The sequence below is a fragment of the Notamacropus eugenii genome, chromosome 3, assembly GCF_028372415.1.
Source record: "Notamacropus eugenii isolate mMacEug1 chromosome 3, mMacEug1.pri_v2, whole genome shotgun sequence".
Taxonomy (NCBI): Eukaryota; Metazoa; Chordata; class Mammalia; order Diprotodontia; family Macropodidae; genus Notamacropus; species Notamacropus eugenii.
In genome coordinates this window covers 440,783,784-440,927,962 of record NC_092874.1, presented here as the reverse complement: position 1 = coordinate 440,927,962, position 144,179 = coordinate 440,783,784, and the positions used below count along the sequence as shown (strand labels likewise).

Here is a 144,179-nt window from a genome sequence, read left to right as displayed (position 1 = left end):
TTCTGACAGAGAATGTACTTTGAACTCACTTGGAGAAGTGGGCCACAGAAGCATAACCTATTGCCACCTTTAAGATGATAGGTCAGGATCAATAAAGCTGCCACTCTCCATCGGGCCTAGCAACATCAGGAAAGAAGAGGAAGAGGAAAATAGAGATGGAAAGAAGTCAGTTCTTTGACCCAGTTCAAATGCTGCCTCTTCTATGAAATCTTCCAGATCCTTCCAATTTGAGACTAATGATATGTCCATATTTATAGAGAGGCTAATGAGGTGGTGTAGTAGAAAGAGGGCTAGTTTGGGGACAGATGACCTGGGTTCATATCCCAGCATGGTCACTTTCTACCTCTGTATCTTTGGGAAAATTGTTTCATTTCTCCAACCAGAGAATCTGCAGCCTCAAAGCCATATGTGACTTTCTAGGTCCTTGGGTGTGACTTTTTGACTGAGTCCAAGTTTTACAAAACAAACCCTTTCATTAAGGGGATTTGTTCTGTGAAGTTTGGATTCAGTCAAAGAGCCACACTTGAGGATCTAGAGGGCCACATGTGGCCTCAAAGCCACAGGTTCTCTACTCCTGCAAGCATTGATTTCCTCACCTGTAAAAGAAGGGAGGAAACTTCCAGTTCGGAACCCATGATCCTATAGCACGTTGCTTTCCTCCTAGGGCCCTTTCATATTCTACCTTGGATTGTAGTTACTGGAGATGTGTCATCTCTCCAGCTACAGACTCCATGAGGGCAGGGATTATTTGATTCATTTTTGTATCTCCCACTTGGCTAAGTACAAATACATCTCATCCTTAATACTGAAGGAACCAGAGACATTTAGATTGAAGAAAGGAGAGTTGACATGATAACAGGTCTCAAGGTTTTAAAAGGCCATCCCATGGCAAAGAAGTTAGACTGGTTCTTTTTGTCCTCAGAAGAGATAAATAGGAACAATGGTAGAAACCGCAAAGAGGTAGAATTTAAGAGTGATGTCAGGAAAAAATTTCCTACCTATTAGGAATGGTTAGCCCAAAGTATAATGGGCCATTCTGGGAAGTAATGAGGTCCTTCTAAGGAGATTTTCAAGCAAAGGCTAGTTGACCACTTGTAAGAAATATGGGAGGAGGGAATTCTTGTTCAGATATGAATTAGACTACATAGTCTCTGAGGTTCTTTCCAGTGTTGAGATTCTGGGCTTCTGAGAAACACAGCTAAAAAGACACAAAGAAAAAGGAGTAGAGAGAGGAAAAGACAGAGAAAAGGGGGGTAGATATGGCAGGGTACAGTCAAAAGAGTGCCACCAATAACTGAGTTAGGAGCATGGTAGAGCTCACAGACCAGTGGCATGGGAATCAGGAGACCTAAATGCCAGTACCCAAGCCAGCAAGTATTTATTAAGAATTACTAGGTACCAGGTACTGTGCTAAGGGCTCTAAGTAGAGACCCAAGTGAAAAGACTCAGCTACTTTACTTGTGTGATGTTGAACAAGGCACTAAATCTTTCTGGATTCAGCTTCTTCAGCTATAAAATGAAGGGGTTGGAATGACCACTGACATTTCTGCCGGCTCTTTCACTCTTACGATTCCAAGCTTCCATTCAAGATTCTAGTTTGCCTGTACCTAATCTAAGAAAAAGAGCATTGGTTTTAAAATTAGAGAACCTGGGTTTTAATCCTGCCACTAACACTTTGGGTATCTTGTTAAATTAGGGTTAACTTTACATTTTTATGAAAGTGAGGCACAAAGAGATTAAGTGATTTGCCCAGAGGCCAGTGATTAGAAAGTATCTGAAGTGGGGTTTGAACCCAGGTCTTGGTGACTCTGACTTTACTTCTGAATCCTCTACATGTGATGAGTGATCTCCAAGGGTGAATTAAAATCCCTCCTTTAAATATAGGCTTCCTCAGTCACAATTGGCATGGTAGTGGCACTACCATGGATAGAGTGCTGGGCCTGGAGCCAGAAGGACCTGAGTTGAGATTTCACCTTAGATGCTTACTGGTTGTGAGATCGTGGCAAGTCGCTTAGCTTCTGTTTGCTTCAGTTTCCTCGACTGTAAAGTGGGGATGATAATAATAGCACCTATTTCCAGGGTAATTGTAAGGGTCAAATGAGAGCTTTGTAAAGAGTTTAGCAGAGTGTCTGGTACATAGTCAATGCTTTCTTTCTTTCTTTCTTTCTCTTTCCTTCCTCCTTCCGTTGCAGAATAAGAAAGTCTTTGACTTTAATAAACAATAAATGGGAATTCTGCTGGTGTGCAGTCTCCTTCAAAGAATCTTCCTTTGGTCAATATTTTTTATAGGATGATTGTCTTCAACTACTAGATTGTAAACTCCTTGCAGGGAGGGCCTAGTCTTTCCCCCTCCCCACATCTTTTCTTTATATATAGATATAGATAGATATATAGATATCTTATATACTTAAACTTAACAACTATTTGCTGCAAGAAATTGAATGCAAACAGCATGGCTGTAACTAATAAATTATTATCCTTCCTGAGAGAACTAAGGGAAATGGATCATCACTGATCTCCTCTTTGAAAAATAACTCACCCCTCCATTCAGAAATTCAATTTTCCTTTATAAATAGAGACACTATGCACTTGCTAGAGTTAGTAGAACAGGAAGTCTTAACCTTAGACTTCTGGTACTCAGTCACTTTAAGAAAGAATATGGGGCAAACTGAAATCAGTCATGCTGTAATGCACATCCTTCTGGGGCCAAATAATCTAACTTCACATGAAACTACTTTCCCAATAAAATGGAATTGATTTGAGATTTATCTACCCACCCTCCCCCTGGTTTCTTTTTATTAGGAGTGCTAATGAACAGGGTAAGTTTCAAAGTATCTGAAACAAGAGTGAGAAGGAAGTGTACCAGGAAGTCTGGTTTTATGTTAGTGTGTGTGTGTGTGTGTTTGTGTGTGTGTGTGCATGTGTATGTATGTGTACATGCTTAAGCTTGATATAAATCAGGACCTAGTCTGGTGAAAAGTACCCAAGTCAACAAGTATTTATTAAGAATTACTGGGCACTAGGTACTGTGCTAAGGGCTCTGAGTAGAGACACAAGTGAAAAGAAAGACAAACCTGGCACCCAAGGAGTTTATATTTTAGTGGAGGAAGATAATACATAAATGGGACCTGAAAGGGATGGGGAGGGGGAAAGAGAAAGTAGCCAAGAAGGGATGAGAAAGTACAGAGAGTTAGGAATGGAGTCTGGAGAGGAATTCAGACTTGGCAGGTCAGGATACTTCCCTTAAAATGGAGGTTTCACTTTTCAAACAAGCAGAGGAAGGGACCACAGGAGTCTTTTAGTAGGTGCTCAAAACATGTGTGATGAATGAATGAATGAACATGGACAAGCTTGGCCTACTACCAAAATATAGGATAAGAAAGAGAATAGTATCATTTAAAAATTAAAAATTTAGGGTTTGCCAAGTAAGCACTTTTCATAAATTACTTCATTTGCTCCTTTCAACAGCCATGTGAAGGAGATGCTTTTATTATCCCCGTTTTATAGGTGATGAAAGTGAGACTCAGAGAGGGTAAGAGACTTGCCCAGGGCCACACAACTACCTGGTAAGTCTCAGGCAGTATTAGAATCTAAGTTCTGCTCTTCCCATGATTCCATCAGATCATCATGAGAAAAGCACTAGACTTAGATAAGCCAGAAGTTGTGGATTCAAGTTTTAACCCAGGACCATTGACAAAGCACTTGACCTCCCTAGGCTTCAGTTTTCCTCTTTGGGCAATGGAATGAATAATATTATTTGCACTGTCTGCACTTCAGAAGCATCAACTGTAATGACAATGCTTTGTAAATTGTAAACTCCAACATATATGTGAGCATCACAGAATGCAATAAGCATTTATCAAACGCCTTTTATGTACTTGCTGCTGTCCTAGGTGCTGAGATTAGAGAGATAAAAATGAAGACACTTACTACCCCACATTCTGGCAATATTAAGAAGAATGAATTCACGGTATCTTACAAGCTGCCAGAGGTCAGATAACCAGCTTCTCTCTAATAGAGAATTGCCTGCAAAGGTTCATCTAATCAATCAACAAATATTTATTAAATACCTGCTATGTTCAGGTGCTGTGCTAGTAATAAAAACAATTTGATATCTTTAATTATAAAAATGCTTTTTGATAATTTTTTCCCTTTGAAAAGTTGCTCCAGGTCATTTCCAGTGGTGCTTGTGTTTTTGAAAATGTCTCTACCATTCGAATGAGGTTTTTTCAGGTTTTTCTTTAAAAAAAAGAAAAGAAAAGAAAAGATCTGGCCTGACATTCAGCTCTCACATTGTGTGGATCATAAAAGAACTTTACCCTGGGAAATAGCCTGGTTCCAGGAACTTGTAAGAAGAGCTGAGGCTTGTCACCTCCAGGTCAATGATTGCAGTCTAGCTCAGAATTTTTTTTTTGGATCATCTGCCACTTGACCTATGGCCTACAGAGGAAAAAAAATAGTTGGGCTCTATCCATTCCAGCAGACAGGTATTCTCACAAAGGTCAAGATCTGGTTCATTGGATGGGGTGGAAAGGCCAAAAAATGAATGGATTTGGGGATCAATGGACTTTCCTCTTTAGCAATGGTGTTTCTAGGTCAAGGGTGCGCCAACAAAATATTGAGAAACCCATCCTGCCTTTTTTTGGCATTTGGATGGTGGTCAAAGAGACTTGGTTTCCAGAACACTAGGACCTGGTGGAGAAATGGCATAGAATATTTAACACATGGAAAGAAAAAGGAAGAGTAATTGAGAAGGAAATTTCTAGGTATTGATATTGTTTTTTTTTTTAATCTGAAAGCAAGGAAATTATAGCTGTGCACCAGAGGAGATTTTTGCCTTTTGGACGGAGGCAGTAGATTGCTGGAGGAGGCCTTTATTGTTGGTCTTTTTTTTTTTTGCTTCTCCAGGTAAACATTCTGTCCCTAGTGAATTTAGATACTGAATTAGGAGAAAAAGCCACTGAGTTCTGGGTCCAACACCTTCCAGGCCAGGAAAAATGTGGCGAAAAAAATCAGATTTATTCACTTGCAGTGTCAAAACAGCAGCTTTCAGTTGATGGATTGTAGGATCACATAGAGATGAGAGAAGCAGTGTGGTCTAAACCACTGTTTTAAACCATTCAATTTGATTCTCCCAATAGCCCTATAAAGTAAATAGCTTATTCTCATTTTACAGACAAGTAAACAAAGGCTCAGAGAGGTTGCGACTTGCCCAAAGTCACATAGCAATCAGTACTTGTATGACCGACAAGAGAATCTGAATATTTAGCAGTGAGTATTTTGCCTGCGGCAGATTGTTTTGACTATCACCAGTGATGGTGACTCTTCATCCTTCAATTCAAGGGTAGATTGCTTTGGAGAAAACCATTAAAATTATCTGGAGGCAAGTCTGGTGAAGAAAGTTGGAAATTAAATTCAATAATATCATTTAAGGTAAACAAAAAAGGCAAGTAAAACAACATGTAACTATAAGGAAATAAGATTGATTTTCTCGTATGGTTCGTTAACTGGCTCTGAAGATAATTCCCAGTGTAAGGTTGTGCTTTTTTCAGACATCAATGAATTTTCAGGTCATAAAAGGTCAAATTACAGAGATAATGAGATATAATGATCGTCTACCCATCTGAACTTGTGGAAGGAAGGTAAACCACTTTTCAGATCTGAATGGATCATTCTAAACCTTGTAAAGGATATGAAGGTTTGAGTGGCTTATTTGCTTATGAAAAGGCTAAATTTTCTCTAGCTATTCTTTTTCATAGAGAATTTTTAACGTTAAAAAAAATCTAGAGAACCCTTCTGAACCCCGGAGCTATTTGAGGGATTATTGGGCATATGGCCACTGCCTGATTGTGACCTAGATTGCAGAAATGCAGAATTGGGAAATATATCAGATGGCCTCCATAAGTTAGGGTGAGGTCTCTGTCTAAGGGGACCCAGTCCTGAACTAGGAAGAATTAAATAGGTTCACATTTTTTAGATGTGGAAGGGACATTTGTTGAAAGAAAATGCTAAGTTTCTGCTTTCCTACCCCAGGTTAGGAAGTGACAAGTTTTCAGGATCTTTCTTTTTGAAGGATGGTATCGATACCCTAACTCATACAAAAGAAATAACATTCTCTGCAAGAAGTGAGCTCACCTGAGCAATCTGTCTAGAATAAATGCCATACTTTGGGAGCACCCTATGGAAAGAGAAAGGATATTGAGGCACTACAGGTCTGGAGTTTTGGGTTACCTTGACCATATGTGAACACGTGTGTGCCTCACTACACTTAATGCTTTGAGTTTATGTCCACTCTCTATAGACTATATTTTGGGCAGAGTTCTCCAGGTTTATGGGAATTATATTTTGTAATTACCATTCTTGCTATGCCATTTGAGCAAAAGCCTTTTCTAAAACTTATTTGAATTTACTTGATTGATTGTTGAAAGAAAGCATGCCAGTGTCCAAAGAAAACCTACCCTAGAATTCTGGAATAGCAACCATCCTTTAGTGGATGTAAATCTGTCTGTATAAGTTGAGGAAGTGGACTGAGAGTGTTCTGTACAATGGAGGATTTCACATTATCATTTGCAAAAAGATGTCAGATCTTCCAATGAAGTCCCCTTCCCTCCTGTTTTAGTACATTTTGGGGAGCCATCTCTAGTCATCTTGATCTATGCCTGGCCACTGAACCTAGATGGTTCCTGAGGAGAAAGTGAGGCTGATAACCTTTCACAGCCCTCCCTCACTTTCACTCCAATTCACTTACAAGTCATGGGATCACCTTCCTGATGTCATGGTCCTCTTCAAGAATGAAGACCAAACATAAAGTACATTTCTATAGGCTTAGTAACTTCCTGTATGTTGTTCTCCCTCTTTGCATTAACCATAAGTACATATTCAGAATCATGTTATTAGGGGAGTCAGCAGTAGGCTGTCTGAAGCTGGGAAGAGGGTGAGACTTATGTGAGTCATATCAGAGAAGAAGCAGGGCTAATGTGCCTGCAGCAATAGGTTCTGGGATCCTAGAGGGCTCCAAGGGCTCTGAGTCCCCTGGCCTTTAGTAAGCAATCAATTGTCAGATGAATTCACAAGGGTTTGAGCAGGGCTACCAAGAGAATAGCCCAGTGAGAACATCCTCCTTTATCATCCTCCTCTATCTATGCCTGTAATACTGTGTGGAACAAATTAAGGAGCACTATTTTGTCAAGGGGGAATTAATTTGTAAACTCAGCCATTTAACCTGTTAGACTTGCAGATTAGAGCAGTGAGCAACATTTGGGAGCCTCAATGCTATGTTTTATTATGGTTCACTTTCTTGCAATAAATGTCCCTAATCTGTAATTTGCATGTATTTTCCTTTTGATTTACTTGATGTTTTCACTTGAGATGAAGATGAAGATCTTAATGAGGAAATGAGGCACTGGTTATATTTGTAGATGTCCTTGGAGCATAAATTCACAGTATGGGCTTAATCTGTGATCTATTTATGAGATATCATATGAAAATTTTTTGTGTTAAAATTTAACCCTTTACTAAATCTAGAGGAATCCAGGCTGGGGTAAGGGGAGCAGGTATTTGTTACACTGAGAATAAACTCTCTGCCCCCTCTTCTAACTTTTAGGAATGGGATCTATCTATCTATCCATCCATCCATCCATCCATCCATCCATCCATCCATCCATCTATCCATCTATCTATCTATCTATCCATCTCTATCTCATCATCATCATTCATTATAATCTCCATATCTCCATCTTTATGTAATTATAGAGAGGCAGTGTGATGGAGAGGAGGGTCAGCCTTAGAATCAGAAAGACCTGGGTTCCAGTCCTACATCTGACATATATACCTCTTAATGTCCTAGGCAACTCTCTAAGACTGTAAATTTAAAAATAAATTGTCAGAAAAAAACAAGGGGAAATTGGAGTTTAAGGAAAATGCTAAGTATCAGTTATTTATGATATAACAATGAAGAAATCATCACCCTTCTCTGAGCCTTAGTTTCTCCATAAAATGAAAGGATTGAATGAGATGATTTCTAAGATTCCTTCCAGTTTTAAACAGTCTATGAACCTGTGAGATCATCAGGCTTTCTGAGTTTTAATGTACACTTTTGAAGATTGTAAAGCATTCCAGACCCAAAGGAACAGGACTTTCTAGTAGTGGTATTTCAGGCATTGTAACAAGAAGTGGGAAGATAATTTGGGAAAGACTCTGTGCAGAATCTTTTGACTCATACTCTAAAGGCAAGTGCGTACTTGGAACACTGGCAAGGATGTTGGTTTAGAGGAGTTGAATGTAATGTCCAACTAAGAATCATATATCCATAGGATGTTATATCTTGGAAGAAACTTTAGCCTAACTCCTAATTTTATAGATGAAGAAGTTAAATTGGTCATGAGGTTTCACCTAGAGTCACAAAATATTAGAACTGGAAGAAAACCTAGGAGAAAACTTACTTCATCCAATATCCCCATATTACTGTTAGGGAAACTGAGGCCTAGAGAGGTAAAATTATAGAATCATAGCATTCAGAAGTGGAAGACAACTTTGAGGTCATCTAGTCCAATATTCTTGTCTTACAGATAAGGAAACTGAGTCCTAGAGAATTTACACAACTTGCCCAAATTAACATACCTAATTAGTAGCACAGCCTGACTAAAATAGGTTTCCTGACCCTTAGTCCAGGACCAAGCCATAACTCATCTTGTGACTATATAATGTCTCTCCCAGAATTAAGAAAATGAACTTGAGAAGAGAAAATAATTTAATTTCATGAGTTATTGGTAAGTTAATTCTTGTAGTAAGATTTAGTAAAGCCATCGTCCCACCTCTCCCCAAGTCCCAAATAACTGCTTACTTATGTGAAGCTTGTATGAGACATAGCATAGGGCACACACACCACCTGCTGGCCACTCGTGTTTTCTAACTCTAGTAATATTTTTAATCCAGTCAAAGTAATTCCATTTAATTCAGTTCTACAAGATTCTATTTATGCCTACTATGTGCCTAGCACTGTGGAGATACCCAAGAAAGGTGCTATCCTCACTGAGTTTATAGTTTTGTTAGACAGACAAAACATGTTCCCAGTGAAAAAGTTATGTACATTTTCACTTAATCACCAACCTCCATTTCTTTGTTTTCAGTTTCAACAAAGAGCTCTACAAGAAGTTGTGCAAATTATCAATCCATCCAAAGCACTTATTAAATGTTTACTACAGGCTGGGCACTGTGCTAGGTACTGGGGAGAAAAGATAAGTGGGGGATAAAAGATATGGGGGATAAAAACAATATGTACACACAAAGGTGTATACAAAGTAATGACATCATTAGAGACATGTATGACCAGAAAAGAAGGGGAAATGGTCATGTGGCGAGAGTAAGAGATTATTGATGGATGGCCTTGGGGAACTATTGATATCCATACAATGCCAAGAGAACAAATTCAAGGGAGTCCTCTAGCACATTGGATGCAAGCCCAATTAAAGAGTGGCAGAAGATATAGAAAAGAGTCTCATAGGTGGACAGGGAAAAATGGGTTGATGTCATCTTCATGGACTGAAGGAATTACCCCCATTGAAAAGATAACAGACTTTTCAAAATACTAGTGCGTAATGAAGGGGAGATTGGATTAAAGCTGTTACCTGATTTTCATTTGAGGTTCGAATGATTTACTTTTGCTCTGTTCCCTCAAAGCAGGTTATTTCAGAAATGGGAAAAAAAAAATGTTCTCCCATTCTTACTCTACCACCAGTGGTGCGAAACATTTTGAATTTTGTGATGTTTATTATTTAGATCCTCTTTTTACCGGAGAGACCTAGAGGCAATTTAAAAATCCCTGTAACCAGGCTAAATCATGGGTATTCCTGCCCTGAGGATTAACATCTCAAATCTTTCTGATGGATGCAGATGTACATAACCTGTGCTTTGGTGTGGTATAGGTAAGTTCCTAGATATCAAGTGCTGTGGATTTTATATCTTTGGGTGTGCCTTATTATTACCTAGTGAGAAGGTTGAAATGAAGGCAAACTGAGATACAAAATTTTGAGCACTGTAAGTTTATTAATAAAGCATGGATTAATTAATTAAGTGGGTCAATGGATACCTCAACTATGCCGAAAACATTGAATGAAGGCTGACAGGGTCTTTTATAACAATTAACAAGATGAGAGAATGAAATCTCGAACAAAATAGGTGTCTTCTTCTGATTGACCATGACAGTCAGAATTGAGATTATATCAATCGGACCTCCCCTTTTGAAATCTTCCTTAACCAGAGCCAAGTCATGTAATTAAAAACACAAGATCAAGGTTCTCAGGCTATGGGAGTAGTCTTCAGGGGATGGGAGTTTCTGTAGTAATTTAAGTGGATGAGATTCTAGTTTAATTTTTAATTTTTAGTTTAATCAAGTTTCTCTGGAAAGTGGGTGTTTAACAAAGGTGGAAGGGCAGCTAAGTGGAACAATGGCTAGAGCTCTGGGCTTGGAGTCTGCCTGAGTTCAAATCTGACCTCAGACATTTGCTATGTGATTTAACCCTGGTCAAGTCATTTAACCCTGTTTGCCTCAGTTTCTTCATCTGTAAAATGAGCTGAAGAGGGAAATAACAAACCACTCCAGGATCTTTGCCAGGAAAATCCCAAATGGGGTCAGAAGAGATAAACATGACTGAAGGACAAAATTACAAGGCAAAAGTTTGATCTTTGTACAAGTTTCATGGGGGATGTGGGTGATTGGTGAGATTGCAAGAGTGGAGAAATAGGATAAGAATTGTGAGACAAGCGATCTGAGTGAGGTTACCTGACTGAAACTTATAACAAAGTAGAATATTAAATCTAGCTTGGTTAAGCCTTAAAAAGAGAATTAAAATCAATTTTCAATTTTACGTAGTACTCTGTTTTGAACATGTTATCCTTCAATAAATGTTTGTTGAGTGAGTATCCTGATGAATGAATGAATGAATTTCCCAACTGTCATTCAAACATAACTGTAAGTCTTGGAAACAGAGGAAGGTAGACAAGTTATCTTCTTTGTGTTGATGGTTGCACAGAGATTGGAGTCGGACAGATCAATGGTTAGATGATTGTGCTTGTCCGTTGCCGAAGAAGACCATGCCATCAGAGAAATGATGGCATGACTTACACTTGACTTTGTTTTGAGTGAGGGAGGGCTGTGCAGGTCATCAGCCTCACTTCTCCTCCAGAGCCATCTGAATCCAGTGACCAGATATTCATCAGGATGACTGGAGATGACCCAGGATGCACTGGGAGACTGAATCTCATGCACGTATTAAGTCCTGGGATAAAATGATAAGAAATAAAATAGATCAGACATTGTGGTGGGGGTGATGGGGAAACAATCTGTTTTCTTTCCACAGACTGTGTCTATTTCTAAATATGTCTCTCCCCTACCCCTTCATTCCTGTCTACTACCCTCACCCTTGACATTTCTATATCTTACTGGAAATGAATAGCTTTCTTGTTTTTGTTGGTCATTTGAACTCTTCATGGCCCCATTTGGGTCCTGGCATAGATACTGGAGTGGTTTGCCATTTCCTTCTACAGCTCATTTATGGATGAGGAATTGAGGCAAATAGAGCTAAGTGACTTGCCCGGAGTCACACAGCCAGTAAGTGTCTGAAGCCAGATTTGAACTCAAGGAAAAGAGTCTTCCTGATTCCAGGCCCAGTGCTCTCTATTCATTGTGCTACCTAGCTGCCCCACAATTCTTTGCTAATTGGTGCCTATCTGCCTGCGCCACAGTAGGTATGAAACTAAAAGAGACCTTACCCTTCCTTAAATATCTGTTCCTTTGCTTAAACTCCTTATTTTGTGGGACAATCAAGTTTTGTGAGAGGAGGTTCTCTGAGCGTATGACAGAATCAGGAAGGCTGGGTCTAGCAGGGGTGGAGAATCTGCAGCCTCAGGTCATATGTGACCCTCTAGGTTCTCAAGTGAGGCCTTTTGACTGAATCCAAACATCACAGAAAAAATTCCCCTAATAAAAGGATTTGTTCTATAAAACTACAAAAGGCCACACTTGAGGACCCAGAGGGCCACATGTGTCCTCAAGGCTGCAGGTTCCCCACCCATGGTCTCTAGAGGATGCCCCTTTCATGATTGTTGAATCCATTTTGCTGCCAAAGCTTCGAGATAATCTCATCCAAGTCTTGGGCTCCCCCTTATGGCTAAGTAGGGGATGAAGCCTGTCTCTCTGGAGGTTTAGTTTCATGTTTTTCAGAGAGATAGCTATGATCCTAATGTATCCTCTCCAGGCCCTTCATTGTCTCCTGTTGTCACAAAGAGTCTCATTTCAGTTGCTTTTTTCCTTTGTGAATTCTAACGTGCTTCATCAAATGTTTATTGATTTTAGCAACATTGTCTAGTTTCCTTCTTCTGTGGAAATCTCTACGTCTCCAGAAGCTACTGTAACCGCGGCAGGAGCAAACTGACTGGGACAGACACTGGAAGCAATATGGCGCATTAGAAAGGGTGCTTCTGTCAGTGGACCTGGGTTCAAATCCCAGCAAAGGGCAATAGCTTAACATTTGTGGCCTTCAGTTTCCTCATCTATATGAAGCTGCAAGTGATACAAGCAAACTAGGCAGGCTGAACTCTCCGTCAGTCATTCATTAAGCCAGTGGAACTCTTGAGCATTGCAGGTACAGCTTGCTTCCCTAGAGGCACATTCTGTTTCAGGGGAATGTCTTTCCCCTTCCAGGCAATTCACTCTCCCTCACCTCTCAGGGAATGGATTTTTTTTCAAAGCTTGGCATGGCTAATAAGAAAGCAATGGAAAGGAAGGAAATTACTTGACTTTACTCTTTTGCAGACTCTCATTATTACCAGTTTGTAATTTTATTTTTAGGGGCGTCTGAATTATGAATTCTTTGCCTGTTCTCTCCTCTTTGTCCAGCTGCTCTAAATTAGCTCCAGGTACTTGGGTTAGCATTTCTGCGGTCCAATAGAGTTTTGTGGTAGGTGAACAAAATTTGGATGAAAAGTACAGATAAGTAACTAACAAGCTTGCATTTTTCCAACTAAGTGAAAAAAGGATAAGCAGATTTTCTAGGAGGTGGAAGGGGTTTCAGGATCATCCCTACTCCTCAGTCAACTCTCACCACTCAAGGTAGAGATGGCTGTTCCTGGACCTCTCACTATGTTGTTATCTTAGCACAGGAACAGTTCAGATTTTTTGACAGATCTTCCTGCCTAATTTTTCAGAAACTACCCACTCTCCATGCTTCCGCACTCATGTCTCTTCATTCTGCTTGATGGACTTTTTTTCTTACCCACAATCCCCTTTTGCAAAGGGAAGTTAAGTTTACTCTGCCAGCAGCAGCGAGTCCCCCCTCCCAAGTCTCTTAACCACTGTGAGCATGGCCAAAAGGATGATTATATTCAAAATGATCACTTCCCAGCTGTAAATTGATGTCTCTGTGATCCTTTGAACATGGGCTGATACTTCACCAAATTGGGAAGTGGGCACAATAGGTCAGGAAATTCTTTATCTAGTATCTCATAATTTCCTCCTCATTCCTACCACCCCCCAGTCCATTTTGTTCAACCTATTATCATCAATATTAACTAAAACTGTTGATGAGGGGGGAAAAGCAGCCAAAGAGAAAGAGACATTACAGAGAGGCAAAATGAAGGGAGGGTGGGTGGGGTTAAAATATTCACGTGGAAGAAGAGGGGAAGGAGAGAAAATCTGCTTTTAATTATTCATTGTCTGAAATGTTCATTTCTCACCATCAGTCCATCTGGTCACCCATTTCAGGGAAAAAATTACCCAACAAAACAAAACACTACATCTTGGCTGCATACCAAACAAAATGTTTTCTATTAAAATTTCTTTGTGATTGGTGTCTTTTGTTTTTACATCACATTAATTTCCAAATATTTCTTCTTTACTCTTACCTAGAAAGTATTCCAATGTAATAAAGATGAAAAAGGAAAAAGAAAGAAGTATCTCAGTAAAACCAAACATCACATTGACTGTGTCTGACAGTATATGCAATATTCCGCAACCATAGTCCACATTTGCAATAAAGGAAGGGAGGGGAATTTTCTCAATTTTTTTTTCAGGTCCAAGCTTGGTCCTAATAATTCCCCAATGTTCAGTTTCATTTTACTATTCTTTCCATTTTTTCTGGTTTTTACTTTCTCAACTCTATATTAGTCTACATAAATTTTCCCATATTTCTTTGAGATCTTCATATTCTTCATTGATCTATATTTTATATATAATATTTTATCTAGTCATTTCTTGATCAATCATTGGTTATTGACTTTGTTGCCAGGTTTTGCTACTTTCCCCCAAAATGCTACATTGAATTTGGAACTATGCCCCTACAGTTACCAAAGTAGCTATATACCCAGCCATACCACTATAGCCCAAAGAGATCAAAGAAAAAGGAAAAGGAACTATATGCACAAAAATATTTAGAGCAATGTTTTTACTGGTAGCCAAAAACTGGAAACTAACGAGATGTCTTTCTATTGGGGAATGGTTAAACAGACTGGAGGAAATGAATATAATACAATATTTTTTGTACCATAAGAAATGATGAAATGGACAGTTTCACAGGAAATTGGGATGACCTCTATGAATTGATGCAGAGCAAAGTGAGTAGAATTGGGAAAAACAATTTATACAATGATAACCAGGCTACAAAAGAAATGTATAAGTAATAAACACAATGGCAAACTATGAATCCAAAAGAATGAAGATGAGACATGGCACTTACCTCTTGAGAGAGAAAAGATGAACTTAAAATGAAGACAGAGATATACATTTTCAGACATAGTCAATGTGGGAATTTGTTTTGCTATAAACTAGGTAGCTACGAATTTAAGGCTTTATTTTTATCTTATTTTAAAAGTTTGTTCAATGGGGATAGGACAGATTACTTTTCATGTATATTTATTCTGGTAACCCAAATAATTTGCTGTTATTGTGTCACTCTTAATTAAAACTCAAGGACTAAACCACACTGCCAAAGAGGAAAGGTAAAAATATACTGCTTCATCCTCCTACTAAAAAAAGTATTTCAATGTACTACCTTGATTGGATAAAACTACTATTGATACCACTTTACTTTGGAATTAATTAGGAATAACTATTGAAGAAAATAATGGATTTAAAGTGGACACCATTTGTGTTTTTAAATCATTGTATGGCTAAGACTTACATACTGTGCAATAAAATAAAAAAGGAAAGAAAAGTTATAAAAATGAACATTTGGGGGGTATATGACCTTTCTGTCACACAGAATTGTTCCAAGAAAGGAGCCCTGTGAAAAGTCAGCATGATTGGGGGAAATAACACTGACCCAGGGTTTGAACCTGCTTCTGGGTGCCCATGATTTAAACCTCTCTGAGTCTCAGTTTCTTCATCAATAAAATAGGTATAACAATATCCTAATATCTACACCCTATCCCTACCCCTGGTTGCTGAAAGACTCAAATAAAATAATCTGTCTTTAACATACTGCAAATCTTAAAATGTCAACTATTTGCCAGGTCACCAGTTCCATGATTATATGTATAGTCGAGGGCTGTATGTTGTACAGGTCTGTCCAGGTATTAGGCCTTTTAATAGCTTCTTTTTAAAGGGCCAGTGAGCCCTATTAACTCTGAGAACAGCCTTAGGGTCTGAGGAGGACCTTAACTGTAGTTAGATCCTCTACATTTTTGGAAAGCAGCTTCAGCCATAAGTGGCCTGAGGGCCAAATGTTGTGCAGCCCTGGTATGTGTATATATACACATACATATATGTACACACATAGGTCCATATATTTGTATACACACATGAATATATGTATATAGATAGATAAACATACAATTAAAGGTGACAATCTTGTGAAAATCACTTCAACAGTAAATATCTAGTTTTGTATTCATTTAGTAGTTTGACATTTCTAAACCCATGAAGAAATGAAGGCTGATGAACCTTTCTGCCTTTCAGATCAGCACGTTTTTAATTCATTTTCCCAACATGAGGGTGAGATCCAACACACAGGCGGGATGCTAGCTAGTTCCTTATGACTCAACCAAGAAAGAAATAGTCAAAACATGGTTTTTACATAATGTTTAGAAATAAGCATCTGAGAAGTGGGGAAACATGCCGTGTTGATTAACCAAGCTACATCATTAAGTCATGGCATTATCACCATCTGCTAACTGGGGACAAGTCTAAAGTGAGTCACCAAGCATTGCACGCCTCATAGAGACTGGCTCTATAGACAATTCCCAGTCCCCTGGGTGTAATGAAAAGTCTGTGCTACTTGCATGGGTCTAGGACAGTTCAAGAGAGCTCAAGTTCCCCCAGTGATATTCCAGTCATTCTCAAGTACCAAAAAATCAATTTCCTTAGTGCTTTGGTCAGTTCTGTTTATTTTTCAAGGATATTAAATGACTTGGATTACTGTAATATTAGTTCTAAATTCACCAAGGCAAGACACTTGCTATGTGAGATAGCCCTTGAGTCACATTCTCATCCCATATTCAATATCTATTTGACAGCTGAAGAAGGAAGAAGCTAAAGGGGCAATATTAGGGATAGAAGGCAAAATTAGGGACATGTAATAGATAGGAAGAGTGTTCACAAAGGAAAGAAACTGGGCAGACATGAGGATTGAGGATTTGGGGTTTCAAATATCCACAACTCACTGCCAACAAATCATGGGTTCAACAATCTCCTCTCAGATCTAACATGAATCCTCCAATATTTTTCCTCTTCCTGTTGTTGGCAGATACCTGGAGCCAAGATATGTCTTCCTTTCTGAAAGGTTGATGAGAAATCTTCTTTGGTTGGAGATAATCAGTTATGAGGTGTTGAAGTGAGAGTAGCTAATGGAGGCTTTCATCCTGGGTTCACTGAATTAAAAAAAGAATTGAAAGGAGGAGAATGTTCAAGAGAAATATACTCATCTGTCCAAGAAACTCTGCACTAGTAATAAATCTCTTTTAATAACTGGGTCTTTCACAGTTTTCATGAAATTCTCCATCCTCTCTAGACCATATCTCCTACGGAAGTAGACTGTATCCTGTATATATGTATAATGGAAAGAAAGTCCCATGAAGACTGTCACTGACTCAGAGAGAAAATATGACTCCAAATCTAGAACTTTTTCCAGAACAATTGGTTTGAAAAGTCTGTGCTTTATTCATTGCCTCTGAAAGGAAATGAGAAAAATGCAGTTGTTAAAGAGAATCAGTAACCATAGTTCATTTGATGTTGTAAGTACCATTGGCTCCTGACAGAGACTTAAAGCTTTTATAGTAAAGCATTATATTCAATGAATATCAGCTGCCCTAGGAAAATAACTTATCTATGATTATTATTATTATTTTTTTTACTAATTCTAGTACAAGAGGGGGAATTAGTTACCACACTACATGATTTCCTTCAACCAGCTTGAATTGATTGATCAGGCATTAAAATGTTAATAATATACTATTGGGGCAACTAGGTGACACAGTGGATAGAGTGATGGGCCTGGAGTCAGGAAGATCTGAATTCAAATTTGGCCTCACACACGACTAATTGTATGACCCTGGGCAAGTCATTTAACCCTGTTTGCATCTGTTTCCTCACCTGAAATAACCTGGAGAAGGAAAAGGCAAACCACTCTAGTATCTTTGCCAAGAAAAATTCAAATTAGATCATAAAGAGTCAGACACAACTGAAATGACTGAACAACAAAAAAATGCTAACACTTTTTTTATCCTTTTAATGAGTAAGAACACTTTTCTTTAATGCAACGGGCACAGCCTTGAGGATCCTTAAAGAGTTATGCTGGCCAACCTTGCAGAGTAATGCAGATCAAAGGCAGCTGTATGGAAAACACCCCACTTCTATATGAGAGGAGAGAGGGGATTTTCTTTCTTCCTCCCCACATCCTTCATGATGTCTAATGGTAGAGCTATTCCTCCAGTTAGAGACAATGTATCCATTAGAATGTATATACACACGCTATTGAAAAAGAGACCTAGGAAGCAACATTGTAGCAGTTTTAAGGACCGATACCTTAGACAGCAAAGATAAGACTTGCTTACAGGCTTATGATTGAGTTCGCTCTGGCTAGCTTGGGACTCAAGCAGCAGAGAAGTACAGGCCCTAGGAACCCAGTTGAGTGATCTACCCAGCACAGATTCTGTGTTGGTGGAGTGAAGTGGGACTGGGACATGAAACTTGAGGCCTCCACGAGGATAGAAAGAATATTGAGACTCAATACAGGAGGCATGAGCTGCCTTGACCATGTGTGTTCTCTATGTGCTTCACTACCAAATTTTTTGCCCAGTCTTCCCACAGAAGGATGGTGTGTCTATTTGTGGGAGAGTGAACCTCCATTTTGTGGGGGAAGTGTTTTACTAAATGCCTTTGTTTTGAGTTATTAATGTAAAGTACGTGGGGGGGGGCGTGATCTATAATTTTAGTATTGTAGATTCACTCTCATTAGAATCTGAGAATAGTGACCATCCTGTGGGGACTCCACCTCTCTTTGAAAGTACAAGTTGGAGGGAGTAGCCCAGAGGAGACATTACGCAAGAAAAGATTTCATGTGACTTTATTCTACTTTCCCTCCTGATCTTTGCATGAGAAAGATCTGTATTTCCTGTTTCACAAAAATTTTCTCCCCTCAAATGGCCTTTTCTTCAGCTGGAAAGAGACAAATTATGACCTTCTTATGAGCATCCATATTTATAGTCCCTCTAACTGTCCTTTCCCAGTTAGGCAATTTTCTTAAGCCACTCAAATCCTCTACTTCCTTTCCAAACCTTTGAAGTTCAAACAAGTATAAAGCAAATTCACACTAAAATGTATAAGGTTATTCTTTAGCCATTCTAGTAGGCTCTGCTGGGAAGTCAGAAAATCTGCTTTTTAAAAGGATCGCACATTTTTAGAGACTATATATGTTAAAATATATACATATATGCACACATACTTACAGAGAAGTTTTTAAATAGAAATAGAGATTTCCTTACATCCTGTCAAAACCTGTTCCTGGGAAATGAACTATCATTGTAGATTCCTGAGAATTTAGATCAATGTTACTGCTCCCTGTAGGATTTGTGTTTTATTATTATTTGTATTATATCTAACTGTAGGTAGAAAACCTTAACCCCTGTTAAAGAAATTGGTTTGTGAGCAGATGAGGGTATAGTGAGATTGTTGATAAATATTCAGTTGCTTCCTTTCTGTTAATGATTAGTGATTACATTTTAATTTAATCAGTAATTACATTGTAATTACATTTGTAATTACATTTGACTTCCAGTTCTGCTGCTTACTATGTGACCTTGGAGAAGTCATTTCCCCCTTCTTGGGTCTCAGCTTCCTTATCTGTAAAATGGTGGGTTTGGATTAGATGATCCCTATAGTGCTATAATCAATTATAAATTTAGAGTCAGAAGGGATCTTAGTGGTCATTTAATCTAAACTCTCTCATTTTATAGATAAGAAAACTGAAGTCCAGAAAGGTTTTGAAACATGCTCAAGGTCCCACAGGGCTGAACAGTTTCAGAGGTCACACACATAGGTCACACAATGGCAGAATCAGCATTTGAATCCTGGTCTTCTGATGTGAAACCCAGTGATGTTTTTTCCCCACTGAAAACCCAATGATCCCTTTTGCCCTGACATCCAGTGATTTCATGAAATGCAACATCCCTTTGCTTATTCATTTGTTTCCCAATAACCTCTTCCAAGAATACAGGCAGTTCCTCCTAGCTCCTTGGAGAGTAATCTCATTAAGGATTTCCTAGGACATTGCCTCTTTCTCTAATATATTATAAGAGAGGAGGAATTAAAATGTGCTTACATTTGTAGAGTTCTTCATGGCTGGCACTAAGTGCTTTTACATACCCATCCAATGGATCTTGTGAAGTATGTATTAATGTTCCCTCTCCTTTTGGGGGGAGCAGAGTGAGAAAAGTGGCCAAGAAATATGTACCAATTGTATGAATACATGCTTATTGATTAATTTATTAATGTTTCCAGCACCCACGGTGTTCCAGGCTTTCTGCTAAGGAATGTATAGGCAAAAAGACAGTCTCTGCTCTGAAGGTCACATGTCATTATATTTTGGGTTTGAGTTTTTGTTCTTTGATGTGAAATTGATCTCTTCTTGGGCATAAAAATCAGAATCGTGTCATCTGCATGCATGTCATCAACTTTGATGATCTGATTTTTACTATGGATTATTTGGGCTCATTTTTATGGACCTACAAGCTCCTAGGCTGTATCTTCTTTCTCACTCCAATCAGTCAGCATTAGCTAGATGATGGAAATGTATTTCTATTTGTTTGTGCTGGGAAAACAATGGGTTGCCATGGCCAAAGAGTTTATTATGTGGAGACAGTTACTTTGAGAATGACCCTTTCTGTCCTTAGCTCAGCTAATCATTGGGTTGCAGACATACCCTGATAGCTTTTCCTGCTTAGTAGAACCTGCCACAATTTTCATAGTGTTACCTTCACTAACAGATTCATTGAAAGGCAGTGTGGTGTGGTGGTAAAGACGCTCGACTTGGAGTCAGAAAATCTGATTTTGTATTCTGGCCCTTATAACTTAGTAGATGTGAAAATGAATAGGTAACTGGAGCTCTCTGAGCCTCAGTTTTATCATCTATAAAATGGGGATGAGAATTCGTGTACTACTTAACTCATAGGGTTGTTGCAAGGAAAGTCCTTTGTAAATTTTTGACAAAGAGGTTGGGGAGTTGGAAGGACTGCTGATCCAGGAGGGGCTAAGCCAGAACTGATTGTACATTCCAAAGGTTTGAGGTCATAGATTGTGTCTTCCTTTCTTCTGTGGCAGCTTTCAAGAGAGGAGGATTATTATGAGTGACAAGTGGAGAAAGGTTAGATAACTACTCACTGTCCTCTGCCATTGAGTCACCATATGCTCTGAGGCATAATGGTGGTTTCTTTGCTGTTTATTCTTTTCTGAATTTAGGTGAATGAGTATCTGAAGATGGAACTAACCAAATTATAACCTTGAAAGGTCACAGGAGTCATCAGGGGTCCCCTCAGCAACCAAAATAAGTAGCAGAGATTGTTAGCGTCTATAGTAAGTCCCAAGAGAAGTCAGCTTAGCTGAGTAAGAACACTGCTATCACCTCTAGAAGGACAGCAGGACTTCTTCAAAGGGAGAAAGGAACTCCCAAAGGTGGAGTTAGTTACAAATGCCTGTTGGCTACACATGTTCATCAGAGCATTGACTCCCTCTCTACCTTTGTGCTTTAAGTTTGCATCACCACTCTACAAGGACCAAGTGAATACAGAGAGAAGAATGAATCCTTCCTCCCCCCCATCAGGTTTAGGCAACATGTTTCTGTAACTTCTGTCTTTGCTATACTTTTGGAGCAAATATCTTTTTGTAAAAGTTTATTCATAAAAACCGGTTGTTAGATATTGGGGGAGAGGGGAGACTACAATGGATGAAGGCTCCTGAGCAGTAGTATTCAAAGTCACAAACCCTGAGGATTACCCCTAGATCCCTGAAGGGAAGAGTAGTCAACCATCTTCTGAGGATTCAACCTACCAGGGAGAGTGGGAGCTGGCATACCAAAGATACATTTATTTAAATGGTTTTTGAATTGGCCGATTAGCCAACTAATTACTTTTGAATTTTCCAGCATTTGAAATTAACTTTTTGATCAATTCCCTGACCTCCCCTCTCTCCTACCCTACACACTATTAATATGAATATTTGGGAGATAGTTATATACCTCGGGAGTTTTCATTACAGTTAGTCAAAAAGCATTCTTAAAAAGCGTTTATTATGTGTTGGGTACCGTGTTAAGTGCTAGGGATATAAAGACCAGCAAAAAGAGTCCCAGCAGGCTAACAGTTATTTAAAAAATAAAATGTGAAATAATACAAAAATGTCAATTTCACTTCTGGTCATTCAGGATATAAAGAAAGCCAAATGCAGACCTCTAGATATTGCTATGTTGTTGACTTATAAAATAATAACATGTATAATGTTTTAAAATTTGCCCTGGACACTCATTATTCCTGTTTGACTCCCAACAGTCCAGTGAAGTAACTCATGCAGGTGTCATTTTCTTAGATAAGGAAACCCAAGTCCAGAGAGACGTGCCCCAGATTATACAGTTGGTTAAGTGGCAGAGCTGGCATTTGAACTGAGGCCTTCTGATTTGAAGTCTGCCTCTCCTTCCACTATACCAAGAGACACAGCATGATGTAATAGTGGTCAGAGGTGGTCTTGGGATGAGGAAGATCTGTGTTCAAATATTGCCTATTGACAATTGCTAACAGTGTGACCACAGACAAGTTAACAAACCCCTCTCAGCCTCAGTTTGTCACTCATTTGTCAGTAAAATGGGGATAAACTCAACCAGCAGACAGGTCACTCCAGCTCCCAAATCCTTTGCACAGGGTGTCTGTCCCCTATGCCTGGGCTTTCCCCCTCACCTTTGCCCTTAGGAATCCCTAGCTCCTTTTAAGACACAGCTTAAGTGACTATTTGGAGCTTTTGATGAACTTGTAGCACTTGTTGCCACTTTTTTCCCCTGAAATGACTTTGCCCACAATTTATTTACTTATTTGTGAATGTATTGCCATACTAATAGTGATGGTGATGATGATGATGAAGATAACTAGCATTTTTGGAACACTTTAAGATTTACAAAGCACTTTACAAATATTATTTCATTTGATCCTAACAACCATGGGAGGCAAGTGCTATGATTATCCCCATTTTACTGATGAGACAATTGAGGCTAAGTGACTTGCCCAAGGTTACACAGTTGGTAAGTGGCTGAGTCTGGGTCTTCCCAAGTTCAAAGTTCTTGTGTCTTCCTGATTCCAGATTCAGTACTTTCTCCCCAGAGAAACTGTCTTAAACCTTTTCCTTCCTCAGCCCTCCTAGATTTCACCCTGTCCTCTCCTTTCTTTGCTAAAGACCTTGCCACTTTACTGAGAAAATTAAGATCATTTGGCATGAACTCCTTCTCCCATTCTATTTATCTCCAAACTCCGTGACAACCTACCACACCTTCCCTTCTTCCCAGTTTCGGAGGATGGTGGCCCTTCTCCTTGCCAAGATTCGTTTCCCTACATATGTATTTCATCCCATCTCCTTCTACCTTCTCCAGCAAAATGCAACTTCAATCATTCTCCCTTTCTTTCAATTCTTTAACCTCTCTCTAACTATTGGTTCCTTCCCGCCTGCCTTTAAACAAGCCCAAGTCTTCCCTATCTTTCAAACAAAAAGAAAACTCGACTTCAATAGATCTGAACATCCCCTCAAGTAATCAAGTTAATAATTCTATAGCTCACCTTCCTTTCTCAGTCAAATTCCAGAAAAATCAGCCAACACTTACTGCTTCCATTTCCCTTCTCACTCACTTTTCAACCTTTAGCAATCTAGTTTCTCCTAAGGAGGCTAAGCTTAAGGGATTGGAAGTAGAAGTACAAGCGGGGAGAGAGGGGGAGGGGAGAGAGAAGAGAAGAGAACGGAGCCTACTGTCCTCTTGGCTCCTCACGTGCTAAGAGAGCTTTCAGGCTTCCTCAATCCTACTTAACCTTCAGCCGCACAGTTTGCATCTCAATACCGTGCTGTTAGATAACAATAGTGTGCCCAGATCCGGGACCATCTCGAGGGCGGGGAGATCTCTCTCCCATCACGTTTCTCACGGGAAGAGGCGGAAATACCCGAGCTAGCCGAGCTAGCTCAGTCTGACCTTCTCGAATCCCCGCTGTTCATGGAGGGCCTCGTAAGACTCTAAGATTCAGAAGTCCCACTTTTACCCGCCCGAGACCCGTCCACACGGAATTGAGCTTCCAATCCCAACAAGTTTCTTATCTCATCACTAAGTCAGTCAGTCAGTCAATGGTCTATTTTATGTCAGGAGCTGTGCTAAGGCTGAGGATATAAAGAAACACAAAAGACTGTCCATGTCCTTCAGAACTGTTGTTGTTCATTCATTTTTGAGTTGTGTCCAACTCTTTGTGACCCTATTTAGGAATTTCTTGGCAAAGGTACTGGAACGGTTTGCCATTTCCTTCTGCAGAGAATTTTATAGATGAGGAGAATGAGGCAAATGGTGATTTGCCCAGGGTCACACAGCCTAGTAAGTGTCTGAGGCCATATTGGAACTCAGAAAGGTAAGTCTTCTCTGATTCCAGGCCTAGCGCTCTATCCATTGTACCACCTAGCTGCCCTTGAGGAACTCACAGTATAATGGCAAGACAATATGCCAACAAATATGTGTAAAGCAAGCTATGTACAGGACAAAGAAGTAACTAACAGAGGGAAGGCATTTTCTGAAGAAAATGGGATTTTAGCTGGGACTTGAAGGGAGCTAGGAGGCAGAGATGAGGAGGGCATTTACCCCAGGTATAGGAGAAAGTATAAGAAATGCCTGGAGCTGAGATATGGAGCGTTCTGTTTGAAGAATGGCAAGGAAGCTAATGCTATTGGACAGACAAGTATGTGTGGGTAGGGGTGGGAAGGAGGCTGCAAAATGTAAGGAGACTGGGAAAGTGATAATGGGTCGGGGCATAAAAGACTCTGAATGTCAAAAGGACTTTATATTTGATCTTGAAGGTGATAGAGAGCCACTGGGGTTTATTGAGTGGGATGGGAGGACTGGGAGACACTGTCACACCTTCACTTTAGGAAAATCACTTTGTTGGCTGAGAAGAGGATGGATTGTAGTGGGGAGAGACTTAAGGCAGGCTGACCCACCAGCTGGCTATTGCAATAGTCTAGGTATGAAGTGATGCAGGCCTGCACCAGAGTAGTGGCAGTGTCAGAGGAGAGAAGAGGATATATTCAGGAGATACTGCAAAGGTAAAATCTATAGGCTTTGGTAACAGATTTGATGTGGGGGGCTGAGACATAGGGGCTGAAGATGGCATCTGGGTTGCCAGTGTGAGGGACTAGGAGGATGGAATTACCCTTGATAGTAATAGCGCAGTCTGGAAGGGAGGAAGGTTTAGGGGGAAGTATAATGAGTTCTGTTTTGGACATGTTGAGTTTTAAGATGCTCACTGGCTATCCAATTAGAGAAATCTCATCAACAGCTGGAGATGTGTGACTAGAGGTCAGCAGAGAGATTAGGAAAAGAAGCTTCATTTGACATTGTTGACAATCCCCTCTCTTCCTGCATATTCCCTCTTTCCAGGGTTTCATGATACTACTGTCTTCTGAATTTCCTCCTACCTATGGGACCACTCCTTCTCAGTCTTCCTTGCTGACTCATCATCTCTATCATTCTTCTGTAGGCATTCCCCCAAGGTTCTGCCTTAAGACTTCTCTTCTCCCTCTACCCTTTCTCTCAATAATCTGAGGGTTAGCTTGCATGTCTGCAGATGATTCACAGATCACCATAACCAACTCCAGTCTTTTGCTTGAACTTCAGACTAGCATCACCCGCTGCCTATTGGAAGTTTCAAACTGGATGTCCTGGAGACATTGCAAATTCAACCTGTTGGAAACAGAACTCATCATTCTCCCCTACCCCTTCAAAATTCCCTCTCTCTGTTGAAGGCACCCCTTCTCTTCTAGAGTCTCTTAGATTTATAATCTTGGTGTCTCCCTCAACTCTCCATCTCATCCACCCCATATTTCCAAACAATTGCCCCATCCTGCTGTTTCTACTTCTCCCCCTTATTTCTGCTCTGATAGCTACTACATTAGTGGTGGACCTTGCCACCTCTGGCATTGATTATTACATCTGCCTCCTAATTGGTTTTCCTGCCTTCAAATACTTTCTTCATGAAAACTTTTCTAGTCCCCCAGCAGCTAGTGCACTTTCTCTCAAATTACTTCTATTTAACAACTTTGTTTGTTTTCTTTTTATTTAGGCTGAATATATTTTATACTTGTACTATATACCTGTTGTCTTCCTCCTTAGAATACTGAGTATGCTCCTTGTGAGTGGGGTGGTCTTGACGAGGTTCAGGGGTTCTGGGGACCCCAAAATACCGACATGCCAGGTCCTGCTCAAATGAATGCGACTCAAGCCTTCTTAAAGCCAAAGAAAGACAAAGTTTATTAAAGATTCCCCAAATTGGGTTGATTCTTAAGGAGCCTAAGCATTTGTAACGCTTGTATTCACAAGTGGGCCAGATAAAATCCCAGCTAGACGGAGTCTGAGCTAGACTGAATGAATCTAAGCAGCTTCATTGAGGTCAGATGGAACTTAAATACAGGAAAGACTATAGGAGGGATCTGGGAGTGGTCTGGTAGTCTAGGGTATTGGGAGGAAGGGTTTAGAGAGGGTCTTGAGGAGAAGTCCAAGGAGGACCTCAGTGGGACTAGGGTGACTCGCCTAGGGTTGGAAACAACTAGAGGCAATCAGGAGATATAATCAGGAGATATCAGACAATGGAGGGCTTGGGTGGGAAGCAGGCAGGGCAATCTAGAGGTCTTGATAGGGGCATTATGGGAATGAATTCAGATCTTAATGGGAGTGGTCAGCAGCCTGGGGAAATGGTGTTTTGATGGGATCAAGGGTGGGGGGGGGGGGGGCAACAGAGACCTGAGCACAGTGAAAACGAAAAGCCCAAAAGCCCGTGGGCTTCCTAAGACTGCCGGAATAAATGGGAAGATTAGATTTGAGTAAGAAAGGCCAGATTAAGTGGGAAGATTCAAGGAGGCACCCAAAGTCTGCATCCCATCAGTTTCATTCTTTGTTTGTGTATCCTTGGTATACAGTAGGTGCTTATTAAAGACTTGTTAATTAATTGATTTACTGTACTCACTTCACAGGATTTGATGCAAAAGCATTCTGTATGCCTCAGAGTTCTATACAAATGTTAGTTATTGTAACTATTTTCAGTCCTTTTGAAACTTTAAAATAATATTTAAAGTACTTTATTTGTAAATTTTTTATACACTCTCCATGTTTATTAATATATAAATAGCATTTATTAAGAAATATATTTATCAATAAATTTTATCTGTGTTTTATATGATAAGTATATCAAATATATAATTAAATATATCTATTGATAATGATATATAATATATTTATATAATAAATTATCATATATAATCAGGCATAATTAAATATATTTAGTGATAATTTAGCATTATCATTGTGTAGATATATATCATATGCAATATTTTGGCATCTTGGACAGAGATCTAGCCTCAAAGCCAGAAAGACACACGTTCAAGTTCTCTCCTACCTCTGATAGATACTGACTATGTGATCCTAAGACACTTGACTTTTAGGTGCTCTTAGACTGAGTTATAGAGAAGGTGCTGACCTACACTGGTAGAGGGAACTTCCCTATACTAGAAATCACAACTTCCGTCCTTATCTTATTTCTGGGAGCCATGAGGTGACCATGTTTTATTAACTTTTGCCTCCTACTGCTTAGCTTCCACTGCTTAGCTAAAGTGACCAGCTGTGCTGGTTGAATTGGATTACTGAATTATACTTTTAATTTCTCTACTATTACATGTGAAAATGGACTAAAAGCCAGAATTGTAGAACCATAAGATTGTAGATTTAGGGACTGATGGAAAGAAGAAATGTAGTGATTGGGTGAGGCAATCTATTTGGCAGAAATTCTGAAAGAGTCCTGGAATCTCTATAGCAAGAAGACTGTGAGCCAGTGAAAATTTAACTCAACATAAAGTAGGATTCATTAGTAAAGCATCTCCATCCCCACCTCCCCACACAGCTGATCAATCAATTAATAGGATTTTATTAGGTGCCGACTATGGACCAGACACCCTACTAAGCACAGGAGATATGAAGGAAAAAAAAGAAACACTATCTCTGCCCTCAAGCAATGTAATTCTATAGGGGAATACTAGTACGAGTGAGGACCACAGGACATAAGGTAATAACAAATTGAGAGAACACTTCCTGTGGTTCCCCATCCCCCACCACCTGCTGGCCCACTAAGTTTCCATGACAAGTGGAAGGGGAGTCCTAGCTGTGAGTACAGGAGTCTGAAAGGTACTTCACTGCTTTCAATGGCTTGCACCATTTAAGCTCAAGAGAATTAGAACAGAGTGAATTAGAACAAAATTTGTGTACTTTAGGAGAGCTAATACGTAATAAGTCAAATTACTGGGCCCCCACAAGTCTGCTGGACAGAGACAGACAGACAAACACAGAGACCCAGAGAGACCCAGAGACAGAGACAGACAGGGAGAAAGAGACAAAGAGACAGAGAAAGAGAGATAGAAAGACAGAGAGACAGAGACAGAGAGACAAAGACAGAAATAGAGACAGAGATTGAAAGAGACAGACAGACAGACAGACAGTGACAGAGAAATAATAAAACACTGAAGTTTATCCTTTTGAAGTCCTTGTTTTCTTTCTGCAGAGACAGGGAGGAAACAGAAGGGGATGCCAGAGAGTTTTTTTATTCACAAGAGAATATGCACAGTCCTTTAAAACCGTGGGAACTAGCTGTAATTTAAGATCTCTGGGAGGAATTGGAATACACAGTTTCTTTTTTTAAACCAATCTGTGACTTTACTAAGTAGTTACTATGGGAAATGTGGCTGCTAGGTGGCACAGTGGATGACAGTGTGCCCAGTCAGGAGTCCCGAGTTCAAATCTGGCTTCAAACACTTATAAGCTGTGTTATCCTAGGCAAGTCACTTTACTGTATTTGCCTCCGTTTCCTTATTTGAAAAAGGGGCTGGAGAAGGAAATGACAAATCACTCCAATATCTCTGCTAAGATATTGGGGTCACAAGGAGTCAAACATGACTGAACAACAAACAATAGACCATTTGATCTCTGAAATGTTACAGCTCTGAAATGCAATGTATGTAAATATAAATAAATCAATTACTTGTAGGAACAGTTATATACTAAATAACCCAAGAAAATTAATGTACCTTAGCTATTTTTTTGCATAAAATAAGACTTTTGATTTACTTGGGATTTTGCTGATGTGGGCACTCTTCAATGATACAGGTTACACACAATCCATGCCCTTTTCATCCTGTACAACTCATGGCCATAGACATCCATAATTCTTCCACAGGGAGTCCACCCAAAGGAGTAGGGGCTTGCTTTAACTTTTCTTTACATTACATGGATATCAATGGAGCACCTAGTCTGTCCGTGAATGATCCCTCCTTCTCACCACGGTCCACTTTTTTTCCAGTAATATACCTCTTTGATGATCTGTTATTCATAGCTTTTCTTGCACAATCAGTTTCTTCATCTGTAAAATGAAGCAGTTGGATTTGGCCTCTGCTGTCCCTTCTGGCTCCAAATCTATGACCCCATCATTAACCAACCAACCAATCAGCAAGTATTTAGGTGCTTCCTTTGTAATTTTAAAGTGCTTAGCACACTTCATGGCACATAGTATTATAGAAATGTTAGTTATTATTATTTATTATTATTATTCACTACACTAGGGGTACAAAATAGTAATAACTAATATTAATAATAGTTTTTTAAAGTTTGCAAAGAATTTTGCAAATATCATTCTATTTTATCTTCATAGCAATTCTGACTGGTATCTGTAATTACTATCCTCATTTTATAGATAAGGGAGGTTAAGTGACTTCCCTAGGGTCACACAACTAGTAAGTGTCAAAGACTGGATTTAAACCTGGGTCTTCCTGATTTCAGGTCCAATGCTCTATCCATTGAACCACCTAACTTCTCAATTATCATCCCTATTAACATTTGAATGCTGCCACTATCAAACTCAAGAATATTGTAGTCTTGTAAGTTAGATTTCTATAGTCTTGTAAATTAGATTTCTAATCAGTTACAAGAGTTTGACCTAATTATCCACACACGAAAAACCACCGAGATGAAGAAGGTTGTTGTTTAGACTATGATATTGCTACTGAATGGACAACCCATGGAGGTGGTCCATCAGTCCTATATATTTTGCCCTGACCCTGCAAATGGACAAGGTAGGTTTAGAACTGAAAAGAAAGAGGTAAGTGGTTGAATTTCCTTTAACGCATTGCACAGTGCTCTTAATGACCCCAAGTTTTTGCTTGAAAGGAAGGTCCTTTTTTGTAGTAGCAACATTCTTCCAGTACCAAAAGTATCTGGAGCATTAAAACTGAGGGGTCACTCAAAAGGCAATGAAGAACATAGAAACATTACTTTTAATAATTTGCTTTCAAGATTGTAAGTTTCTTGAGGGTAGGGAGTGGTCTTTGGTTTCTTTTGTTTACTACTGTGCTCCTGAGAGCAACCATCTGAAAATAAAGATTTCTTGAAGGGTTGCAGATGGTTGAAAAATTATGTAATCCTTTGTACCTCTGACTCCATTCCGCACAATCTGCCAAAGTCACTGTAAAAACCACAGAGGGCTCTTTAAATTGTGAATTGCACTGTTGGAAAAGAGCCTACAATTGGCTGGCTTCCACTTGGGGAACTAGATTTTGTTAATAACCACTTTCTCAAACAGTTATCTTCCAGCACCCCCCATGGGGCAGGTCACCAGTCTGCTAATTTGCATCAGCCATGGTTTTCTGGGCATTTCTTATCCTTTCCCACAGAAAGCTCCCATCTGGCTTTGAATTCTGCCTGGAAGCTGAACACAGACCCTATCAAGGATCCCTAGACAACGCTGCTAAGCTTAATAATAGCATTTCTGACTCACTTCCTGTCAGACAAAGCCCTGGCAGGCTTCCCTTCATCCATCAGCTCAAACTAAACTATGAGATGCACAGGCGTGTGTGTGTGTGTGTGTGTGTGTGTGTGTGTGTGTGTGTGTGTGTGTGTGTGTGTGTAAGTCTGTTTAATAATTTTGTCCATTCTACTCCAATTCAACAGCAAGTTCATTTGCTTGGAAAGTGAATTGGATGGCCTTTAGGTTACTTCTGGCTCTAAATCTAGGATCTCTTGAATAATGGTGAACCTCTAGAGAGAACTCAGAAGTTTGCAAAGCACTTTATGTATATTATCTTTTGATGCTCAACAATACTGTGGGGCAGCTGCTATGGTTACTCCTAGTTTTCATTTAAATTAAATGAGACAGGAGCTAGAAGCACAAGTGATTTATCCAAAGGCCACGTAGTAATTGAGGATGCTTCTGGCCCCTAGTCTAGTTCTTTACCTCCTGTTCCATCTAGCTGCTTTGAGAAACAAAAGGAGAAGAAAAAATGGCCTTAGAGCCAGGGACTTTTTCCTTGGACTGTGTCTCCAGGGATTTTGGATAATAAAGGATTTACTTGAAGCAGCAACAACAGCTAATCCATTACATTTCCAGCCCTAGAGACAGGAATGGTATAAAAGCAAGGTGACTGGAAACTAGAAGAGGAACCACACAGTCAGGTGGAACCAGGCCTGGAGAGCAGTCAAGGTTGCCCTGATCCATCTACAGTATGTGTCGAGAATCCTGGTGAACCCTAGAACAATGGCATGGTTCCCTTCTCCTGTGACTGAGACACCTTTGCTCAGAAAGATATTTTCTCCCTTTATTGTTTTGGAGAAGAAAGGAAAGGAGCAAACATTAATTAAGCACCTACTATGTGTCAGGCACTGTGTTAAGTGCTTTACAAATATCTCATTTGATCTTCATAATAACCCAGAAAATCTGTTATTGCTCAGTGGTTAAGTCACATCCCACTCTTGGTGACCCCATGGACCATGGGATATCAGGTCCTTCTATCCTCCATTATCTCTCAAAGTCTAGCCAGGCTCATGTTCATTGCTTCTATGACACTATCTGTCCATCTCTTCCTCTTCTGTCCTTTCCTTCTTTTGCCTTTAATTTTTCTCCAACATCAGGGTCTTTCCCAACAAGTCTTGTCTTCTCATTATGTGGCTAAAGTGACTAGCCTGAATTAATTTCTTTAACTATTGATGGATTTGATTTTCTGCTGTCCAAGGGACTCTCAAAAGTCATTTTTAGTACTACAATTCAAAAGCATCGATTCTGTGGTACACAGCTTTTCTTGTAGTCCAACTCTCACAGCACACATTGCTACTGGAAAAACCATAGCTTTGACTACATGGACCTCTCTCAGCAAGGTGATATTTCTGCTTTTTAGTAAGCTGTCCAGATTTGCCATACCTTTCCTTCCAAGGAGCAAGCATCTTTTAATTTCGTGGCTGCAGCCACCATCTGCAGTGATCTTTGAGCCCAAGAATAGAAAATCTGACACTGCTTACATTTTTTGTCCCTCTCTTTGCCAGGAAGTGATGGGACCAGTTGTCAACATCTTAGTTTTCTTTGTTTGGATATTAAGCTTCAAGTCAGCTTTGTACATTCTTCTCTTTCACCCTCATCAAGAGGCTTATTCATTCTTCACTTTGTGCCATCACAGTTGTATTATCTGTATATTTGAGATTGTGGATATTTCTCCAGGCAATCTTAACCCCAGCTTTTGATTCATCTAGCCTGGCATTTCCCATAACGTGCTCTGCATGGAAGTTAAATAAATAAGATGACAAATTACAGCCTTGTTGTACTCCTTTTCCAATCCTAAACCAATCAGTCATTCCATGTTCAGTCTTAACTGTTGTTTCTTATTGCTTCACATATAGGGTCCTCAGGAAACAAATAAAATGATGTGGTGCTCCCATCTCTTTGAGGACTTGTCACATTTTGTTGCCACCTACACAGTCAAAAGCTTTTTAATGTAGTCACTGTTTTTCTAGATGTTTTTCTGGAACTCCCCGGCTGTCTCCATAATCCAGCAGATGTTGGCAATTTGGTACTAATGAAACAGCTGGACTAAAGCCCAAAGGACACTCAGGTGTACATGCATCTGGTGATGAAAGAAAAGTCCAGTGCTCTAAATGCCAATATTGCACACGGGAATGGAAACTGTATGAACCAAAGTAAGGTGGATATGGACAAACAGGAGACAGAAAGATTAAACGTTGCCATCTTGGGCATGCCTGGACAGGAATGGGTGAATTTAATTCAGGTGATCACTAACTGTAGGTAAGAATCTCTTAGAAAAAATGGAGTAGCTCTTATAGTTTATATATACACACATATATATTTAATAAAAGGGTAAGAAAAGTAATACTGGGGTATAATTTCAAAAATGACTGGATGAGATCTGTTTGAATCCAAGGCAAACTGTTCAGCATCACAGTAATACAAGTCTATCCTCCAACCCTGAAGGGTAGGTGCTATTTTCATCCCAATTTAACAGTTGAAGAAACTGAGGCAGGCAGAGTTTAATTGACTTGCTCAGGGATACTCAGCTAAGAAGTATCTGAAGTCAGTTTTGAATAAAGGTCTACTTGACTCTAGGCCCAAGGTACTAGCTGGTGGGTCCTTAGGAGATCCAAAGGTTCATTAGAAAGTGGCAAAACTGATTGGGTCCCTGTCCTATAGTGGTGGAAACAAACAAACAAGGGGAGTGGGGAAGTAATGACACAGCAACCTAGAGAAGGGAGTGGGGGAAATGGGTTGATGGGAGAGTATTTGCTCCTTAGGGTATTTTTGTTGTGTTTTGTTGTTGTTGTTGTTATCTGTCTTTTATTTTTATTATTTATAATAAAGTATTCTTCTGTTGCATTTACCGTCAAGTTGTATGTGACTGATGACATTGTATGGGATGGTGGAAAATGTTAGTGGGGTATTTGGCATTTAATAAATACTTGCTGAGTGACTGAAAAGATTGACATGAAGTCTCATGAGCCTTAGAATTGGGACCCCACACAATCTCTAGAAGCCTATTACACTTATTGTTATAATGACATAATATTATTATATTATTACAATACTTTGTTACAATGATGACAATATGACTACAACAATATTGCAGAAATTATATTAGGAGGAAGCACAGTGCAGTGAAAAGGGAGTCAGAGGACCAGGATTCCAATCCTAGCCCTGCCACTTCCTGCTTGTGTGAGTGTAGATGAGTGTGTTCATCTCTCTGGGACCTGTTTTCCTTATCTGTAAAATGAGAGAGCTGCACTTGACCTTGATGCCCTCTAGGGCAGCTAGGTGGCTCCATAGTGCATACAGTGCTAAGACTGAAACCAGGAAGACTCATTTTTGTGAGTTCCTATCTGGTCTCAGATACTTATTAGCTGGGTGTCCTTGGGCAAACCACTTAACCTGTTGACCTCAGTTTCCTAATCTATAAAATGAGCTAGAGAAGGAAATGGCAAACCACTGCACTATCTCTTGCCAAGAAAACCCCAAATGGGGTCACAGAGAGTCAGACATGACTGAAATGACTGAACAGCTAAGGTCCCTTCCACTTCTAGTCTGTCAGGCATTTAATAAACAATAAGCCCCAATACTATGTGCCAGACCTGTGGTTAAGTCCTAAGGATACAAAAAGATGCAAAAGACAGTCCCTCCCCTCTCAGAGCTCGTAAGCTAATGGGGGAGACAGCTTGCAAACAAATATATACAAGCTACATACAGGATAAATAGGAAATCATTAGCAGAAGGAAGTCATTAGAAGGGGTTGGGGAAGGCTTCCTGTAGAAGATAGGATTTCACTGAGGCCTTAAAGGAAGGCAGTAGGTAGAGCTGAAGAGGGAGAGGATTTCAGATCAAATAAAATGCTGAGAAATGAAGTGTTTTGTTCATGGAACAGACAGGAGGCCAGTGTCACGGATGGAAGAGTACCTGTTGTGGAGTAAGGTGTAAAAAGACTGGAAAGTAAGAGGAAGCTAGGTTATATACCAAGTAGAGGATTTTTATTTTTTATTTTGGAGATAAGAAGGAGCCACTGGAGTTTATTGAGTAGGGGGCAGGGGTGACATGGTTGGACCTTTGCTTTAGGAAAGCAGTCTGGCCACTGAATGGAGGATGGTTTGGAGTGAGAGACTTGAGGCAAGCAGAGCCATGAGCAGATTATTGTAATAGTCCAGACATGCGATGATGAGGGCCTACACCAGGGGTGTGGCTATGGAAGGAGAGAGATGTTACAAAGTTAAAACCAACAAGCCTTGTTAATAGATTGGGTAATGGGAGAGGAGTGAGAGAGAATGAGGAACTGAGAATGACTTCTAGGTTGTGAACCTGAGGGATTGGGAAGATAGGGCTGACCTTGACTATAAGAAGGAAGTTTGGGTGGGGAGGGTTTAGGGGGAAAATTATTAGTTCTGGTTTTGACATATTACATTTAACATGTCTGCTGGACATCCAGTAGGGATGTCTGAAAGGTAGCTGGAGATGTAAGACTGGAAGTCATCGGACAGTTTATATCAGCATAAGTAGATTTGAGAATTATTAGCGTAGTGATGGTAATTAAACCCATGGGAGCTAATGAGATTCCCAAGTGAAGCAATATAGAAGGAGAAGAGAAGAAGGCTCAGGACAGAAGCCTGAGAGACATCTATGATTAGAAGGTGTGATATGGATGAATATCTAACAAAAGAAACTGAGAGGAAATGATCAGATAGGAGAAGCAGAATGTGGTATCTGAAAAACCTAGAGAGAAAACAGCATCAAGGAGGACAGAGAGAGCAACAGTGTCCAACGCTGCAGAGATGTCAAGAATGAGTATTGAGAAAAGGCCACTGGGTCTGGCAACTAAGAGATCATTGATAGCTTAGCTTGAGGAAACAGGGTATCTCCAAAATATTTTGACAAGGAAGACATGGGCTTTTTGTAGGCATTAGAGAAGGAGTCAGTAGACAGGAAGAGATTGAAAATAAGAGAAATAAACCTCTAAATCTATCATTATTTCATTCATTTAACACCCCCTCCTTTTAAGTATTGGCCACTTGCAAAGTTTCTTGCTGTCCCCTAATTTTTCTGAAATATCATACTTTCTTTTAAAAGTGTAACAACTCCTGGCAAAGGGCCATGAGTCTAGGTTGCAGAAAGATTAGTTGATACAGTAACTATAGTCAATTAGGTGTTGACACTAATTCAGAAAGTACCCACCTGAATAATAAAACATTTTGGCGCCTTAGCATTTAGCAAGTTGCAGAGTCATGATGGCAAAAAGCTACATGTGCTGGCCCTTTAAGAAGCCATTAGGATGACATCATGTCTGTAAGACCATATGGGATATGTCAAACATACTTTGTTCTTCAGCCAGAACCATTATCACCTTGGATAGGGCAAACCAACTGGGAGCTCATATAACAGAGACTCCAGAGCCAAGATTTCTAGGTTTCAATCGATCAACCCACTAATCAATAAAAAATAGCACTAATTAAGTTCTCATTTAAGTTGGGCACCATGGTGATTAGGATATATAGGAATAGTCTATGACCTGGAGGAGTTAGTCATCTTAGATCCTTAGTTTCTCAGCTTCAGTTTTCTCATCTGCAAAATCATGGAATCGGACAAGATTATGTAACCAATAAGCATTTATAAAGTACCTATTACATACCAACAGCACCTCTAAATTCTCTTCAGGCTCTAATATACTATGGTGCTCCCTAAACAAAGCACAGTGTAACCTCTCAGTCCTTTCTCCAGGGTTTAAGTAGGGGGCCCAGTGCCACTTATGTGTCTGGCTTCTGTCCCACATCCCACCACCTCACAACTGTCATAATCCCCAAGCATTATCAAGTGCCTGGTCTCTGCAGGTGTTTGGCTCAGAGTTCAACAAGAACCTTGCCAGCAATTTAAGAAAACATCTATGACATATGCAGAGATAACACAAAGGATTATATTTCTTTGGTCCACCTCCCTCCTGTTCCTGGACACTTGGTAGGTTTATCTGCCTAGATGCTGTTCTGGGCCCATCTCCTGCTGCATCTGCAGCCTTGGGAATTCCCTGTGTTGCTCAGGGTTTGTCTTCTGGGGGACTTTGGGGTCACCATCCTATCTATGAGGCTTCTTTGCACTGTGCCCTCCTTCTTCCCTGCTTCATCTCTGCTCTGGACTTCTGTAGGATTCTGACAGATTTTTTGTGCAGCTTTGGATACAGTGGAAGGATTGATAGTGGATTCTTTTTTTGTTTGTTTTATCACTGTTGTGGAACATTCTGAAGACTTTATTGTGGTGTTTGTGGGGAATATGGGTGCCTATACTTCCCAACTTGCCTCCCTCTTCTCTCTCCTGTTCCCAAGATATTTGGGTCTTTGATCTTGATACATTAATTTAGATACAATAATGAATTTAGATAAATTAATGAATGATGTCAACTATGGGAACACTTCTTTCAGCAATATAGATTGTGACTTCTCTCTGCCTTTTTATTCTTCTCTGCCTTTTTATTCTTTCAACAATCCTTGGTTACTATCAGGCTCCTATACTATGGGGCAGATTTATTTTTTAAAAACAACTTGTATTCCTACTGATTCTGCCCTTGGTTGCTTAGTTAGGGAAGCGACTCATTCTTATGCCCCACACTTAGAGAGCAAAAGTTCTCTAACAGTGGACTGAGCGGTGACCCTCTCCTGTGTGGCCCCCATGTCCCACTGCACCCTCATGCCTCCAACAAGGGACACCAAGCAACAGTCAAACACAGTTGTTTCTAAGAAATAATATTAAATCCATCACATTCATTCTTTAGAAGAATAATGTAATGTAATTAAGTAGAAGACAGGGAGGAGTAAGAAACTAATTCCTTGTTCCTTCTGTCTATTTTTCTTTCAGCAATTCAGTTTGTGATTTTAAAAATAAGGCACACATTTCTCTTCTTGTTTACTTAGAGTCTTATGGCTTTGAAGAAGGGAACACCCTCCCCTTCCCTCCCTCCCCTCCCCTCCCCTCTCTTCCCTCAAATGTCCCCTTAGTACATGACACCCCTCCCCCCTCCCCTCCCCAGTCCTCATCTCGAGTTAACTTCCTCTCTCCCCCAGCTGGTAAGAATGGTAGCTTCCAGCGTCTTTATGGTCAGCCAAACTTTGCTAAAGCATGTTACTTTTCAAAAAATCTGCCATGGACGACACACAACATGCTAGAGGTCTTCCTCTGTTTCTTTTAAGATCTTAATGTAATACTGGTCTGGCTGGGCAGCTGTAATGTCTCGTTGTTGATACAGGAATAGCTGATGTTTCGAGGCTCTTCTTGGATGGGAAACTCTCCTGGTGGCCAGCTCCAGTATACTTATGCCCTCCACAAATGCCCTCCCTCACCACTGATTTGCTGGTGATCTTGACTCTTGTGAGACTGTAGCAGTCCACTATTTGGAGCCACATAATATCATCAAGAAAATGTTGCTGTTAAGCACAAGAACTCTTATGATAGCAAGTAATTTACAAGCACTGAGTGGATTGCTCTGCCCAGCTTCTCAAACACAATCTAATCAAATCTCATCTCCCTACTAAATTCTGGGTCTGGTTCACTGTTCATCTATAGAACCTGTAAAAGGTATACTTATATTTAAGGCACACACACCTTCCATATATATGTTTGAATTCAGCATGTACCTTTGTCCACTCCCTCTCCCACCCATCACCTCCCCCTACTCCCATGCAGACCCTTCATCCCTTCTCTTAGAATCCCTTATTTATTTCAAATCTCAGCTCAGGTACCACCTTCTGCATGATGCTTTCCTTGATCTTACCAGCTCCTTGTGCCCCCCTCCCTCCTCCCTGAAATTACCTCATATTCATGTTGTATGCATCTCGAATACACTTATATGTGTATATATTGTTTCCTCTAATAGAATGGAAGATCTTTGAAGGCAGGAATAATTCTGTTTAGCTTTGGCATCCTTAGCGCTTAGTACAACGCTAACATGGGATAGTTATTTAACAAATGCATGTTTATGTATTTACTGATTCTTGTAGGAATCAATATATACTTGGTATATACATTAGGTAAATATATGTATACTGTATAAACACATACACATATGTGTACATATTTGCATATGTATATATATAAAACCTGATGGATCTGTGATCTTATTGAAGTGTTTTCTCCAAGGATGCAAATCAGAAGCCATCCATGCATTTTCATCCTGAATGGCACTAGTATGGATACTTCTATGTACCTTTCACAAGGGATCCACCCAGATGACAGGGCCTTCTTCTAAATCTTTTTACATTATTGTGAATACCAATGGATCATGCAGAATGTGCATTGATTATCTCCAGTTACATAACTGACTCATCTTTTCATTTTTCAGGTTGCTTCTGTAACAAGGAATACACAATTTTTCTCTCCCAAACACAGCTCTTTTTGGAAACAATTGTCTCTGCCCCTCCCTTCCTCTTTACAGAGAAGCAGCTCTGCAGTAATTTTAATAACTCAGCCCAGCTGTCCCAAGGGATGTCTAGGGATGGAGGGAGAAATGAAGAGAGCTTGAGGGTGTTCCCCTAAACTCTGAGACCTAAGGGAGTAGGCTACTGATTACAAGGGAAGGATACACTACACCATCCAAGTTCTAGGAGACAGAGGAGGCAGAAGGTACTGATTTACGTCACTTTGAAGATAGGTACTCATTTGAGCAGCTCAAGAAGAACCTTCCCAGACTCCTTAGAGACTCTCAGAGTTGGAGGGCAAGTGCTTTGGGACTTGACTGACAAAAGCATGGAATGGAAACACTCTGGGGGTGTTTGAGAACTATAGGCATATTCCAAAGTAATTATTCCACACAGACCAGCTGCTAGAGAGCTGTTCTCATGGGGGAAAGTGAAAAATGCCATATGCTGGAGAGTGGTGACTTAATTTAATTTATAAGATAATAGAGTCAGAAGGGACCTTAGAATCTGTCAAGTTATAATTTACAGATGAAGCAACTGAGGCCCAGAGAGTTTAAATGACTTGCCTAGAGTTACATGGCCAATGTGTCCAAATTGGAATTTGAACCCAAGTTGCACTGACTCCCAGACTAGAGCCTTAGCCCCTATACCCTGTAGTTTCTCCATTCAGTCTACAGTTAATGAGTGCTAACCTGTAAGCAGGATCCAGGCAGAATTCCAGAAGCCTAAAAATGACAGGAGTTATAAGAGGTAAAAGTGTGGAGGACAGAAAGTTGGTTTTGGATGGAACAATGATCAACTCCTGGCAATTGAAGGGAACTCTAGTAGGTAGTGTGGAAAACAAGTCAAAATTTGGAGATAGCCTAGAGAGAGCTGGGAAATGAGAACTGGGTGACCAGATGGACACCAAAGGTGGAAAGTGTCCCTGAAAAGGGCTTGGCAGCTCTCACCCCAGAGGTACTAGTCTTCCTGAATGTCCACAGACTCCTTGTGACCGCTGGACAGAAAACAACACACTCTTGCCATTTTTGTGGTCTGTACCTCTTATTTCACCTGTATAGGAAACTTTCTCCATCAATGCATTTGTAATTTACAATCTTAGAGAGTCCACCTGGTGCAACGAGTATTTCGGGGACTAGCTCACGGCCCAATGACAGTTAACGTGTGTCAGAGGAGCACCTGAAGGCAGGTCATATTGACTCCAATGCTGGCCCTAATCCGCACATAGAGTTCCTTTCTTTTGTCATTTACTATTTGTTTGTAATATAATATTTATTCTAATTTTTATCTTTAATATTTCTTTGTTGATGTAATAATCAGTTTAGATGTCTTTTTGGATCTGCTGCCTTCCCTCTGAATAGATTCATACAAATTTTCCCATTTCTTGGAATTTTTTCATATTCATTTTTTCTTAGGGTAACAATAATATTTTTATTACATTCAGAAACCATGATTTATTCTACCATTCCCCAGTTGTTGAACACATAGCTGATTTCCAGCTTTTTGCCACTGCAAATACAGAGGGCTTGTTTAAACAGATCAAGTTGGAGCTCCCACAATTGCCAACAATTTCTTATTGTTGTGATTCTTTCTTTTACTTTGATATCTAAACATACCAGCCAAAGATTTGATCGCACAGATGATTTTGAAATGATGGCTGTGTCTTTAATCTGTTTGTTAAGACATAGTCAATTTCAATTTCATTTTTCATGATGTCATTAGAATCCCACCAGGTCCATCACCCCCTGAATCTGTTTTTGAAGAAGGCATTCATGATGGGCACATGTGAACATTCTAAGTATGGCACTAGTATGGATAGTAAGTCTAAGTAGTCTATAAGTCTGAATCTCCATGGCTAAAATAATGAATCTCCTGAACCTCTTTACAGTTAACCAGGTTGATCATTACTTAATTGTACTGTCTTCCTGCTGGTTCCTTTTTGTACTCACTGCCAGAGACACAGGATTATAGAATTCAGAGCTTGAAGGGCAAGTTCAATCTTTTCATTTTATAGACTAGTAAACTGAGATTGATATAAGCTTGATGACTTTTCCAAGGTCACACAGGCACATAGGTGTAGGTGCCTCTCTTCCAGAGCCATGACTGCTACATCCCACCCTTCAGGACTCTAAGGTAGCCCAAGGAGTCAAGGGTTCTCTATTCTCTACTGTTACCAACTTGAACCCCTATAAACCATACCCTAGAATTATCAGGAGTTGGTGCCTTGTGCCTCAGTCATATGTAGAGGTTTTACAGTGATTGACTTACATCTCCTCTGCTTCAAAGAACTAAAGTACAAACATTCCCCTTCTAAGACCTTGGGCAAACTCTCCCCTGTACACATTGGTCTCTAGGGAAATAGGCTTACCTTAGCTCAGTTCCTACATAGCATTGGTCCCATCAAGGTCATGCCTAAAGGGGGCATCTCTGTCTGGGGTCACTCCTAAAGGTTGCTCCTTGTTCCACCGAGCATTGGGAATCCTGGATCTCCAGGAAGTCCAGGCATCTTCTAGTCCAGGGGTGGGGAACCTGCGGCCTTGAGGCCACATGTGGTCCTTTTACTGAACCCAAACTTCACAGAAAAAAATCCCCTTAAAAAAAAGATTTGTCTTTTTAGTCTAGTTTTTTTTTTTCTAGTCTTTTCATAGATAGTAGAGCCTATACTCCCTTCACCTAGCATGGAAAAAACCAAACAGGAAGGCCAAAGTTCTGAAGCCTGTTTCTGGGGCCACATGCCTCAGAAAGGAGAAGGCCCTCGAGGTCTCCAATCAATCAACATTTATTAAAGACCTAGGCTAAACACTTCTCCCCTGAAGGCAGACTTTCTTTTTGGATGTGGTAAGTGAAGGAGTCACTGGGATCTCCCCAAAACAAAGGAGGCCCAAGAGACAACAACTGAAGCTACTAGACCTTTTTGAATGCCTCTGCAGCCAGTCAAAGAGCTTCCTCTCCATCAAGTGGTTGGCTGAACACAACCAGTTATAGAATCTCTACACATGCTCTACAAGGGACTTACTTTACATCTCATCATCATGACTCTTGGAGAAAGCACCTCAGCCATTTCTCAGACACTCTCCCAGGAGCTTTGCACCTACACCCACTCCCCCCCCCATTACATAATAATAAGTTGCCAGCCCTAGATTTGTGCCCAAGTCCTTTTGGCCCCAAACTCACCACATCTCCCACTATGTCAGGCCAGGACCATAGCCTCATCATCTAGTTAGGTAGGTGTTAGCAGCCTTTCCAGTAAGCTAGAGCCCAGAACCTGGGCTAGTACAGAACCCAGAGCACCTCCCAATCTCAATAAAATATCTGAGTAGGATTTTTACCAAGGCACTTTTATTTATAACCTATTAATACATATTAATATGTAACACTCTCATACATAATTAACCACACATACAGGATTGTTGCAGTCTCCCCCCTCTCCTCCCACCCCTTTTATTTCTTTTAAGAAGGGCTAAAAGGAAACAGATTTACTGGTGAATGTTTGGTAGTTCCCTAGTGCCTAGGGAAGTGCTGAACACACTGAAGATTTCATATGGTTGGGGGACCAAGGACCAAGAGCAAGGGTGGATGAGCAAGACTGAATGCAGCAAAGGGTTTGATGTCAAGAAAAACTTCCTAACAACAAATAAAGGCCCAAAGTGGAATGGGTCACCTTGGGAGCTGATAAGGCTCCTCTTACTGGAGGCCTTTCCTGTATATTGTAATAGATTTCTTTATCAGTATGGGCTTTGTGGGCTGCGTGGGCCATCAAGACCCTTTACACACAGCAGTGTACTGGAGCTAGTTCTCATGAGCCCATTGTTAAATATTCAATATGAGCATTTATACCCCTGAAATGGCAAATACTATAAATCAGGGCTTGATTTATTGTTTTGTTGGTTGTCCAGACTTAAGAAAGTGATGGAGAAAATGTTGATAAAGCAGATTCAACTTAAAAGTGTGTCCTGGTTGTATTTTATTCCCAAGAGAGCCAGTTGTTAAACATTTACCAGCACACTTCTGCTTCCAACAGGAAATTCTGTGATATTATACTCAATATATACTATATTGATAATATAATCAATATATGTTAAAATTGCAGCAGATGGTAGTGGAAAGAGCCCTGGAATCTGAGACCTTAATTTCAAATTCCAGCTCTAATACTCATTTCCTGTGTGACTTTGGACAAATTCATTTACTACTCTGGCCTTCAGCTTTTTATCTATAAAATGATGGGATTCAACTAGGTATATTCTAACGTCTAACATTAACACCTATGTTTAGTTAATAAATTCAGCAGTGGATACTTTGATGAACTTTTACTGATTGATCAATAATTCATAATTAGTCATCTCCTTTAAGAAAAAAAAGAACCAGGATTCTAGCATTAATTAAGAATTCATTTCCCTTAGTAGAATATAAATTCCTAGAGGGAAGCACCTGCTTATATCTGTGTAGTTAGTATAGGGGTGTTGAATTGAATGAATGATAGGATAGATTTAGAAAAGGTACTTCATAAATTGTTTAGTTCCAATCCCTTTGTCTTACACATGTGGAAACTTGGGCCTAGATAGGTTGGGTGACTTTCCTAATGTCTCACAGAAATCAAGCCAGGAGTTAAAAACAAAATTTTCTTTGGGGGGGAAGGCAAGTGGAGTTAAATGATTTGCTCAGGGTCACACAGCCAGCAAGTATCTGAGGTTGGATTTGAACTCAGGTCCTCCTGACTTCAGAGTTGGTACTGTATCCACTTCACCACCTAACTGCTCTGGGAGTCCCATGACTCTGAAACTAGAACTCTTCCCATGTACTACCTTTGGAGTACATGCAATAATACCAACAATTACAACAATTATAAAGCCCTTTAAAGTTTGCATGGTCTTTCCATACACTGTTTCATTCTGTCTTGTTCCTTTCTTTTAGGAACAAGGGCAAAGCCTTGGTACTTTGTGCCTTGTACTTTTCCTGAAGGAAAGACAAACTATATGTAAAACTGATTCTCATTTTCCTTAAAACAAATTCTATAGAGTGGTACCTCAAAATTTACTAAGATATTTCAGAAGGGAGTGAGTTCCTGGAATTACCCCAAAGTCTCAGGAGTTCTCCCCTGCAATCTTAATATGATTAATTTCTAAACTCCTGAATCTATCAAGATCTTTTTTTTTTTAGCAGTTCCACAACTTTGTCTGACTTTATTTCTGTGATTCCAACTTGACCAATGTTGAAATAACAGAAAAAAAAGTGACAGTTTTTTTTTTCTCTTTCTCTTTTGTTATAACCTAATCTCCCTCAGAAAGCTTAAAGTGGGAGGCTAGTCCTGCTTACTGGAATTTTTACTTCAAATATGAAAATTCATTCATTTCTCCCAATGTTCTAAACTCCCTGGCTACAGCCCTTATTAGTTTTTCTGGCTGGCTGCATTTTAAATCTTTCAAGGTAACAGAATCTAGCTCCCAACACAAACATTTTACAAACACAGAGACACAGGCACAGACAAAATGACAAGACAGATACAAACAGAACTGGTTCAGTAGAGGCATACAAGTTCCCCCCCTCCCCCACTGCATGCAGTTAGACACAAAGTTGCAATTTTATAGACACACAGAGAGGCCCTAATTTTACAAAGGCATGCAGAGAGGCCAGAGAGACCTGAAACAAATGGGGACACAGGAGGGGCCTTGAAGTTTTTCTCACAAAGAAAGGTGAATTCAATCAAAACTTGAGCCCAGAGGATTGGAGCAGGAACAAAGGTGGCAGATGAGGTGGGGGCGGGGGGAGGAAGTCAAACTCTGGAGAAATCTCTGGAGGCACCTAGTCAACTCCCGTTGGTACCAGAAAGTCCTCTTGGCCTGATTCCATCCAGTCCCACTTCTGACACAAATTAATCTCAACCAAACTGGAGCCTATCTCTAAACGGTGAGTGGTTGGGGCTGAGCAAAGCAGGATAAGGACAGGAGAGTCAGGGATCAAATGGAAGTTTAATTAATTTCAGAGTGAGGAAAATGCTTGCAAGCATAAGTCCACCTTCCTAAGAAGGAAAGCTTAACTTGCTGGGGCAGGGGTAGGGCTTATATACATGAAAACCACAAAGGGTCTGGACTACAACACAATCATTCTTAGGTCTTGAGTAAAATTCTCCCAACAGGCTTTTGGAAAGAGTTCCCAAGTTGATTGCCTCAAGGCTTGATGAGCCTTGAGGTCATTCAGTGGGGTACAAAACCAGAGTTAGCATGGCAGAAATAGGAATGCAGTATCTGCTTCAGTTCACTTGGCAGTTACAAGAAATAAGGATTGTGAGCATGTTAGCAGATGTGATGGAAGGCTTCAGATTGCAGCATGTCACTGGCTTCTGGCTCTCAGGTCCCTAGGAAATAGGGGGAAGCTCCAACAAATCTAAACAGTTACTGATTTACATGAAAATCATAAATCCCTCAGTGAACACCTGGTGTTGGTCAAAGTTGACAGAGGGTGAGATCATCCCTAGTATAAAAGATTGTTGTTATGCCAAGCTCAGGGCACAGCCTGCTCACTGGGCCTTGGCCTTGGGAAGCAGGGTGTCTCCACATATCTTGACAAGATCAATCACATGTTGTTGCCATAGCTCTTTAAAGTTTTCAAAGCATTTTCAAGATAACAACCCTATGAAGCTGAGAGTGCTATTTTGGAGGGGTTGGAATTGTTTTTTTGGTTTTTTTTTGAGTGGGTGGGGAGGAGAAAGGCTGAAGTGTGGAGTCCAGACCTGTGATTTTATCAGTTTCATACTCCTGGTGTGGAAACTCCTTCCCTTGGTACAAATCTGCAATTTTTTTGTAATCAAGCATCTTAGAGAGTTGTCTAGGAAATGGTTACATGTAGTCAGGATTTTTCAAAAGGCAGGACAGGACCTCAGGTCCTTACATGAAGACTTGTCCTCTACTCACTATGCTTTGCTAATTCTCAGTACAAACACAATCATTCCCCATTTTTACAAGGAAACTGAAGTTTTGTGAATTTATATGATTCTCCCATAATTACCTTGCTGGTAGGTAGGAGGGAGAGGTATATAGCCCTATCATTTAAAACCAGGGTAACATCCAGTCCGGTACATTTTAGTGGCAGCTAGGAGGTATAGTGGATAGAGCTTGGGCTCAAGAAGACTCGATTTAAATCCTGACTTAGACACTTATTAGCTGTGTGAGCGACTTTGGGCAAATCACTTAATCTCTTTCAACCTCAGTTTCCTCATCTGCAAGATGTGGATCATAATGGCACATAATGGATGGCTGTGAGAACTAAATGAAATAGTACATAACATAATTATGCAAATAATATATAATTTATAAATAATATATTATTATTTTATTTAATATTAATATACTATATATTACATATAATATATACAAATATAATACATAACTTCATAAATAACAAACGATACAACTTTGCAAACAAATAGTATATCAAATAACTTTGCAAATGATTAATAATACAATTTACAACTGCAAATAACAAATAGCATAACTTCGGGAACCTTAATGAACTCTATAAATACTAGCCTTTTTTTTTAATACTAAGAAAGTGCTGTGGGGAAAAGCACCGTATTGTTGTTTTTTCATTTCTTTGATGGTCTTTTTAAAATTCCATTTCTCCATAATATCTTTTATGAACAAGGAATTACTTGGGGGCACTTTATTTTTTTTCAGTTAAATACATATTTTTTTCTTTCCTTTGTCTTCCCTTCTCCACGCCCCCCCCCCCCCCATTCCCCAGCTCGTCCAGGAAAAAAATCGAAAAAGAAAACATTGTAACAAATATTCCTAGTCACCCTGGCCACACCCACCGGTGCCGCTAGGCAGGAATGCAATTTGCAACAATGTCTCCAAAGTTACTTAAGCGGCCGGCCTGGGACGCTGGCCGCAGGAACAGTCCTGGGCGGTTTTGCTGTCTGGACCTCCGCTGCCTTCTCCTCCTCCATCAGCTTAAGTCAACTGCAAGTCACGTCATCATCTGGATGTCACGGTCCTCTTCGAGAGCGAAGGACAAACACAAAAACACAACAAAAGGGAGCGGGGCAGGAACCAAGCGAGCGACCGCTCTCCCTGGGAGAGTTAGGATGGGATGATTGACAGGAGCTCGCGCTAGGACTCTCTCCGTGGGGCGGGACGGACCCGCAGAACGGCTTTCGGGCCTCCCGGGACGGGGCTGTCCGGCAGGGGGCGCTGTGGGCTCCGAGGCAGGCGCTCGGGCGCAGGCGTGCCGCTCTCTCCGTGCGTGCAGGCCGGCGGGGCGTGGAGGGGAGGCCGAGTCATATGACCGCTCTCTCGGCTTCCTGGCTCCGGCCGCCGCCGCCGCCGCCTCTGCGCGTCTCGCTGTGTGTGTCCCCGTCGGCGTCGCTCCCCGGGGCCGGCCGAGCCGTTGGCGTGGGGGGTCCGTGTCGCTCGCGTGGAAGCTGCCCGCCCCCGCCATCATGCTGGCGCTCATCTCCCGGCTCCTGGACTGGTTCCGCTCGCTCTTCTGGAAGGAGGAGATGGAGCTGACGTTGGTGGGGCTGCAGTACTCGGGCAAGACCACCTTCGTCAATGTCATCGCGGTGAGCGCCCCCCCCCCGGGGGAGGGGGAGGGGCGGACACACGCCAGGCCCCGGCGCCCAGTACTCAGTAGGCGCCTGCTGAATGCGGGTGGGGGCCCCAGCACTCCTGCACGGCCCGGCCCCCGCAGCCCTTTAATCCTCGCCCTCTGCTACTTGATGCCCGGGGTTGCCGTCCTCTCTGGGCCTGTGGGAGTGGGGGAGGGATGCTAGCTCTACTTGGATTAAGCGCCTACTGTGTGCCGTCCAGCTCCCGTGCAAAAGACGCTGCCCGCCGTCTAATGGGGAGGGGGCCGGGGCCGGTGCGAGCATCCTTGCACTAGCAGAACGCGGTGTATAGACGAGATCGAGACTGTAAATTGGAGTAATTAGCAGAGGGAGGGCACTAGCTTAAAGGGGGGGGGGGGAGTCGAGACATGCTCCTCGTAATAAAGGGGGGGTTTTAGCAGAACTTGAAGGGAGCCCGGAGTCCGAGATGAGGAGGGAGAGGATGGCAGTAAGAACGCTGGGTCAGTAAAGGCAGAGGTTTAAAGGTCTCCGCTTTCGTGGAAATTGGAAGATAAAAAAGTCTGCTGTAGGAAAAAAGATTGCTGAAGGAAGAGGGTGTGGGACCTGGGGGAGGAGGGAGCGTAGGTGGAGCCTGCTCATCCCTGGGTGGCCTCCCACTGCTCGGGTGGGTACCTCCAGGAGCAGCCTCTGGGAGGTAGTTACCTCTGAGCCGTCGTGTGTAGGAACGGAAGAATGCTGATTGTGAAGTTGATGATTTGGGGGTGGGGGGAAGGCAGAGGAATGAATGTTGGGCCCAGAAGTTGGGGTCATTGGATCCTAAGGGCCAGGTGCTTGAGCTTTGGGAGATTCTTGAAGGAAACAGTAGTAGACCTGGCACTTCTCAGCCGGCTTTAGAAATCGCCATTTGACAGGACGCAAGCTGCCCAACTGGTTTGGCAACAACAATGATTCAGTAGTTCCTCTCCTAGGTTGAAGAAGCTAGGTAACCTGTGACTCTTAATCATTCCTGTTGCCGGATTACTGCAAAGACTAACCCTTGGGGAATTCAGCAGCTAGCTGAAATTAAAGCATAGCCTTTCAGTATATGAAGGCAGTTCTTAGAACCCAAGAATTCGAGTTCCTTTGAGGGAATTACTATTGCCAGCAGGAGTAATGGTCACATTTTTTTAAAAGCTCATTTTATAGTGATAACAGTTACTTTTAAAATTTGAAATAATCATCGCTGTTTATTGTACACGTATATCTGTGTCTATATTGTACATACATATCTGTGTATTAATGCCATTCTATATCTATATATCTATATCTTGATGCCATTCAAATGAGTAAAGAGGAATAAACATTTAGGTTATTTAGAAGACTAATAGTTGCACAAAATTTAAGTGTGATGTAAAAAAAAAGATGAAGCTTTAGGCCAGCTGAAAATAGATTAATCCTTTTTTGGCTCTTTTGATCATCCTAACTTTGTTTCGATTGTAACAGATGAAAATTGGAGTTTACTTTGTAACCCTTTGCAGAAAGGCCTATTACTCATGTGGTACTTTTTTTGCCAAAGAAACAACAGCTAACTTTTGAAAGTCTTAAGAAAGCTTCTTATATCTCTGAAGATTTTTTTTTCTTTATGAATGCTGGTGATATTCTGTATAGGCATTTCATACAAAAGCAAGGCAATTTTAGAAAAAATATCCAGGGAATCGCTCCTTTTTCAGTTCTCAGTTGACTTTTTTTTTTTTTAGCCGATTGGTTGACCCTTAATGGTATCCTGTACTTTGATAGAAGAGCATTTTATAATATTTCAAAATCTCTTGAATGAGGTTGGAATTCTCCAAATAAAATTAATCAGTCGAATGCTTTCAGTGTTATACTATATAGTCTTTGGATACTATTGATATACAGTGTTCTGAGATAAAATGTGGCCTGTAACTTTAGCTCATACTAAAATTTTTTCTTTAAACAAGGAGACCTTATTAAACTTCATGTAAAGCATGAAACTTAATATCAAAAATTAATTTTAGAACTTTTATTTCAAAGGACAATTTCATATTAAAACAATTTATTTACTCTTTCAGACATATAAAAATAACTTTAGGAATCTATGTATGTTCTGTGATTTTTAATAAGTTGAATTTTTAGACTTTAGACTTAAATACAGATGTTTAGACCATAGTATGTCTTTAGTGAAAATTGAATGTTTAGTCTAATCCATCAATCCTGTATTAATTACTTGCTACTCACAAGACTTAAATGCTTTAGTTGAAGCTAATTATCATTTTGGAGTCATTAAACTTCCAGATCAACTTTTAGTTCAATAAAAATAATGTTGCTTTAATTGGTAATCCTTTAAATAAAATTATTTTTTTTTTTTGATAAAGGTGAAATGTTTATAAGCCTTATTATTGATTGTAAAGGCAGGGCATTAATATAGTTAGAGCAGAGTTTCTTAACTTTTTTTGTGTGTCATGGACCCCTTGGGTAGTTTGATGGAGCCTAGGGGATCCCTCCTCAGAGTTAGGTTTTTAAATGTGTAAAATAAAACACATAGGATTGCAAAGGGAAACAATTTGCATTGAAATACGTTTACTTAAAAAAAAACAAAAATAAGAAGTTAGACCTTAGGGTAAGAACCTCTGAGTTAGAGGGAGATTCAGAATTTAGGAGATTAAGAATTTAAAAATGGAAATTTTTACAAATGTAGTCTAACCATTTTCCTTCTATACAGAGAAAAGTTTTATTGCTCTCTGCGTTTCCTAATGAAGGTATTAAGAAATGAAAGACTCCTAAACTCAAAGGCAATGCAAAGTCTTCTGTTGAAACAGTTATTGCACAATAACATCATGTGCTCTCTTTATAGTGGGATGTGTGTGATGTATGTTGAGTAATCTCCATTTAATTATAATTCTTGTATTATTAGGAATTTTATGGGGTTCACAAATTCCTTATGAAGTATGTGTTTAATGGGAGAGCCTTGTGTACTCTACAAATTCTGTAAGCTTTCATTTGTGCCTCCCTTAGCCCTTTGATAAATATTGGAGTTTTTTAATCTTGCACAAGTTTCCTTTGTGTCTGTGGTGTAGCTGAATTTGAACTTTCAAGATGGATCTTTCTTCAAACATTCTATACAATTTGACTTTGAGTGAAGCGATAGGACATTTCTGTTTTTGCTTTTATACTACAGAAGTTGTGTGAAGTGTTAGGTAAATCTGCAAACTAGTTGCAGTGATGGACTGCTTTCCATACCCTTTTGTTGCTGTTCAGTTTCAGTCATGTTCAGTTTGGGGTTTTCTTGGCAAAGATACTGGAATGGTTTGCCATTTCCTTCTTTAATTCATTTTACAGATGAGGAAACTGAGGCAAACAGGATTAAGTGACTTGCTCAGAGTCATACAGTTGAGTGTCTGAGGCTGCATTTGACCTCAAGTCTTTCTTCCAGGCATGATGCTCTGCCTACTGTATCACCTAAGCTGCTCACTAAACTTACTAGACATTTTAAATCCTTTGATTTCCACAGTTAGTGGAAAGCCTAGAGAGGCCATTCTGAAAAGATTTAAGGAAGAGAATAGGTAGTTCCTATTAGAATATTATGAATAGAAATTTACTGAATATATTTGAATTACTGTTATTCTCTCCTTAAAGCCACAATTAACTATAGATTGAATAGTTTGCTCAGTTTTTTCATCAGAAAAATGATAAAAGCCATTTTTAAAGAAAATCCCTTTTAAGTAACATGTACAAATCCAGAGGCAACTAAAGAGTGCAATGTTGATGGGAGTGTAAGATGTTGTTGGCTTATGCCAGAGATTCAGGATGTTGTTGCTTATGGATATCCTGAAATCTGCAGTGAGGAGCTTTAGGACTCTGAAACCTCTAGCTACAAGTTGGCTTGCTCTTTGGAACTTTCCTAGCAATTAGGGGAATATGTATAGGGCTAGAAGACGCTTTAGAGATCCTCTAGTGCAAGGGTTCTTCACCTGTGACCCAGGAACTTGTTTGTGCAATATTTTGATAACTGTTTCAGTGTAATTGATTTTCTTTTCATTCCTTTGTATTTTCTTTTATGCATTTAAAACAAATCTGAGAAAGCATCTTTAGGCTTCACCAGATTTGCAGAGGGGGTACTTTACCTAAGAGAAGTCAAGGCCTGTCTTGACTTCTGATTATACAGTTGGGCACATTTAGGCCTGGACAAGGAATGTGATTCTCCTCAACTGAGAACGCTAAGCCAGGGTTCTGACCCAGTTCTCATCCAACCTCTAGCATGCTGCCTCTCAGTGCATGCACTTTTCTTTTACTTCATGTTACAGTTATTTTTGTTCATGTGCCCATTTCTGTCCTAGAGTGGAAGCTCCTTGAAGGCCAGTAGCATATAACTTATCTCTGAGGTTCCTTCAGCATTGACAGGAGATGTCCCACTCTGCTTTTGTATGGGCCCCACTGCTGGATGTGCTGGAAAGACAAAACAAGACTGTAACAGCCCTTGTCCCCAAGGGGTTTAGCTCAGTTTTATTCACCTACTGGCTTGTCTTTTGTATTGACATGTTTTCTAGCCTATCAGTGAAACTGAAGAGCTGATTAAAAAAAGAAGGCTTTTATTGCATTTAAAATTATTACCTTCCTTAAAGAGGTTATTTCAAAGCCTATTGTACCTTGTAAGTTGCCCCAAATTACATTAAATGGATTATCTATTGAACATCAATTAAAAATTCATGACTTCTGTAGGAAATAAAATTAGTATTTAGGAAATTTTGCCATTTAGGTGGTTGAGTAGACTTTGCTCTTATAAGGTTAGACTAGATTTGCCATTGAACTTTTCAACTTTAGGATAAAATTTACTTGTTTTTCTGGGAGAAAGCCCAATAGCAGAACACTAAATATTTTTGGATTTATAGAGAATATCCCTCTTCTGTGTCAAATTGATTGTTCTAAAGCTTGTTATTAGTAAGTTTAGGGCTATAAAATGGAACATATTCTTTTCCCAGTTTCTTTGTTAAGCTGGCAAACAATCAGTGTAAATATAACTTATTCTGTCTAGTTGTTGTGACACTGTATTAGCATTAATTGATTTAAAAATTATTAGTGCACTAGACTGGATTAGTTTAACTTTTAGAACTGCAATATTACTGTCTTCATCCCTTATCTGACTTTACACTGTTTGGTGGAGACTAGAGCATCACTCTGACTGACTTGGGGATCCACAGTAAGAGCATCTGTAGTTTTTGATGAATTCCAAGCAGTTTCACAAAGCAGACCTGATTTCTGAAAATATTTGGGATTATTATGCTAATCTTTCATATACTGTCCTTGAGTGATGCCATATGATTGGGAATCTTGCAATACCATTATCTCTGAAGGATTAAATTATGGGCCAGTGAGTGACATTGGAGAAATTCATGGTGGGCAATAAACAAGCTGTATAATGTTACTGTGGAAGAATTGTACATCAGGTGGAATGTCAAAAGATATCTGAGAGCTGTACAACCTGAAAAGGAAGGAGCTAGTCACGTGTGGGGTGTGAAGTTTAACGGGTAGGCAGCCTTTGTGCTCTATTGGTATCCTTACGAAAGGAGAGATCTGAGGAAGAGCACCCAGCGTGTTGGACGGATCTCTTACAGAGGATTTAACCAAGGAATGAAGAGGATGAGGAGACCCGTGGCTGTGCTATAGTCTGTAGCCCTCAGGGAAGTGCCCACCTCAGTGAGGTAAAAAAGCATCGATGCAAATAGTTATTTTTAATTGGTGCTAGAGTATTACTTGACTACTGCATTTGACTCTACAAATAAATTAATATTTTGGGAGTGGAAACATATTTCTCTTCCGAATTAAGAGGAACAACGTGGACTTATGTATAAAAGCATTTAGATTTAAATGACACACTTTAGATACTCATTTAAATAGATTTAGATACTTCTTCCCAAGGTATGTTTGAATCTGCATTAAAATCTTGTTTTGGGTTAAAGTTTTTAGGTTCAGGTTTCAGTTTCTTTAAGTAAAAACCCAAGCGCTCCATTTTGTTACACTGTTAAGCTTACACCATTTCTTAAATTAGATATGGCTCTTGTGTATGGATCTGATTTCAGCATTTGACCAGCCTTTTTCAACAAGATGATATTCCTTTTGATGTCCTGCAGTGCACAGGTCTTTTTGTTTTGTTTTTAGTTTAAAAATCAGTTTTTGTATTCTCTTAAAAATAATCCGGTTTTCCTGTTCTCCTTCCTTCTTTAAATAATTTCTGATGAAAGAGGCTTCAGACACTAGATCTCTCTTTGCATTTGGAAGTTTCTCTTCATGTGAAGGGATGAAAAACGTCCTTTAATACTAAAGAGCCTGTGTTGCCGTAACCTAATTTCTATAGCATTATGAGGTGATTGGTAAAGATGATACTTGCTGGCTCTTATTGAAGGCTTTTTTGCCAGTTAAGATAGAGTTGCTTTAAGGACATAGGAATTTTTATCTTGAGCCTCATAATTTGAGCTTGTGAAGATTCTGTGAGAAGATATATTTGGAAATTGTTGAACAATAATGAGAATCGTTTGGATTCTCTTGAACATATAACTCTTGACAGTTTAGGTTGGTGTTTTTTTTACTGCATTTACCTTTTAGGTTTATGAATTGGATTATTTTGGTTTATTTTTAATTCAGAAATTTCTGAACATGCATAAAGTTAACACTGGGTAATTTGCAAAGGACAAATTATACTTCAAGGCTGTGATAGTAATTTGTGTGAGGTACATAATTATACATAAATTTGATTATCTAAGAGGATAAAATAAGACTTGATATACTTATTGGAAATGTACTATTGTAATAATGGCTTGTTTTAATGAATATTTTCTCTGAATTGAAGTAGGGAAGTAGAAAATTCTCATTTTTCCATTGGCTGGTTGTAAGGATTTAGGAAAAGTGATTTAAACTGTAACCCTTACACTTCATTTGTAAATAATTGATAATCTAGCTAATTAAGATTTTATTAATAATGACTTCACTTGGAGGACCTGTAATTATGCTCATTTGGTATCTCTGGGAAGAAGTAGAAAAATCTTGTCTTCATCAGTAAAATCATAGATTCATCAGGGTGTCAATACTGTGTGATTTCAGACACTGGCTATGAAACCAGCACATCTCTTTTAAAGGGCAGCCAAGATGAAGTAGAATTTGAATAAGTTTCTTATTTAACAAATGTTTTTGTGTCAACACTAGTGCCTAAGGTAGACTGTATTTCAGAGTCCATGCTGGAAAGGGAAAGGCACTTGGAGGTACTTCACTGAACCTGTAGAATTTAGATTCTACAGAGAAGTGGGCTTTTGTGTTTGTTTTTGATATAAGCATAACTTTTGAGAAGAGAATAATGTTGAGAATTTATTGGGAAAAAAAACCCACCTCCCAGAACAGCTATTTCAAGGAATACTGAATAGATCTCAACAACCTTTGTATTTTTGTAGTATTCCTGATGAAGTCTTTGTGCTCAAGCCCAATTCCAGTAATGCCCCAGCTTCCTGTGTAGGTGAGCTTGGGTAATTGAAGGATGTGATGCTAGAGCAGATGATGTGGCTGGGCCAGAACCCTGAGTTTGTTGTCAAGGCCGCAGAGGCTCTGCATCCAAAAGGTGATGGACATTTTCAGCAATCGCAGTTCATGAAGACGGTTTACTAAGGTGTGGAGAGGATGAGATTTGCATTAATGGAAAGAGTTAAGTACATACATGAAGTCATTCTTCTTTGAAGTACTGAAGGTACTTAGTAGCCATGTTCTCTTAGGAAAGTCGCTAAAACCTCCTAGAGCCTCAGTTCTTCATCCAAAAATCATGCTTGTGGTACAAATATCAAAAGATAATTTGTAAGACTCAAAGGAGACGTGTGTATGTATATATGTGAGCAGATAGGGTGTGTGTGTGTGTGTATGTATGTATGTGTATATGTATGTGTGTGTATGTGTGTAAATATTGCTTCACAAATCCTAAATCACTGTAGAAATGTCTGTTATTAAACTACTGAGAAAGCCCTTTTCCAACCCACCGAACAAAAATTGTTGAGACTCTTCAAGAGGCAGCAATTGTTTTATACCTTTAAACCTTAAGACACTTTACCACCTTTGCCTAAATAAATCTCTCTAGTTAGTAGGAAGCAAAACTAGAGTGTATGTAAATTTGATACATATGGGACCCTTTCTGGCTTGTGTTCCCTGTTGTCTGTCCTTGGAGTTTAAATTCTACATTAAATCCTGTGATTACTGAGTTCTTTTTTTTTTTCCCCAGTTAAAACAAATTTTGTATTTGTAGTGTGCCCGTGCAAATTAACAATATTTATGCCCTTTTAAAATGGCATATATTAGAAAAGAAATCAGGAGAGGTGAGAGAGCTAGCATTTCTATATAGTCCTTTAGTGTTTGCCAAGAGCTTTTAAAATATGATCTCATGTGATCCTCACAACAAGGAAGTCGTGTTATCTCCGTTTTATAGGTGGGGTATAAAGGTAAATGGTCTTGGCCAGGGTCACATAGCTTATAAATGCCTAACAGCATATTGACCCTCAAAAGATCAGTAGGTTTCATTCTCCATCCAGTGGCTTTAAAAAAGTTCAAAAGATGTGAAACATTGACTTGAGATGTGTTAGTCTCATTGACTTACCAATCACTGCTTTTGTTTCAGAGTGCAGGAGATGATTTACTTGGTTTTTAGGGCTATGTTATGAAGTCTGCTGAGGAACTGGTATCAGTCAGCAGACCCTGTGTTGGTAGGGACAGCCATTGCAGGCTCTGAAACTGGCAGCCTAGTGAGTGAATGCTGATAAGCTAGCCTACTGGAACTGATGGGATGCTTGGGTGCATGTGCTTGGGCCCCAATTCTAAACTCATTTCTCTTTAAAAAAATCACATTTCTCCCTCTCCACAAAATACTATCACAGGCAGTTTCTCCCCAGCCCAAGGACACAACCTGCCATACCAAGAACCATTATCTCCCTACCTGCTATGGTAGCCAGTTACACCCATAGAACTCATTAGTTTGAGCCAGCTGTGTATTGGGTCATAACGACATTTACTACTCACTGAGCTGTCTTATGTATCCTAGACTTAGATATACCTATACTCCCTTACATTTATCTTGTCTAACAAAACATTCCATTTCCATTGGCTGGTTGTAAGGATTTAGGAAAAGTGATTTAAACTGTAACCCTTACACTTCATTTGTAAATAATTGATAATCTAGCTAATTAAGATTTTATTAATAATGACTTCACTTGGAGGACCTGTAATTATGCTCATTGCAGGCTCTGAAACTGGCAGCCTAGTGAGTGCTGATAAGCTAGCCTACTGGAACTGATGGGATGCTTGGGTGCATGTGCTTGGGCCCCAATTCTAAACTCATTTCTCTTAAAAAAAATCACATTTCTCCCTCTCCACAAAATACTATCACAGGCAGTTTCTCCCCAGCCCTGGAATTTCTGAGCCAGCCCTGACTGCTAGTTGACTTAGTGACATTTCAGGCCTAAAACTACACCTCCAGGTAGCCCCGCCTTGGGCTATTTTCTGATGAATTTTGGGTAAAATACCTGCCCAGTAGATACCAAAAGTGCATATTCCTTTAAGAACTTACTACTCCTTAACCACTCCCTAATCCCACCCCAAAACACCTTAGTTAGTATATTTGACACAACTGAAACTATAGAATATCCTATATAAACTTTCCCTGTACCCCTCTAAGGTTGCAGGTTCCCTAAGAACTTTTGCCCGCTGAAAAGCGAGACAAATCTTTACCTTGACCTCAACAATGCTTGAGTCCATGAATTCTTCTCCAGATGACCTGCCTCTGGTACCCTGGTCTTTGTGGGGGTCTCATCACCCCCCTTCCAGCCCTCATCAGAACCACCACCACCCTCAGTGTTCCTCTTTGATAAGACCCTTCAGGGTGCCAGGGCCTAGGAGAAACTGGAGGTGTGAGGGATGAGTTCTAGGTGCTCCCTTTCTCAGTGAAGGGAGTGTCTTCTTGAATGATCGGATTACTGATACTTAAGGATTTTAAGTCTTGTTTGTCTGTGCCCCAAAATGAAGACTGAAGAAGTCATTAATTTAAATTATATTCTTCAGGAATTCTAGATAAAGATAATAATAATACTAATTAGCATTTTATAGTTCTGTAAGGTTTACAGAGCATTGAAACATCTCATTTTATCCTCACAACTGTGGGGGGGGGGCTGTTATTATCCCCATTTTAGAGATGATACTGAGGCAGACAGTGGTGAAGTGACTTGCCTGGGGTCACATGTGTACTCTGGTCTTCCTGACTCCAGTGCTCTATGCCTTGTGTGAAGACTATGAACTTAACATGCCTCATTTGCTTGCAGACTTGGCAGATTTTTAAAAATTAGATTTTAATAGCAATAGTCTCATCTTCTAGCAAACATGGGGCTAGCTTGAATTTGAATGCTGCCCTTTCACAGAAGACCATTTTGACATATTTGTCTATTTTAAACTTAAAGGTTGTCAGTGCCTGGGATTTTTCTGAGTTTCTTTAAGTCTTAGGTCTTTGAATTTTGATATCCTCCATTTACTTATTTTCCTACTACTCAGATCATAGTTAGCACGCTTAGTTAGCTGGAAGATTGTTGCATGACCCTAGTTCTTTTCATACCTGGTTTGTTTGTGTTTTTCTGTTTAATTATCTGGATCCTGGAAGCTTGCTGCCATTACTTTGTGTTCTTTACTGCTTAAAAAGAGTGGGCCTGTGCTCTAATGGGTTACTGTAAAGCATTTGGTTTAGCTCCTTATAATTGTACCCTTATTGATTGTGACACTGTTGATAGTGTTGTCATTTAGCCTGTTTACATGTGCAGTTAGAGCTGAGTTAAAATGCTCTGACTTAGTTTCGGGGACCTGATTCTGTTCTAGGGTCTTGGAGGTCACAGTTTGATTTGCCCATGGATTTAGAAGTCATGTGCCCACTGAGAACAGCCACCTTGGTTTTAAATGGTCCCCTAGAGAAGAACAGCTCGGGACTTGTGTTTGCACATTCTGGTTTCCTTTATATCTTTAACTTGTCTACTTCTAATTTCATTTGGCTTTTGGTAGCATCCTTATATTCCAGTCTCATAAAGGTTGTACTATTAACAATCCAGATTTCCTACTTTAACTTTAAATGCTTCCTCATTAGTAAATTTTTATATTTATGGCAACAAAGTTTTTGGAGAATGGGGTCGGTTTGGGAAGTGTGGATTTTTGTTTCTATTGGTAGCTGAATTTTGTTAACCAGCTTTCTACCTGGTAGAAAGACTGCTGATTTGTTCTGAGATAATTTGTTTCAGTGATTCAAAGTGGAATGCAGTATTAAGCTATTGAGAATTCTTGTCATAGAACTGTGACTTATTTAATAACATGGGATGGTTTCTCTTCATTATGTAGAGTGGGAACCTCTAGGATCTTTCATTCCTTTGATAATTTCATTTCATCATTGTTAATGATAATGATAAATTCATTTCATTGATAATGAACCTTCTCAACCTTCCAGTTGAGAAAACTCCTGTTGCCAGTTTATGTTGTGACTTCAAACCTTAGAGAATTTACTTCTTTGTAACTTCCATGAAGCACCCTGAGGTTATGTGATTTGACCATAGTCATATAACCAATAAGTGCTAGAGATGGGATTTGAACCCACACCTTGCTGGTTCTGAGGCCTGCTTTCTATCCACCTTGCTGGGCGACCTCTCATTGTGTGGTTTTGGATACATGTGTAAGGGTCTGTGCCCTCGTAGGTCACAAAACCAATCTAAGACAAAGTGATAGAGTCGAATTAATGATGAAAGAGGCATTCTTGATGTTTCATAAATTGTACTGGACTCTAATAAGGAGGAACAATGGAAATTTTCTGGCAAGACTGATGCAGATACACAGGGAATTTACCAACCAATTTGGATTTTTAAAAAATGTTCTGAGGGTGGAGCCAAAGCAGGTAAAAGAAAACGAGTCTTAAGAATGTGACCCGTAAATGCTGTGTCAGCAGTGCTAGAATCTCAGCAGGAGCTGATGTTAAAGACAACACAAAAGGGTTTTTAAGGCTGGCTTATGAAAGGATCAGACTAGAGAGGAGCTTTGGGGGATCCATGGCCTGATGATTGCCAATAGTAAAGAGAAAGCTGAACTGCTCTGTTCTTGCTTCTGTTTTTTTTGCCAAGGAGAATTACTTTTCTCCTGTAAGTAACTGAACAAAGATTACTAATAGGGAATGATACCGAAGATGAGAAAGGGGAGATAATAAGAGCATCTAACTGCCCTTGCCATCACCTGGCCCAGGGGAACCATAGCCTCAGGGACTGAAAGCCCTGAGCTACTGATAGTGATAGCTGAAAGGTCATAGAAAATGGGGGAGCTGATGTGAGAGTGGAGAAGGACATATGCCTCAATGTTTAAAAGAGAGAGAGAGAGAGAGAGAGAGAGAGAGAGAGAGAGAGAGAGAGAGAGAGAGAGAGAGAGAGAAACAGAGTCTGTAAACTATCAGCTAAAGTTAGGCTTTGATTCTAGAGAATATTCTAGAACATAACATTAAAAAGATGGTTGGCAAACATTTAGAAAAGGAAGCCACTCTGGCTTTGTTAAGAAATGGTCAAACTAGACTAACCTCATTTGTTTTTTTTTAACAAGATTATTAAATTAGTAGACATGGAAATCCTATGGAGATAGTTGACCTAGATTTTTAGCAAAGCATTGATAAAGTAGCTCATACTGTTTTTCTGGAGAAGATAGATGTGGATGAGGTCAGTGGTCTCTAAACTTTGTGTGTATGTCAGTAGAAAGTTTTTTTAAACAGCACCTTTATATGTGTACTTATTTATAATTGTTTGCATGTGGTATGATACATTATGAAGCTTAAAGAAAACTGAAGTTGGAACAAATAAGATGATATAATTGTTGAAATGTATTGTCAGGAGATTACATGATTAGATTTATGCTTTAGGAAAATCACTTCGGCAGCTGTGTGAAGGATGAGATTGGAGTGAAGAGCAGCTTGAATCAAGAAGACCAATTAGGAGGCTTTTACCATAGTGCAGGTGAGAGGTAAAGAAGCCCTGAAGTGGGGTGGCAGCTTTGTGAGTAGAGAGGAGGTATATGAAAGCTATTGGGCAGGTAGAAATGACAAGATTTGGCAGCTGATTAGATTTATGCACTGAAAGAAGATGAGGACTCTAGGGTAAAAGGCTGCAAACCTGGTTGATTAGAAAGATGCTGGTATGCTCATCGATAGCAGGGAAGTTTGGAAGCGTGGTATTTGGGAGGAGAGATAAGTAGTGAGTTCTTTTTTGAGCTTGTTGAATTTGAACACTAGACATAAATAGAGTCAGGAAGACCTAAATTCAAATCTTGATTCAGATACATGCTAGCTGGGTGACACTGGGCAAGTCACTTGACTGACAGCTGCCTTAGTTTTCTCATCTGTAAAATGGAGATAAATAAAGCACCTTCTTCCCACAGTTGTTGTCAAGATCAAATGAGATACTCTTTGTAAAAAACTTAGCACAATGCCTGGCACATAGTAGGAGCTTTAATAAAGGCTTTATCAATCCCCTTCCATGTCCAGTGTGAAATGTTCATTAGGCAGTTTGTGATGTGGGACTGGAATTCAGGAGAAAGATTAGGGCTAGATATATAGGTCTGGAATTACCAGTATTGAGATCACAATTAAACCTGTCAATGACTTGAGAGCTGATGAAGTAAGCAAGGGAGAGAGTTTATAGTTAGAAGACTCAGGACAGAGACTTGGGGTTCAATTGTGGTTAGGGGACACAATATGGATGACCGTGCAGTAACAGGGACGAAGTGGGCGGACAAGGTAGGAAGACCAAAAGAGTAGTGAAGAGACAGGAAGTATCCATGAGGAGAGAGTGGATACATGCTGCTCAGAGGCCAGGTAATATAGAGATTGAGAAAAGGTATTATTTGGCAGTTAGGAGATTTGTAGCTTTGAAAAGAGCAGTTTTAGTTGAGAGAAGAGTCAGGAATAAGGAGCACATTGAGTACCTGGGTATTGGAAAGATGGTAATTTTCTCTAAGGAAATAGGAAATTCCAGAAGGGAGTTGTTTTTTTGGGGGGGAGGGGGAAGGTAATGATAGAATTGGTACCCATCTACATTTGTTCATTCTGTGCTATCTATTCTCATTGAAAAATGAAAACAGTGTGATGGGATTGAAGTATTAGCAACTGTGCCACAGTGTGGAGCTTGCCACTCTGTGATCCGGGGGCATCTGGGGTGGGGTGGGAGGGTAGAAATTTGCTTGGGCACTTGCTGAAAGTAGCTAGGTCAAATTAACCTATACCCTTCCTACTTTAAAAGTCCATTACCTAGTAAATCCATAGAAAGCCTGTAGGTGAAGGAGAAAGTACAGAGTGGACAATTATTGAAAAGAATGGTGTAGTTGTATTGGAGACAAACCCTTGATTGACTTTAAGGGTGAGATATGATCTGTCTTCACACGCTCATTGAGTTAAAAAGCCCCCTCCCCCCCCCCATTTTACCTGGAGTCATTCCATGGTCTCAAATTTGGAGATCACTGCATTAGATAATTCATTTAGAAAAGTCCAGAACTGATTGGATTGCTAGATTCAGAAAGTAGTTGTAAATGAGTTAATGTCAACATGGCAGAACATCTCCATTGGAGTACCTAAGGAGTTTGTCCTTGGTCCTTATGAGGTTTAATATTCTTATCGGTGACTTGAATAAATGTAGAATTGGCATATTTATCTAATTTGCTTGGTATAGCTAATACAGGGGTAACAGGATCCAAAAGGACTTGGCAGTATAGAGTCTATTAAGATGAGATTCATTGGGATAAATGTAAAGTCTTAGAATTGGGTTAAAACATCAGTTCCACAATTGCATGATTAGCCATTATTTTGAATAAGATTTGAAGGTTTTAGTGAACTTCAATCTCAATACAAGTCAACCATATGATGTTGGGCCAAAAAGCTAATAATGCCCTAAAAGACAGAGGTTCCAGGATTATGGAGTTGATGCCCTCTGCCCTCATCTGAATTGTTCATTTCAGGGTGTCACAGTTTAGAAAGGATATTGACAAGCTGGAGGGTCTAGAGAAGGACCAGGGTGGTCAAAGACCTTGAGACGGGTTGAAGGAACTGGACTATTTATTTAGCTTAGAGAAGATAAGGCCTTGGAAGAGTGGAGTTGTGGGGAAACATTTTCAGGTATTTGAAGAGCTCTGTGGAGGAGGGATTAATCAGATTTGTTCTTTTTGGTTCCAGAGGGCAGAACTAGGAGTAATAGATAAAAATTTCAAAGAGATAAATTTAGGCTTGATGTCAGGAAAAAATCCTAGCAATTATAACATCAAAAAGAATATAAGATTCCTGCCAAGGTGGTGCCTTCCTTTTTCTTGGAGATCTACATGCAGAGGGTGGATAGCACACTACTTTAGTCACATATCTCATAGTGGACTATATGGTCCTTGAGGGACTCTTCTAATTTCCAAATTCTTTGATTTTGTGAAACAAATTTAATAATTCCTAGAAAAACAATTCCTAAAAAATCCCTATCTCTCTGGCTCTTTATCCCATACTAGGCTTATTGTAATGGTAGCAAGTGTGACTGTAGATGGCTGAGTAAATGCTATCTGTATAGTAGCTTGGAAATGCTGTAAGTTGGCGTTTGATTCGTGTTCAGTGACTATCTGTTGTATTCCATGACTATCTGTTGGTAGGCTATTAGTATGTGGAAAGTGATCTACTACTGTCAGCTAATGAAACTAGACTTTCTACCAGGAGTGATGTCAAACCCTAGTAAAAATGGAGGCCACTGAACCGCAAATAAGAATCCCACCCTGCAAGTAGACTGCACATTGATTTTGGAAATCTCATGCTTATATATTTATTTTTTATTGATATGTTACATTAATATTAGGTAGGGATTAGATAAAACTAATATATAAAATATTCTTATTGCTATGGGGCAACTTATATCATTATATTATATGTTAATTTGTAGATATTATTAGAATGTTAAAGGAGCAGCTAGCTGGATAGAGCCCCTGGAGTAAGGAAAACCTGAATTCAAATCTGGTCTTGGACCTTACTAGCTGCATGACTCTGGCTAAGTCACTTAACCTATTTGCCCTAGGTTCTTCATCAGTAAAATGGGGATAATAATAGCACCTCCCTCTCAGGATTATTGTGAGGATCAAATTAGAAAGTAATTTTACAGCACTTAGCATACTGCCTGGTAAGGCTATAAGCTCTATATAAATATTAGATATTATTCTTAGACAATTTGTTTTCGATATTTATGGGTATTTGTTTATTACATGCATGCAAATAAGATGAAAAAAGAAAACATACAATGTTTTAATATCAAAAAGATTCAAAATTATGACATTATATTACTGCAGGAAGATTCAGATTTAATTTAATATTATTTGCTAGAAACTAAACATCTCTTGCCAGAAATTATATTATCACTGAGTTTTCAAAGACTGCATTTTTTATCAAATGCAGTTTTCAGTATGGATAATAAATGCTCGTTTGATAATCTTACCTATGTGAAGTTTTAATATTATTCAGGGATGAAAATATCTGCTCCCTTAGGTATATACTACCAAACACATTGTTAAGATAATTGCTGCATACATAGACATTTCAACAAAATGTCTTGCAAGTAAGAATAAAAATCTGGAACACTTAACTTCATTGCACTTTTCTTTTAGTGCTGCTACATTGAATTTCAGCAAATTCTATTTGAGTGTTACTTTTTCATCCTCAACATCAAAGGATAATTAATAGTAAACAGTTATTTTCACACATTCGAATCCATCATATTTCCTGTTAAATTCAAATAGAAATTCTTGACTATATGAGGCACTTGCTGAAATTATAAGACCTAAATCACTCTATAATTTTTACATGTAGGAAAATGAGTCATAAAAAATTGTTAGTTTCTTTTCCCAAAGACCAAGTGTTAGCTTAAATGCTTTAATACAGTCATATGGGGCTGAGCCAAGATGGCGGAGTAGAAAGACACACATACATTAGCTCCGAACCCACAGCCCATAAAATATCTGTAAAAAAGAACTCCCAACAAATTCTGGAGCAGCAGAAGCCACAGAACAATGGAGCAGACGAGATTTCTGTTCCAGAGAGCCCTGAAAATCTCTCGCAAAAGGTGTTGCGCTGCGGACCCGGAGACGAGCCCAGCCCTGCCTTGGCTGCTGGGCACGAAGAGGAGCAGATCCGAGCAGGCTTCAGGGATGGAATCTCCAGCGGCCGTGCGGGTCCCAAAGGTTGGTGAGAGGGTCTTCTCGGCTTGCCGGGAGGGAAGTGGGGTGCCCCCATAACTCAGACCCCCTCGGGAGGCAGCAGCAGACAGGGGCTCCCCAAGCAGGCAGGAGCTTGGATCCATTGTTGAAGGTCTCTGCATAAACCCCCTGAGGGAACTGAGCCTGAGTGGCAGCCCTGCCCCCACCTGAGCACCTGAACTTAATCTCACACTGAATAGCAGCCCTGCCCCCGCCCAAAGCCCTGAGGCTGGGGAGAAGCATTTGAATCTCAGACCCCAAGCACTGGCTGGGCGCATCTGGAGGCAAAGTGGGTGTGAAGAGAACATTCAGAAGTCAAGTCACTGGCTGGGAAAATGCCCAGAAAAGGGAAAAAAAATAAGACTATAGAAGGTTACTTTCTTGGTGAACAGGTATTTCCTCCCTTCCTTTCTGATGAGGAAGAACAATGCTTACCATCAGGGAAAGACACGGAAGTCAAGGCCTCTGTATCCCAGCCCACTCAATGGGCTCAGGCCATGGAAAAACTCTAAAAGGATTTTGAAAATCAAGTTAGAGAGGTGGAGGAAAAACTGGGAAGAGAAATGAGAGACATGCAAGTAAAGCATGAAAAACAAGTAAACACCCTGCTAAAGGAGACCCCAAAAAATGCTGAAGAAAATAACACCTTGAAAAATAGGCTAACTCAATTGGCAAAAGAGGTTCAAAAAGCCAATGAGGAGAAGAATGCTTTCAAAAGCAGAATTAGCCAAATGGAAAAGGAGGTTCAAAAGCTCACTGAAGAAAATAGTCCTTTCAAAATTAGAATGGAACAGATGGAGGCCGATGACTTTATGAGAAACCAAGAAATCACACAACAAAACCAAAAGAATGAAAAAATGGAAGATAATGTGAAATATCTCATTGGAAAAACAACTGACCTGGAAAATAGATCCAGGAGAGACAATTTAAAAATTGTGGGCCTACCTGAAAGCCATGATCAAAAAAAGAGCCTTTAATACAGTCACATATAAATATTACAGCCCGATTTTGACCCTGATGTTTTTGATTCAACTCATTCAAATGCCCCATAATACCTATAGTGAAAACCAAATCCTGAAAACAGTTCTTATTATTAAGTATTCCTTTCAGTTCTAAAAACATTTTAATTTCATGGTGAAGTTGCCAAAATTGTTTTAAAACCTGACGACAGCAAAGCCAGCCAACTTCTGTTATGATAAAATAAACCTTCCTGCTGACTTTCAGTTTCCAAAAGTAATGAAGAAAACTGTCATTGATTCAATCCTTGAGAACCTATAAAATTCACTGTTTTTAAAATCTTGAGCTCATTTTCCATTTTCCCTTCTTTTGAATGCACCATTTGCTGGCGTATAATGCAGTGAACATGATGAAACTGACGATCAGGAGCAATTTCATTCAGCTTCCCCAGTAATTGAGCTACAAGTCCATTTGTCTTCCCTGTCATTGCTGCTGCACCATCGTCACACACATGAGTTTTGATGATGGAAGGTGTACTCTTCTATGAGTCTACATGCTTTCTTTAAAGTATCTTTGCCTGTTGTAGCATTTAGAGAAAAATCTCTAGCAGTTTTTCACTCACAGTGAGATTTTTGTCACATGCTCAAAGAAATATGACTGTTTCTGTCAGGCCTTTAATACTTGGACCACAATTGAAAAAGTCCGGCAGTTCTCCAATTTTGATTTGTTTTCCATGATGTCAGTGGCAATTTCACTAATTCTTTCTGTACCAGCGTTTCATGATAATGAAATACTCTGAAAAAACTTTTTTGGCACAAAGAATTTCAGTGGCTTTCCCCACATATTCCTTTACAAAATCACCTTCATGAAAACGCTTTGAATGTTTAGTTATGAAATCTGAAATAACATAACTACCTCTGACTAATATGCCACATTCTTGCTGTCTTGATGGATTTTTATAAATACTTTTTGTTGTTTGTGAAGTGTAGGCTTTAAGTTTCTTAATTTCTTTTATTTTACATAAGTATTGATTATATGACATTTTAAATTATAGTCCTTGCAGATACTAATAATGTGTCTACCAATTAAACATAAAATTTGTTTTCTACTCCAGAAAAGAAATATCTGGGTCCCAACTTGTCTGAAAAATTCTGTTTTCTTATTGTTTAGATCTTTTCTGACTGTGCTTAGAATGAGATGTGATTTATACTCATCCTGTGAAGTAAAAATTAAAATAAGTTGTAAAACAAATAATTTATAATTTTATACTACTAATTATAAATACATTTATAGCTTTCTTACTTTATATAAATTGTAGTTAAAGACTCTTCTTTCTCAACCTTTTTTAACTGTAGCGAAGACCCTTTGAATATGAAATCTACAAAATATCATTTCCAGCATACTATTTAACACAGAATAGATTTCATTGGTCCATGGAATCAAACTTAAGGAGCATCTACTACACAAACTGTGCTTAAAAGAACCTGAAGGTTGGAATTTACATGGGTAGGTGGCATGAAGCCTTCCCCCACTAGGTTTTTGTGAGGGAGTGAGTTTCAGAATGTGAATGACTGTTGCTTCTGGTTGATTCACAAGAGAGGGAAAGCCTGCTATCAGGAGAACAGCATTGGAAGAAGAGGAAGGACTACCTTATGTATGTCGATTTTGGCTTCTCCTTTTCAGAAATAACTACCTCTTCTTTGTTTAGTTTTCATACTAACTCCAGAATACCATGACACTTTGCCAGTGAATGAAACTTCCACTTAAAAACTGACTTCCTCCCTCACTCCCTGCTTGGGTACTCCACAGGAGAATCCATACCTAGGCACAATGTGCTGCTTCAAGGTGCTTAGTCAAATGAAAATCTGTAGTGCTACAGTAACAGATACTATGCAGAGGAAAATGGACATTTCTACTTTTCACTAATAGCCCTTCAAATATTATTCTACAGTGTGAGGATCTTCTTTTAGTGGCTGTGTCTTCCAGGTCAGAGTAAGAGAATCTTAAATGTTACCACCTTATAGCTCTAGAAGTATGATGGTGTGAAAGCAGCCATTTCTATTCAAATAATTCATGAAAATAGTGGATTTTCATAATTGAAACATAACACAGTCAAGTAAACAGTATTTCAGGAACATTTTGTAGTAGGATCTGGAAACATTCTGTGTGTAACAAATAAGGGGTTAAATTTGAATGTGGCTTATCTTTAAAAGTTTTAAAAATCACTGGAGCAGAGAGCTGCAGTATTAGAGATATAGGAACAGAAGGTGAAAATTTACAAAGGTTTGAAAGGAGCTCTAGATGAGAGACTATATGAAGTCCATGTTTAAGTACTATAATTTGTTTCCCTTGTTTAGGGTTAGGGAACCTTATTTATAAGCTACATTTTATTACTTTCAGCTTTTTCTTTCATAAGTACCTCATTGTTAGAAAATTACAAGAATTAGTTTATGTATTAGATATATTATAGCCTATTGGTGGTACTGAGGTTTTTTCGGTTTTCTTTTTTTAAGTGTTCATTTTTTATGATAATAAAGTTGACAAACGTCATTCACATTTCCACATATAAAGAACAGAATGAGGATTGTATATGAATCTGTGAATCTCTTACGAATAGTTTATTTTTTAAAAAGTGTTTATATTTAGTTTAACATGGCATTACCAACACTTTCCACTGCCCTGTTTATCTGACTTCTTCTGAACTTCCGTTATTGTCTGTGACTTTTGAAAATATTGCTGATGTTCTTATTTTTAGTATCAATATTGCTTCCCACCGTCATTCCCCTGCCCCTCCCCACATTCCTTCCTGTGACTCTCATTCCCTCAAAAAATTAAAAAAAACACACACACCAAAATGTTTGCAACAAACATAACTGTTTGGACTGTGTGCCTTATTCCGCACCTTTCTCTCAAGGGGTGGGGAATAATTCATCGTCAGTTTTTTGTAGGCAAGATTGGTCATGGCATTGTTTAGAGCTCTCAAATCTTTAAAAGTTGTTGTTCTTTACATTATTGTCGTTGTATAAATTATTCTGATCTGAGTGGAGCAGCTTTAAGAGAAGGCAAACTATCCTACTCTCTGAGGATGTGGAGAGAAAAATTGTATAAAAATGACATTTAGATCTGTTAAATGAATTCTTACAATCACATGTCCCTCTTACTGAACAGTCATGATTTAAAAAAAAAAGGGATGTCTTTATCCCAATATATGTAAATTAGTAACTACCTTGAAAGGTTGTTGGGCAGAAAGAGAAATAAATAAGGAATGGCAGAGCTTGGGGAAATTGGAGCCCTTCCTGGGAGCTCTTAGCCCTGAGAAGGGAAGGGGGTAAATACTTCACAGGTGAGTAGTCATGTCAGATTTTTATTATTGAGGATAGAGAAAGCTATAAAAATTTGAAGGGTACTGCACATATATGCTTACTTTACCTATGGGTTCCCAATGACTAGTCAGTCCCAAGTCTGTGTCAGTTCTCTCTGGACTTCCTCCTTTATACCTATGAGCTATATCTGTGCCAAGTGAGATGACCAGTAAATAGATCCTAGACTGCTTTGAGTAACAGTGGTTAATTATCATGCATGGATAATGAGCAAGGCTTAAAAGTTTTTTTTAGATTAAAAGGTAGTCAGCAGCAAAATGTAACTGTTCAAGAAATGATCTTTTATAAGGTTTCCTCCAGTTAAATTTACCTACAAATATGGCAGTGCTGTGGAAAGTCGAAGCAGCAAACAAATCATGCTAGGATTTTGGAAAACATTCTCAGTTGACTTCAAACAGTTGTGTCCATTTAATTGAGAAATAGGAACTGTAAGAGATGGTGGGCTTTTGCAAGCAGTAGTCCCAGCAATTGTTGGAGGACAGAATGAAGAACTTTGTGTTTTTAGTAAAATATTACCCTTGTTATTTTTTGCCTGCACATATATTGGTAATTAATAATAGTTAATAGCTATATAGCACCTACTTGACTAGACTTTGATAGCTACAAGAGAAAAGCTGATGACTTTGTGCAACTCTGCCTCACTTAAATCAGATTCATGCACAAGTCGAGACATCACCCTGTGTTGTCATTAGATCTCTTCAAAAATGAAGGACTAACAACAGTGCTTACTATGTGCCAGGCAGTGGGCTGAATGTTTCTCATTTGATCCTCACAATATCCCTGTGAGGGAGGTGCTATTATTATTCCCATTTTTTCAGATAAAGAAACTGAGGCAAAGAGAGGTTAAGTGACTTGTCCAGAGTCATACAACTAGTAAGTGTCTAAGGCCAGGTTTGTATTCAAGTCTTTCTGACTTCAGGTCTTGCACTCTATCCCTTGAGCTACCTAGTTGCCTACATATGTACATGTACACACACACACACATAAAATTTGTTAGTATTGGATCCTTTTCATAATGTTGTCCTTAGGGACCATGAATGGAGTCCTTTTATTTTAATAAAGATTATTAAATTTTATAATTATCAAGTTAAAGAATGAAATCATATAGAACAAACTCATCTATATTTGAAAGTCTTTTGTGAGCATATTTTTTTTTTCCAGTTACTCAACTTACTTGATAATGCAGATTTGTTTTACACCAAATGAAACTAATGAGTAGTATTGTGGCAAAGTTTTTGTATTCTTTCTTTCTTTGCTTTTTCTTTCTCTCCTCTTTTTTCTTCTTTCCTTCTTCCTTTTTCTTTCTTTTTGTCTTTCTGTCTCTCTGTGTTTTGTTAGATTCAAAAGATTGTAAACTCCCTGAGGTCAAGTACTGCTTTTTATCTCTATCTTCAGTGCCTAGCATATAGAAGGTGATTAATAAATGCTTGTTGAATGAATGAATGAATGCTTTGTATAGAATGAGATTCATGATCAGAAGGATCTTTTATCTTTGCCAATTGAGTAATGGGGAGTGGGATGGAGATGAAGGTTGCCATACCTATATCTCTACCCTGAAAGGTACTATAGTAAAAACTAATTGAGAATTAACAAGTATTGTTAGGGAAATACTGTTAATATGCTTTCTGAAATAAGGGAAATACATCTCCTACTATCTCCCTTGGAATTAGAGTTTTGGAACTCTCTACTTGAGTACCTAGTGTACAGCAACCTTATGCCCATCCAAAGCAAAATAAATACACGTAGAATTAATGAATGATCTCAAATAGGTACAGATATTCAAGAGATCACCATTGCTGTCTGGTACCAAATTATAATTAAGTAGTAGTAATAATTATAATAATATACATTTAATTAGAACTTTTTTCAGAGTCCTTTGATTTCAAGGATCTGTGGTTTCATTGGTATGGCTAATCTCACTGATATAATCCCCTTTCCCCCCAACACACACACACACACACACACACACACATACACACATACATACACACATGCATATGCACACACACTTACTAGCTAAATGATTTGTGAGAGCTGTTGTGGCTGAAAATTCATTACTCTGAAGTGATGAACCTCTGTATACTTGATTTGATCAACTCTTGCCTTTTTGACTTGATAGTAGTAGCTCTTTAGACCTTGTGTTCTGTGAACATAGCCTGAAAGAATCCGTAAGTCACCTCCATTCCATGAGGAGACATTGGAAGAAAATTTTTGTATTGGTTTCAACACCTTATTCTTGACTTAAGATATATCTAAAAAAGAGCTGGGTTGGTTAGATGGTATTAGGGAGAGCTCGGGAGTTAGAGGACTGAATTCAAATCCTTCCTCTGGTGCTTCTTGTATGACAAATTCCGCTTCATCCATGAAATGAAAAAGATAGGCTAGATTGCCTCATAGGTTTCTTTCCGCTCTAGATTTGTTATCCTTTCTATTTATACTGTAAAAGGAGTTAAGATAAATTTTAACTATGTCTTTCTTCCTTTAGCATCTAGCTTGTTCTAACAGCTCTCGGTGGAAACAGGCTACTTTTTGTCTATTTTATTTTGGTCTTGGCTTGAAATTCATAGTCATGGTAAAAGATTGCAATTTTAGTTAGAATTTGTGCTTTTTTACATGTTATAGTGGGAGGATAGTACTTACAATAGAAGGGGGAAAAAAGAACACTTTCATAGTGATTATTGCCCAGAGACCAGTTAATTGTTCTGACCTTACAATCTGAGGATTGTTTGGAGTCATGAAGACATGATTTTATATTTATTTTTTCTGCTCTGTACTCTCCAACTTGCTGATAACTGCATGTTGACCATGTTTTTTGAATATAAACTTTCAAAATCATTGGGAGTTTATAGCTCTGAGGGTTTATTAGTGAACTCTTTACTTCACTAAACAGCCTTATGACAAAGATAACTCAGCCTGTGTTGAAAAAATTAGATGTGAAGTTTTACATTTCTTACACTTATGTGGTATAAAAAATCCATTAAAAATAATCTATCCATTGTAATAAAACTTAGTGGAACTTCTTAGGGGAAAACCATGACTTCACAAAACATACGATGTTAGACTGTGCTGAGGGCTCAGAATTGAGGATTGGATGGGAGATTTCTTGTTATCACCAGTCAGGCACCTCCGTGTCCACTTTTATGCAAATCTTGCTAATCTTCAGTCAGATGCAGAAACCTTGTTTAAGGTTTCAAGTGTGGAAAGCAGTGTTTGTCGACTGGAATTTAGTGTGTAGAGGCTCATCCCCAGAAGTTTGGCCTGCCAGGTAATGTTTTTTTAAGAGCTGGTTGTATCCATTTAATTGAGAAGTAGGAACTGTAAGAGATGATGGGCTTTTGCAAGCAGTAGTCCCAGCAATTGTTGGAGGACAGCCATATGCCAAATGTTCCTCTGTGTTAGATATCATTTTCTATGGTGATGGTGTCCAAATAGCAGGACAAAAAGACTGACCATACTAAAAAGCAATATTTAGATTGCTTAAAATACTAGCAGTTAGTATAAATGTGTGGTCACTGTCTATAGAGGTGGTTGACAAATTATTGGATAACTTGAGTCTTAACTGATGAAATAGCTTTGTATTTTGTTAAAATATATTTAATCTCATCAAATCTAGCATTAAATACTTAGATAAACATAGATTTTTAGAACTGGAAGGGACATTAGAAATCCTCTAATCCAACTCCTGTATTATATGGATGAGAAGAGTGAGACTCGTTGAGATGAAATGATTTCCTCTAGGTCATACAGGTAGAAAGAAGCCAAGTTGGAATTTGATGAGGTTCTATTTCCCAGTCCAGCCAGGTGCCTGATATGTGCCAGGCACTGAGCATGCGCCACCCCGGCAGATAAAGAAGTGCAGGACAGTTTGAGAATGTGATACTTAGTTGACTTTTGAAGGAGACTAAGGATTCTAAGGTGGAGGAGAAGGAGGGCATTCCAGGAATGGGATGCTGCTTGTGCAGTCACCAGGGTGGAGATGGAACGCAGAGTTCTGAGACAGCTGATTCATGCTAATTTTGGTAAACATTAGCAATCAATTTCAAGAGTTGTTTTAGTAAGGCTTGGGATGACCTGCTTCCAAGAAGAACGTGCTAAGTAAAAAAGTCTGACCCTCCTAAAGGAACAAATGGGAGGCAGGAAGAGTGATGTAGACTGTCAGTGGGACCTAGTGCCTCTAGGCAACTCACTAAAACCAAAAGTTGCAGAGTAGGGACTGAGCTGATCAGTCTAGGTAATCCTTCCCCAGGAGCTCCCTACAAGATGAAATCAATGGTCTGATCCAAAAGAAAAAATGCGAATGACCTGTTGCTAGCCACAGAGGTTAGGATGAATTTATCAAGTACTTAGTTATGGCTGGTTCTGTGGGAGATTAAAAACAATTGGAGCTAAAAATCCAGGTGCTACTGATTTAGTAAACTATTTGATGCTTAATGCCTTTTGTACTAGAAGAACATCTCTGCTTCCTGAAGTTAAATATTATGAAACCTAGACTACCTTTGAATTGGTTTTAACTATTCTTAGGAGGGACGTTAGTCAGATATTTTCAGAGTCAAGTACCAGAAACATCCCAGTGGATCTGAAGGGCAGTTATTGTCACAGGGTAAGAAAAGTGTAGGAATTGTAATCCAAAAATTGTTAGTCACCGTGATGCAACTTAATGTTTTTTTAATCTTGGGCAAAAAACCTTTGAGTCCCAAAATGAATGTAAAATACTTGATAAAACATAAACTACTATTTAAATGGCTTATTACTAAAAGTGACTATTTTCTGCGTCATCATTAGGGCTCTTCAGACATTGGTTGCATTTCTTTTTATTAGTTCTTCAGGTGAGAGTGAGCTCGAGTATAAAATGCAGCATGCATTAGGACATGAGGCTGGCTGCCTTTTAAAATGAACTCTCTTGAGTGGTCTGGGTTGATAAGCAGGTTGACTCATAGTTGGAACTTTAAGTCGGGGAAATTTGATGCTGTAAAGAAGAATTCTTCGTCAAGGAATTTGCTGCTAGGCCGACATTGCTCTTAGCTATAGGCATTAACTAGTTCTATCAAGAATGGTGTAATTTGCAAGGCAGGTATACATTTAATTAGTGGTTGAAAAATTTTTTCTCTGCCATTCTGCCTTTTTGAGAAGTTCTTATGAAAATCTTAATCTTTTAATCTATTATGCAATTTAACAGCTTAATGTCAAAAAATAAATGTAAAGATTGAATAGTGTCACTGAGCCTCAATTTTGCCACAAAAATTATTTTTAAACCCATGTGGCTTTGCTTGTTGGCATTGTTAGATATGTTAAAAATTGAGAACCCTTGGTTAGTTGTTGTCCTTTATTCTTGAAGAGGACCAAAATGGCATCACTATGTTGGAGTCAAGGTACAATGTGCCCAGTGTGGTGGCTTACCAGACCAATGTAAACTCAGAAGGCTTTTACCACAGGTTGGGCACAAGTAGTCCACGTGAATCTTTGGAATGGAGATGTCTCTAAGTTTGCTCATCTCACCTTTCTTTGGAGCTATGGCAATTTTACTTTGCTCATAGTTTTCTTTGATGCAGGCGAGCCAAGCTGGGTGGTCCTTTGCCAGTCTCTCCCATATCACACAATCGGTTCCAAAGTTCTTCAGAGAGACCTTCAGAAGATTGTTCATGTACAAAATGTTCGTCTTTTGACCTCCATGTGAGTGCTTGCCTTGTGTGAAGTTTTAGTCTTTTAGACAGACGTATATTTGGCACTTGAACAATATGGCCAGCCTATTGGAGTTGTGCTGCATGCAGTAGCGTTTGAAAGCTTGACAAGGACCTCAGTGTCTGACACCTTATAGTCTCGCCAGATGATCATCAGAATCTTCCTAAGACAATTCAATATGAAAGCAATTCAGTTTCCTTCCATGGTGATGGTATGATGGCCAAGTTTCACAGGCGTACAGCAGTGAAGTCAGCACAAAGGCTTTGTAGACATTCAGTTTGGTAGGCAGTCTGATATCTCTTCTCTCCCACACTTTGGTTCAGAGCCCCCAAACACTGCTGGCTCTGACAGTGCATACATCACCCTCTCATCTATGTGAGCATCCTTGGAAAGTGTACTGCCAAGGCAAGTGAACTTATCCACAGTATCCAGAACTTCTCCCTTTGCTGAACTGATGATTCTGTGTATGGATGTTGTGGTGCTGGCTGGTGGAGAACTTGTGTTTGCTTGGTGTTAATTGTTAAGCCAAAATTAGCACAAGCAGCAGAGAATTGATCTATACTTTGTTGCCTCTCAGCTTCAGAGGCTAAATTCAGTGCACAAACAATTGAGAATCCTAAGCATCTAAAAAAACCCCAAGAAACAGCGATACAAAACAAGTTAAGTCACGTGATGACCCAGAGGGCTCTTCCCTGCCTGGAGTTGAGGTTTAAACCCAGCTTGGCTGATTCTAAGGCCAGCCCCTTTTCCACTGTGCCTCAGGCTTCTTTGGAGAAAAATTTAGTTAATTCTTGATGCTTTGCAAGAACAAATGTAGCTTAACTCTTGATTTTTTATACTTGTACATGCCATTGTTAGCACAGATAATTTCAAAGTTAGCTTTATCTTTCATATAATAATATTTGGTTAGAAGAAGAAATTATCTAATTCATGACAGTATAATAATGTGAAGTGTCTGAGGATCGTAGCTTAGACATTTTTCTTGCTCCATTTCTTCCTTAATTTATTTCCAAGATGTTTACAAGGGGAGCTGGTAAGAGTAGATTGTCTATACTAATAGTATAATAGAAAAAGTTGATAGATTGTTTTGATATCAGTAATCAATCTAGGAACTCACAAACCTAAAACAAGGTATATATCTTGAAAAATTATGAAAAACAGCATAAATGAACAGTTGTGGATGATAGAACATGTAGTCTTTCACTTTTGTAATTTCTTGCTTCTTAAGAGGAAGGATGTGTGATTTAATTCAAATAAACGTGATAGACTTTGTTGCTGACAAACAGTAATTTCATGTACAGGGTATGTTGTTTTGATTGTCCTTTCTTCACTCAGCATCACTTTATGAAGGTTTTTTTCACATTTTGAAAACATTCTTCACTCATAATTTCTTATGGTATAGTAGTGTTCCATAACTCCTATATAAAAATTTACTTGGTTATTATCAAATTGTTGGAAACGTAGTTCTCGAAGCTTTTTGCTATTTTAGAATTCTGTGTCTAACTTTACCAGAAATGAATCTTTTTGTCCTCAAGGAATAAACTTAGGAGTGGGATCACTACGTTAAAGGGTATGACTGAGTTTGTAACTTTGCTAATATAATTGACACATTTGACATTTGACAGATCCACCAATAATACATTAGTTTGACGTATAGATTTGAGAGACCGCAGAGTCATTTTGGTTGTGTGGGGTGGTAGTGGGGGAGGGTTCTGGATAAAAACAAAAGAAAGTTTAAGACCACCTTATGTAAGCAGAAATGATTTCTCCAAGTGCTTAGGCAATTTGTTATTTATGAAACCAAATTATTTTAAAATATTGGCATATATTAGCTATTATGGCTTCAAAATTGGCACAGGGAAAATTTTTGATAGAAATGTAACTTTTTTTTACCAATGGCAAATTATAACTATTTGTAAGAGGGATGAGAACCAGGAAGGTCATTTGACCAATAAATAATAATAAAATGGGGAGAGTGCCTCATTTGCCTACACTGCAGGCTTATTGTGTGTCTCAAATAAGATGTATGTGAAAGTGCTTTGAAAACTAATGTTATATATAATTATGATATGGTAGCATGACAAAGATTTCCCAGAATTGGTCAGAGGGTGATAAAAGAATTAGAATAATCTTTTGGAGTTTGTGCTAATGGAATTTGACTGGTAGCAAGGAATTCAGTGTAGGGCTTTGAGATGTTTGTGAGCATTTCTCAAGTTATAAGACCTATGAGGTCAGTAGTGTATACATTTCCCCAATTTTACAGATGTGGAGACCTACATAACTAACAAGTGCCAGTACTTGTTCTCGGGTCTCTTCACTCTTAAGTACGGAGCCTTTTGCCCTTTGTCAGGCAGTATATATAGCTACATCATAGATAGTACTGGCTTTGGCTAAAATCAGTCATTAGGGCATGTAAGTGACAAAGTGGATAGAGCACTGGACCTGAAGTCAGGAAGCCTCATCGTCCTGAGTTCAAATCTGGCCTTAGACACTATTTGTCTGATCCTGGGTAAGTCACTTAAACTCTCTTTGCCTCAGTTCCTCATCTGTAAAAAATGAGCTGGAGAAGAAAATGGCAAACCATATCAGTATCTCTGCCAAGAAAACTCCAAATGGGGTCATGAAGAGTTGAACATGATTTAAAGGACTGAACAACGACAAATGTCAGTCAGATGGGAGGCTTTTCATTCATTTATCCACCAGCTTTTTTATTTCTCTTGTGGTATATCATAGAAGTATGGTAGAATTTTGTACCTGACCCCAGGCCAGTCTTAGAGAAGATAACAACTAAGCTCCAGAATATTTCCTTTCCTTTTCTAAGTGTGATTTTAATGACATGACACTCTTAAACCAGTGATTATGATAAGTGTTTTTTGAAACAAAACTGATATTGTTGGTGTGTATTATCAAGAACAATTTCAGATATGGAGTGATTGAGGGAAGCTTTTAATGCTTAGGTAATGTGGATAAATTCAGATTTGTCTAATACAAAGTTTTCCTTTTCTTCAGTCAGGTCAGTTCAGTGAAGATATGATCCCAACAGTGGGCTTTAACATGAGGAAAGTGACTAAAGGTAACGTCACAATAAAGGTATGTAAAAGCCACACTGTATTGTACTCAGATTCCCTGGTCATTATAATTTAGATTTGGGGAGAGGTGTTTTGGTTTTTTCCTCTTTAATCCTAGAAGTCTTCAAATTATAAATGGGGTATATTTCAAAAGCTTTAAATCAGTTGCTCATTGGAAAATGTCTTTCAAGTTACAATCTTATAAGTTATCTAAGTGGCCAGGCTACAACTGACTATAGTAGTAGTAGCATTCTAAAACCTAATTGTCACTTTTATAATGTTAAAATGTTTCTGTGGGTAACTGTGTCCTGAGTCCCTGTGATTTAGAAAAACAAAACACATCTCTCCGAGATCATCATTTGGGGCAATCTGGAGTGGAGTGGAAAAGCTAGTCTTAGGTGGGATTGCAGCAGCTGTGGAGGCGGTGAGGTTTGCATATATCTCAGCAGAAAACTTTGTGCCTCATCCTCTTTATTTCTTGGGGAGATTTCCTTTATTCTCTGGCTTCAGTTACTGCATTGTAGTGTTGACTCCCAAATCTATGTCACTGCCCTCTCAAGAGTTCATGGTTGAATAGCTCTCCGTGGATATCCTATTGATACTTTAATTCTCAAAAATAAGGCCAAAATTGGATGGGTCATCTTTAACTCTTAAAGTATTATTCTTCTCATGCTGTTTTTTTTCTATTATTGTTACTGTCCTCCCAGTTTGATAACTCAAGCTCAAAACCTCCATTTAAACCTCCCCCCCCAACAAAAAACTGTTTTTTCTTTTGTATTCTTTTATTCTAAGCAACTGCCAAGTTCTTTCTGTTCTGCTTCTGCACATATCTCTTCTCTTCATTCCTACTGAATCATCCTAGTAGTTCATGCAGGCTTTCATATCTTTTTTCCTAGGATTTTGTTACAGCTTCTTTACTGGTCATCTTGCTTCTAGGCTATCTCTTCTCCAATCCATTCTCCATACCCTACCCAGTTAGCTTCCAAATACATTACTCTAATCACAGTTTAAAAAAAAAAACCCTACAAAATACCCTTTATTGATGCTCTGTTGCCAGAATTAATGATCCTAATCAGCTAAAATCTTCCCCACTTTGGCTCTAGTTCACCTTTCCCAACTCCCTTCAACAACTGCTCTTTGTTCAAGTAGTCTGTGTCACCTAACTCTATTTGATGTTCCTTTCTGGACTTCTCTTGAAGTCTTTTACAGCTCTAGATTGATGATATTTTGATCTTTCTCTGTGCCTTTTGCTCATGGCCTCTTCTGTGCCTGGTAGGAATTGGGCCCTGCCCTCCATTGCCCTCCACATACACTCCTCTTATAGTCAGTTCCTGTGCTGCCTCTTCCATGAACAAGCTACTGATCCTCTATGCCAACAGCAATCACTCTATCTTTAGATTTCCTCAAACCATCTGCCTTGGACTCTCTGTCTTCTTTGTGCTTAATCACATTTTCATTTTTGTCTTTATATCTTTCTGGCCATACACAATTCCTTGTACTCAGCATGTCTAAAATGGAGCTCCTGTTTCTCTCAAAGCCCTTATAACCTCTGCCACACTTCCCTCTTTCAAATGACTCTCCCACCATCCTCCTAGGCCTCTTGGTCCATAATCTTGCAGTCAAACTTTACTATTACATCTTCTTCAACCTCCCATCTGTTGCCAAGACTTCTACTACTTGCTTCCACTTTCACCATAGCTTTTGTAATATCTCCTTTCCACTCATACAGTCTCTCCCCACTTTCAAGCACTCATCCTGCCAGTGGTACTATTTAATTTGTCTCCTGATTGGGACCTCTGGTTTCCTTTCTGATTCATCCTCTACGTTGCTGCCAAATTAATATTTCTAAACTCTATCTGGCCATATCAGCTCTCTACTCAGAAATCTCCAATAATTCCCTCTGTTGTAGGATAAAATCCAAACTCCTCTGTCTAACATTTAAAGGCCTTCACAATTGGGGACCTACCAACTTTTCCAGTTTAATTTCATATTATTTCCCATTTTGCATTCTTCATTCTATTTTAAACTGTTCTTATATGCTGCCGTCCATTTCTTGCCTTGGTATCTTTCTGTATGTCTTTTTCCCTTCCCTGTACATGCTTCCTTGCCTTTACTCCGAAGAATCTCTGACTGCCTTCCGGGGAGACCTTCAATATGAATTGACACACTTCCCCTCTTGAAATCACTCTTTTATTCTTTTGTATATACTTTGCATTTACTTGTATGCATCTTCTGTCTTGCTGTGGAATGTGACTTCCTTGAGACCGAGGACTCTTGAGTTTTTGTCTCCGTATCTCTGGTGCCAAAACTGTGCTTTGAATGTGGCTGGTGAGATGTGTGACCCTGGGCAATTCAGTTCACTTCTCTTAGCCTCAGTTTTCTCATCTGTAAAAAGGAGAGCATAACACTATTATTATAACTCCCTAGCTCCCAAGCTGACGGACCAACGTGAGCAGTAAATGAGATAATTTTATGAGGTACTTAGTACAGTGCATAGCACATTGCCTTATTCCCTTCTTTTCTCTCCTTTGCCTTCCTTTCCCTTGTCATTTTTCTGCCCCCATTTCCTTGTGCCTAATAGGCACTTAATACATGGAATTGAATCACTAGGACACATGGCACTCTCTTCTGATCTGTTCTAGTTTGTTTGCCTCTGATTTTGTGATCACATCTTTTAAAGTTCAGGGGTCCTCTTGATATTCAAATCATGGTTGGGAAGCTTCCTCTTGGGCTACTCACTTTCCTTATGGGCATGCACAGCTGCTTAATTTGTGACATTCAAATGTTGCCAATTGCTATTCACCTTTTGGGACAATATGGGATTGGAGTCAAATGAACCAGGGGGAAATCAGTGTATAAGAAATCTTATGAGTTTTCATGCTTACTGAGCACTTAAATACTTTGAAGGGCAGTTGATGGGAAGAAATTGGCAGATGACTTTGTGTGAGATGCAGTTAAATGAGAAGCTGTCAAAGAATGGTAGGATGGCCTATATAAATGCAACTTCTAACAAATCAATATATGTTTTTGCCTGAGATTCAAGCTTCTTATGTATGTTTTTGGTGGACGTATCATTATACTGTATATGTGCTTTAATAAACCTGAAAGTACTTGTACTGATATCTAATGCAGTGAATGGGACAGTAGACCCTCAGATATTGTTGATATAACATGAACATGATTTAATGTGATTTGAATGGTATGTTTTGGTTAATAATCATTTTTTTTTCAAAGAATTAAGGTTCAAAATGATTGAAATTAATCTTTGATTTATAAGGCAGAATCCCTTAGGATCTGTTTTAGGAATGCTAACAATATGAATTCTTGGTGTTCCACATGGTCAAGAGCCCGTTACAAGTCTTGGTTGATAAAGCTATTATATCTGGTGTTTTATTGTGTTCATATAACTTACAAGTAAGTTGTTTTCTTCGAGGGGTGCAATAAAAGTTGTCTTTTCTAAGAAACTGGAAAATGCTTCTGAAATTGTCCCCATCTTTCCTGTCTCTGTTACTTGAAATGCTCCTCATAAAAAATTGTCTTGTTTTGGTTTAAAGATCTGGGACATAGGAGGTCAGCCACGATTCCGAAGCATGTGGGAACGATACTGCCGAGGAGTCAATGCGATTGTGTAAGTGGGGTGGAGTCAGGGGCATCTTTTCAGTTTGTTGTCTTGGAAAAATTCATTGTAGCATTGGACTCCATCAGCAAGCATTTACTAAGTACTTTGTGTCCAAGTACTTATTCTATGCTGGGCGGGCCCTAGAGACACAAAGAATGAAATAATCCTTCTAAGGAGTTTACAAGTCCAACGGAGAGAGGGATTCTTTTCCTTTTTTTTCCCGTATATAAAGTAGAGACTACCAAGTTAAAAGTTTTTTAAAATTCATTTTAATTGAATTTTGAAAATTTAAAATAAAAGCATGGCTTTCTTATTATATTTAACTTTTACTTAAAACTGTGTATTAAAACTTTAAATGACAACTATGACCTTAAATGCCATGAATCCCTGAGGGTGCTAAATCTGACAGGCATCCAGGTATTATAGTAGATAGAATACCAGACCTGGAGTCAAGAAGACTCAAGTTCCAGTCCAGCCCCAGCCACTTCCTAGTTGTGGAGCCTTGGGCAAGTCACTTAACCTATCTACCTCAGTTTCCTCAACTGTGAAATAGGGATGATAATAATAGTTCTTATCTCACAAAGTTGTTGAGAAGAGCAAATGAGATAATATTTGTAAAGCATGTAGCACAGTACCTGGCACATAGTAGGCATTATAAAAATTCTGGCTATTATTACTATGATTAAATTAAATCTTCCCTCAAAATTAGGTTTTTGCCCTGTCTCTTCCCTTCTCTGGGCAGTCATGGGCTTGTCTTTTCCCCCCTCCACCCCCTTCCCCCTACCCTGAGTAGTTTGATCTGAGGTTGAACTGTGGGACAATTTTTTAAGAAAATGAGACTCTTAGATATTATTAATAAGGATTTTTGCCTTCAACTGTTTAAGTTACATGGTGGATGCTGCAGATCGTGAAAAGATTGAAGCTTCTCGGAATGAGCTACATAATCTTCTGGACAAACCACAGTTACAAGGCATTCCAGTAAGTCTGAGAAGTTTGTTTTTTGATTATAATTAGTACAGTTCACATTTGAAATGGAATTAGATCTTTAGGAAGGGGAGAAGCTGTTGCTTAAAATATAAGGAATAAGTGTAATGAAATGAGACTGGCTTGTATGTGGCTTAAGGAACCGTATTCATGACTTGTATGCTGTTATAGGTTGAAATCATGAAGATAACTCTCATCTTCCATTACACAATAGGAGGACTGTAAGACAATAGGAGAGATGTGACAGGCAGCACTAGGGTGTTCAAAATAGCAGTTTTCCTTGTCAGTTGTCATACGTGACAGCATGGAAAATGGTCCTGCTCTTGCTGTCAGATTTGCTACTTGTTAATTTGCATAATCAGGCATGGGAGAATTTTGTCACTTTCCTTTGGCTGACATTGTTTCATACCCACTTTGGGTGCTGAAGAAGACAGTAGTAACATGCACTCAGAGCTTCCACTTCAGACAGAAAGTTAACCTGGCCACAAATAAAGGATATGTGAGTGAGAGGATGTTGGGGTTAAGTCCTAGGAGACAGGCACATACATGACTGAAATAAAGCCAATGGGTGGTCACAAGCTTACCTAATGTGTTGATTAGAGACAAGTGTAGATAAGGGCACTTTGGATGTGAAGTTGAAGAGTAATCTGTGTTGATATGGGGCAGGGCACAAACTTGAAAATCTAGGGTAAGGTAAATAAAACCTTCACAGAAAAGTCTTGGCTTTCAGGAGCTTTCTATGTTGAAAGTTCACTCTAGAAGTTGTACTGGTAGGAAGGGCCTTCTAGGCACGAAGTTCTGTGGCAGAAGAGGCTTAGGCATGTCTGACTGGATAGGAGACAAGACCTTAAGGGGAACAAGTCAGTCAGGATAGTCAGTGAATTGGATTTGACTGTCAAGTGATTTCTCCTACCTCCGATCATGTCATCTTTCTTTTGTCTTTATGTGTAGCTTAAAAGGGCAGCTTTAGCCTGGGAAGGAAAAAGAGAAGGGACTCAGTAGAAGATGAGTTCCCATAGTCCAGGCTATAATTTTGAATATAAAATAACTAATACTGTTGCAAATGACAATATGATAAATGACAAGCAGGTAATATTTATTCAGCACTTATGATGTGCCAGGTACTATGCTAAGATTAGGATACAAATAAAGGTAAAAACAGTACCTGCTCTTATTCTAATGGCAAAAACGTGTGTAAATGGGCATGTACAAGGTACCTAACAGAGTAGATGCAGAGTAACTTGAGAGGGGAAGACACTCACAGCTTGGGGAGAGGCCAACAGCACTTCCCCAAGCTGTGAGTGCCTTCACCTCTCAAGTGGTGGAATTTGAACTGATTCTTAAAGGAATCCAGTGAAACTTAAAAGGGTAGAGGTGAGGAGGGATAAGATTCCAGGTGTAAAGAGAATTGTGATTTTTTATAATAATACATATAATGAATATACTAATAGATTAGATTTTTCAGAATTACCTCTATTGTGAGTTGGACTTACAATGTAGCTTGAAAGGATAAATAAAAACTTTGACAGGCCAGTCATTTTGGCAGATGTGTAGGGATGGATTGGAATGAAGAAAGACTTGAGGCAGGGAGACCAATGAGTAGGGTATTGTAATTGTCAGATGAGAGGGGATAAGGGCCTTCACTAGGATAGTGACTGTGAGTGGAAAGAAGGGTTAGTTAGGTATGAGAGATGTGGAGGAAGAAATGAGAGGATTAGGCAACTGACTAGTGATACGTAAGGTAAGTGAGAGAGGTAAGAGTTGAGGATGACATTCAGGCTTTTGAACCTGGGTCAACTGAAGGAAGGTGATGCACTTGACAGAAATGGGGAAGTTTTGAAGAAGGGTAGGTTTTTGGGGGAAAATAATGACTTCTGTTTTAGACACATTGAATTTGAGATCCCTATCAGATGTCTAGTTTGAGATGTCCAATAGGCAATTGGTGATGTGGGATTGGAACTTAGGAAAGAGTTTCTGCTAGATCTGTTGATCTGGATAACATCTGGATAGAGGTGATTGAACTTCTTGAACACATCAGAGCATATGAACATAAAGTAAGAGATGATTGAAGCAAAAAGGGAGTGGACTTAGAGCATAACCACAGTTGGTATGTGTGATATTGATGAAGATCTAACAAAGGAAATGGATGAGGAGTGATCAGAGAGGTAGGACTAGAACCCTGAGAGGAGAGTGTCTAGGAAAAGGAGATGATAATGGTGTTGGATACTACAGCGAGTTCAAGAAGGATCAGGAGAGAGGATATTTGGTTTGGCAACTCAGTAACATGGGAGAGAGTAGTTTCAATTGAGTAGTGAGATCAGAATCAAGATTTTGAAAGGCTTAGGAGACAGTGAGAAATGGAAGACAAGTTGATGGCCATCATTAGAATGTAGTAAGATTTTCTGAGGGATGAGGAAGATGTGTTTGTAGGCAGCAGGCAAAGAACAAGTAGATGGAGAGAAATGAAAGATTAGAGGAGGGCTATTAGTGGAGGCACTCTGCTGGAGAAGATGGGATTAACAGTGTATGTGGAGAGATCGTCCTTGGAAGGGGAAGGGGCACCACAACGTTGACTAGATGTAAAATGAGCAGAGAAGAGGATACTTGTGGTAAATTGTCTCAGTTTTGAAAAAGTATGAGGATGAAGTCCTTAGTTGAGGGAGTCACCAAGGGGATCCTGTAGGAGGCTTAAAGAGAGAAGGGAAGGTTTGGAATAATCGTTATGGTGAGTGGAATAGATAATTTTTTTAGGGATGAGTATGATATAATACAGTGCTGGACCTGGAGTCAGGAAGACTTGGGTTCAAACTCTGCCTCATATACAAATTAGCTCTCTGGCTTTGGGCACATTGCCTAACCTCTCAGTGAAAAATGAGATGAATGGTGGGAACAGTCTAAGGTTGGCGTTGGACAGAATGTAATAGGGCAAGAGATTGGAAAGCGGAGGTGTGACAGGTGAAAGATGAAATGATTGAGGAAGCAAAGGTTCTATCTTTTGAGCATGTCAAGTTTATTAAGCAGTGCAAACTAATTGCCCAGCAAAATGGTACCAGACCTCCTCATCTTAGGCCTAAACTCTGAATGCAGGGGGAGACAAACTCTTATACATGAAAAACAATCAAATAAGACTAATTAATTCAAAGGAAACAGTACAGCATTAGGTTATCTGATACCTAATTGGAGGAAACATTAGGAAATTTCCAAGTTGGGAGAGGGAGAGTGAATTTAGAAAAAGAAGTACCCCACTCCTCACAAATGTCTGTAATCAGTCAAAGGAACCTGGAAACAATAACTGATTGATCAGTACAGGGCCAGCTTTCAGATATGGGTTGCTTTGTGATGTACAGTTGTGAGAAAACACCTTTCCTCAATCTTTGGATCTGACTGAGTTTTTAATAAGTTTAATTAAAGGTCTCAAAATAGCAGAGAGAGGTGATCTGGTTTCTCAGCCGTGCAGGGCTAGGTTCAAACAATGCAATAAAATTTTCTCCCATTTCTCACAGTTGAATAAACTTTTCTTGTAAGAGAGAATTTGACACATAATTGAATAGAAAGGAACTGAGCTAGCTCCAGAATCAATGGAGTTGGTGTGGTTTACTCCTCACAGTTAACCACGTGCTGTCCTGATTCCCTCAGAAGTTAGGATAAAGTTGATTTGACCAACTAATAGTTCAATAGTTCATGATTGGGAAGGGAGGAGTATAGTCAGAGTGTGGGTGATGGTCTGGAAAAGGATTAGAGGTGATGGTGAAAGCAAATAATAGGTTTAGGAATAGTTTTAGGAGAAGATAAAAGAATAAAAAATAATGATTGGTTAAAAGAATTATGGAACTCTTCAATGTGAAATAGGCACATTTGTGGGTGATGGCAGGATTAAAAGTATGACTTTTTGTTGTAGACAACATGGAGGGTGAGAATACATCACTGGAATTGGAAAGCTGAGGAAGTGGGAAGTTAAGAGTATTTGAGGAAATATCAACATGCATGTTCAAAGTCCCCTGTTCCTGAGGGTAGGAGTTGTGGTAAAAAGGGAGATTGAGCTAGGCATTAACCTTCCCAAGAAGGGAGAATATGGGATGGGATGTCAGTGGTATATTTGGATAGAGTGAACTTCCAAGGAGTTGTGTTTGGTGAGTGACGATGGAATAGGGAGTATCTGGAAGCAGCAGTGAGTTGAGTTCTGAGTTTTCTCACTGAAGATTCCAGCTCTGGTTGGGTGCCTTATTTTTCTGATTATTCTAATTTGGGAGGATTGTATATGAGTAAATATGCATCCATGCACAGGTATGCATATACACATTCAGTATAGTAGATATGTATAGATTAGAAAGTTATTAGCATTTGCATTTCCAGGCTTGCCTAAAAAAATTTTTATTTTATTGATTTTTATGAAAAAATTCCTAAGCTAGTGAATTTCATTACAAGCAGAGAATAGAACACAATTTGAGAGTCATTTGGTAGGAATGAGTTCTTAACCTGCCACGTGAAAGGATCCTACCCCTGACATACTGGGGCTCTCATCATGTATCAGGAGGGTTAAGATGGATTCTTGTTGAACATTTTTAAGTATGAAGTTCTGTTGAAGTTGATAATCTTTGTTCACTCAATCCTTAAGGTACTTTTATTAACATTTGAACTTCCCCCTTTCTTTTTAAAGGTGCTAGTACTTGGAAACAAGAGAGACCTGCCTAATGCCTTGGATGAGAAACAACTGATTGAAAAAATGTATGTTTCATGACAATGTGAAAGGGATTTTCTTTTGTACCAAATCCACTTATATTGTATAGTTTTGTTGACAGCTATTTTAGCAAGTCATTTCTTGACATTTTTCTTGCCCATCATAGAACTGTTCCCTTGAAAACAGTAAAAGAATCAAACAAAATTGACCACATCTGATAATGTTCTCTACCTCTCTCTTGAAAAGAAGCTGTTGACATTTGTCATTTGTGAACCTGACACTGCAGCTTCATTTCAATTAAGTGTTTGACTTCCTTTTCATTGTTTTCATTGGTTTTAGTTATGAAGTATATTTTTCTGGTTCTGCTTTCATTGCTTAGTATCAATTCATACAAATCTTTGCTGATTTCTTGGAATGCCCTGTATTCTTCATTTCTTAGAGCACAGTGTTATTCCCATTCATATTCCATGATTTGTTCTCTTGCATACCTTGCTTACTGTTTTAATTGTTTAGAAGTGTAGATTTATTCAGCATTTGCAGTGGTTTTCCTCTTGTAGGTGATAATCCTCAGCCTGTTCGAGATATCATAGATGCTCAGATATACTTAGTGGTGGTCGTAGTCACTCTCTTCATTCTGTCTAACACAAATACCTAAGCAAAACTGGCCAGTTCTTAAATGGAAATTTATTTTTAAATTTTGCCTTTTCTAGGAATCTCTCTGCTATTCAGGACAGAGAAATTTGCTGCTATTCAATTTCTTGCAAAGAAAAGGATAATATAGGTAGGTAACGTCTAGCATTTCTTACAAAATGATTTGCTATTTGTTTTTGTACTTTTCTCCTTCCTCATTATAGGTTAAGTGATTCACACAGTGCACTGTTTTTCCCTCCATGATGAAGAGTGACTTTAAACTCCTTGGCACTAGACTTTCCTCCCAACTATTTAAAGAGATTAACTCAGTAAAGCCATGCAGTTAGGTGCATGGTGCATGATATTTATTGTAGTAATCTTTTTGGTGCTGGTATCCAGCATTGCTGCATATTAAAATGGTACTTTTGAAATAGGAATTTTTAAAGACTGGTCAGGAAGCACCATAAACACTTTTCACTTGCTAAAACTGAGCGTATTGCTGTAATATATTAGCACTCTCGGAGCAATAAGCCAGAAATAACGATGAACTTTAATGTACTTAAATAATCACTTCTGTCTGATATTCAGTCACTTAAACTAATCTGTTGAAGGATTATTTAATAAACAGAAGTATGAATGTGTAGCGTTTCAGAAGCGGTCCAGAGACGATGTTACCCTTGCTTGTAGCTGTTAGGGGGGTTTGAGCTTTTTCTCTCATTCCTTCCTTTCTTACTTTCTCTGTCCCTTCTTCTCCTTAATCTTCAGGATTCTTCAGGGTATCAAATCTATGATAGTCCATGTGAAAATGCTTTGTAAATGATAGTACACTTTGCTATTTGTGGAGTCAGTAAGGTTTGTCTTGATTCTTAATTTTTGCATTTCAGAAACTTTTTTTGAGTACACTTAGGGGCCTTAGCAAATTAGTGCAGACTAAATTTAAGGCTTCTTTAGAAATAAGAATGTCATTTTATTTCTCTTGAGAAATATCTCATGAGTTGCCTGAAGTACTTACATTGACTGAGTTGGACACTTCTTTCCCTTGGGGTAATGCCAGAGAAACACCCACATTCTCAGGTGCATTCTCATTCCCATTTCTGTTCCACATCAGAATAATGATTGGTCTCTTTGCGTTTGTTACTTACTATCATCCTCATTCCTTATTTCAGCATGCTTTAATTTTATAGTGGCTCATCATTTTTCATGGATTTAGATTGGTTCTTTCTTATGAGAAGATTAACAGTAGCATTTTTTCCCAAATCCTGGTCTAGAATGAGTTATTTCTGGGATAACTAACTCATCCATGGAGTATTATTTCTTACTAGCTTTCATAACCTGAAGAGATGTGTATCTTGATGACTTTTGTTATTCACCTCAGGCTAGGAGTCATCTTACTTGTAGACTTGTCCTGTGTTTACTGATTGTAATTGTGAGGTAAAGCAGTTGAAAAATAGATAAATTCAGACATCTCACCAATGTAGTCTTGCTTCAATTTAGTCAATTTCTCAATTAGTCAAATTCTGTTTTGCCACTTTTACACCTCAGTGACCTGTTATAGCTGTTGAATAGTTCAGATAGCTTTGTATAATTACCAGTTGGATGTCTAAGACCTTTGAAAACATTCATCTGTCTAAACCCATAACTTTTACTTTGTCTAGTAAGTATCAGTTATTGATCACAAAGATTTTAACTTTCTGTTTCTCCTACATAGTTTGGGCATGAAGGATTCTGTTCACTTAAATATTCTACTTGATTGAATATAAACATATAGGTATCTGGACGTGGAGAGGGATCTTAGTGATTGTGTAGTTCTTCCCATCATTTTGTAGATCATAGGATCAGATCTCTAGCTGGAAGGGATCTCAGAATCCATCTAATGCAATTCCCTCATTTTATTGGTGAAGAAATTGAGACCATGAAGGGGAAATGACTTGCCTTAACCACTTAGCCCAGTGTCTGGCACATAGCAGGCATTTAATAAAATGCTTGTTGACTGACATAGGTAGGTTGGATTTGAACCTAGGGTCTTTGCCCATGATTCCACATTGAGTTAGTGCCTACTGCCAAGGATGTAGCCAAAACAGGTGCTTAGTAAAACCTGGGTTACTTAATGTGTTCCTTAAATGGGAGTTCAGAGTCCTGTGTTGTATGGGTTCCTAAGAAATGTTTTTGAGCCCACTCGAGTCTTATTCACAGCAGTTTGCCTGTACTATCAAACAGCCTGTTGGGTACATACATGGACCCTTTCAGTTAGAGTTCAGTAATCAGGATCCTGTTCTGAGAGCTTGATGTCACAGATAATACCCATTATTGAGTACCCTTTCCTAGGGGATGGTGATTGTGCTTAGTTTTGGAAAATGATATATTTGGCTCTTAGTCTTTAGGACACAATCTCATTGCTTATTTTTACTGTTTTATATATAGATATATATGTATGTATGTATGTATGTATGTATGTATATATATGTATGTATGTATGTATATGTATGTATGTATGTATATGTATATGTATATATTTTGTGCATTTGGGCTTGGAAACAATACAAGTCCTAACTTTAGACCTCCTGCAACATCCAGAACATAGAGAAACTCTGTGAGGCTTTTGCCTGTTATTCCTGCCCTCTTCCCTTTTTCCTCAACATATTTTGTATCTGTTTTGTATTTATTCATCTCGGAACATATCTATACCTAGTAGAATGTAGCTACTTACTAGGATATTGAAGCAGTTTGGAGATGTGACTGTAGAGATACTGCTGTTGATATTTGAAAGATTGTAAAAATATATATATATATATATATATATATATATATATGCGATTGGAAAAAGCTAAGTTTCCTGACTTCCCAGAAAGGGGAAAGAATAGGCCCTCCAAGCTGTAGACTAGTGAGCTCAATTCCTGGCAGAATTTCATAATGTCTTATTAAGGGGATAGCTATTAAAACATTTAGAAAAACAAATAGGGATCACAAAGAACTTCCTCACGAGTAGGTCAGGGGGCAGCTAAGTGGATAGAGTAGTAGCTCTGAAATCAGAAGGACCTGAGTTCAGATTTGACCTCAAACACTTGCTAGCTGTGTGCCTCTGGGCAAGTCACTTAGCTCTGATTGCCTCAGAAAACAAACACAAAAACAATTAAGCAGGCTGACCTCTCTTCCTTGATACAGTGAAGCTTTGGAAGATAATTTCTGGTAAAACGTTTTGTGTCTTCCAGTCAGGGTTTCATATGTTATTGGCCCCTCTTGCTTCGTGGTTTTTTAAGTTGAGTGCAGATGTTGTAGCTAATTTAGATTTGATTTTACATCATTGAGACATTATTTCTCTATTCTGATGCTCTCTTTATACTTGGCATTCATTCCTTTCAGGGTTTTATTGAGCCATTGGTAGTCTTACCACCATTTTCCCTTTGTCCCCTTAGACATCACGCTTCAGTGGCTTATTCAGCATTCGAAATCTAGAAGAAGCTGAGGTCTTCAACCCATGGAGCCCCTCCCCCCACCCCGCTGGCTGTGATCCCAGACTTGTCGTCCGTTCCTCTGACGTGCTACCCAGAATATGGTCCTTCCTACATCCAAGAAATGGCCTTTTGTCTGAGTTAATTTCTCCTGTGCGCTGCTGGAGATGTGTATCCTTCACCTGTCACAAAGCATCACCTAGAGTTGTCATGATAAAGTCAGCACAAAAAGGCTTGTCACAAACAGCACACAGAGCTGTTGAAGCAGTCTTGACCGTCTTAAATCAAGGAAATTGCGTATTTCAGTTTGGGTCATTCTGGCCAGATTTTTGTATTGATTCTCAGCAAGTGTTTATGATATTTAATTAGATTTCAGTAGCTTGATACTGAGACAGCATGAGGATTCTAGCACCACCTACTGTATTTAGAAACCCTTTAAACCTGACTTCTGTGGGATAGAAGCCTGGCGTTTCTTTTTCTTATCTCACACATGCATGTGAAATGTATATTTTTAAGCCATAGGAATGGAAATTGTCTGACAAGGGGGCACAAAAAAGCTCAGTGAGGTCAATGTCACCATTTCTCTTCTCTGCTGGTGAGATCTTACCCAGGGATTTTTAGAAATGAACTACTTTCTGGTGATGCATAAGAGCCACGTACATAGTGGTGGGATGATGTGGGAGAAACTAAGGCATGCTGTTTTGTAGCTGTCCAGATCATTACTTGTATCCTTTTTTTGGTTTAACTTTTTAAGGGGATGGGAATTGACTTTCTCAAAAATTTTGAAGGGTTTAGAGCATTCCAGTCAAATAATAAAACTCATGAAGAATGTCACTTTGTTCAAAGCCCTGTATGTTTTTCTGTCTCCATGTCATTAAGTCAGTGCTGCTGCATGACTCTCAAATGATTGAATTTTTATATCCAGTTATAATAGGACTTTCAGCACAAAAGATACCTGTAAAACTGTCATGTTTTGTCTCTCTTACTGATTTCAGGCCTAGCACCACTCTGCCTGGTTCCCCTAGACATCTTGGTTATTGTGACAACTCTAGACCAGTTTGCTTTTGTAATGTAATCATGCGCCATGTGGACAGGTTGTAGGACGTCTGAGACAGAGGTGTCTAAGCACAACAGAGCTGATTAATTGATCCTGTTAATTGATTCACTTCTATAAGATAGAGATGGGTGGGTTAAAACGAAAAATGAACATGTTTTGTAGCTTAGTGATCTCCATATATTTAAAGGGACACACATGTTAATTCTGGTTCATTCGTAAAATATTGATGTAGACCACTGTAGGAGATAAAACTCTCTGGTACACCTGCTTATGTGTTGCCTCACACTGTGTGTGATTTTTTTTTTTAGCAGCACTTAAATATAGACAGTGCATTTCCAAAATCGTTGAGCACTCAAAATGTGGTCAACAATGACTTCTTTTAATGAGTACCCGTTTTAATTTATAGACTGCCATGGCCTTAATATTCTGTACAAACTATTGCACCATGTTGCACAGACACTACTTGATTTCTCTCCATTTACATTTTTTTTTAAAGAGAAAAATTGGGGCTTTATGAAATTGTCCTTTTTTTTTCCCCTTAAAGCATGTTGCATATTTCCCGGGTGACTGTGACGGGTAGGGGTGGGGGTTCTGTCAGACGGGGATATTAACGTGCTGCTGTAGTTGAACATCTTGAATGTTCACTATGAGTTGCGACAGTTAATTTAGCAACTTGCTTGTGCCTGAAAGGAGGAAACTGAACTAAAATGCGTGAATCTCTGTGGGGACCAGGTCACATCTTATTAGCTGACCTATAGCCGAACTTGAAGTGTTTGTGTCGAAATCATTGCTTTTTAGCATTTGAGGCATCAAGACACTACTACTACCAACTGTTTCCCTGTGCATTTATTAACCTTTGCATGTGAAAGCTTAACAGTTACTGAACTTTGTAAATAAGTGAATTTTTTTATTTAGGTGGATGCATCTGTCTGTTTACTGCATTTCTCAGCTTAATTCAATAAACTTGCGTTTCAAGGGTTGTATTAGCAATTTTAACTTGCTGAATTGTTCAGAATGTGAATCATGATGGAAGACGCTGACTTTATTGAAGAAAGGATGTAAAGACACGGTTAACACAAGGTCCAGAGATCCAGGGTTGGAAAGATTGTTAGCCCTCCAAGAAATTGGGTTGTAGGCCAATAAAAATTGAAATAAACCTTTTAAAATATATAACCCACCAAATGGATACTGTGATTCTTTTTCAGGCTGTTTCTATTCTCTGCCATGTATGTATCATTATTTTGACTATGCTTCGGGAAATGCTGTTATTTATGAACTGAATGGTTTGGACTACCTGAGAAGTTCTTAATTTAGGGTCCATGAATCCCCTCCCACCATGAGTCTGTGTATAGATTTGGGGGAAGGGTGTCTATGGGCTTGGATGGGAAATCTGCCCCATCTCCCTCTCCGCCATCTTTAAGCCTGCTGAAATCTTGCATTTCTTCAGTTATTTTATTTTATTAATTAATTTTATTTATTTTCAGTGTTCTACAATAACTACCATATAACTTAGGTTATTATTTTTCCCTCCCTTCCCCGTACCTCTCCCCTCCCTCCCCAAGATGGCATACAGTTTTGTATAGGTTCTACACATACATTCCAATTAAATACATTTTCACTATATTCATGCTGTGTTGAAGAATTAAAATGAGTGGGAGAAATCATCTAACAAACCAAAATGCAATACACACACACACACACGCATGCATGCATGCACACACATACAAATACAAATGATCTGCTACAATCTGCGATTGAATTCCATAGTTCTTTCTTTGGATGTGGAAGGTATTTTGCTTTAGAAGACCACTGGAAATTTTTTTTTAAGTCCTTGCATTGCAATGAAGTTCCAGATCTACCAGAAAAAACTCTCACACACTGTGGTCGTTGTTGTGCACAAAGTTCTCCTGGTTCTGCTCCTTTCGCTCAGCATCAGATCATATAAGTCTTGCCAGGCCTCTCTGAAGTCTTTCTGTTCATCATTTCTTATAGCACAATAGTATTCCATTACATTCATATACCATAATTTATTCAGTCATTCCCCAATTGATGGGCATCTCCTTGATTTCCAGTTTTTGGTCACCACAAAGAGTGCTGCTATAAGTATTTTTGTACATGTGGGATCCTTTCCCATTTTTATGATCTCTTGGGGATACAGTCCTAGAAGCGCTATTGCTGGGTCAAAGGGTATGCACAATTTTGCCTGGGCATAGTTTCAGGTATTTTAAACCATTCTGATGAGCTATCCGTTGGTTTCCCCAGACTCCCAAAGGGGTCCACGATAATAATAACTGCTATCGTTTGTGTAGAGCTTTGAGGTTAGCAAAGTACTTTACAATGTTATTTTATCCTCACAGCAATCTCACAACACACAAAAAAGGTAGCTTCCCTGTATTCACTGATCTCCAAGATCCTTCCAACTCCATTGTGTGAATATAACCTAGCTGATGAGGCCAAATTAACACTTTACTGCAGGTATTTGCTAATAAATAAATATTGTAAATGTTGTCCCCTTTTCATTTCTTATTTAGAGATGAGTAATTGTTTAAATGTAGATGTTTTTAACACTATTGCTACTTAGCAAATGCTTTTTAAAGTGCTGAAATTAGCCACCTGACATATTTAGGGTAACAAAGAAGCAACTAATACTTGTAAATGGTAACAAGTTTTTTTTTTTCTCAGCCACAACAGTTCATAGGTATTTGCTGAGTATAATCTCAGTAGAATCAAGCAACCATGCACCCATCTACATTTGGAACCCAAGCAGATTTTTACTCATAAAACAAGCCATTATGTAAAATATCTCTTTTGAGTGCTCAGGCATGCAGTGACTTGTATCTGATCTTCAACTGACTCTCAGCAGTGGGGATATGACGAGAGAAATGAAACAGCAATGAGTTTATCAAGAAGATACATCTGTTAATGTGCTCAGGAAGAAAGGCAGATTCTTAAAATCTTAAGGCACTTGGGTTATAGAGTAAGAGTTTTTGGATTAGGAGTAGGGAAACCTGGATTTTGGTTCTAATATTGGGTATTTCTAGAAAATAGCTCATGGAAGTGTAGGGCTTTCAGGTTTGCCAAGTCCACCACACACACGATCTATTTTGAGGTAGGTGCTATTATCTTTACGGATGAGAAAAGTGAAACCCAGAGAGGCTGTGACTTGCATAGCCTTAAACAGCTACTTTGTGTCTGAGGCTGGGCTCCCTGCCTCCAAAGCCAGCTTTTCATCTGGTATTCCATGCAGTTAGCCTATCCTAGGTCTTAATTTCCTTACTGTAACATGACAGTTAAACAAGGTCACCCTCAAGAGATCTAGTTCTAAAGTTCTGTACATTAAAAGTTGTTTTCCAAGTAAGCTATATTAATTTCCCTAGAGACATTGGTACTATGCCCCAGGGCAGAAAATAGAGTAAGTCACTTGTTTTAAAGAAGTTTAATTTCTTGTCACTTTGTAGAGATTTAAAAAGAAAAATCCAAGGAGTTACCTAGGCTCCTTTATTTAAATGTATCTAGCTTTAAACCCTAACGTAAGTAAAATGGTGGGGGACTATCACAAATACTTACTTTTTGTATAATACTTTATGGGTGTTTAATGGGTGTTGAATTTACTTGTTACTTCTTAAATTGGCAATTTAAGTAATTTGCTGACCCACCACAGAGATCTGTAACATGTAGTGAGTGAATCTGATAGTTAGACCTCGAATGGCCTGAGCCCATTAACTTAGAAGATAGGAGGCAGTGAGTAGGAAAGGGAGACTGCAGGTTCTGAAGGATACATTTGACCCAAACCCTTACCTTACTTTTGAGACTGTCCTGGAACAATGGGTAAGAAAATGCTTTGTTTCAACATATCAACAAGAATATAACATAGATTTGCATTTGTAATATGGACAGTAGACAGTGGACTAACTCAAGGCGTTGTCTACCATAACTGGTTCAGCTAGGTCTTTTGTAATCGTATAACCTCTGCCATTCCTAAGTATTATAGCAAGTCACAATTATATAGCACTCCTGTTTCAACATCTAAAGTGACTAACACATCCCTATGTTCAACAAAAGTTTACCTGATTTTTAAAAAAGTAGTTAGCTGTCATTTAAATTTTTTCGTGTGTGTGTGTGTGTGTGTGTGTGTGTGTGTGAGAGAGAGAGAGAGACAGAGAGAGAAAGAGTGAGAGAGAGAGAGAGAGAGAGAGAGCGCGCGCACGCGTGAGCACGAGCGCTTTTTACCCAGTGAGCTCTTGGCTTCTTCCTTACCACTTAAATTAAGGCTAAGTAATCCACCTACTTAAGTCCTCTCCTTTACTGCTACGTGGGTAACTAAGCACTAATTATCCACCAGCCATTTCTGTAATATTAATAATAGTTATCATTTGCATAGAGCCTACTAAATGCCAGGCACTTTTATTGGTGTATTTTTGCTTTAATATCCTTGGCACCTTTGTAGAAAGTAATGCAAGGGAGCTTATTCACATTAAAAAAATTTTTAAATTGAATGATTTGTTTTGAGTATTCGACAATCACTTCCATATATCTTAGATTTTTTTCCATTTCTTCCCCCTCATTTCCCCCTTCCTCCCCACTCCCTCCCTGAGATGGTGTACAATCTTATATAAGTTCTACACATACATTCCTATTAAATGCATGTTGCATAGAAGAATTAAAATGAATGGGAGTAACCATAAAGCAAAACAGAGCAAAACATAATACAAGAGAAAATGGTCTGCTTCTATCTGTGATCCAATTCCATAGTTCTTTCTCTGAATGTGGAAGGTGTTTTGCCTCGAGTCCATTGGAAATTTTTTAAATGCATGCATTTCAATGAAGTACTAAGTCTACCAGAAAAATTCCTTGAACACTGTGGTTGTTGCTGTGTACAAAGTTCTCCTGGTTCTGCTCCTTTCACTCAGCATCAGTTCATATATGTGTTTCCAGGCTTCTCTGAAGTCTTCCTCTTCATCTTTTCTCATAGTGCAATGGTATTCCATTACATCATATACCACAATTTGTTCAGCCATTCCCCAATTGATTTCCAGTTTTGAGCCACCACAAAAAGAGCTTCTATAAATATTTTTGTACATGTGGGACCCTTTTCCATTTCTATGATCTCTTTGGGATAGAGTCCCAGAAGCTATATTGCTGGGTCAAAGGGTATGCACATTTTTGTAGCCCTTTGGGCATAGTTCCAAATTGGTCTCCAGAATGGTTGGATCAGTTCACAGCTTCACCAACAATAATTATTCACTTTTTTTAAAAAAAAAAATTTAACTGTAACTTTTTATAACAACAATACAATGATATTTGTAAAGAGCGCTAAGGTTTGCATTGTGTCTAAATATTTTATCTCATTTGATCAGAATTTCTTTTGTAGCAACTGATCCCCTTCTGGTTGGATGAATTTTAATCTTTGTATGTTGAATTTAAGATGCTTAGGACTGTTAGGCTCAGCCTGAAACACTCAGTCTGGATGGAGTTAACATGAGTCTGGGATCTTTTCTTTATTATTGTTGACCTGAAATGTTGGGCGCCATAACTGTTGACCTGAAAACTTTATTAAGAAAAGGCAACAGGCTAATGCATACATTTTATGATTTAATTAATTAATCAATTCCCTATTAAAGACAACGGTAACATAATGCATTATGGAGCCAGAAATGGTCTGGCTACCCAGTGCAGAAATCTTCTGGCTTATATACATTTTGCCATGAGAAAGGAACTCTCCTAATTGAGCAAATCGTAAATTCAGTAAGACAAGACAATTAACAAAGCAATGTTGGTCAGGCCTTGGGATTCCAGGCTGGATAAACATATGTCTCGGTGATAAGGAAATCCCACCACTAGTGAGTGGCAGGCTTCCTGCCCTAAACAGATAACTGACATAGGAAAGGGTAAACAAAGTTCAATAGAAATTACGACCTAAGATGTCTGTGTTTTCTTTACCATTAACATGCCATAACATAGTATATGTCTGCAAATATTAAGATATGGAAAACGTCCCATTATTCAAGATAGTGTCTTAGGTTAAAGGTCACTTAAGGAGTGTAGAGCCAGCCTTGGCTGGCTTTTGCTGACATAGGAAAGGCATTCTCTGAGTTTGCTTCAGAGAGAACAAAGAGATTATTCCAAAATTTTATATTAAACATTATCATTATCAAGCTCTGAGGAATAGATTCCTACTACTCAAGTTCATGAGCTCAAACTAACATTCAAAGAGATATGTATTTACACTTTGGACATGCCTTTCTACTGGCTGGCATACCATGGCTCCAGGTGTGTCCTAGTTCTGGCATTAGCTTCCTGGTAAGCTGAATTAGCAATCTGAGGGTCTGTTCAGTGAACATGGACTCTAAACCAGAGGAGTTGGATGATCTTATGAGGGTACTTGAACTAGGCTCTGATGGAAAGCCTTCAGAATCACTGCCACTGCATTGTAGAGAATATTATTCTAGCAACCAGGGTTCTCTGACTCCACCAGGTGGTATATTCTTTCTATAATACATTTCCATGATTAACATTTATACCTGTGATCTCCCACAAAGCTAGATTCAGGAAGAACAAAGATTCAGGTTCAAATGTAGCCTCAGGCATTTACTTAGCTAGGTGTTGTTGGGCAAGTCATTTAATCTGTTTGCCTCAGTTTTCTTAGCTGTTAAGTGGGGATCATAATAGCACCTACCTCCCAGGGTTGTTACAAGGGTCAAATGAGATAATGCTTGTAAGGCACAGTGCCAGGCACACAGTAGGTGCTGTCCAAATGCTAGCTGGTTATTGTTGTTATTACTTGGGTTTAGTTTTGGTTCTGCCATTTTTCTGCCTTTTTTGATGACTTGAACAAGTTGCTTAAAATTGATTTCTCCTTTTTTTTTGTAAAATAATACTCTCTTCTGGTCAAATAACATGGCTAACATAATCTGTTTTAGAAAATGATTCCTGTTGGCTTCATTTTTAGAAGCCGGCCTTTTCTGACTTTGAACCTAATTTCTGAGGTGTTACTTAGGATTGCACTGTATACTAGTAGTTTTTTTTTTTAAGGAAAGTAACCTTTATGAATTACATATGAAAAACATTTCTAATACACAATTTTGAAAGAGCATAAGATTTAGAGCCAGGAGGAAACTTAAAGATCAACTGATCAATCCCCCTCTCTTCACAGATAAAGAAACCAAGTCCCTGAGACACTAAAGTGATTTGCCCAACATCACAAATGTAGCAATAGAATCTGAAGTTGGGTCCTCTTATTGCAAATCCAGTGTTCTTTTCATGATGATGTAGTTTAGAACTTGGCCCTCCAGTGAGGATAGGCTTTGTGTCATTAATGTATATAGCTGCTATATCTCTCTTGGATGCTATATAAATTTTAAGTTACACTTAAAGTTACATCAGAAAGCATCCAGCAAAAGGTATGATGATGCCTTTTAAAATCCCTAGCCTTTGTGATTCTAGCAGGGGTAGAACCTGCAAATGCAGGGTCAAGGACCTCTGATGTGTCAGCAGGATCAGGTTTCTGGAGGGAGTGGTGTGCATTTAGATGGTGTATAGTAAGACATGCTTTATTATTGTTTAGTAAGACATGCTTTATTATGGGGCTATAATGGCTACAACAGAATCCACAGAAGAATGTGCTTTGCCCTACTGTCAATCCTATGTAGCAAAGCAGCCCTTGACTTCTAGGGTGGAACTGGATTTGTATACCATACCACACCCCATAATTTCTCTTGTAATCACCACTTCAGTTTACAGGCCAGGGTTCGAGGATCCCTTTGGTCTCTCACCTCTGCAGCCTTTCTGGCCCCTTGGACAGTGGCTTCACAGTGTGAAGAGTCCTAAAGGAACACTGGAGGAGACCTGAGGGACACATGAATTCAACAGTCTGATTCTGCTGAAAGAAACTTGAGAATCAGGGTCTTTCCCAAGCTCATGCAGCTAGTCTGACTCAGTCCAGCACGCATTCCCCCATGTTAGGCAGCTGCCTTCTGCCTGGCACAAAATAAAAATTTAATAAATGTGTTGTTAAATGACTTATCATAACTACAGTATCATTCATATCTCACTTCTATTCTTATTTTTAAAAGTATTTAGCTTCTCATATTTGATCTTAGTTATAGATCATTCAGTTGAGCCCTTTCATATCACAGATAAGGAAACAGGCATAAAAAGATATTAAGTGGCTTGTCCAAGTCTATACCTTGGCAGAATTGGGAATTGAACTCAGACCCTTTGGTTCCAGATAGAATTCTCTTTCTACCGGGAGGTACTAAGTAGCCATATTTGGATGGACGGGCATGGGGAATAGAGGAATGGTGGAGCAACAAGTTTGAATCCAAGATTTCATTTTAGTGTCTTTTAGAGAAAGCCAAGGCCAAGCAGATGGAGAGCTGACCTAGGGCAGTAATAATACTAATAGTTAACATAAAGCCTTTAAGGTTTGCAAAGTACTGCGTAGCATGTCAGGATGTGGAATCAGGAAGACTGGAATTCAAATTTAACCTCAGTCCCTTACTAGCCTTGTGACTCTGGGCTAGTCCCTTAACCCCTTCTTGCCTAAGTTTCCTCCACTGTAAAATGGGGACAATATTAGCACCTCTCTCAGGGTTGTTGTGAGGATCAAATGAAGATAATATTTGTAAAGTGTTAAGCAGAGTGCCTGGCACACAGTGGATGGACCCTATTCAAATGCTTATTCCTTTCCCCTTCTCCCTAATGGGGCTTTCCTGTGCTTTGCAGCTGAGATGACCAACTTTTGCCTCTGACGTTTGGGCTCTGTGACTGGACAAGTCACTAAACTTTTCAGAGCTCTGACAGTTTGTAGTTGTGGGGGTTTCTCCTTTGATCAGTAAACATTTATTAAGTGCCTACTGTGTACCTAGCACTGTGCATACAGTGCTGGGGAATATACAGAAAGGTTAATGTCTCTGCTGTCAAGGAGAGTGGAAGTGCTTGGAGGGCAGCCAGTGGGGGAAGGAGAGGGAGAGGGAGAGGGGGAGAGATAAGGGAGGACAAGTTTGTAAGGGCTTTGAACGCCAAGCAGAGGATTGTATATATATTTTTAGATATATTTGGTCTGGGAGGTGTTAGAGAGTCACTGGAATTTATTGAATTGGGGAGAGACCTGGGAAGATCACTGACAGATGAATGGAGGATGGATTGGAAGGGGCAGGGAAGACTTTTGTGGCCGGCAGACCAGTCAGAAGGCTATTGAAGTGATACAGATTTTCCTCCCAGACAACATTTAGAATCTGGAAAACCTGGCCTCTAGACGCTAGCTCTGGGCAAATCATTTAATCTCTTTCTCATCCATAAAATACAAATACTGATAGCAGGTGGTGCTGCGGGTAGAGTGCCGCCCTGGAGTCCGGAGGACATTAAGTCACCTACTTGCCTTAGTTCCTCATGGGTAAAATGAGTCGGAGAAAGAAATGGCAAACTACTCCAGTATCTTTGCAGAGCAGGACACGCCTGAAAACGGTTGTACCACCGTACCACGGGGGTTATGTGACAATCATGTGAGAGACAACTTGTACTTTGCAAACCTCAAGCGATGTATAAGTATTGTCTGCAATTATTGGTGAAATGGTGACGGGGGGAAGGAGCCAACTGGGAGGGGCGGTGGAATTATTATTAAACATCGAAGGACCGATGGGAACAGGATGAAACGTAAGTTACCCAGTTTTCACCGTCTTGCCCAGATGCCACCAGCCCAAGTCCCCCCTTCCACGCCCCTCCCTTAGTCTTATTTCATTCCCTCGGGCCCTGGTCTAGAACAGCGAAGGGAAGGATCCCGGTGAAACGGGGACAGATGGGGGAGGATCCGACGCCAGGCACATCACCGGTCTGGGGGAGTCTCCCAGGGCTCGTTAAATCCCCGGCCGGCAGGGGCCCAGCACAGGCCCACTCCAGTCCGGGCTCTGACCCTGGGCGAGCCTCTAGACCTCTGGGCCTCAGTTTCCTCCTCTGTCAGCCTGAGGAGTTCCAGCTCATCACCTCCGATCCAAAGGGGATGCCGCGTCGTTCAGGTGCACGCAGGCTCCTGCCCAGCTTACCTCGAGCGGGGCGCCCCGGAGCCCGGCGCCGGCAGGCCGGGGCGTGCCTCCACCCGCCCTCCTGCCATTGGTCCGAAGTTCCCGAGTGGTCACAACTTGCCACGACAACCCTGTCCCCCATTCCACCCCGCCCCAGTCGGCCGCGCTGCCCTTTAAGGGGGCGGATCTGGCCGCGGCTGCTGACTGGCGGCCCGGCCTATGAAAGCCGAGGGAATCCCCGGCCGGGCCCCGCCTCCCTCGCGGCTGGGCCGGACCCCCGGGGGCGGGCGTTGGCAGAGGGCTGGGCCGGCCGCCCGAGCGCGCGCCAGTTCCTGGTTAGTCGCCGGGGAGCCTTTTAAAGGGGAAGCGTGTGCGGCGCCGTCGGACGGGCAGGCGGCGCAGCTCGAGGCTCGCTGGGCCGGTGGCCGGCTGCGTCCGTGGCCCGCTCGCGCTCCCGCTCCGCCCGCTCGCTCGCTGGGCCGGCGGGGAGGCCCCGCGCTCGGGGAGAATGCCCGCCGAGCCCGGGTCACCATGCAATGGAAGTCGCTGGTGCTGGGGCTGCTGCTGCTGCGGCTCGGCCTGCACTGCGCCCTGTGGCTCGCCTTCGGCCTGGGCCCCAGCCTGGGCTTCTACCAGCGCTTCCCGCTCAGCTTGGGCTTCCAGCCCCTGAGGGGCCCCGAAGGCCGCGCCGAGGCCGCCTCCTGGCCGGGGGCGCCGAGGCTTGGGGGGCCGCGCCCGCGGTCGCCGGCTGCTCCGCGGGGGCCTCGGCCCGAGCGGGGCCCGGGGCCGCCGGGCGTGTGCCCCCAGTCGTCCTGGGCTTCGCTGCTGGGCGGCCGGGCCCGGGGCGCGGGGGGCGACGAGTACGAGCGGCGCTACAGCGGAGCCTTCCCCCAGCAGCTGCGGGCGCAGATGCGCGACCTGGCCCGGGGCATGTTCGTCTTCGGCTACGACAACTATATGGCGCACGCCTTCCCCGAGGACGAGCTCAACCCTATCTACTGCCGGGGCCGGGGGCCGGACCGCGGGGACCCGTGAGTGCGCCGGGGCCGGGGCCGGGGACCGGGGGGGACCGGGCGGTCGGGGCCGGGGACCGGGGGGGACCGGGCAGTCCGGGCCAGCTGACCGGCCGCGGCGCGGACTGTCTCCCCTGCCCCTAGCTGGGCCATCCCTCGTCGGGTGCCTTCCCACCCGATCTAGGAGGGGGCGTCCCTACGTGGTCTTGTAAAGCCACAGTCAGACCCCTCGCTTAAAATACCCATTTTCATGGCTCCCGGCAAACGAGGGGGTTGGGAAGCCCCCGTGCCCCCTGATGGGACTGAATCCCTTCCCCGAAGAGAGTGACCCGATTTACGTCCAGCCTTCTGGCCGGGCGAGGACTTGGTTTTCCTTGGGAGACTCCTGAGGGGCGGGGAGGGGTGTGATGAGTCAGCCTTGGGAGGATGTGAACTGGGGCTTCCCCAGCACTCTGGAACCGGAGACCACAAGTTAGAAGAAAATTGTGATCTCCACATGGGTCCGAGGGTTAGAATTTTGACCCCTGTTTTGCTTAAAAACTGCCCTCTTAGATGCCATCCCCAAGTGCCATATGGTAGGAACACAGAGAGGGGAGGGAGGCCAACTCCTGCTTGTTACCTTCTTGGAGCTGGGTGTCCGTGGTTCATTACCCTTAACACCAAAGTCCAAGAATGCAAAGGCCTGTCTAGGTCTCTCTTAGCGGTATAGTCATCGTCAGTAAGCTGTCCAAGTTAGTGCTGAGAAGGAGCTACTTTTTTTATGAATTGCTGAGGATGTTCCTTTTAACCTGTATTCTCCAATGAGATCTGGGGCTAATGCCGCCTGCTGTTTTTAAGACGTCTGTGGAGCCTATCTATGCTGGTGCTGAATTGTTGTAGGCTTGGGATGAACACATTTTCCGAATCGCCTGAGTTAAAAGAAATAAAGTGGAACCAACCAGAGTCTCCTTTTTGCGCAGTCTATTCCAAGAGCTGGCTTTAAACTTTTTTTTGGTTATCCAAAAATTAACCACTCGAATTGTTATTGAGAATTATTTTTTAATCCCACCGTGACTTCAAAGCAACAGGACATTACAAAGTATTTTTGGCTAGCAGATAGAGCTATCAGAGAGAGAAAGGAAAATGGTGTAGGAAACAAAATTATTTTTTTCTTGTCTTATTCAAATGCATCATGCTTGGTTTTAACTTTTCTCTTACTTTTTTGGGTGGAGGGGTAGTAGGAGAATGGAAAGAAACTTTTTTTCCCCGGTGGCCAAAATGAATGTTTTGTTTTCCATATCAAGTATGTTATTTCCGTTCTGACCTTCCCATAAAAGGAAAGGGGCTAGTAGTGAAATGTGCTAACATTTTCAATTCCCGATGATAAGAGTGTGGAGAGACCTGAAACCTCTGGAGACTTATGTCTTTTAAGTTGCAGTGAGGTTTTGGCTGATGGATGAATTTGTGGGCCAGGGCAAACATGTATTCACTTAATAAACTTTCTGATTGGAACCTTGATCTCAGTAGGATATCACTCATTCCATCAACAAGCATTTATTAAGTCCTGTAGTTTACAAAGAAAAAACTAAAGTCCCTACTTTCAGGGAGTGGAATACCTTGGTACCATTCTCCCCCCTACTTTTGCAGATAAGATCAGATAGAATTTTTTTGGGGGAAGAAAGTGGATAGAGAGGGAGTGGGAAATTATAGATTAGTATTAAATAAATTTAACCCTTGCATTCTAGTTCAGGTTTTGCCAGTTGGGTGATGTTTGAGCAAGCCAGTTGTCATTTAACTTCCTTGGGACTCAGTTTCTCCATCTGCAAAATGAGGGTGTTGGACTTAGGTGTCTGAGGTCTCACATATTAATTCAAACATTGCATCATCTCCAAGGTTTTTAAAAGGTTAAACATTCTGTGGTTTCTAAGATTATATAATTATGTGGCAGTATTATGGACTACTTATAGCCTTTTGGGAAGAATAGTTCTATTGACTGATAAAATGGTTATCTTTGTTTTTTTAAGGGGCAGTTGCTTAGTTAGTGGTATAGTTTTTAGTAGGGTTGACATCACATGGTCAAACACTGTCTTCAAAATAGGATGGAGCTGGAGTTCTCTTCTCCATTTCCTCATTTGGAAGAATGCCAGTCTTTGCATACAGGCTTGTGATCAGAGTAATGGAAGCTCCTTCCTTTCTGATCCTTTTAAAAACTTGTCTCTGCCTTGTGCTTTAAGGCTTTTGGGGAGGGGGGGATGAGATTGAATAGAGAGCTATCCAGAATCCCCTTCCCCCCAAAAAGGGCATGTGTGTGTTCCAGTAATAGCGCTTCATATTTTTCTTAAGATGCACGCAGCTGTTACCTAGAATGTGTTCTGTTTAGCTTAAAAGTAATTTAAAAGAACAGTAATATTGAAGCAGCTATGTGGTACAGTGGATAGAGTCTTGGACCTGGAGTCAAGAAGACCCGAGTTCAAATTTAACTCAGACACTTGTTAGCTATGTGACCTTGGGCAAGTCATTTAACCTCTGCCTTAATCCACTGGAGGAGGAAATGACAACTACTTCAGTATCTTTGCCAAGAAAATCCCATGGCCTTTAGGGTCCACAGGGTCATGAAGACATGCCTGAGCAACAAACAATAACAGCATTTTGGCGCGAAGTTAAACACAATCTCTGTTAAAAATCCGTTACTGCATTTACGGCTTACCATTTTTTGTGTTTATCTGCCAGAGTTGGGGAGAATGGAAGGATCCGTATTAAGTAAGTAAACCCTAACCATTTAACAAAGGACTTTTCCACTTTATCTGATTCTTAACACATATACATTCAGTTAAAGAAACATGAATTGCCTTTAACAGTGAGAGGAATTGTTGGCTGACTAAGTTCCTGAGGCATGTTAGGCAGGAGCTGCCATGCTGGAAAGGCTTGCAGATATTCATGTTAGTTGCAGGTGCTTTACTAGGTTGGCTACAGAGAGTTTCCAGCTTCTATCAGCTCCTGAAATTTAAGTTATAGTATGAGTTATATATTGGATCATATGTTTTGGACTGGAAGGAAACTCAGAAGTGTCTAGTCTTCCCTGCTCATTTTATAGTTGAGGAACCTGAGGCCCAGGGAGGTCAAGTGACCCAAGGTCACTGAGGTATTAGATAGTAAAAGCAGGATTTGAATTGGAACGAGTTCTCTTTCCAGGAGTGATTATCCATTAAGTGGAGGTAAGGATCATGGATCCTTAATGCATTCATTCAAGTGCCAAGTCAGGTACTGAGGATGCAGAGATGAAATAAAACTGTGCACTTGTCACAGAGTTTGTGTTTATGCTTCCATTTATGTTGGATAGAGAAGTAGTACTTTTGGATACTTTGGTGTAATCTACTAAATTATTCTAATATTTATTTGGAATTTCAATACTGATCATCGTATTCTATGAATTATGCTCCCTTCCCTCCCCCCTCCCCTCATAGTGCTATTTTTTTTTTAAGAACTATGATTGTTTTTTTTTTTTTCCAAGTATTTGAAGAGGGATTACATTTGTTTTACTTGTCTCCAAAGGGCAGAATTAGGAATCATAGGTGAAAAATGCATATTAAAAACAGACTTCTGTGTAACGTAATGAAATATTTCCTAACAATGAGAGCTGTCCAGAAATAGAAAGGACTGCTTCAGGAGACATGAGATCTTCAGAATGTGGCAGAAGGGGGATTCTTGTTCAAGTCTTAGGTTAGATGAGGGTCTTTTCACACTCAGAGTCCTGCCTTCCTTAGGATGGTTTCCTTGCCTGGGCTGTCTTCCCCACTCCTTTGCACACCTACCAAGTGCTCTTCAGCTTTCAAAACTCCGTACATCCAGTTTTTCCTGATTCCCTCCCTGACTTCACCTAATGAATCCCCTTTCCTCTGAGCTCATAAAACTTAACATAAGGACCAGGTATTTTAACAACTAATTGTGTATTTTCTTAATATTCTTCAGTGAGTTCATTATTTTTTGTCTCCTTGCTTATGGATATTTGAGACCAGGAGACTATTTCTAACATGCCCATATTTGTCCTAGCCCCTGCCTCTAATGCCTTGTGCCAAACATTTAACATGGAAAGCTCTCAGTTTTGTTGGTTGAATTTTGTTGGTTTTGACTTAAACTATTTTCATCAGTCTTGGAAGCTCCCATGCCTAGAGTACTCTTTTAACAGACTGGTAGATTTTCTACAATTGTTTTACAGTATTGCTTAGGGTACCCAGAGGTTAGGTGATTGGCCAAGGGACGCAGGGACAGTATGTGGCTGAGGCTGAGGATCTATTTGATAATTAGTACTCATTAAGATGAGAATCCAAGATTATTTTTCAATTAGAAACAAAGGTTTTTTCTCTATTTTTCAAGTCAACAAGCATTTATTAAATTTATATATATATATATATAATATACATATATATGTAATTAGTAATCCTAAATTACTATTTTCAGGCACTGTGCTGAACATTTGAGGATACAAAGATAAAAAAGTACCATTAAAAATTGATACAAATTTGAATACTTTAAAATTTATACAGTGTAATTAAGTTGCAAATCCAAATCCAAATTCTAACAGTTCAGTCAGTTAAATGACATCAATGGAGGCCATGTACTTCCTGCAGGTGTGTAGATAAAAGTCTGTACAGCAGAGATAGATAATCTGGTTCTTGCCATTTAAAGTGTTTGCCATCTCATGAAGCAAACCAGACACATGATTGAAGATGTAAAAAACAAACAGGAAGAGTCTCACCTAAGGCAGAGGGTCTACGATTTACTTTGGTAAAAGGATCATCCCCTCCTTCCGTAGAATTCACAGGTCTGTTGACTGTACCAGAATCTGCATTCTTATAACTCTCACAAGTCTCTTCCTCTCCTTCCACATAGCAGCCTTTAAATATTTCAAGACAAATCTCCTTGTCTACTCCAAGAGTTCTTTTTTCCAGTCTAAACCCTCTCATTTCTTTCAGTTTATTCTCAGATGAAAATGGTTTCTGACCATTTGGATCACCTTCCTTTGGACTCTTCATATAATGTGGTGCTCAGGCCTGGACCTTGTATTTTAGATACGGTCTGATCAGGGTTAAGGGCAGCCAGGGGAACTGTTGCTTCCCATCTACTGAATACTACTAAGTGAATGCATCTTATTGTGACATTACAGATACTTCCAATCAACCTCCAGTGACTCTACCATAACCTTATGCCCCCCACAAAGTACATGTTCAGAAAACTTTGATGTTTTATCCAAATGTAAGGCCAAGCAAAGTAGAATCTTTTACTGCTTTTGCAGTGCCTCTGAATAATTTGATTAAGAAGTATCTTTCCCACTCATTGTTGGGCCTGGGAAGATTTGTGGGAAGGTCCATACCTTTTGTTAATGAGGCACTGGTTCTCCAGGGATGTGATGCCCTCTGGCTGTAAAAAGTGTATAAAGACTCTGAGGTACGGTTTTACTTTGGGGGCTTACTGACTGGAAGTGTTGTCTTTGGCCAGACGAGGATTCTGGAAAGCTGCTACGGCACCCCCCTCCCCACAAAAAAATCCAGATAGATGTTGATGCTTCACTCTCTGGTAACTATGATCAGACAGTTGGACCTCTCTGTTGAATTGTAATGTACGTATTGTTTATGGTCAGGCAGAGGAAACCATGTCTGTTGATCTTCAATTTCTTTGAAGCTCAGGGTGCTGACTCCCCTGAACTAGGTGAATGATATATGTGCTTGATTTAAGGAGTGATATATGTGCTTCCTTAAAGTGATTGTTAACCCCTCAAAAGTTGCCTTTCCTTTTAGAGAAGCAGATCAAAGAACCTGTGATAGCAAGCCCCCCCCCTGCCCCGTTTGTGTTGGGGTGCTTACTGCTACACTGAAGGACAGATTTGTTCTTTAACTTAGGTGATGCGAGACATTTCTGTCAATGCAGCCTAAAATTGCGTTAGTTTCGTTTTGCTTTTGACTGCCACGTTACACTCTTCACTCCTGTTCTGCTTGTGGTACACCAAAACTGCTAGCTTTTTTCACTTAATCTTTGATGCAATGAAAAGTATTGAACTTGGAGTCAGAGAGCCTCAGTTTGAATCCCTGCTATCACTTGCCAGCTATGTGATGTTAGGCAGGTCAGTTAACCAAACTTTGTGCTCTGTTGGTATTAATTTTGAGAGCCCAGGAATGGGGAACCTGCAGCCTTGAGGCTACATGTGGCCCTCTAGGTCCTCAAGTTAGGATCCTTTGATTGAATCCAAACTTCACAGAGCATATCCAGAGAAGCTTGGAGGACTTTAGTGACCCTTTACCTCATCAGGGAATCCTATAATGAGTAGAAACAAAGCTTGACTGGTCATGTAGTGAGATGTAGGGATAACAGATGAAGAGCTTGAGGCTCTGTTGGTCCCCATGGGATGGTGAAAGGCATAGAAGAAGGCATTCAGTGTGTGGAGTGGTAAATTTTTAATGGAAGACTTTTGGGAGGGTGTGGACAAGAGCAGAGAATAACAAAGTGAATGGAAGCTAGTCTGCAGTCTGTGGTAGTGGAAGGGGCTATCTGTATCGTAGCTCAGACTTCCTATTCTCCCACAATAGCCAGGAGCAAGCAAGTAGAAAAGGGGGAATGAAGGGAAACCAGAGGTACTAGACCATCTTTATCACCATCAACAAATGTCAACGAAGCCTTATACCTTACCCACTTAGGTGGGGGACTCCAGCAATAATCTATTACCCTTATCTCTGCTTAACCACTATTTGAAAAAAATCTTCATAAAAAGAATAATGGCATCCCTCTGGGTGGGTAAAACAGCAGTGAGGTTATGTTATGTTCATGCCAGAAATCAGAATGTGAAATGGTGATACCCAATCACAGTGATAGACACACATAGTTCTTTATGTGTAACTAGCTAGAGACATCTGATTTTCTGATTCGAATGTTATACTAAAGATATAATAGACATGTAGTGATGATGAATCATAGGATTTTAGAGTTAGAAGAGACCCAGGAGACCTAGTGTAGTCATTTTTGTTTTACAGATAAGGAAACTGAGGCCAAATGATTAGTCCAGTTCACAAAGAGGGATGATGACAGACCTGGAACTACAAGATTGCTAGTCCCCTGACTCATTGTCTAGTGCTTTTTCCACCAGCCTTCAAATATGTCTCCAGAGTTGATTAACTGCGAGTACTGCTGGTATGGACACTGTCTTCTTAGAAATATTTAGTATTGTGAACTTAGCCTGTGGTCTGTCAAGGAGAAACTTGCAGTTTTTGTTTTTTGTTTTGAAGTGTACCTAGCTTAACTTGATACAGGATAGATCAACTGGAAAACAAAACAAAAAAAACCAAATTGAAACAAAACATTCTTTTTGGCAGCAACCTGGGATTGGAGGCTTGCTGCTTTTCAACTTTGAATTCTTGGGCAAATCCATTCATTCTTTTGAGCCTTAGTTTCTGTATTTGGTAAAAAGAGGGCAATAGTACTTTTACTGCTGGCCTTACTGGGTTGTCATGCTTTATCAAATGAAATAATCTGTGAAGATGTTTTGTATCTTAGGTATAAATTTCTCTATGCATGTGTGGTACTATTCTCAATTCTTACAACCTTCAACTTTGTTTTTATTTCAGTTCAAATCTGAACATCAACGATGTTCTGGGAAACTATTCATTAACCCTGGTTGATGCCTTGGATACACTTGCAGTAAGTGGCTAACTTAACTACTTTAAAAAAAATAAATTAAGGTGTTGATTTTCAGTATTTCTTCCCAAAGGATATCCTATGCGTAAGAAGAAAACAGCCAAGGTGACAGCTGTACAATATAGCAGTGTTGGATAATGCATTCACAGTGTTGCTCTCTTTGGGAGCTGAGGAAACAACTTTTTTCAGAGGGGAGGAGAATATGAGAACATGCTAAAAATTAAATAGATTAGGTTTGGAGGGAGCACCCTTTTCTCTTAGCTTACCTCTGGTGTGCTTTGATAAGAAATCACTAAGGAAAGACTTTTCTTCTAGTCTTCAAAATTATATGAGGAACTAGCCGTTGTTAACAGATAAGTGGACAAACTTTATGATCCTGAGTTTGGGCAGGACCGTATCTGAGACTGAAGGGATCTCTGTCCAGGCAGGCATCATGTTATATAGTGCTACAGTAGCAGTGATGTTTTAAGAGGGGAAAGGACACAGTTTCCCACCTCAGCCTATTTTCTGAAGCTGGATTGTCTTCTGACATGATTTCTGGAAAGCCAAAGTGCCATTTTCTGTTCTGTTATCATTTATGATCAAAAAGTTCTTTTGATCTAGTCTCACAGTTTAAACTTATTTACTCGTAGGCCTCAGGGAGTGTGTTAAAAGCTGTTGGGGCTGGGTAAACTTGGGAGAAAGTTGTCCAATATCCATCCAGCTGGGAATCTTTTTGTTGAATCATTTGCTCCTCTAGCCATGTTTTCTCCACCCCCCCACCCCAGCTCTTTTCCTCTTCCACTCCTCACTCTACCATCCTCTATGGAACTAGTGTCCCCATGACAATTTCAGCTTCATATCTTTTAAAGGTAACTGTGAACCTGAGCCACTTATCATCCAGAGGCAAGTTGACAGTGAGAGTGAGGATAACTTTGAGAATCAGAGTTAAAGTGTGCCTCTGCGTGACCAGGAGCAAGAAGCATCTCTTTCTGAGCCTCAGTTTCTATATTAAAAAAAAAAGAAAATGAGGGTGATACCTTTTAGAACCTACCTAATAGGTTTATGGTGAGGATTAAATGAGATGATTATGTTGCTGTTGAGTTATTTCAGTCCTGTCCAACTCTCCATGACCCCATTTGGGTTTTTTTTGATGGAGTGGTTTGCCATTTCCTTCTCCAGCTCATTTTCCAGATGAGGAGCTGAGGCAGATAGGATGAAGTGACTTGCCCAGAGTCACACAGCTAGTAAGTGTCTGAACCCAGATTTGAACTCAGGAAGATGAGTCTTTCTGACTCCAGACCCAGTTCTATATCCATCGTGCCTCCTAGCCATAGAGAAATTGATTACATAAGGCATTTAGGTAGTGTAATGGATAGAGTATAGGACCTGGAGTCAGGAAGACCTGAGTTCAAAAGTGACTTTCGACACCTATTTGTTGTGTCATCCTGGGTAAGTCACTTAACCTTTTGTTATCTTCAGTTTCCTCATCTGTAAAATAGAAATGACAGTAGCACCTACCTTCTAGGGTTGTTACGAGGGTCTAATGAGAATAAGTGCTTACCACAGTGCCTGGAACATAGCAGGTGCTTTTTAAGTGCTAACTATTATTATATAAATGTTGTTATGATTATGGAGAGGAAGGGAGAAAGAAATGCACTTTTAAAAGTAGTATGTTATAGAGCACTTATTGAACCTCTTGTTTCCCCAGCCATATCTACCCAAGGGTTACTTGTTTTTGCTTCCTTGTGACTTCCCTTGGTCTTCATTTTCATCTAATTTCAGCTATCTGAAAAGTGATTTATAGGGGAGGTGCTACCCCTCATATATTAGAAGAGAACTTCCTCTGGGATGATGGTTCAACTAGACAAGCAATTCTGAATTTGAGTCCTTGTATTAAAGATTCTTCATACTCTAGCCATCTGCATTTGTTTACAAAAGTTATCCCATTTAAGAAAAAATAAAAAAGACTTCTCTGGGTGTAGAAGAGTAGGGCTTTAAATGTTTAAAATGCTTGCTTTGCAGGTGCAGTTTTCGCTGTTGAGATGATCCTTATCCATGATGTGTTAAATAGTCTGTAACCATTATGTCATAGAAACGCCACAAATGAGTTGTGGGGGGTCTCTAGACCCTGCTTCAGCATTTCATGTGTTGCACAGTCCTTAACGAGAGGGAAAGAATGAAGCACTGGGAGTTGAGAGCCTGGATTCTGATTCCAACTGTGTTCTAGATAATTCCTGGTTTTCTGGGACAGTGGACCAAAGCAATGACATGGATAATTAAAGATGATTTCTCTTTGATTTTTGATGTGGGAAGTACATGGGACTGGGAAGCAGGAGGCCTGTGTTCAAATCCTGACTCTGCCGTTTACAAGTGATGTGATCTTGGACAAGTCACTTCCCTATTTTGAGGGGTCTGCTTTCTCATCTGTAGAATAAGATTAAAGCAGATGATCACTAAGGTTCTGTAACACAGAGGTATCAAACTTAACTCCTTTTAGGTCTTCCAGGTCTAAGTATAGCCTGAACCTAATTAAAGAGCAACTGGGAAATGTTTAATAAAATAAATACAAATACAACATAACAAAGATAATGTTAATTTATGATTTTCTTAGTCAATATCCTTCCACAGAGATTCTTTTCAATTTGACTTTAACACCATTGCAGGAATGAAAACTGAGAAAAGAATAGTCATTTTTATGGCTTGGATCAAAGGAAGAGGTGGAAAAGTTTATGGAGAAGAAGGTTGTTTTGAATTAGAAGTAGACAATAATGGAAAACAACAACAACAATAATAATAACAACTCCTATATCCCATTTTGAGGTTTCCAGCCCTGTGGGCTTTAGCATTTACAGAGTACTTGTCTCATCATAACCCTGCTTGATGGGTAACACAAGTATTACTACCCACATCTTACAGATGAGGAAGCTGAAAAATGACTATGTGATTTGTTCCACAGTAACCTAAGACTTCTGACTGTATACCACTGCTTTGCCCACCATATTCCTAGATTCCAGAATTGAAAAGAATATGTCTGTAGACTTTTAGGTTTATAACACTCCTGACATAGGTTATGAAATTCTTAGTAAAGCAAAATAGTTTCCATTCATTTCATACCAACATGAAATGACTACTATAGGTAGAAAGGGAGTTAGCCATTTTGATTGGTATGCAAAAAACCCAACCAAACAAACAAAAATATCCCCAAGCAACATAAAACATCAGACTGTTCCTCATGGTCTCTGTATGTCTAGATAAAAAGTTTTTTAAAAATTTCACCCATTCTTTGAGATGATTTATCTCTAAAAATCACAAGCCAGATATTTGGCATCCTGTAGGCACAACCTATACATTTATTTGCAGAGAAATGAGCAAGATAGTTTTTTGTTTTGTTTATAGACTCAATTTGCCAGGCATTTTTGATGAGACTGATTTTGGGTAGGAGGGAATGGGTGAGTGGGAAGGTAGAGTAATTTTATGGTTTTGCCTTTTGGAAAAGGGACTTGGGTTCCCCAAAAGGACATTTGCTTTTTGAAGGACATATTACATAAATGGGACCTTTGCAGTTCTTGGCTTCTTGTTTTTGCCTGGATGGATTGCAACACCACATCCAGATGCTTATGTGGGAGTACTCCAACTGTCTAAAACATCTGCAATCTCCATTCCAATTTAAACGATTTTAATGTTTTATGTTCCTCTTTCAAGATAATGGGAAATTCATCAGAGTTCCAGAAGGCAGTGAAATTAGTGATCAACACAGTTTCATTTGACAAAGATTCCACAGTCCAAGTCTTTGAGGCTACAATCAGGTAATAATAAACAAGATTGATTGAGGAAATTTTTGTGTGTGTAGAATGAAAGGTGCCCCCCCCCCCCACCCTTGTGAAGTGGGGGATGAATGGGGGAAGGGAAGGGGCAGGAAACAAGCATTTACCAGGCACTGTGCTAAGCGGTTTTTACAAATATTCTCTCATTTGATCCTCACAGCAACCCTGGGAAGTAGATACTATTATTAAACCCATTATACAGTTGGTTGGCAAAACTGAGTCAAACAGCAGTTAAGTGACTTGCCCAGGGTCAGTGTCTGAGGCTGGATTTGAACTTAAGACTTACTGACTCCAGGCCCAGTGCTGTAACCACTGTGCCACCTAGCTGCCTCATTTTGAAGTGACCTAAAGGTCACATAACTTACACAAATGGTAAGCAAAAAGTTTCAAACTAGCTAAATATGTGATTAGAATATTTTTTCTTTGCTTTTTAAAAACATATGTTTGTTTCACTCTAGAATTGCCGGATTTAAATTGTTTCCCTTGATGACCAGTCTTGTTTTCCTTTTATGATAATAACTCATTTTTCTAGTGCTTTAAGACTTTCAAAGATATTTCCCTATGATAGCCCTGGCTAGCAGACAAGTGGTGAAACCACCATTTCACAGTTAAGGAAATTGAGTTTCAACAGAAGTGGAGTGACACATCTGTTGTTGCCTCAGAGCTTGGACTGGCCCCCAGCCCATGGCCTTTTGGGCCCAGACCTTGGTGAGCCCTGAGAGCAGGGGAGCCTCTCTGTTTGTGCATTGCCTTCTTTATCTTTAAGAAGTACTGCAGACTGTGGACCTGCTTTTCCGTATATGTAGTGCTACATGCCAAGTTGTTATTTTTTAACTTAAAGTACCCTTTTTATTTTTGACATAGGAAGCCCCATTCGGAGAAATCTCTGGGCTAATGGAAGTATGCCAGTTAACTTAGAAACCACCTGTGTCCTCAGAAGTCACTTTTTCATTTCTCCCCTCCCCTTTTTGTGGCTACTCAGACCCAGTGGTAAAGAAGATACTATTATCAGCCAAACCAGGCTCCTAGGTGAGCCTTGGGTGAGGGAGATTTTTTTTAGTTGACTACAAAGTCCTGTTTTTCTTGGATGTCTATATCTTCCTGAAGAGGAAGAATTTAATTTTGAGGAGATATGCTAGCGCTTCAATGGAGATAAATTTTATCGCTCGCACTTGGAGCATTTTAATTAAAAAAATGAGTATTATCCTCTACTGTTTCTTCCCATTTATTGGGGAACTTTGGCGTTCATGTTGATGCTCCCTCAGAATCACTAAATCGCCTAATTTCCCAGTCTCCTTAATCCCACAGCCTTTCTCTGTGACTTTAATCCTGGTGTCATTTCACTTCAGCCACTCATGTGGATGGTCATACCTTGGATCTCAGCCTTGTGCAGAAGTGTCCTTCACTTCCTTTATCAAGACCTCCGACAGTCTTCTGACTGTAGCTATCCTTAAACCTCCAGTTTCTCTGCTCTCTGTTTTTCATCTGCCCAATCTCCTTGCTTTGACTTCACTTTCTTCCTTCTATTTCCCTCATCCCCCACCCCAGTTGTCAGTCCTGTAGCTAACCTTTTCATTTCCACACTGTCATCAACTCCCAAGTCTCTTTGCCCCTTGTCTTATAGCTGCTCATCCCTTGCTCCATCCCAGCCACTATCTCCTCTGCTCCTACTTGTGTGTGTTGGTGAACAGAGCTGGAGGAAATGACACACCTCTGCTGCCTTGGATACCTTATTAATAGATGTAAACCAACTATATCTGAGCTCTCACTCTAGCAAGGCAATCCTTTTATTCTCCCCTAATAGATTTCCTATCCTATTTCCTTTGAGTTCTTCCAAGCCTTCTCTTGTTTCTTATGGTTTCTACTCTGATCTTTCCTCTACTCTTCTCTCCCCACTTGTGAGTTAATCATCCCCTTTCTCTAATCTTATCTTCAACTTCTATCCTTCTGTGGCCTTCAAATCTCCCCAAGTTTTCCCCCACATTGAAAAACCTTCACTAGTCCTTAAAAACCTTAACTATCCCCTTAAGTTATTGTTCCATATCTTTCTTCCCTTTCCTGATCCAACTCCTAGGAAGAAAGCTGTCTGTATTCATGGTCTCATTTCTTCTCTCGCTCACTCCCCAACAGTCCTTTGTAACCTGACTTCCAACTTCAAAACTCAACTGAAATGACTTTTTCTGTTTTCTGTGATCTGTTAATTGCCAAATCTGATAACTTTGCCCAAGTTCTAATTCTTCTTGCCCTTTATGCTACATTTGACAGTATTGACAAACCCTCTTCTGCATACCATCTCTTTAGAATTTTATCACATTATTCACACCATGTGACTTTTTTGTTGGTCTCTTTTGCTGATTTTTTTCTGTATCTTGCCCCTTCTTTGTGTACCCCAAGATCTATCCTAAACCCTCTTCTCCTGTCCTCCCACCATACTTTCACATATCATAACATCATTAGCTCCCATGAGTTTGACTATCTTCTCTGTATAACTGACTCACAGATAAATAGATCCAGCCTCAGTGTGTCCCCTGAGCTTCCGGCCTTCATCAGTAATTGCCAGCTGGACATTTCAAACTGGATGTGCCAAAGACATCTTAAATTCAATATGTTCAAAACTAGACTCATCAATTTTCCTCTTAAACCATCATCTTTTCCAAACTTCCCTATTTCTGTCAAGGTTACCACCATCCTTCCAGTCTTCCAGGTTTGTAACCTTAGCATTATCCTCGACTTCTCACTTTTCCACATCTATAGTCAGTTATCAGATCTTGCCGTTTCTGCTTTTACAAACCTCTCCCCTCTGATCCCTTCTCTCCAGTCACACAGTAGTCACTTTAGTTCAGACCCTTGTCATGACTCATTTAGATTGTGGCAATAGCTGTCTGATTGGTTTTCTTGCCCTAAGTCCCCCCTGCCCCCCGCTTTTGCCTGCCCGTCTTTCACCTGGCTGCTCAGATCTAGCCATGCCTCTCCCTTATTGTCTCTACTGTAGTGACTCTATTTTATTCCCAGGGTAAATATAAATTTCTCTTTTTGACTTTTAAAGCCCTTACAGCGTGACTCTAGCTTGTGTTTTTAACTTCATTAGACATTTCTTTTTCCCTACGCCAGCCAAACTGACCTTTGTTCCTTAAGTAGAGAGCACGGTAAGGGAATGGGATAGTTAGGGAAAAATATACAGTATTCCACTGCCTAGCCCTGCCCATGTCTTCCATGCCTGGAATGCCTTCCCCCCCTCACTTCTGCCCTGTATAATCTTTCTCTTCCTTTGAGACTGAGCTCAAGCACAACCTTCAGTGTGAAAGACTTTCTTGATGCCCCCTCTGCCTCATCTAAGTACTTTGTGTTTATTGGTGTTTCTTTCTACTTGTTCTGAATGTACCTATATATGGGTTTGTTGTCTCTCCCATTAGATTGTGAGTTCCTTGTAAGCAAGGTTTGTTTCATTCTTGACATTTGTAATTCTTGTACCTAGCACTGTGCCTGGAGCATAGTCACATAAATGCTTGTTATTTGGTCCTGGGAATAATTGGAACCTGTGTGTAAATGATCAGGATTATCAGAATACCTTGTGTCCTTTGAAATGACCTACCCATGAAACATCTCTTCTACACCTGAGTGACACAGATCAGCAAGAATGCATTGTGTCTCATTAGGACTAAAATGGATGTCCAGAGGTGGTAGCCCAATGCATTTCTCTCACTCCAGGTCATACCCTGTGCCTCTTCTATAAAAAATACAACCTTTTGCCATTCTGATTTCACTATGAGAGTGTAGATATCAATAACTACTTCATTTTACAGAAAATGAAACTGAAGCCTAATTCCTTTGGGTTATAAGTATATTTACATGTATAACATACAAGTGTCTTTGTTTTTTTTTTCTTATTCACAATAGGGTCCTTGGAAGCCTCCTTTCTGCCCATAGAATAATAACTGACTCCAAACAGCCCTTTGGTGACATGACAATTAAGGATTATGATAATGAATTGTTGCATATGGCCCGGGATCTGGCATTAAGATTGCTCCCTGCCTTTGAAAATACAAAAACTGGAATTCCCTATCCTCGGGTAGGTGAACTCCTTTGCATTGGGTCTTCAGATTTTCCATGTAGTGTAACATTCTTTCTACTCTTTGAAAACCTTTTTTTTTTTTTTTTTTTTTTGCAGGGTGGTGGTGGTGGTGGTGGTGGTGGTGATAGTGAGGTGGAGAGCAGAGTAAGGGGATGGGATAGTTAGGGAATAATATATCTTGTAGATTTGCCCTCCAAATGCTACACTTTAAGCTTGCCTGCATTGCCTTGTGGATGTCCCTTTGTCATTTCATGTGATTGTGTATCTTTCACTAGATAACAGGTTTCCTGGGGCAGGGATCTTGATTTCAGTCTCTTATTGTTCTAGACTAGGCCCTCTTAGCATAATCCTGCATGCACTAGGTTCTAGGTAAAGGTTGCTGAGTGAGTTCAGAAGGTAATAGATTTAAAACTGAAGATGGAGGCCATCTGGTCTTGACTTCCTCCTTTTACAGATATGGAAACTAAGGCCTTAAGGGTAGTTTCTTTCAAATGTGGCTTCCACAATCCAGCAGATCGACTGCCTCATTATTGACTTAAATATGAGAACTATCCTTGTAGCATTATAACTGTGAGCTGCTTCCTCAGGGGAGTGAGTCAGACCCTGGGGTGGTGAGGAGAACTAGCAGAGCCTAGAACCTGCCTGATGATGAAATAAAGTGTTGTTAGATGTAAATGGGAGTAAGTTTAAAGCACTGCAATAACATCCTGTAAATTCTAGGTGATTTTATAGCTCCTCTTTGCCCTGGACCCCTATGCTCAGAATCACTGTAGCAGTGGAAATCCCCTAGGTCTGCAGTGATGTACTTTAGCAGGTGTCACTGTAAAGATTCCCCTAGCCTCTCGTTAATGACGTAGAGGTCTAGAGTTCTCATTAACTTCCTTTTTGGGACTTCTCCCTGCTTTATACATCCTCCTAATGACAGTTATTTTCATTTGACCGGGGCTGTAGACAGGTGTTCCTGGAAAAGTCTGGAAGGGTTGAGGATTCCTGTTAAATAAAACTTGACCTGCTAGACTGATGCAAGCAGTTTATTAGCAGGGTGAAATCGGGGAAGAGGAAGGGAAGCCAGCAGTCTCAAGGAAACAAGCAGCAAGGACAGAAATAGCCAAAGTTACGTGGTCATGGTGCAGTCATGTGTGATAGCAGGCCATCCTCTTCTCTGGGGATACCCAGGATCTCCAGGGGTCCTATGCCTATTCTGACAGAGGTGGCTGAACCACCTGCAAAAAGGGTGCTTTCCAGTAGGGCTAAAAATAGCAGAGTCCCTCTCCAGGACTAGGTACACACATACCAAGAATATTCCTTTATGCAAAATAAGGTGTATTTACCAGAACTGGGTAGAGCATGCAGGTGGGTGCCAGGGACATGTAATCCCACAAGGGACAAGAAGTTCAAGGTTTCTTACTACATTAATATCACGTTGTGGGTACTGATCTTGCTGAGAGTTGCTTGGTATGCAGGGATTGCTGTTTCAGGAGGCCACACAGGTGGATTTCAGAGACACGTAGCTGATCAGGGCCTTGTAATAATTTTCTGTCACACTTCACAGTCTTGTCAGGTGGCCTTGCCTACTTAGCCCCTGTGCTGTTCTGTCTCCAGGTGAATCTCAAGAGTGGCGTCCCCCCTGACAGCAATAATGAGACGTGTACAGCTGGCGCTGGCTCCTTGCTGGTGGAGTTTGGAATTCTTAGCCGGCTGCTGGGGGACTCAACGTTTGAGTGGGTGGCCAGGCGGGCAGTGAAGGCCCTTTGGAATCTTCGCAGCAATGAAACCGGACTGCTAGGTGCAGTGACTGTTCTTCCTTCCTTCTTCTGCCTTTGACTTCCCCATTCTCTGTGCCTCTCACTTCTCTTTTCTCTCTGCACCTCCTCCTCAGGAGTAAGGATCCATTTGTATTCCCCTTTGGTTCCTTTCCCCTTGAGTATGGCTGAGAGATCTGTTAAGACTCTCTTTTGAAGTGACGTCTCTCTGAGCACATACCTTTTAAAAAATAAATCATAATGACTCAGAAATGAGGACACTATAAAAAGAAGTGCCTCTGAGAGAATTTTCTGCATGTCCAAAATTAGATTTTAAACATATACTGGCAGCATCAGGGGTATCTCCTTCTGGGAAAAACCCAGACCTCAAAACTAGACTAAATTAAATCTGAAGGACATGCGTGCGCATGTGTATGTATGTATGTGTGTGTGTATATGTGTTTTGTAGTCTAAGAGGTCAAGGTGGAGTTTTGAAACAGGTTTCATTTCTAATGTTATGCTTTGTATTGGATAATACTTTTCGGGTATATAGTCTTTGTCATCCTTGACCTGGATACTTATGAACCACAGCTAATCATTGATAAAAGATTTGGTCATTTGTTAGGCTTCATATTTGTCCCTTCCCCCAGTTGTAGTTGTATCATCTGTATTGGCTTAGTCTGATGTGGCAGATGATCTGGTACCTTTCTTTTGCTCCAAAGAGTTGAAAATTAGGACTGTAACTCACAGGAGACTTCAGATTTAGGCTTAAAATTGTAATGAACCTCAGATGTCATCTGGTCTGAATCTTTCATTTTATTGATGAAGAAATCGAGGTCCAGAGAGGTTGTGACTTACCCAAGGTCACACAAGTTGAAGAGCTAGATTCTAAACGTAGGTCCTTTTACTCCCAATTTAGTATTCATTGTCCTGTGACATGCTGAATTAAAATTTAACAACCAAGGTTTTCCCCTTCTTTCACTGGCTACAAATTGGGGGTACTCCTATAGGTCAGATGACAGTCTATGGTTGGGAGATAGAAGAGCTGGATAATGGAACTTTGAAATGTCCCATGTTGTACATATTTTTGCAGGGAATGTTGTGAACATCCAGACAGGCCACTGGGTTGGAAAGCAGAGTGGCCTTGGTGCTGGGTTGGATTCCTTCTATGAGTACCTCTTGAAATCTTACATTCTCTTTGGAGAAGATGATGATCTAGAGATGTTTAATGCTGCCTATCGGAGTATTCAGAGCTATTTAAGAAGAGGGTATGTGTACCTAATGCCCAGTTCTTTTGGCCATTGCGAAAACAAATGAGAGTGTTCTGAAATTGCCTTGCAGATTTCAAGCTGTTTGCCTTCTTTCCTCCCTTGACCACTTCTTTCCCCTTCTATTTCTCTTTCCTCTTGCCCACTCCCTTTCTGCTTGCTTATCATCTTCCCCTTCCTCTTCCCCCTTCCTTTACCCTTTCCCTTTCCTTTTCCTCTTACCTTTTCCTCTTTCCTTTCTCTTTCCCCTTCCCCTTTCCCTTCCTCTTCCCTTTCTCTACCTCTTTCCGTTTCTACACTTGACCCCCCTTTTAGTTTTTTTGCTTTTGTGCTGCTGAAAATTAGTCCAGGTAATTGTCATTATTTATCTAGGGGATCGACCATGTTTTTCTCTTTCTGAACTACACATTATATGGGCTCAGAAGGTCAGGAGATTATTGTTGTGGAGGACTTAACTGCTTTGTAGTTTTTGTCAAGTGCTTAGCACAGTTCCTGACCCACAGTGGATGCCATATCAATGCTTGTCCCCTCCCCCTTCCCTTCTCCATGCTGTAATGGCTTTCTTCCTGTCATTTTGTCTGGGCCCTGGCTGACTCCACAGTGTGCTGTGTGGTGCTCAGGGTTTTCTTGGGCTCATATTGTAGGAGCTCCCTTTTAAATCACACTGTTTGGAGGTAGACTGTGATACTGTAACAAACTAGTATCGGTCATTTTTGTTTATGGGAGGGAAAAAAATGGAAATAAGCTTGAGCTTTGATTGTGCAGTCATAGAACCATAGCATGTCAGAGTTGAAAGGTATCTTAGTGATGGTCCTGTCCATCTCCCCCTTTGTATGGTGAAGAAATTAAGAGGCCTAGTCAGGAACCAGAACCAAAAGCTAGATTTTCTGATTTCCAATCTAGTGTACCACATAGCTGCCAGAGCAGATTTTTTGGTCCGTCCTGTGGGACCTGGATGATTATGTTCAATTCAGTAAGCATTTATTAGGTACATATGGTAGGTCCTCTTTCAACTCTACAATTTTTAGATATGAGGAAACAGATTCAGAGAAGCCATGACTGGCTCTGAATCGTACAGCTACTTAATGATAGACCTAGAGCCTGAACTCCAGGCCTCCTGAGAAGAGAATCTCCCGTATGCGAACTTCAATAACCAAGCCTCCTTGGGTACAGCCCAATTTGAATTTGCATTATACTGAATTCCTTATAGTCAGGAATGAAAGTTACTTTAAAAAGGGTGTGTTTTTTTTAAAGGAGATAATTTAACTTAAACATAGTATCCCCTTCAAAAATTGTGGGACCTGTCATAACAATGTCTACTTTGTTTAATTTTGTAGCCGGGAAGCTTGTAATGAAGGTGAAGGAGACCCTCCTCTCTATGTGAATGTGAATATGTTCAGTGGCCACCTGATGAATACCTGGATTGATTCTCTGCAGGCTTTTTTCCCTGGATTGCAGGTAGGTTTATGTAATGCCACCTTCTGGAGCAGAGAATGCTTTTTGCTTTGGTTTTGTGCTTTCCTGGACTTATTTGATGCCCCCAGCTGGAAAATGACCTTTGAGAATTGTTTATGTCTTGTTTAAGATCTTTTTTTTTTTTTGCAACCTTTGTAGCCAATAACTTGTGTCTAAGAATGAATCAGAACTGGAATAACAAACACAGATCAATTTGGAAGCTGTTGTTTTGTCTGTTCTCAAAGAGGACCAATCACATCAGAAGGGTGATGTCTTGATTTGCAAACGAATTTAAGTGAGGCAGAGCTGTGTAAAAGTCATCAACCTCTCTATTTCTCCTCCAGAGTTGTTGAAGTCCAGTGGCAAGACATTAGTCAAGATGACGGGCAACGGCTTGGGATGCGGTGGGGGTGACCTTGGCCTTTCCCAGGCCTCAGTTTGTCTGAGGCAGTGCGCTTATAATGACTAAGGGTTTGGAAGCAGATATTTTGCAGATACAACTTGGAGCGGGGAGAGCTCAAAATTTTTTTTTATGAATTGCTTTCTCTCAAATGTAGCTGGATCTTTAGTTATACCAGTAGAAAAAGGATAAATATAGATAGCACCAAACAGGCAAACTGCAAGTTTCTCTTTGTCTCTGAAGTGAATTTGGGACGCTCCATGTTTGGCTCTGATGGTGTCCTCATGACTTCTCCCACCTTCGCTCTATAATTCTGGCGTCTGGATTGGGGGCATGAGAGAAGCTGGGAGTTCACAAAGTAGACAGTTAAAGAGTGAGAGCTGGGTCTGGCTGTGCTGTTTGGGTGTGACAAAGTTGGACATCATTTAAAGTTTAGTTGATCTAATTTGCCAGACTCCCCTCAGTGTGTTTGGGGGCTGAGGAGATAGGAGAATTCCCAGAATATACAAGCTAATGAGATCTGGATAATCAGATTTACCGGATCTTTGGTCATATTGTCATAGGTGTGTAAACATTGTGATATTGTGGCAGCTTGAATAGCATCTCCACAAGAGAGAGAGTTTTTAGTGCTTCCCTCTGGACTGTCAATTCCCAAGGGCGTGATCACTCTTCATATATTTGGAGTACTTTGGCTTGTAGGCAAAGTCATTAGGAATGATGGGTGAACAGTGAAGGAGATCTGTTGAAGCACTGCAGCTGCCCCATAAGGGTGGTTGTAAGTTATCTATCCCTAGGAGCTGTCAGCCGACATGAGAAGTCCCCAGAGGCCTCTACTGGACAGTAGGTGGACAGTCTGGCTTCTGAAATTTCTTTCAGTGCTTGAGAGTCTATGACCTAATGCTACCGTTAATTAAACAGGCATTTATTAAGAACTAACAATGCGCCAGGCACATATTTGTTTCCATTCTACTTGAAAACATTGAGTTTCATTTAAAGTAGGTTTTGCTTTACGATCCTTGATTTTCAGTGGCCAGCCTATCTAAGGCAGAACTTGCAGACACTTCCCACTGTCCCTGTCAGTGCTGGTTCTCCAATCTCACCTGTAGCATAATGGATCTCTAGCTGCACAAAGAGTCAGGGACACTTGGGATTGAATCCCACTCTGACACAGGCTGAACCTCTCAGTGCTCTGGAGGACTCTATAAGGCTCCATTGTCAGAGCTGGCTCATATCTGCCTTGATGGATGGAGGGAGTTTCTCACTGGTAGCTCTATCTGTAGATGAAATCACAGGTCTAGTTAACAACAATAGAAGATCTCCTTGATGTGGGTTTGCCTGTTTCCAGGATGATCTTGACCTTGAACTCCCTTGAGTTATTATCCTAAACACTTCTTGTCCCTGTCTTACTGCAGATGCTCCACAGAGGAGCTATTCAGCTTGCTAGAAAGAAGCTTTGCTCAGGTTTCTTTCCTACTGTCCAGTTCAGTATTTGGGTCATGAGGTCATGGGTCAGTTGCCTCACTTGCAGTGCATGACCAGACTGCTTTCTTGTCCATTCATATGGGTCCTTGATGAAGTCTTCTGTTGCTACTTAAGGCAGGTCTTTGTTGATGCTGTGCTGTGGGTCTTTAAAGCATGTAGTGAAGCATCTGCCTCTCTCATATACTCTTTTGGAAGCTCTTTGCAGCCAAAATGCCCTAATCTGAGCTTCCCGGGAGGTTGAGAGGAGGCAGTTTTGTGCAGACAGGCTTAGAGAATCAGCTGTGGTAAAGCCACATCAGAGACACCTGAGCAGAGAAAGCACAGCTGCTCAGTTCGTCCTTAATGCAGGAGAGCAAGTTTCCCAGTATGACCTTTTCATTGTTTGGCAATGGCCAGTGCTCTCACCTTGGACAAGCACAAAAATGCACTCCACAGGCTCGTCTGAAGTAATCTTTGAATTCTTCCAGTGATAGACAATTGAGATGCTTCTCCATTCATTTATAGAACCTCTGAAAACTTTCTATTCTTTCTGTTTGAAACTCTTTAATGAAATGAGGATGTCTAGGTCAAATAATTCTGTTTGCTCAGATGTCCAGCCTAGCTTCCTCATTGGCAGCATGTTTCTAGCCATGTCTGTACATAAGCTACAGCAAAGTTTTAAAGAGGAGAAAATCATTCCTGTTGAATTGGGATGAACTTTCTCCTCAGGGGAATTGACCATCAAATTACCTTTCAATCTTTTCTCTAGGTATTAATAGGGGATGTGGAAGATGCCATATGCCTTCACGCCTTTTATTATGCCATCTGGAAGCGATATGGTGCCCTCCCAGAGCGATACAATTGGCAACTACAGGCCCCTGATGTCCTTTTTTACCCTCTGAGGCCAGAACTGGTGGAATCAACCTATCTCCTTTACCAGGTATGCAAGTTCATTTGAGAGTAGGGAATAAATGCATGTGTGTATGTGTTCATATTTACATGTCTGTCTGGTAGATATGTAAAAATGCCACCTAAATATGTATGGTCTGGCCTGGGGTTTTGTTCCTTTAGGAAACCCCCACTATGAATGCAGGTCCACAGCTGCTCTGTCTGGATGTTATCGTCTTAGTTAGAGGTTAAGTAACTAAGTCTGGGGTTCCATAATGTGTGTGTAAGTAAATATATGATAAATGTTTGTGATGTGATATATAAAAACAATATATACTATATACAATATAATTATTATATAATCTGCGATTATATTTTAAATATTTGTAATTTATAATGTGCATATATATGTGTATATACACACACAGATACGTACAGAGAGGGAGGGAGAGGGAGAGAACAAAAACAGTATGTTATAGTGAATAGAGTGCTGGGCTCAGAATCAGAAAGCTCTAGGTTTACGTCTAGCCCCTGAAACGTAGATTTTTTTGACCCTGGTCAAATTAAACTTTTGTGTATATTAGGTAACTCTGAAGCTTAACTGGGTAGATGGAAAGTACAGACTTGTTATGTATTTTACATGTATGTGTGTTTATCCATGTGATATATTGTATATATGTGTGTCTGTATATATAGGTATGTATATGTGTGTGTATATATATATTTACACACACACATGCATACACATTAGAAATCTATCTATATTGCACTATAAGTACACATACCCATAAATACTTACAGTGCACCAATATTTTATGTGGAAATTTGGCCTTCAACAAATATTTGTCAATTTATATAGTAGTCTGAAGAAAAAAAACACATGATTGTGTTCTAGCATGAGATAGGTATGACAGAGAACTGTGCTTTCTTACGTCCTCGATTGTAAAGGAATCCTAGAGGATTCTTGTTTTGGGTTTTCATTTACATCTTTTATTCTTTTATTAAAAGTTAATTGAAATTTTTTGTTTTAACACACCTAAATTTCCCCTTTAAATCTCTTCTCCCTGTCCCAGAGAAACGTCTTACAAACATTTTTTTTAAAGGAAAAGAGAGAAAAAAGAATCAGCAAGAGAAAGAAAAGAAAAACCAATACATTTAAAATATACGAAAACATGCAGTGTTCCACACCTGTGCAAAAAGTAACGTAATGTGCAAAGTACATGCGCGGTGTGTTGTGCAAAGTAACGAGGGCAGGGATCTTTTCCTTTCCTTTTGGGTGCTATGGCTAGTCTGTAACTCTAGAACATTCGTTTTACCTTGTTCTGTGATTGGCGTTCTCTCCCATTTGCATTGTTGGTCATTGTGTACATTGTTTTCTTGATCCTTTTGATTTCACCCATCGTCAGTTTATGTAGGTCTTTCTGTGCTTCTGTTTTTATCACTCTTGTCCTTTCTTACAGCACAGTAATATTCTATTACATCCCAGTTGGTGGGCATCTACTTTGTTTCTAATTCTTTGCTACCACAAAATGTGATGCTATAAATATTTTGTTGTATGTGAGTACTTTGTTTTTTATGAATGACCTCTTTGGGAAGTATGCCCAATAGTAAAACCTTTGGGTTAAAGGGCACAGGCATTTGATCCCTTTGCTTGCATAATTCAAATTTCTTTCCAAAATGGTTGTACTAGGTCAGAGTTACACCAACAATACATTAGTGTGCCTCTCTCAGTACAAACCCTCTCATATAACTCTTCAGAAGTACACTAGGCACCCTTGTATAAAGATAGATAGAGTGTTTATTTGGAAGTTATTACATTGTTTGTTGAGATTGAAGTCTTCACTATGAAATGTCACCCCCTGCTACAGTTTTAATCCAATGTATTATGCTTGTATGTATTTTCCTGAGGGTGTATGTACACATTCTAAAAGCTCACTCACTGCCCAAGCCGTGGAGAAAGTGGGCCTGTGGTTGGTTCGGGTCCAGCCAGCAGCACCTGTGCAATCCCAGCTGGTTTTCCTGGGAGAAGAAAGAGGGAGAAAAGCCAAGGAAGAGGAGAGAGTAGTGATTGATGTAATGTTTAGGGGCAAGGGTGGGGAGCCTGTGGCCCCCTAGGTCCTCAAGTGTGGCCCTTTGAATCCACACTTCACAGAGCAAATCCCATTAATAAAAGAATTTGTTCTCATATTTGGATTCAATCAAAAGTCCCTACTTGAGGACCTGTAGGGCCACATGTGACCTCAAGGCTGCAAGTTCCCTACTCCTTGTTTGGGCTGTCAACTTATTAACAGAAAGAAAAGCAATCCATTTTTTTTTTTAACATTTAAAGACACCATTTCTTTAAGTTTTTTGAGTTTTTTAAAATGTAAAAAATAACATCTGTGATCAGTCAAAAGTGAAGGTATAAATTTTTAACTGACATTTTTGGCGTTGGTCTGTTTTTTCCTCTTGTGTCATTTTTATTGCCTTTCAGCTTTTACATCTTTTCTCACCATTCTTTTTTTCTTCATTTCTGTTCTTAACTTTTTCAAACTTAAATTATTGCCTAGTACATCCATGACATTTTAAAAACAGCATTTCTCAAATTCTTTACCTAAAATTTCTGGATTTGTGAGATTTAATGACAGGAGAGGTACCACTTTTGACACTAGGTGACATGTGTCTGAATTCAATAGGACCTTTTGATTTGCAACTTTAATGACTAGAAAAATAGCTGCTTATTCCTTGGTATAAATAGAGTAATTTATTGGTGAAAGCACTCAACCAGATGTGGTCAGGAAGTTTTTTTCTGGAAATTACTGAGGAAATGTTGAGGATAAGATGATTTCTAAGATCTCTTGACTCCAAAATTTGGTGAGTCTGAGCACAACCTAGTTTTAAGCTTACTTGGAAAGCCTGGTTCCTGTTGTTAACAGAGTGTGATTGTGTACTTTTTTGGGGGTGGGACCTGGGTCAGAGGTGAAGGCAAAAAGTGTTTGTTCTGTCTGCTTTTTATTTTCCCAGTTATTTAAAGAGAAGTAGAACCTGGGTTTGACTTTTAAGGTAATGAAAGCCCAGCTCCTGACATTGTCCTGTGCTGGTGAAGAGTGAGTGTTTGAGTGTTGTTGTGTTTTTATCTTTGATCCTGACCTTGTGCTTGCCAGAGACCAGAAGTCAATATCCCTGGAGCAAGATGTTCTAAGACCATTGCAAATTTAAACAAAACAGACTATAGATGTGGGTTATGGCGATATGTAAAAAATGAATTTTTCCTAATTCTTCCATCTTCTTAAAGTACCCCAAAACATTAATTTTGCTCTGTGTCTACCTTCCTTTGATCAGCCTTAGTATGTCCATACTCAGTACTCTAGGCTTTCTGATATATATTTTAAGGTGATTTTTCTGTTTCTTTTGTTAGATTATGTTCCTTTTATTTTATTTTTGTTCTTTTTAGGCAACCAAGAATCCATTTTACCTCCATGTAGGAATGGATATTCTTCAGAGCCTGGAAAAGTATACAAAAGTCAAGTCAGTTTTAAAGTTCCTTTCTTTCTCTTTGTTGGCCCTATATTTTAAGTTGTTCTGTGAAATGTTATTTTTTATTGCATTTGGAAATAAAAGGGGAGGTAGGCAGTGTCTTGGAAAGAGCATAGCATGAGGGGTTGGGAGGCCTGGGCTCTAGCATAGACTCCACAATCAACCAGTTTGGTGACCTTGGACAAGTCTGAGCTTTAGTTTTTTCTCTTCAACGTGAGTTTGTTGACCTTGAAAGTACTTGCCAACTCTTATGATCTCACAGTATAAAATCTCTAGTTCGTTTGTAAACTTTCAGATTGCAATGAATAGCATCATCTTGCTGTTGGTAGCTACCTTGCAAGTTACAGCCTGCTACCAATTACAGCCTAGTTACTCAATCAAATTCTAGTTGACTTAAAAAAAATTCTTAAAATTGTCTTTTGTTACTACAGTTAAAAAAAATCGAGGCCAAAAATGAAACCAGGTCTCGTCTGTATGTCAGAGTATTCCATTGGCATTCGATTAACCCGTTAGGATGTTAACTGCCTTTCAAAACAAGGGTAGAGAGCATCTAGGTTCATGTGGTGGTCTATGTGGAGTCTGGTTATTAGTCTCTTAGAAGACTATATCTAGAAAGTGAATGATTAAGAGCATGATTCTTTTGCAGATGTGGTTATGCTACCTTACATCACGTCATAGACAAATCCAAAGAGGACCGCATGGAAAGTTTCTTTCTGAGTGAGACCTGTAAATACTTGTATCTGGTATGTATTGCATTCAAGTGATTCATTCAATGAGAACGTTTTCCATAAAGCTTAGGACAACATTAGTGACATTTATTTGGTTCCTGACCCATCTGTAAAGTTGGACTCATGTACTCCAGCCATCCTTTCATCCAGATATGTTGTCTACTCTAGAATTCTTCTTCCTCTCTTATTTCCCCTCCCCCCACCTATACAGCATAATAATAATTAGCATTTATGTAATCCTTTAAGCTTCACAGAATGCTTTACAAATATTGCCTCGTTTTATCCTCATAACAACCCTGGGATAAAGTTATTGTTATTATCCCCATTTTACAGATAGGGAAACTGAGACTTGCCCAGGGTCACACAGCTAGCGAATGGTTAAGTCAGATATAGGATTTGAGCACACACACACACACACACACACACACACACACACGCACACACGCAAACTTGTGAATTAAATTCTCTGGACCAAGAATTTGGTAAACTAGGTGCTAGTTCTGGCTGTGCCACAAATTAACCTGATCATCTTGATCAAATGGCTTATCCTTTCTGAGCCTCTAGTTTTTCATTAATTCTGTGAGGTGAATGTGCTGTGATGATAGGATCTTCATATCAGAGGCTACCCTTCAACACAGGCCTTTTCCCTCTTCTGGAATCTTTTCCCAACAATCTTCCCCTTCCTGTCACTCAATGCTTATTATTATTTTTTAAACATGTCGTTTATTGTCTTCTTCTCATACCTGTGAATGTACCAAGGCTTCTCTGGTCCGTCGGGCTCTGTTACAATATGACTTGTCTGTCTTCCTCTTTCTGCTAAGCTTCTGGGAAAAAGATCTCTCTTTGTCCTGCTTCATCTTCCTTCACACTTTAAAATCTGCTTTCCATTCCCAACCCTCTTGCAAGGTTGCCAGTTGCCTAGTCCCTCCTGCCCCAGTCTTCATCCTTATTGACCTCTTGGCAGCATTTGACCCTGGCTGCTCTCTCCTCTTGGATGCTCCTTCCTCTTGAGTCTCTTTTGCTGCTTGTTTTGCCTTTTGGTGTGTGCATTTTCCAGTAAGTCCTGAGGACATAGTTTGGGGTAGTGGTTATGAGTGCTGCAATTGGGGTCAACATGCAGGTTCACAGTTATTACCTCTGACCTTGGCCACTTTTCCTCTTTGGACCTCAATTTCCTGTAGTCTGAATTGTGGGGCTTGAACCATATGACCTCTAAGATTGCTTCCAGTTCTGAATTGTGTGCCCATGTCCTCTTTTTCTTTCCCCCTTCTCTCCCTTGGCAATCCTGTCACTCCCATGGTTACTTAGCCTCAATATCTGATTTCCAAATTGGACCCCATTGCCTGAGCTCTGGACTTTTACCGTCAATGATTTACATCTCTATCTGGTTGTCCACAATCATGCTTATCTTTTCTCTTAAGCCTGTTCATCCTTACTGTGTGATCATTTCTGTCACTGTAAATCCCAGACTCCCAAAATCTTGGTGTTTTTACTTTTCCCTGACCTCTTTTCTGTAATCACTTACTAAATCATGTAGAATCCATCCCTGAAATAATGTATCCCTTCCTCTCTGTTCCCACTGCTGCCAGAATGGAGCCTGTCATTATCACCTGCTTACACTATTGTAGTAAACCCTTAATCAGTCATCCTAGCTCTAGTGTTTCTCCTGGTGAAACCCTTTGTCACTTGGCTGTCAGATTTACCTTCCTTCTGCATGAGTCTGATCATGCCATTCCTTTACTCAATGCCCTTCCTTGACTCCTAGTTGGCTTAATGACTGCTTCATTTTTTCTGCTCTCCTCTTCATTCCCTACCCTCTTAACTAAACTGAACAACTTGATATAAACTCCTGGTATTGTTTCACCTCTAGGTCTTTGCTTATGATATTCTGGAGGCTCTTGTTGCACATCCTATGTATACAAATTAATTCAACTGTCTCCTCCAAGGAGTCTTCCCTTTTATTAATTTTTCCCCTGCTCCTTTCCTTTCCAAATTAGGCAATATTGATCTTTTCCTTTCCCAAACTTCATGTGGCACTTTGCTTATCACCTCTGTGATGTAGTTAGTGTTAACTAGCTTTTGTCATGTGTGTGTGTGTGTGTTTAGGGGAGGTCTTCTCCACTAACTGAATCATAAGATCACCTAGTACAATGCTTGGTTCAGAGAGGCCTCTAAATGTTTGTTGAGTTGAATTGAACTTGAGATCACTTGCATCTCTAAGATTCTATGAGTTCTGACTCTCACCTTTGGTCAAACTGATCACCTTCAGTGAAGTCCTTGTGATTAACCAGCATGTCATGTTGCCTTCTCCTCCCTATGAGTGACCAGCTTGAGATTGTCCTCCCTTTCTATTACAAAACTACATTGCTATAGAGTAACACAGACACATTCAGTGGTACATCTTTATTGCTACTATCTTTTCCTAAAAGCCCCTTTTATTTGTAGTGATTGTTGAGGAGGAAGTCTTGAAGGAACCTAAGTCAGTTCTGGGGCTGTGGCTTTCCGCTTGAGGATTGCATCATGTTCCTTTCCCTCCCTAGTTGTTTGATGAAGAGAATCCAGTGCACCAATCTGGAAATAGATACATGTTTACTACTGAAGGACATATCGTGTCTGTGGACAAACATCTTCGGAACTCTCCTTGGAAAAAATCCCTTTCAGAAGAGGGAGGGGAGCACCAGGAAGAAAAACGTGTGCCTAGACCCAAACCTTTGGACTTAAAAGTTATCAATTCAAGTCTAAATGTAAGCATTTTTAAGGTCAGAAGGTGGAAAAAATACTGGTGCTGAGCAGTTAGGAGACTGGAGGAAAGAGGGACAGGGAAGCAATTACTATTAATTGGAATTTTAAATTGGAGGTGGTTGTGTGATGTTCTGATGGGAGCATGCAGAAAATTAAGACTTTTAAGACTTATCAATATTTGACTGAAGTGGAATTAGTTTTTTTTTTTGGTGGGGCAGCCTCTAAAATCAGCCTAAAGCAGAGTTTCCCAGAACTCTTAATTCTGCTGTGTTCTGAATGTCTCTGTTCCAGGCCTTCCACATCTGTCGGAGAGAGCCTATTTGTCAGAATAATGCCAATACTGGATGTTTGGGGTGATATATCTGTATATCATGTTACATATTGAAAACTTTAGAGGAGACAGTCCTACTTACTGATGGACCCTGTTCTTTGTCCTTTCCTTTTCTCCAAAATAGCTGTTTTAAGTGCTTTCAGCATATAATTTCTAGCATTTGGATAGCCTTGTGAATGTCGGGGTAGTAAAAGGAAGAGACTTGAAACATGGCTTCAGTATAGGTGGTGGTGGGATAGGAGGGATATTTTTAGACAGTTAAGTTGCCATCTCAGATTCTAGGATGACTAATTTATTGTGGAGTCAGGGAACCAGTTTATCTTCCCAGTTGTGCCACCGACTATAGTTATATGATCTAGATAAACTGACTTGTCTCAGTTTCCTTATTTTTGAAATGAAGGGATTAGAATTAAATGTTCTTAAAGATCCCTTCCAGCTTATATTTTGCGATGTCACTTTATACTGCCCAGTACATCTGCTATCTCTTCCGTCATTTCTTTGTACCAAAGGACAAGAATACATAGCCAACCATACTACATGAGGGACTGGTGGGCAATGGACTGCTGAGCCAGGGATTGGAATTCAGCATTAATTTTCTCCCAAATTTTCTTTTCTTCCTAGTGCAATCGTATTCCTGATGAGAGAAGGTATTCTCTCCCCCTCAAGAGTGTCTACATGAGACAGATTGATCAGATGGTTGGCCTGATTTGAGCTATCATCTTTCTTGGTGACGTTTAAACAAGCAAATACAGAGTTGTAACTAAAGTGGAAGAAGGACTACAAAAGTCTGGCCATGAATAATGATGATGATGGCAGGTCTGACCAGCAACGCGCTTCCTTTCTGTTCTTACATTATTTTAATTATTCTCTCCAGTTCAAAACACAACCAAAATTGGCCCCCTGTATTTCTTTATTAAGATTTGAAATCAAGAGTAGCTGATAGATTGTCCCTTTACTGAATACAGTCCATCACAGCAAAGCTGAAGTGACGACTCTGATTTTTCAGCAGACTGCTTGTGAAGGCCAGTAAAGAGGAGGGGCTGCCTCTCGTCATAGAGGCTGGCGCTACCTCTTCACAGTGGGATTATGGTTAAGATCCCTCTGCAGAAGGGTTTACTGGGTTCACTTTTTTTGAAACAGCAATATTTTCTCTTGTGGGATAGTTAGATTGTCTCATAGCTCCCCAGTAATTCATTGTCCTAATTTTGGATTACATTTATTTTTAAAGAAAAGAAAATCCATCTTTTGCCATCAATATACCATGTAACCCTCACTAATCACTACTGCCATGTCTGATTTCTAACCAATAGCTTCTGAAGGATCATATCATGGAACTAAGAAATGACCTTGCTTTAAAAATTTAATGTAACATGAACTCTCCAGAAGAACTTCAGTAGTCACAGAACTGTGGAGTAGAGCCGAAGTGCTCAATGCTTCTCCCAGGCTTTTCATGATTTCAAATGCTTCAATTGTTGTGATGCTTGTTGGCCATGCTTCTTGAACCTGACCATGTTTGGGTTAAATTCTGGCCCCCCCCCCCCCCCTTTTTTTTTTTTTGTTGTTCAATTTCATCTCTATTGAATGGAGATGGGGAGAGAAAATGAGCAGGATGATACTCTTACATGGTTGGGCATTTTTCCTGCCCAAGTTTTCAGTTAGTGCCTTATGGTGACTCAGTTATGGGTCACTAAAAATCTAAGCTGCTTTTCCTTTTTAGCAGGCTCAATTTGTGTTAGGATCTCATGAACTAGGTAGGGCTGGAATAAAACAGTGAAAGAATGGATAGATTGTTATTCTTAGGAATGACTTGTGGTGGTGGTGGTGGTGGGAAAATGGACAGCATGGACGTTTCAATATTTCATTTCAGGGAAGTAAGTAACCAGGAAACTAGACTAACTTTTGGAGTGAAAACCTCCTTTGTTAGAAAGAAACCAAAAACTCTGGTGGCAGTGTTTTTCCTTCACGAATGGATTCAAACTTGTCGTTAGTGAACTCAAACTAGAATTGAACTCTGATTGCTGATCTGAAAACTGTGTTACCATCAGAGGTCGTGATCTAGGCCCATCAGACACAATGTGCTCCAGCCTTGTTTGATATTTCCTGCCTAGTCACTGCTGCCCACTTCAAATTTTCTTTATCCTTTTTCCAAAATGAAGCAGATTGCTACTTAAACCCTCACATTTGTCAGCCAAATGAGGAATTTTTCATTCCTTTTTTGGGGGGGTGGAGGGTAAGTTTTATAAGTTTTTGGAGTTTAAATTTTCTTAAATTAGATAAGATTCAACTCTTGGATATTTTTAATAATGTGATTCAGAAACCCATCAGCTCATTTTAAAACCCTTTGCTACTACATACAATATACTTTTTTAAAAAGCAGGAACATAAAATATTTTGCTTTTTTCATTGTTTAATTTTCAAACCCTTATTCTGTTCTGAATTGCTATCTGCAGTTATTTGTTGTGTAGATAGAGCATTCATTCATTATATGTGCTTTAAAAAAAAGTCTTCCTTGACTTTTTATAATTAACTCCTCCTTCCTTTTCACCTTTACTGTCACACATTGTCTTCTCCAAGAAACTTGAAGATAAAACCTGTATGGCATTGAGGAGGAGCAGGCAGGGTTGTATTATCTGGGCAGGAACCAGAGTTCCTTTTCCTCTGGGTTTGTCCTTGCTGTGTCCCAGGTTTCCATGACAAAGTGGGGAGACAGCCACATAACATTCTCTTCCAGTCCTCTGTTCTGCATGTCTTCCTTTCCCACCACTCCAGCATGTCTAACACCTCTTGTCTTCTGGTGTTGGAATCTGTGCCTGGCATCATGATCCACTCCTCTGCTGAGCTATTTACGCAACTCAGGGACAAAATGCTCCAATCCTGAAACAGCTCCCAGGACTGCACCTTTGTTCATTAAGTGTTGTTGAGGATTGGAGAATATCTTCATGAAAACCCCAATTGTTCCAGCCCTACCCAAGCCCAAATATCCTACCTAACTAGGTGTTTAGGCCCAAATACTCATCTGGGAAGACATCAGCTGGGGTACATCAGGTCATTGGTTTGTCATTAGAATCAAATCTCTTAAGTTTATTTAAAAAAGAAGCAATATGAATGAGGTGTGAGTGTGGGTAAACTTGTTTTCATTTTCTACTTTGGTTAGTGCCAGAACAAACCAATAGAAATGATGCTGCCCCCAGCTTTGTGATGGTCACTAACCTTGCTACTTCACTGTGTTATCAGTGTAAGGTAGCTCTCTCAGAAGGCAGAAGAAAAGTGATTGCCAAGGACATTTTCTTGCTGACTTGACCACGGAGAGGATTGGTATCTTTGTGTGTCGTCTGCATGTGAGGAGGCTGATTGTGTGGCACATAATGTTTCTGGTCAACTCACTAAGCATGCATGACTAATACATGACACAGTCTTAGTTTCCACATTGCCACTGTGTCTTCTCACCTGGTTGATCCATAAGTGTTTTGTAAATGTCTATGCTCAGAGTCCCAAAGTATTATAGTGTATAGTTATTGTACATCAAAAACATGACCAAAGTCAGACCTTGCCAAATTTTTGGTGAAGAAATTTTTTTAGTTTTTTTTTTTTAAAGGTGTCTTCCAGCTTTGCAGGTCACTGACCTTAAGTTAGGGCTCACTATACTTTCAGACTTTTCCTCAGTGCCATCAACTTTCCTAACATAAAATATTGCCTGGGGGCGTCATGCTGTCATCTGCCTCCAAACTGTTAAAATAGTGACCTCCTTTAATCTTTTAATTTTGACAGTGCATTAGGATGTGTTTTGAAAATTTTAGCTAATTTCTCTAAAAAAAAAAAACCACACACATACACAAAAAACAACTAATGATTAACGAAATATATATGCAGTTCCATGTGAAGGAAAGTTTTAGTAGTTATTTAATTTGGATGCTTTAATACAAATAGTTTAACAATATCAATAAGTGATTTTTTTTTCCCCCATCAGAGTTGGTTGTGGGAAGGGGTGTAGGGTAGCCTTGCCTATCATCCCGGCTCCAGTTACTGGTTAATTGTAAAGTCTTTCTTCCTGTTGTGTTGTGAATGCAATGTCTTGCATTTTTCCTACTTAAGCATTCCAGGGTGTAATTTTTTTTTTTTAAATTTGAAGGTTTGAAAGTCTGCTGCTAGGTCCAAGGAACTGTCCCATCATGGTTGCTATAACCATCTCTCCTCTGTCCCTAGTCTTTTGACTCCCACCATTGTGCCTCTGATTTGCAATTGAGGGGCCCTCCTAGAAGTAAAAGGCTCGGTTCGTCTTGTGACTTCTGTAAGTGACAAGCGAGCCAACTGAGATGAGATCAAATTGGGTATAAACTGGTCACCAGTAGGGCCATGGAACAGGCCTTGAATAGTGACCACACTTGAAATGAATGTGAATTTGGTCAAATGTCAGGTAGCTGTGGCACTTCCCAATTCAGCCCCATTCCTCAACTCTTGATACTTAGAGGGGAGAGAGATGGGGAGGAAGGATTTTGGAAGGTGTTTTTGTTTTTAAATAGCAAAACAGGGCACATTTTTATTTATTATGCACTAGAAAAGCAAATCTGTTTTTGCAAAACTGAGAATTGAAAACGGCTGGGGTGACTTGTTGGAATACACAGGTCTGTTGTGCTTCTCACTCTGTAATGTGCAATATAATTTGCAACTATAAATGATATGTTTAATCTATGTAAATAAGAAGTGGATTTAAATTAAAGGGGAGCTTTTTTGTTCTGTAAGAGGACCAAATGTTCTTTTATAAATATCCTAAAGAATATCTTGCTCTTTGAAATTTATTAGAATTTTTACAATTTTCATTAAAAGATTTTTTTTTTAAGTTGTCACTTTTTTTTTTGTGCATGCATGCGTGTGTGAGATATTGAAACAAGGTTGGAATTAGGGTTAAAAGCAGGGTCAGAATCAATCAATATACATTTATTACATGCTTATGTGCCAGGCACTGGCAGAAGTGAGAGTCCGCTGACTCCAAGTATCGTATATATCCGCATTCTCCTGAATCTGAAGACCTGTTTCTGTCGCTGTTGGTTCTGGATAAACAAATTAATTCACACCTTTGTGCTCTGTCTACCTCATTTGTAAAATAAGGGCTCATTGAGCTGGAAGAGGCCTTACAAAAGCCCTGGGTTCAACTTCTTCATTTTACTGATGAGGCTAGCAAGAGCCAGAGAGGTGAGACAACTGACCTAGAGTCTGACTGCTAGTAAGTATCTGAAGCACATTCCAAGGCCAGATCCTCTTCCGTGACACCATGCTGTTTCATTATTGGACTTTGACCAGATCTCTGAGATCTCTGAGTCTGACTCTTCAGTCCTGTTAGTGACTCCTGACTCCTCAAACATGGAGCCCTTCATTGGAAGGGAAGAAAGGAACATTTCTGAGGTTGACACCTGCTCATGATGAGTTCAGTTCCTTTCAACTGTTTGCAATTATTCTGACCTAGTTTCCTGCAGAGAAGAAATCTGGTGCTTCCACCTCTGAGAATGACAGATCCTTCCCCTTTCCAGGAAAATTGAGGCTGGTAATACGGAATAGGGTGAAATAGACCAGCCTGCCTAATTCAACACTTTGGCTTCCAGGGTCCCCTCATTCCTCCCAGACTAGCAGTCCTGCTGGTTCTATTGTCTGTGAAAGATTGGGTCATTTTTCTTGGCATTGGTGGCTGTAACTTAAGTTTTGTAGTGGGGAATTCCCTGGGCCTGATTAAGAGTTGGAGAATCTGGACTCACATCCCACTGTGGCCACTTGCAACCTGTGTGACCTTGGGTAAGTTCATGTCTCTGAGCTTCAGTTACTATATCTGTCAAAGTGGTGGGATATTGAACCCTCCATCTAGCTCCTCACTGCATCTCAGGTAAGTCAATGGTATAAACCCTAAGGAATGATCACAAGGTCATAGAAATGAAAAGCACCTTAAGGATTATGCACACCAGCCTAATGAATGAGTGTTGCATTGACTTGGTAACTGGCAGAGGCAGCGTTCAGACCCCAGATTCAATGACTGCAAATCTGGCATGCCTCCCATTGCATCAGTGTGGCTACATCGGTGCTCATCCTTCCACCACAGTCCAACCCCAGCCCTCTTGCGCTATTTGGGGACCTGTTTCCCGTCTTGTGGGTGCAAAATATACTCATGTTAATGAGTTTCCAAATTGGAAATAAACTTGCCTTTGTATGGTTCCCATCAAAAAACTCTCAGGGTGGAGTTGTTTTGTGGACTCTTCAGAGGGCAAATAGCTTCATCCAGAGGTGTTACTAGAGATGTCTTCACTGGGAACAAAAGCCATCAGGGCATACAGAGGAAGACAGGGTGGGCATTGTATGGTTATGTTTTGAAAAGGGGAAGTTTTGTCCCTTGCCTTCTGCTGACCTATGACCCTGTTCCTTCACCCTTTCCTGGATCCTACCTTCTCCAAATTCTACCCAAACCCATGTTATCATCTAGGAAAGATCTGACAAAGCTGGGGTTTGAAGTCTGGCTTTCTGATTCCAGAGCCTGTTTTCTCATTAAACCAGATGGTCTCTCTGATGGTTTCTATGATGGGCTACCCCATCCTGGTTATAGCTCTCACTGAACCTGAACCCAGGGAATATGAAACTGAAGTCACACTCGGAAGTACTTGGAACTCAAAGATGTATTCTTTGAAGAATGTTATGACCTTCAATGTCAGAAAGCTATATTATGACATGGGACTTTGAAGTACAATGCCCCCAAAGTCTTCGAGTCATTTAAAGCTTTGAATAGAATAACAAATAATAACTGTTAAAACCTCAATATTTTAAAACAGCCCTAAGACTTTTGGGATACCCTGTATAATTTTCCTGAAGAGTTAATAAACAATAGAATTGTTTATAAAACAAAACAATTTTGTTCTCTCATGAATCTGGTTACATGATATAATTACAAGTTTCCTAGAGAGTCGTTTAAGCAAGTCTGGTCTTCAAAGGAATTGGCAGAGATTTGTGAATTGAGGCTCTATGAGGGGAAAAAGAGCAGTGGAGAAGAACCCCTGAGATACTAGAAATGACTTCTAGCTAAATGACAGTGAGAAAAATCTATCATAAGAGGAGATAATAGTCACAGCCCTGAGGTGGTTATTTAAAGAGTCCCCAGAAATCTGTCCTGGCCAAGAATTTAGTTTTGCTCTCTTTATTACGGATGAAAATGTCATGTTTCCCTTCATTCCCACCCACCTACCCCCACCCTCTTTGAATCATTTAAGTAAACTCTGTCTGACTCCAAATCCTGGGAAATTATTTAAATGCAGGAAGATGAAACCAAAGGACTCAGACATAAGGAGAAGTTTACCATTAGTAAGAGCTGTCCAAAAGTAGAAAAGGCCAACTGGCTCAGGAGGTGGTGAATTTCCCCATCATTGTGGGTCTTTAAGCAGTGACTGGATGAACACTTGACAGACGTTTTAAAGAATGATTTCCTGTTCTGATGTGGTTCCTACCGGGTGGCCTCAGAATCTCAGAATTGGAAGGAGCCTTAACAATCCACCTACTCCCCTTGACTGGACATGTTTATAGAAGCAAAGCAAAGTGAATACTTAAGCAAACTTAGAACTGAAAGTCAACAGTACAAGTCATCAAGTTCAACCACTTCATTAAGACCCAGGGAACGTAAGCAGGACTTCTCCAAGGAGAAAGGTAGTGAGTGACAAAGCTGGAAAGAGAACCTAAGCCTTCTGATTCTAGAGCTTGTGTTCTTCATTGTACCAGACTGCTTCCCTCGTATGGTGAATGTAGATGATTGTTCTGCACAATTGCATTCTTGAGCAGGCTATCCCATTTTCCTCCATCCCCCAAACTGGGGCTTTCTTTTTCTATTATCCTAAATAAGATATTTTCAGCCCTCCAAGGATTTTGGAAAATGGGAGACATTCCTGCCCAGGAGGTGCCACTATTGCTACTGCTAGTGCCATGACCTTGGCCTGGCCCAAGATTCTTTCTGGGATTATGGCAGAGACCTTAAATTTCTCTCAATATTTCGTTTCCATCTGTTCAATCCATGGAGAGGTGCAGTGTGGTTAGGGTGTTGGGCTTGCTGAAGTTTAAATCTTCCCTTTACTAGTTTTGTTATTTCTCTGGACCTCAGCTTCCTAATCTATGGACTTGATGAGTTTGTAGGACACACACACACACTCACAAACACACATACACACACACACAGAGTTGGGAAATTTCCTAACCATGAGACTGATGAAGATCAAATTGATCAGAGAAGTGGATGAGGGACAGGAGAATTGGTGGTCAGCAATTATTTGGAGATGTCCTCTTCCTGGACCACGTGTGGGGGTCACTGCTCTTCTTTCTTGCCCTTTCATAATCTTTGAGAGGCTGGACAGGTCAACAGTAATGATCACTACTGGTACAGTGGCAGCCTCCATTCTTATCAAATGATCTATCTCTCACTTTACTGAGAACGCTGAAATCATCCATCATCATCATCATCATCATCATCTCTCCCTCTCTCTCTCTCTCTCTCTCTCTCTCTCTCTCTCTCTCTCTCTCTCTCTCTCTCTCTCTTTTCGACACTTTGGTTGGAGTCAACAGACTACTATGTTTACTATGGGCAAAGTGTTAGACTATGGCTGGGAGTCTATGAAAAGTGACCCATTGTCTTCAAAGTATGCTATGAGGTAGAAAAGGTAGCCTCCTTGTGATATGACCTATCCTTTTCTCTCCAATCTTAGAAGAGGAGATGGCTCTCTTCCTGGCTAAGGCTAACTCTGTGTGTCACTCTGGATCCCATCCTTTTCTGACTCCTCTGAGCCCTTGCTTCATCTGACATTGCCTCCACTTCCCAACCCTACCCCATCCCCTCATCTTCAATTTCTTCTTTCTTAGCGATTCCTTTCCCCCTTCCTCTAATATGTTCAGGTCTTCTCTGTCCTAAAAAATTAAGAAAAATAAATGAAGCCTCCTGACTCTAGGGTGAAGGCCCAGAGCTGTGAGGAGTAGTAGAAGTTATCTGGTCCCACCTCCTCATTTTACAGAAGAACCTGAAACTTAGAGAAATCCAGTGACCAAGATCCTGCAGATTGTAACTGGCAGAGCCGGAACCAAATCTAGATCCTCAGATTCCAAATTCTATGGGTCATAATGGCTAAGAACAGAGTCCAATTACATCATTCATGAATGTGGAAACTTCAGAGGCACAGAGACTAAATGACTTCTCTGAGGTCATCCAGGTAAAAAGTGGGAGAATTGGCATTTCAACCCAGTTCCTCTGGTGCCACATCTGATTTTCTTTCAGTTTTCTTTCTACTTCACCATGTTGCTTTTTTGTACCATCCCCTCCTGTGGTCACTCAGTCTCTCACTTCCTTTTTACTGCAAAACTTCTAGAGAAAACAACCGAGGTTCTATGTCTTGACTTCCCTCATCAGCATTCTCCTTCTTGATTTCCATTCTCACCCCTCTTCAGGAAAGTCTCATTACAAGGTCTTCAATAATATATTTTTTTATTAAAAATTTAATTTTAACTTCCATTGCCAACTATGACTATCTACAACTATAATCAAGGAAAAAAATGGGTAAAAAATTTAAGCCCTTTGTTTTAGGACTTACATGAATCTGAGCTCTGCCCTGGTGGTCTAGTTCTCATGCCTTTTTGTCTTTATTCTTCCATATCTCCTCCACAGAAGGTCAACCCAGTACGTTGGGGACTTTTTTAGAGCATTTTACATTTGGAGGGTCCCAGTAGAGCACTTGGACTGTCCCTCTGTTATTCCCCCCAGCCCCCACACCATGATATTGATCAGATTCACCCTTTAAAAATGATTTTGAAACAACGCACTAAATAAAAAAATAAAACAAAAGTGTAAAAGATTCTTCATGTATCCACTAAACTTGTCATTTATATATTTTAATGTATAAATTTGGGTATATTAACTTAAAAATCATCTGTTTCCATGGCACCCCTTCCTCCTTAAACTTTTTTTTTCTATATATTTATGCTGGGATTTGTTGCTATTAATGTACCTTTATTTCCATCATTATAGTTAGTGAATACTCATTAATTCATTGTTTTATCCTCCTAATTGCTAAATAAAAGTCCTTACTCTCTGATGATTTTTCAGCATATTACACTGTTACTAATCTACATTTCTTAAAGGATTCTCATTCTACTCCCATGACACTGCTCTTTCCTGTTTCTCCATCTTTTCAGTCTTCAATGAGTCATTCTTTTCTTCCTGTCTTCTAAGGGGAGAGGGTATCCCCCAAATTGGAATGAAGTACTGCTTGACTAGGGGTTTATCTATCGTGCTTACTGGAAGATAGATTCACCAATAATAATGATTTTGAAAGGCCCTTTATTTTGTCTGGAGTGATAAATATGCCAGTCAGCAAAAGGTCTAATCATCCAAATTGGTCACTTTTATCATATGGGTGGAAATGTAAAAATAGGGCCTACCTCAGGGGCCCTGAGGATGCTAGATCACTTAAGCTCAGGAATTCTGAGTTTATAGTAAGGGCTGAAGTCAATTCAGTATCCATACTCAGTCTGGCGTTAACATGATGATTCCTGGCTTAAAAAAGTGTGAATGGCCTCGGTTGGAAAATAGTTGGGAAAAAAATGGGTCAAAATGCCCATGATGGTTAGTAATGGGATTGGGCTAGAGAGTAGTCATTAGATTTCTAACCTAGATGAGAAAAAAAAGAAAAGGAAGGGAAGGGGAAGAGGAAAGGAAA

The 144,179-nt window shown here is 39.9% G+C and overlaps 2 protein-coding genes across 3 annotated transcripts; both read left to right on the top strand.

Annotated features, from left to right (window-relative positions):
- The first annotated feature begins 47,194 nt into the window (after positions 1–47,194).
- On the top strand, positions 47,195–93,535 carry ARL8B (ARF like GTPase 8B). The gene is made up of 7 exons (XM_072598612.1): positions 47,195–47,571; positions 77,883–77,963; positions 81,496–81,569; positions 82,445–82,538; positions 87,202–87,269; positions 87,933–88,003; positions 91,266–93,535. Exons 1-7 carry the CDS (start codon positions 47,449–47,451, stop codon positions 91,313–91,315), a joined length of 561 nt encoding a protein of 186 aa, XP_072454713.1. The 5' UTR covers positions 47,195–47,448; the 3' UTR covers positions 91,316–93,535.
- A 9,195-nt stretch (positions 93,536–102,730) lies between these two features.
- EDEM1 (ER degradation enhancing alpha-mannosidase like protein 1) lies at positions 102,731–135,242 on the top strand. 2 transcript variants are annotated; one of them, XM_072598610.1, is made up of 12 exons: positions 102,734–103,408; positions 110,983–111,055; positions 114,737–114,840; positions 118,756–118,927; positions 120,533–120,716; positions 121,766–121,940; positions 123,278–123,398; positions 126,026–126,196; positions 129,578–129,651; positions 130,307–130,403; positions 132,929–133,132; positions 134,083–135,242. In XM_072598610.1, exons 1-12 carry the CDS (start codon positions 102,909–102,911, stop codon positions 134,170–134,172), a joined length of 1,965 nt encoding a protein of 654 aa, XP_072454711.1. In that variant the 5' UTR covers positions 102,734–102,908; the 3' UTR covers positions 134,173–135,242. The 2 variants fall into 2 exon arrangements, with proteins under 2 accessions (XP_072454712.1, XP_072454711.1); XM_072598611.1 differs by lacking the exon at positions 132,929–133,132 and having other exon boundaries at positions 102,731–103,408; positions 134,083–134,738.
- The last annotated feature ends 8,937 nt before the right edge of the window (positions 135,243–144,179 follow it).

Bases quoted from the DNA above. Each gene is read 5' to 3' on its own strand.
- ARL8B (XM_072598612.1), top strand. From the start codon at position 47,449: ATGCTGGCGCTCATCTCCCGGCTCCTGGACTGGTTCCGCTCGCTCTTC. The intron at 77,964-81,495 runs GTATGTAAAAGC...TTTGGTTTAAAG, and splicing joins AAGGTAACGTCACAATAAAG to ATCTGGGACATAGGAGGTCA. The intron at 87,270-87,932 runs GTATGTTTCATG...TGCCTTTTCTAG, and splicing joins AAACAACTGATTGAAAAAAT to GAATCTCTCTGCTATTCAGG.
- EDEM1 (XM_072598610.1), top strand. From the start codon at position 102,909: ATGCAATGGAAGTCGCTGGTGCTGGGGCTGCTGCTGCTGCGGCTCGGC. The intron at 111,056-114,736 runs GTAAGTGGCTAA...TCCTCTTTCAAG, and splicing joins ATGCCTTGGATACACTTGCA to ATAATGGGAAATTCATCAGA. The intron at 126,197-129,577 runs GTATGCAAGTTC...TGTTCTTTTTAG, and splicing joins CAACCTATCTCCTTTACCAG to GCAACCAAGAATCCATTTTA.